Source organism: Peromyscus californicus, unplaced genomic scaffold (genome assembly GCF_007827085.1).
Source record: "Peromyscus californicus insignis strain IS unplaced genomic scaffold, ASM782708v3 Scaffold_8__1_contigs__length_139910024, whole genome shotgun sequence".
NCBI lineage: Eukaryota > Metazoa > Chordata > Mammalia > Rodentia > Cricetidae > Peromyscus > Peromyscus californicus.
In genome coordinates, this window is record NW_026294606.1 from 106,330,746 (window position 1) to 106,435,085 (window position 104,340).

The window sequence follows — 104,340 nt, forward strand, 5'->3', positions numbered from 1 at the left end:
TCTGGCAAATGGATGTCACGCATATTTCAAGTTTTGGAACTTTATCATATGTACATGTGTCTGTGGACACGTATTCTTATTATATAGTAGCCACCCTTCACAAGGGGGAGCGTGCACAAGATGTAATTAAACATCTTTTGGCTGCTTTCTCTTATATGGGAGTTCCACAGTGTATTAAAACAGATAATGGGCCAGCTTATGTCAGCCAAAGTTTTCAGAAATTTTGTTTACAATGGAACATAATTCATAAAACTGGCATTTCCTATAACCCTCAAGGACAAGTGATAATTGAACGAGCACATAAACATTTAAAGACTTATTTGCAAAAAACAAAAGAAGGTGAGATGCACAGGGATGTACAGGGACCACAATTACTCCTTTCCATTACTTTATTTATTTTAAATTTTTTACTTGTGGATGTTCATGGGCGTACTGCTGCTCAACGGCATTTTTCGGGCCCCTCTCCCTCTGAGGTTCTGGTCAGGTGGAAGGATCTTTCCACAGGCACATGGCAGTCCCCGGCACAGCTATTGGCTAGGGTGAGGGGAGCAGTTTGTGTATACCCTCCAGGTGCTGAGAAACCAATCTGGATACCAGAACGGTGTGTTCGGCCTGTGGAACAGACACAGAAATCTCAACATGAAGAACCTCATGATTCCGATGGTACTGATGGTCCTTAGCCCTTGGGTCTACACAGAGCCTTCATGGAGCCTGGTTAAGAATCCTCCAGTTTTGTTGCCAGTAAGTATTGAAAGCTCTGTGTTTCCTGCTGTCTTTGCCTCTAATGGGACTATTGGAACTGCAGCTAGTAATGTTAAACATGATGTGCAAAGCATTAATGTCACCATGAAATTACGTAATTCCCTATGCTTTGCTCGAAACGTTACTGCAGGATTCAATAATACCATTTTTTCTTTATTCTCTGGAATGGCTCGGGTGTGGGAGGGGAGGAGTTAAATTGTTCAGCTTTGAATTGCAGCCTTAGTAATAGCTGGAGTCCTAATGTCATACATGCTGTGGTGGTGAGAATTCCTGCCTTTGTCATGATGTCGCTGGAACAGAATGCAGCAGAATTTCCCTTGCAACTCCATCGCAGCAGATGGGACCTTGGCATAACTGCTGCTGTAATTGCTGCCATTGCAAATTCGGCTGTTGCAGCCACTGCAGCTGGATTGCCTATTTCCCAGGGAGTGCGACAGGCTACTACTATTAATGCCCTGTTGGAAAGAGTGGCTGGAGCTTTGGACATCCAACAGACTTTAAATGGACAATTAGACAACATATGTTATGTGCCTATGGGTTTTCTGAAATATGTGTAACCCCTCATATTGTTGTGAATGCATCTGCTAAGGTTAAAGAATTGAATGATTACTTAAGAGGGCCATGGAATGCAACTTTTGTAAATTTTACTTTGCAATTAGTTCATGCCATTAATGAAACTAGAGTCACTCCTATTGATGAAAATGTTTGGTGGCAAGCTATGTCAAAATTTGCTAGATGGGTTACTAGGTGGTCAGGGTCCATATCCCTACTTATCCTGTGTATATTGGGTCTTGGGCTCGGATTCTTCATGGTGTACCGATGGCGTCTCCAGTTTAGTTGAGGCCAACGGGCAACCAAGCAAGCTTTATTAGCTATGCAACCCCCTGAATCTGCTCAGGTGTGGTTACATATGTTGGAAAGATAGTACCCAAAGACGGGCAAATCCTGTGCCGTGCTGACGACCTAAGACGGGGGATAGAAGGGCCTCCCCCAGGACGGGTAAGTCAGACAGGGTTCTACAGGTGACCTAAGACAGGGGCTATCTGTGTGCTTTAAAAAAGAAAAGGAGAGGACATGTTGGCAACAGATGCTGAACAGGCCTTGTGCATAGCCTGTTTGCTTGCCCTAAGTTGCCCTAAGGTGCCCTTTTGTCCTTCCTCTTTTCCTGTGGTCAGTAAGTCACAGGATGTTTACAATATAGCTATTGCTGGAACATTGTTTCAAGAATCAGCTCTCTGCTTGCAGTCTTCCTGTTTGGCTGAGCTGCTGGGACGTGGATGGGAACCTGAGGACAGTACCCTGACCCCATGGAGAGTAGGAGGTAGCAGGGTATATAAGTCTGATGGATAGTTAATAAAGGGGCTCTCTTTGAATGTCGAACCACGGTGTGTCCTGAGTGCTGCTTAACCTCGATGTCCCTCACCAGTTCTGGGTCCCAGGCCCTTCAGGTCACGGCACTGTATAGCTTAGTACTTAGGGAGGCAGGAATTTCTCTGCCTTTAGGGATGAACTTCAATGAGCTGCTAAATATTCAGAATCGAGATTATCTCCACTTGGGGCCATCATTCAGGAACTCATGGCCCAATGCCACACTTGCTGCAGAATGCCTTTAAGTTTCAGGTTGGTTTTTCCCAGAGTTCTTGGTCACACTACCTGCATAGATGGTTTCAGTGAATGCTGGCCTTGGGAATGAGCATGCATACTTTGAGCAACTCATAGCCACACTTGGCGCACACATAGACACATGGCTTAAAATGATTCTGGAAAACTTTGCCTCTGAAAAAGCTACAGAACGGCAGGGTCATGACTGGACAGGCCTCAATTATTGGTTTGCTGATTTGAGAAATGGTCTCATTATGTTGGACAAACTGTCATAAAATTCACTTCACAACCAGCATGGCCTGAAACATGCCTAGAGGTCTGAGATTAACGGGATGTGGAACTATTTCCTGTCCTTGGAAAACTGGTACCCAGCCCTTCTTTCATCTACAGTTTTAAACCAATAGAACATCTTTATCAAAGTGATGATTCTTGCAGTACCCTCTATGAACACCAGGAGGCAGGAGTACTATGAGAATACTCTTAAATCTGTACTCTACAGCAGGGCAGAGAAAGAGCTCCCCCCCTCCCGGAGACAGAGTTTCTCCATGTAGTTTTGGTACCATCCTGGATCTTGCTCTGTAGACCAGGCTGGCCTCGAACTCACAGAGATCCGCCTGGCTCTGCCTCCCAAGTGCTGGGATTAAAGGTGTGTGCCACCACCACCCAGCAAAGAGCCTCCTTTGAGTACACATGAGCTTTGCCTGATACTTCCACAGGAGCCTGAAGGCATTACTGAGCTTCTGCTGTAAACACACCTCTGCTGATGGACAGGACACTTCACCAAGGGGTTTTTAGATGCTAAATAGCTCTCTTGCTATTGGAAAGTTTTGTCAAATGATTTCTATGCAATCAAATTTACATTTTACCAGCATATCTTGATAAGTTGGCATAAGAATATGAGTTATGCAACAACCCACACTTCAAGTATGTGAATGCTTAATTCACTGGAAAAATTTAGCTAGTGATCCTTTATGTTAATCATTGCCTGGCCTCTGCTCCTTGCAATCCCTTGACTGCTCTGTGATAGAACAGTTTGGAAACTCCATAGAATTTCAAAACATCAGGGCCCAGGCCATCCTATTGTGGAAAAGGAATTGTTTGTGACTGGTGTCGTTACAAGTTATTCAAGCATGTTCTTTCAATTAACAGTGTTATTCCACAAACACACACAACACATTTTACCCACTCTCTGGTTGATGCACATCTGAGTGACCAAATTTTGACTACTTTTAATCAAGCTCTTATGATCTCAAACAGGTTTTTGAGATCAATATTTTCTTTTCATTTGGGCTAAGACATGAGAGCAGAGTTGCTGAATCATATAACACATATGTGTTTAATTTTAAAACAAAGTGCCAAACTGTCTTCTATGACTATCACTTTGCATCTCCTCCTCCCACTTGCACTCATTCTCAGCTTCCTTCCACAGAAATGCACCTGAGCATCATCATTCCACATATCTGCTATGGCCTTGCCAATTGCCAACAGAGAGTCTCTGAATAAAGGTGCAGTGAATAACAAAGCACATAGGTTCCACCCCTCCCCCAGCTGTCATAGTCACAGTTCTGTTGCTCTGAAGAGACACCATGACCAAGACAACTAAATGTTTTCTTTTGAAAACATTTAATTGGGACTTCCTTGAAGTTTGAGAGGATGAGTCCATGACCACCATCTGGGTGGGCAGCACAGCCACAGGCAGGCAGGCACAATGTTGGAGCAGCAGCAGAGAGCTTACACCCTGATCCCACAAGCAGGAGTCAGAGAGATAGACTGGGCCTGGCATGGGCTTTTGAAACCTTAAACCCCACCTCCAGGGACACACCTTCTTCAACAGGATCACACTTCATAATCCATCCTAAACAGTCCACCAACTGGGAACCAAACACTCAAATATATGAGTCTTAGGGGTCATTCGCATTCTAACCAGCACACCAGCTGAGCTGAAAAAAAAAAAGTCTTGTATCAAGAAGAAGCAGCAGAAAGTCCAAGAAACACGGAGAAGCTGATTTCTTGACCCCAAGAAAGGAGGAGCTGAAGACCTCTCAGGCCAGCAACTCATCAGTGCCTTTGGTCAAGGAATTGAGAGTAGGGAGAGCAGCAGCCAGTAGGCGCTGGGACCACAGACTGGACAGGGGTGCATTGGAGCCACTAGAGTGCAACAAGAGAAATCTTTCATCGGGAAAGGCAAGGCTGTGCCACAGTTGGTGTCCACACTTCTGGGGAATTCCCTTTGCCTAGCCACCTGTAGGACCACTGTGCTTTGCACTCCCTGAGGCCCCTGAGTCATGCAATGGTGTGATAGATGAGACCTCCTACCCAGCCATGTAGGTTTTGGGACCCAGAGGACTTCCAGGCCCTGAGGTGAGAATGTACTCTGAGCTCGGGGCCAGAATGAGGTGCTTCCTTCACCCCAACCCCATAGAAGTTCTCTGTCTGTGATGTGTAGTCTGCCATGCATTTTCAGATACATGACTAAGGTTTCTAACAGAACGACATTGCCAGTCTCCTGGGTCAGAGATCACTAACTGTAGGGAGTTTAAAGATCTATCGCTGTGGTGTGTGTCAAGGGTGGGGGAGGCTTGTCTAGCAGAAGGTATCCCTGTCTCTGGTACCCTGACTGATGGCTTCCCCATGTGTTGAGTGTCTTCCTGTTTTCCATAAACCCTCCCGAACCATAGTGTATCTTCTCTATGTTCCATGTGATTAATTTTCATCTTATACCTCTCTTTGTGTGTGTGTACTTAAACTTCTCACATCCACCAATTCAAAGTGTCTTGTATTTCATAATTCACACTGATGACAAATTGTCTTCAATATGCCTTTTGTTTCCCCAAAGCATTTTCTCTTTTATTTAAGAGGGTATATCTTGTGTTGTTTAGACCATGGGACCTGTACAACCCTCTACCTCTGAACAAGTTGGCCTCTTGGTTCACCACTTTTCCTAGAGCAAAGACTCTTTGTGTCATTCACTGCACTGAGTACAATTCCATAAAGCACCATGACCTTTGCATGAAAGTCAAGACTCCTGTATTGTCTGTCCTGGACACCAGGGCACAAATGAGGGGAATGATAAGCACTGGCTCAGTGGCTGAGTTCATGGATACCATCCCCCCGTCTTAGTTAGGGTTTACTATTGTTGTGAAGAGACATCAGACCACAGCAACTCTTATATAGAAAACATTTAATTGGGGATGACTCACAGTTTCAGAGGTTAGGTCCATTATGATCATGAAGGGGAGCATGGAAGTGTGCAGGCAGATGTGGTGCTGGAGCTGAGAATGCTACATCTTACAGGCAACAGGAAGTCAAATGACTGTCACACTGAGAGAAGCTTGAGCAAAAGAGTCCTCAATGCCCAGCCCCACAGTGATATACTTCCTCCAACAAGGCCATACTTCCTAATAGTGCCACTCCCTTTGGGGGCCATTTTCTTTCAAACCACCATACTCCCAATTTCAAAAATTGCTCCATGACCTCATGCACTGCATTCTCTTGCTGTGGTTTCCACCTGCATATGGTTTAGAGACACGGTAGCTCATCCTGTCATGTCCTGTAAGAGAAACTATTGGTGACTAGCTGCCATCCAAAATAATGTCCTTGAGAGTCCATTGCAGAGTCTTAGATTCATTTATGCCCTCACCAGCTGCAGCTTGAGCCACTTTCACGTTAAGATGTTTCTTTGGGGGTTGGGGATTTAGCTCAGTGGTAGAGTGCTTGCCTAGCAAGCACAAGGCCCTGGGTTCGGTCCTCAGCTCTGAAAAAAAAAAGATGCTTCTTTGCTTGGGAGAGGTCATGTTTCTCATGTCACTACGTAGCCTAGTCTGGGATCACACTTGCCATCTTCCTATATAAGCAGAGGGCAGCCTAATTCATGTTCTCTCTCTCTCTCTCTCTCTCTCTCTCTCTCTCTCTCTCTCTCTCTCTCTCATCTCTTTTTCTATCTCTCACGATCTCCCTACTCACTCCCTGCCTCCCTGCACAGAATAGAACCTGAGTGTCTTCATTTCACATTTTTACTGTGGTCATGACCATCATCAACACAGGGCCTCTGAGTGATGGTGCAGTGAGTAGCAGAGCACACAGGGATTTCCCTAGCTGAGCTACAAACATGTCTGGGCTTAAGAAGCACAGGGATGCCCAGGATCCATTGGGAATTTGGTTCTTTCTTTCTGAGATTGGAGGAAACTTGGAACTTCTGAGCCCTCATGGTCCAGCAGTTCCTTTAGTTGGGAACTTGAAGTGGAGAGAATATCTACCAAGAAAGAATAGGACCATAGACAGGAGAAAAGTGCATTGGAGAGGTGACATGGAATTAAAGGAGCCCTTGTTGATCATTGGAGGCAGGAAAAGCTGAGCTGTGCTGTGCCAGGGAAACAGCCAGAGAGACACCAAGGAAGAAGTCCCACAGTGCCATGATGTGAGGCTCTAGACTACTATTTAGATAATAATGAAAATAATTTGGAGCCAAGGTCAGTTCTCAGGTGGCACTAAAGGCTGTCTGACACTGATCCCCACACCACTTAATCTAGGAAGTCAGTCTGGACTGAGTATGGACTCCAGATCCTGTGTTCTTTGATATATGCTGTCAGCATTTTATTGTGGTTCTGAAACTCCTATTTACAGGCTTTTATCTCAGGTTTATCATAGGTTCTGAGACATCAGATTGACACCAGTGTTGGAGCCAGCAAGACCCATTAAGTGCTTGTCATATGGTTACGTGTGCTATTGATCAAGGGGTGGTAAGAGAACTTTCCTCCAATCCTGATGACCTAAGTTCCACTTTGGGTTGCATATGATGGAATTAGAATATGGACTTACTTAAATTGGCCTTTCTCTCCATATGTGAAGCATGGTTCAGAAGTATCCACACACACAAACATATATACATGAGTACAATAAATAAATAAATGCAAACAATTAATAAGTCCAATTTGTGTTGCCTAGTTCTTTTTTATTATTATTCCATTGGTCTGTGTTCATTTAGTATTCTTTTTTCCTGGTGCCATACTGTTTAAATTGCTATGGGTTTGTAATATATTTTAAAATAAAGAAATTTGATGCCTTCAAAAAAAAATATTTGTTAAATGCATAAATGACTATGAAGTTGATCTTGGCAGGAACCGGCCACTAGAGGAGACACATCTTGAGGGTGGAGTGAATAGGGGCTGTCGACTTTAAAAGCACCAGAATTGTAGTGTGTTTTGGTCAAACAACTGTGACCTAACAGGGAGGTGTCCAAATAGACCCTAAGATTATTTAGGGACCAGGGAGTCTGGAAGCAGGCTCAGTAAACTGAGTCGTCAAAGCACAGAGGAGTCTTGAGGATGGTCACACTCAGAGTTCCTGCATTTGCCCTTCTCTCCTGTGACATTGTGAGTAAGTACCTACTCACAGAAGTCCTCTGTCTCTCCTGTGACATTGTATGTACCTACTCACAGAAGCCCTCTGGCTTCTTCTGTTACAGCTTTCTGTCCTGGAGTGAGGACAGGGTTCCTGGTATCCCAGAAGAGATTCAGAATCCGTGCTGTGTCTTTCCAGAAGGACAAAGAAAGAACAGAAATAGCAGAGGTGACTTGCCCTACCTCCTTGCCATTGGCTCCGGTAAATACTGATTAATCAGGTCTCCTACAATGAGGACTTTGCCCCACCACACCAAGTTCCCGCCTACATCCTTTGGATTTAAACTCTTGCCTGGACAAGGCCCACAGATTCTGCTTCCTGTTTGTACGTCCTATGTAGCAGCACACACTCCGGATGAGAGCTGTCATGCCACTGAATCAACTTCATAGCTGGCTGAATGCCGTGGTATTTGGGCTCCTGCTTCTCCTCCTCCATGTGCAGGGTGAGGCTCACTAAGCTGGCAATGGGGAATGACTAGAGTCAGAGTTGCCAAATTCTGCAGAGTCAGAGCCTGAGCTTGTGGAGAGAAAAGGTGGGGGAAGGGTGGGTGATGGAAATGATAGATAAAAGTGTGGGAAGCATGTGCCTCTCAATCCCCTAACCAAAGCCCACAGATTTTGTGGACCCACTAGCACACAGAGGGTCAGAGAGTTGAAGATCACTCCATATGGGTAAGACAGTTAAGCATAAGGAGCTCTGGCGAGCGCTAGACAATTCAAGGAAAAGTGAGATGAAGGAATCTTTTCCTCTGTGTCTGGCTATGACAGCAGCTACTACTGACCTTTGGATAAGAATGACAATAATCACAAATTCATGTGGCCAAATGACTGAGTGTGTGAGCTCTTTGGCCAGAGAAATGCTCTGATACCCTTCAAAGGGGGTAAGAAATAGGAAAGGTTCCTGGCCCTGAGGGATAGGGAAGCTCCAACACTCACACCTACATACACAGTTCACATGCTGTGTGCCCTGATAACAATGGGGAGGTAACTCCCACAATCTGTGGGAGCTGATTGCACAAAACTAACCCTGATGGCATCTTTCCACCCAGGTCAGGACTCATCAGAGGCCAGCCTCATCAGAAACACACACACAGGCCAGGTCCGAGGCAGCCTTATCCAAGTGAAGGACACCAAAGTTGGTGTTCACACCTTCCTGGGAATTCCCTTTGCCAAGCCACCCATAGGACAACTGCGCTTTGCACCTCCTGAAGCCCCTGAACCATGGAGTGGTGTGAGAGATGGAACCTCATATCCAGCCACGTAAGTTCTGGATCCAGAGGATGTCTGGCCCTGGGGTGAACAGTTGCTCTGATCTCTGAGTCTGAGGTCTTTCCTCCATCTCAGCTCTGTATCAGTTTTTTCCCATTGTGGGGTGTCCCCCATGCATGTCCTAGAACAACCTTGCCAGTCTCCTGGGCCAGTGCTGGGCACCTACAGGGAGTTAGATGTAGGAACTATAGAACAGAACAAAGGTAAAATTGTTCATAGATTCAAATTGAACCCAGTGTTCTCTACAACAATGGGAGTGATCTCTAGGCATGAGTTATGTGACATATTAAACAGAGAGAAACCCTGAATTCAGTGGAATACACTTCATATCCTGAGAAGTGCAGCATGATGATTACTTGCTAACCCCATCCTCACAGTCACTGTGACAACCTATAGGGCCAAGTGCCACTGACCAAGGAACAAGGATATGTAACTAATTCCCTCTGGAGACACTGTAGGAAAAAGAAGTTCCCTAAGAGTCTGTACATGGGATGAAGGATTTCTCACCATCTTGTGGGGCTACAATGTCCACCAATTCCTCTATCAACTGTGGATACAACACTCCAATATTGCAATTTTAGTTTGTTTTCTGTTGCTATAATAAAGTACCAACAAAAGCAACTTAGGCTCCAGATTACAATTCATCATGTGGGGGAATTCACAGTGAAGGAAAATTACAGGAGCTGGTCACTCACATCACATCCACAGTTATGAACAAAGAGGAGAAAAAGCTTGCATGCCTGTTAGTGCTTAGGTCATTTTTCTATTCTTATACAGTTCAGTGTACATCACCACATACAGCCTGTCATTCCATAGAGACCCCTGGAAGTTTCCATATCCCAGACTCAGAAAGGATAACATCCAGGCCTTAGGCAACTAGAGGACTCTCTGGAATTCTGGCTCCATTCAACTTTGATGGAGCCTGTGGCCTTTACCTTGGTGGGAAGGGACCTTAGAGAGGGAATATGTATTAACAGGGCATCATGAAGAGCAGCAGCTGAAGGTGATTGAGGAAAGATCCAGACTCACATTTGGTTTTGACCACTACACATCTCTTGGAATATCTGTGTTATTTCCATTAGGTGTCTGCAAAACTTTGATATGATGAATGCAGAGGGCCTGAAGGATAAGAAACTGACTCTCCCTCCCATCTCTATGTCTGAGGACTGCCTGCATCTCAACATCTACACACCAGCTCATGCCCATGAGGGCTCTAACCTGCCTGTGAGTGTCAGGTCATGGTCACCTTGGGGACAGAGTATATTTTTTCAAGATGACTAGAAGGGACAAAAGCAACCTGAGCTCCATTGCAGTGTGAACCCTGTTGAGAAGCTTTACACTATTTGGGTCAAAAAAGCCTTCACAACTACACTATGCAGATGAAACCTAGGTAAGGGACACAAAGCACTGGAGCACTGAGTGATCAAAGGCTCTAGCTGTTGGATAAAACCAGGACTCATTCTCCAAACTGAGCCCTGGAGAACTGCTTAGGTGCTCGAGGCTCAACGTTGAGGTCACCCATTTCTTCTTTTGGATTATCTGTTATACCAATGAGAGTTGATGATCCTTTCCATTTTTAATCTGGAGAGATATCCATGGAGACTCCCATCTAATTTCCACTATGAAGAGCCTGAGTAATGATGAGATTACTGTATACATAGAATCATTAATTCAAACTGAGATACATGGTGGGGATGGGGACTAGATATACACTGATGGGGCTACTAGAGGCCCCTGGCCACGACCAAGGTCCTGAAGTGCTGAGAATCTTTATGTATTTGTGTAGCTGCAAAGAGGCACAGCAGTTGATATTCTAGTAAGCAGTCCTGCAGAGCTTGGGCTGGCTAGGAGCTTTCTGGAATCTCTCTTGATTTCTTCAGGTGATGGTGTGGATCCATGGTGGTGCACTGGTTATAGGCATGGCTTCCATGTATGATGGATCCACTCTGGCAGCCATTGAGGATGTGGTGGTGGTCACTATCCAGTATCGCCTAGGTGTCCTGGGCTTCTTCAGGTGATTCCAGGGCTGGGCTGTGCAATGGCAGCTGAGAAGAACCTAGACATCCCTGTGATCCATGTCCCTTCCTCTTCTCAGCACTGGAGACCAACATGCCAGAGGCAACTGGGGCTACCTGGACCAAGTGGCTGCCCTACGCTGGGTCCAGCAGAATATTGCCCACTTTGGAGGCAACCCTGACCTTGTCACCATCTTTGGCGAGTCAGCAGGTGGCACAAGTGTGTCTTCACATGTTGTGTCCCCCATGTCCAAAGGACTCTTCCATGGAGCCATTATGCAGAGTGGAGTAGCCCTGCTACCTGACCTTATCTCTGACACCCATGAAATGGTCTACACTGTAAGTACCCTCAACCATCAAAACCCTAGTCTGCCATCTCAGCCTTCATGGTCTTGTACTCTGGTCTTCTGTTCAGTGGGGAGAATAAGGACCACGGGAAATAGTTTTCTTTCCAATAATTTCTCAGAATCTCAGGGGTTAGCATCTACTCACATCTACCTCATACTGGGTGAGTATGTTATCTGACCAGCAAACTGCTCCTAGCAGCTTCCATCATTGGCAAAAATATATATGCATGTGCTTGGGAGATGGTTCAGGGATTTTTTTTTAAAAAGGTGCTGTGGTCTTGAAACATCGCTGAGTACATTTTTTCTAAGAGTTATTTATGTATATATTTTATGTATGTGAGTGCTCTGTCTTCATGCACACCAGAAGAAGGAATTTGGTCCCATTACAATTGGTTATGAGCCACCATGTGGTTGCTGGGAATTGAACTCAGAACCTCTGGAAGATCAGGCAAGTGCTCTTAACCACTGAGACATCTCTCCAGCCTGGTTCAGTGGGTTTTTTTTAAGTGCTTAGAGTGCAAGCCTGAGGACCTAAGTTCAAATCCTCATAACTCACAAAAGGCTGGGTATAGTAGCATGTATCTCTATTTACAATGTTCCTGTGGTCAGGTGGGAGGCAGAAACACGGGAATCCCTGGATGTTCACAGAGCAGTTCAGCAGTTCAGGGTGAGCAAAAGAAGAATATACCCTGTCAAATAAAGGGTGTAGGCGTCCTTGAAGAGGGGAAACTTCTTCCCCTGACATTCACATACAAAGGTTGGACCTTATTCTTCTCTCATATATGAAGGCGGGGTGGAGAAAATAAAACTACCCAAACCAAAAATGAACAAGCATGCATGCAGAAAGTTTCCTTTTAATAGCTCTCCACTCTGAGCAGTAGGACAAAGGGAATTATTTCATACTTATTCCAATCGACACAGAACACACAGTAAGTGTGAGAATTAGGTGCAATCGCATCTAGTTGGAAGTAAGAAAACTTTCCCTGCTTGTTTCCTTTACAGACAGTGGCCAACATGTCTGGATGTGAGACCACAGACTCAGAGAACCTGGTGCGCTGTCTGAGAGGCAAGAGTGAAGCAGAGATTCTGGTCATTAATAAGGTTCGTATAATTGTCTGTGTGGAAGAGCCTCATCACTCTTTGTGTTCTTTTAGTTCTGTGTTCAATATGAACACCAAGATAGACTGTTCCAAGTGTAGATTCCCTTCCAGAGTGAGCAGAGCACCCTGAAACTAGTGAGAAATGGGAAAATGGTAGCAGCAACTCAGTGGATATCGGCATTTGTATTTCATTGACCTTCAGCATTGAGTTTTAATGTCTCTCAGGTTTTCAATATCATCCCTGCTGTGGTGGATGGAGTGTTTCTTCCCAGGCATCCCCAAGAGTTGTTGGCTTCTGTGGATTTTCACCCTGTCCCCAGCATCATAGGTGTCAACAATGATGAATATGGTTTGCTTGTCCCCAAGGTGAGTTTCAGTTCCAATCCTCTGGGAGCCTGGAAACTCATATGCTAAGAAGTAGGAACTCAATACATCTTTAATCCATGTCCATCAGATCCCACACTTAACAGTGTCTTCTGCTTCCCAGGTCATGGGTACTACTCAGACAATAAAGGAAATAACGAGAGAGAACCTGCAGGCTGTTCTGAAGAATACAGCAGCACAAATGGTGAGACACCTCTGGTCCTCTCCAAATAGAGAGGTCCCTCATATCTTCTCAAAAAGATTCCTATTAATAAAGGTCAGTATGTGTCTCAGTTAGGGTTTCTATTGCTGTGAAGAGACACCATGACCACAGAAGCTCTTATAAAGGAAAATATTTTATTGGGAGGGCCTATAATTTCTGGGGTCTAGTCCATTATCCTCATGCTGTGACATGGTGCTGTGCAGATAGACATGGTGCTATAGAAGGAGCTGAGATTCCTACATCTTGACTCCCAGGCAACAGGAATCGGTCTGAACCACTGGGTGTGACTGGAACACATATCAGACCTCAAAGCCCAGGTCCACAGTGACGCAGTTCCTCCAGAAGGCCATACCTGCTTCAACAAAGCCGTACTTCCTAACAGTGCCACCACTCTCTTAGGGGGATAATTTCTTTCAAACCACCATAGTATGTATGTGTGATTCTGTGTGGGGTGACCTGAGAGCATAAACCTTTTTACCTATACCCTATCTCATCCCAGGCCCTATTCTCTCCATTCCAAAGGCTGTTACTTACCTAACCAACAACATGCCTAACCTCATTCTTCCTGCTCTCCTTGGTGTAGATGCTGCCTCCTGAGTGCAGTGACCTGCTAATGGAAGAGTACATGGGGGACGTTCAGGACCCCCAGACCCTCCAAGCACAGTTCAGAGAGTTGATGGAGGACTTCATGTTTGTGATCCCTGCACTCCAAGTAGCACATTTTCAGAGTGAGTACATCTGTAACAAGGATTAGGGGAGCAGCTCAGAGATGTGCGCCACAGGTGAGCACTGTGGAGCAGTGTGGTATCCAGGTCTCCTCATGTCTAATTAAAGAGAGTGACATCTAGGTACACAAGAGAAAATGGATCACTAATACTCTATTGACTCTTGAAACAACTCAGCTGGGAAGGCTATGAGCATCCTGTAGCCAAGGGCTTTCTACAGCTAGTGCTCAAGCCTGGAGCTCTTCCCACTTAAGTTTGATAAGTCCAGGTGGCTTAACATCAAGGTATCTTGTTATCAAATCTGTTTCAGAAGAACTTCAGGTGAGGGGCTACTAAATCACCATTTATACCCACCTGCAGGTTCCCATGCCCCTGTCTACTTCTATGAGTTCCAACATCAACCCAACTTCCAAAAGGGTATCAGGCCACCCCACGTGAAGGCTGACCATGGTGATGAGATTCTTTTTGTTTTTGGGCCCTTCTTCTTTGGCATTAAACGTGAGTCTTCTTTATTTTCCTTGAAGTGAGTGAGGTCACAGATGATTCTCTGGGGTCTCCTGAGCTCTCAATCCATTTGAGGAAACCTATGATCTGGGAGAGAATAAAATCAAATGTATACAATATTATAGCCTAAAAAATTAACTAGGATTAGAATCTGCATGTGTCCTAGTCTAGCCTCTGATGGAGATGACAGAACATTTGGGTAGGAATGGAATTAGAGGCATGCATGGATCATAGATACTTTATAGTGAAGACGGGAGGCAATAGAGTTGGAGGTGGACAACAGTTGGGATTGAGTGTGAAGTATAAGGTAACAGTTATGTCAGGTGACAGGGACTTCAACATTTGCCTTCCTCATGACTCCAGCTGACCTCACTGAGGAGGAGGAGCTACTGAACAGGAGGATGATGAAGTACTGGGCCAACTTTGCAAGACATGGGTGAGAACACAACTCTCTCTCAACCCTCCAGGTGTGGGTCCCTATCTAGGACTCTCTTTTATGTGGAGATCTCTTTAGCATGCATGGACTTTCCATCACATGATAGAGTTTTCTCTGCCCCATAGCACCTTTACACAGATAGTTTGTAGCTACGGGATACTGGTTATCTCACAGTGATCTGGCTGGTGGGCCATAGTGATATATTACTGCTCTTTAGATCTTGTTTCTTAGAGAGAGACATAAAATAGCACAGGTTCTCTTCCCTCATATGGAGAAGAAACTAGTGGGTGACACTTCTATACCTTTATCAGAAAACATGCCACAACAGCCCCCTTCACCACTGGCCTAATTGTTCCACTGCTATGACCCAAATCAGAGTTTCAGATTTTGGATGAGAGTGACTTCACCCTTCCCTTTTGGGTGGCATATCCACAGGAATCCCAACAGTGACGGTCTACCATATTGGCCCAAGTTGGACCATGATGAGCAGTACCTGCAGCTGGACATCCAGCCTACTGTGGGCCAAGCCCTGAAGGCCAGAAGGCTGCAGTTCTGGACCAAGACTCTACCCCAGAAGATCCAGGAGATACAGGGGACTCAGAACAATCACATAGAACTTTAGTGCATTTGTGAGGAATGGTTTGTTGGGTTGCCTGCTGATGAGGTCAGCTTGAAGTTCCCAATAATACTGAGTACCCTGGGTTGATTCTAACATTCACATAATCTCTGCACTTATCTGTTCTACATTTATGACAAATCCTTTGCATGTGACTCTTTATCCTGCTGGATCATTTTCAATAAATGCTCCAATAACAGTGTGGATTTGTGAGCCCCAAAGTACCAATCTTCTTTCACATTCCACTGGTATGAGGCCCCTACCATTCTTCCTTAAGCTCTCATCTTTGTTGTCTTCTTCTCTAAGACCAAAACCCTCTTTAAATAAAGCAGAAGCTTTGGAAAATGTTGATGTAGGTTCTTAGAAGAACTAATATCATATTTATGGGTTGTGTCAAAATCACATGCCCTCTCTCAACAGGTTTATACTTTTGGAGACCCTAAGTCCAAAGTTAAGATACCAACAGGATTGCTGTATTGTGATGACTAGCTCTCTGACCCTAAGACGATACCTTGTGTTTTCACTGATAGATGGGATAATTAGTAGTTCTCATGACCCAGGTCTCCAATAGACCTCACTCTTAATAATATCACATTGGAGTTTCAATATAGAAATATGACTCATAGACACTTTCAAAATACAACATATAGAGGTTCTCATGTCAGTCACTGGGTTTGAAAACATCCCAGTGTCTCTACCTGTTGTGTTTGTAGATTATATGTCAACAACAATTTCAGTTAAGATAATCTGTCCATTTGTCAATATGATTTCTTTTTTCCACCCTTTGCACCATTTATGTATTCTGTCCCAAAGTAGTTACTTTTGTGTGAGAATTCACTATGCCCATCTTACTTTTCTGAGGATTTATTTTTATTTTTATTCATGAATATGTATGTCGTCGGTGTAATTATATGACACATGTATTCTGGAGCCCTTGGAGAACAGAAGACAGCATTAGATCCCCTGGAACTAGAATTGCAAGTGGTTATAAGCTGATACAGGTGCTGGGAACAGAACTCAGGTCCTCTAGAAACAGTATGTACTGCAAACTGCTGAAACATCACCCCAGACCCCCATGTCTGTTTGTTTTTGTTTTTTGAATGTGTGGTTATTGATTAAATAAGCTAATTTAGATCTTTACAAATTTTTATTAAAAAGTACTAATCTAGGGCTAGAGATTTGGCTCAAAGGTTAAAAGCACTGACTGCTCTCTTCCAGAGAGCCCAGGGTTGTCTCCCAGCACCCACATGGTGACTTCCAATTGTCTATAACTCCAGTTCCAGGGATCTAGCTCCCTCTGGTAGGTTCTGTGGGCACCAGGCATGCATTTGTGTACATGCATGCATTCATTTTAGTGCATATGTGTGTATGTGGCTTTGTGTGTATACAATTGTGTGAGCATATGTGCATGCATACATTTGTGTGCCCTTATGTGTATATCAGGTTTTGTGCATGCATGCATGCGTGCCTCTCTCTCTCTCTCTCTCTCTCTCTCTCTCTCTCTCTCTCTCTCTCTCTCTCTCTCTGTGCATGAGACACATTTGTGTAAGTGTGTATGTGAGTCATTTGTGTGTGCATGTCTATATATGTGTGTGTCCAGAAGAACCAGGTTAGTTACTTTGTGTCTGCTGAGGTGTGTTCTTACTTCCAAGGGTTCTGTAGACATAGTAACACCCACATTTGCATGATCACAACACATCTGTGAAGATGTTTGAGTATGTGGTGAGCCCTTCATAGCAGGGAGGGGGTTTCAGAAGGTCCGTACATGTACAATAGAGGTTCTATCCCCTGTCTCCCTGAGCACTTGTCCATGTATGGGGGATTTCTCCTTACTGCCACAGTTTCCCTGAAACCTCCTGGCCCCTGTGATAACCCCTTTCTCCTTGATTGTCCATATACATGACTTTCATTCTTACCTCTTTGCTGTTGCTACATATTTTTGACCTTTCTAACCCTCTCTTTTACATTATAACATTATATAAAGGTGCTAAATTGTGCTCAAGCTTCATACATTCTCCCAAAACATTTTCTTTCTGTCATTAAGAGGCCAGATCCTTTGTGCTAGAGACCCTGATATGCCCTAGCCCCTTACCTCTGACCTGCTTTCCCTACAAGTCAGCTTCTCCCAGAATGGCAAGCTCACCCTTTTAAAATCCAGTGCAAGGAAGACCAACCACAGAACAGTCTGACCATTGAGGTCAAGGTTAAGATTATTGATTGTCCATCATGGACACCATGGGCAGAGAAGGATACCCTCCAGATTCTCCCACTGTGGCCTGAGCTCATTATTGGGCTCCTGCTGCCAATGATTGAGACACATCAGGTTGTTCAGGTAACACAAAAATCTAGTTCCATGTCTTTGTTCTTAGAAGAGTTGGGATAGTCCATCTCCAAAAGCCCAGCTGTTCCTTCAGAGGGGAAGTTGAGGGAAGAGAGAACATTTGCCTAGGCCAGGAATAGGAGCACAGATAATTTGAAGGGGAGACACTGAATTGATTGACATCATGCCTTGCTGACTGGGGAAGTCAGGCACAGCCACGGTGGAAACATCCAAAGTATTTCCAACTTCATAGCATCTGGAATCAACTAAGAGACAGACTTTTGGATGGGACATGACGAGCATTTCCAAGAAAGATTAGCTGAGGGGAGAAGAACCTCCTCCACAGTGTGTCCCACACATAAAGAGGTCCATGAAACAGCAATGTTCCTTGCCTTCCTGCCTCTGCCTCTTCCTGGTGAATGCATTTACCTGACTCTGATGCTGATGCTACCATCCGTTGATGACATCAGACTCCAGTTTCTTCAGCCTTCCAATGTATGTTGAAGACTAGAGACTCCGAGAATCTTCTAAGACATCAATGATAGATTGGAACTATGGCACTGAGCTTCATGGATTAAGCAACTACAGGTGTTCTGAGCCTCTCTAGGGTGCAGATGGCTATTATTAGAGAACCCAGCCCTTGTCATGTAAACCAGCAATTCTAGTAAATCCAATCCCACTCCACTCCACCTTTATTTTTTTTTTTTTTGGTTTTCAAGACAGAGTTTCTCTGTGTAACAGCCCAGGCTGTTCTTCAATTTGCTTTGTAGACCATACTGACCCTGAACTCACAAAGATTCACCTGCCTCTGCCTCCCAAGTGCTGGGATTAAAGGTGTGTGCCACCACCTCCTGGCTGTAAATCCTCCTTTATAACATATGCACACTTTATCTCTTCTACTCCCTTAGGAAACTCTGCCTAATACTGCTGCTATAGAAAATCATCTTAGGCTGTGAGCTCAGTGCTGAGGCACATGGTTATGGCCCAGCTACTTGGAAGGCAGAGATTGGAGGATTCATGAGCTCAGGATTCCAAGAATAACCCATATGATACAGGGGCGTTAGGCATTACATATCAATAATTATATACAAACATGCTTGTATGGCTGTGTATATCATAAGTTTGTAGCTTATAAACAATAAAAATTTGTTCATAAGTTTGGAGATACAGAAGTCTAGGTCCACAATGCTAGCAGATTTGCTGTGTGGCAAGGTTAACTATCTAGCCAAAGATTGTAACTCCTGTCCTCACAGGATAGGAGGTATAAACAATGGTGCTCATGACTTCACAACCTTCACAACTGTCCCAGTTCTTAACATCATTACCTTGGAGAATCAGCTTCAACATATGACACAATTAGGTGTCACCTATGGCTGACATGTAAGACAATCCACCCATTCATCTATTTATTTTAGAAGTGGTGAGTGATATATTTTTAAGGAGATCTAGATCTGTCCCTTAGTCACTCTAGCCTAAGTCTCTCTCTCTCTCTCTCTCTCTCTCTCTCTCTCTCTCTCTCTCTCTCTCTCTCTCTCTGTGTGTGTGTGTGTGTGTGTGTGTATACTAGAGTCTGTTGAACTTTCTCCCTACCCTCCAAGACCTGGAGATACTATGAGGTTTATGTTCACATGCTCAGGACATCTGTGAATATGTTTGACTGTGAGGTGTGTCCTGGAGGTGAGATGGGAGCATCAGAAGGTCCAAAAATGTCCAGGAGAAGAGCAACCAATCCCTGTCTTCCTGAGTACCTGTCCATGTAAGGTAGGCTATTTCTAACTTTCACAAATCTCCCTACAACTCTTTGGTTCCTTGTTACACAATCATTCTCTTTCATCTTCCATATTATTAATTTATGTTCTTACTTATTGCTGTCCCTAAACCTTTTCTGGGTGCCCTATTTAAAACTTTTACTTAAACTTTATGCCATCCACAAGTACCACCTGCACCAATTGGAAAAAGAGATGAGTCACTGATCTCCTAGATAAACTGCCCCAATCTCTAGGCCCTAAAACCCAGAGCACATCCCCCTCCCTTCTCAGCCTCAGCAAGGCAGTTGGGCCCTGCCCCCAACTCTGCTGGAATTATACTACACTGATGCAGTTCCCAGCAGCCAGTCAACAGGTAAGGAACCTAAGGGCAGGCCACTCTACCACCCATTGGACTCTGTAGCCTACAAGACCCACTCTGTTGCCCAAACTCACTGACCCCATCATCCTCCCTGGCCAACCATCCCCTGCAACATTAACAGCCTCTCGAGGCACAAGCACCACCTACACCACCGGTTGGGAGAACAGACCCACTCTGCTGCCCAATCCCACCTGCCCCAGCAGCCTCCCCATGAACAGCCCTCTCCAGCAACATCAGCAGATCCTATAGGCACAAGTGCCACCCACACCAGTTGGAAGAACAGGCACAGACAAAACCCACACCAGTCGGAAGAACAGATCCATAGGCACAGATACAACCCACAACAGTTGGAAGAAAGGACCTCATAGGCACAATTAAGTCCACACCAGCCAGAAGAACTGGATGATTTACTAGATATAGGCACCAAAATCCCCACAAATCTCAGCTGAGACAATCCTACATGACCTGACAACCGACCATCTAATCATCTGAACCCTTGGCCATTCAGGCCAAAGACAATAAAGGAAACAGACAATATAGGAACAAAAGACCCATCCAACAAAACATCATAAAAATCAACACCTGTACCTATAACTATCCAAAACCCAGATGGGTAAACCACAGTGTAAGAATACATTTACCAACATAAAGAACAATATGGCACCACCAGAACCTAGAGGTTCTACAACAGCAACACCTGGACATCCCAGTGTGGATGATGCAGAAGAAAACAACCTTAAAAATAGCTTTATGAAGATGACAAAAGCCCTTAAAGAGGAAATGAAAAATTCCCTTAAAGAAATCTAGGACAAGACAAACAAAAAACTGGAAGAAATCAATAAATCGCTTAAAGAAAGCCATGAGAAAAAACAATCAAACAGGTGAAGGAAACAGTTCAAGACTTGAAAATTAAAATAGAGGCAATAAAGAAAACCCAAACTGAGGGAATTCTGGAAATAGAAAATCTGGGTAAATGAACAGAAACTGCAGATGCAAGCATCACCAACAGAATGCAAGGGATAGAAGACAGAATCTCAGACACTGAAGATACCATAGAGGAAAGATTCATCGGTCAAAGAAAATGTTAAATCCAACAAATTCTTAACACAAAACATCCAGGAAATCTGGCACACCATGAAAAGACCAAACCTAAGAATAACAGGGATAGAAGAAGGAGAAGAATTCCAGCTCAAAGGCACAGAAAATACATTCCACAGAATCATAGAAGAAAACTTTCTGAACCTAAAGAAGGACATGCCTATGAATAAGAAGCTTACAGAACACCAAATAGACTGGACCCAAAAAAGTCCCCTTGCCATGTAACAACCAAAACACTAAACATACAGATTAAAGAAAGAATATTAAGAGCTGCAAAGGAAAAAGGCCAAGTAATATATAAAGGTAGACCTATCAGAATTACTCCTGACTTCTCAATGGAGACTCTGAAAGCCAGAAGGTCCTGGACATTTTGCAGACACTAAGAGACTGCAGATGCCAGCCCAGACTGCTATATCCAGCAAAACTCTCAATCACCATAGATGGAGAAAACAAGATATTTTATGACAAAGCCAGATTTAAACAATACCTATCCACAAATCCAGACCTACAGAAAGTACTAGAAGGAAAACTCCAACCCAAGGAAGTTAGCTGCACCCACAAAAACACAGTCTATAGACAATCTCACAACAGCAAATCCCAAAGAAGGGAAGCACACACACACACTACCACCACCACAAGAAAACCAAAAAAATAACAGGGATTAACAATCATTAGTCAATTTATCTCTTTTTTTAAATAATTTAATTTAATTTTACATATCAGCCAGGTATTCCCCTGTCCTCCCCCCTCCCGCCCCCCACCTTCCCCCTAGCCCACCACCCTTTCCCATCTCCTCCAGGGCAAAGACTCCCCTGGGGATTCAGCTCAACTTGGTAGATTCAGTCCAGGCAGGTCCAGTCCCCTCCTCCCAGGCTGAGCAAAGTATCCCTGCATAAGCCCCAGGTTCCAAACAGCCAGCTCATGCACTAGGACAGGTCCTGGTCCCACTGCCTGGGTGCCTCCCAAACAGTTCAAGCTAATCAACTGTCTCACTTATCCAGAGGGCCTGATCCAGTTGGGAGCTCCTCAGCTATTGGCTCATAGTTCATGTGTTTCCATTAGTTTGGCTATTTGTCCCTTGCTTTTTCCAAGCTTGGTCTCAACAATTCTCTCTCACACAATCCATCCTCTTTGTCACCAATTGGACTCCTGGAGCTCCACCTGGGGCCTGGCTGTGGATCTTTGCATCCGCTTCCCTCAGTCATTGGATGAGATTTCTAGCACGACAGTTAGGGTGTTTGGCCATCCTATCACCAGAGTAGGTCAGTTTGGGCTGTCTCTTAACCATTGCCAGTAGTCTATTATGGAGGTATCTTTGTGGATTTCTGGGGGCCTCTCTAGCACTTTGCTTCTTCCTATTCCCATGTGGTCTTCATTTATCATGGTCTCTTACTCCTTGTTCTCCCTCTCTGTTCTTGATCCAGCTGGGATCTCCTGCTCCTCTAAGCTCTCTTTCCCTCGAAACTTGCCCTTCATTACCCCCACTCACGTCCAGGTTGTTCATGTACATCTCATCCATTTCTCTGTCATTGGGCAATCCCTGTGTCTTTCTTAGGATTCTGTTTTCTAGGTAGCCTCCCTGGAATTGTGAGTAGGAGTCTAGTCATCTTTGTTTTACATCTAGTATTCTCCTATGAGTGAGTACATACCATGTTTGTCTTTCTGAGTCTGGGTTACCTCACTCAGGATGATTTTTTCTAGATCCATCCATTTGCCTGCAAACCTCATGATGTCATTGTTTTTCTCTGCTGAGTAGTACTCCATTGTGTATATGTACCACATTTTATTTATCCGTTCTTCAGTTGAAGGGCATCTAGGTTGTTTCCAGGTTCTGGCTATTACAAATGCTGATATGAACATAGCTGAGCAAGTGCCCTTGTGGTATGATTGAGCATTCCTTGGGTATATGCCCAAGAGTGGTATAGCTGGATCTTGGGGGAGAGTGATTCCCAATTTTCTAAGAAAGTGCCATATTGATTTCCAAAGTGGCTGTACAAGCTTGCATTCCCACCAGCAGTGGAGGAGAGTCAATTTATCTCTTAATATCAATGGACTCAATTTGCCTATAGAAAGACACAGGCTAACAGAATGGTTATGAAAACAGGATCCATCCTTTTGCTGCAGATAAGAAACACACCTCAACCTCAAAGACAGACATTACTTCAGAGTAAATAGTTGGGAAAAGATTTTTCCAATCAAATGGACCTAAGAAACAAGCTGGTGTAACTATCCTAATATCTAACAAAATAGACCTCAAACTAAAATTAATCAAAAGAGATGGAGGACAATTCATATTCATCACAGGAAAAATCCATCATGGTGAAGTCTCAATTCTGAACATTAATGCCACCAAAACAAGAACAACCACATTTTTTGTTTTTTGTTTTATTTAAGATTTTTTAAATTCATTTTGCATATCAACCACAGAACCCCTCTTATCCCTCCTCCCACTCTCCCCCACCCTTCCCCCCAACCCACCCCCATACCCTCCTCCAAAAGAGTAAGGCCTCCCATGGGGAGTCAGCAGAGCCTGGTACATTTAGTTGAGGCAGGTCCAAGCCCTTCTCTCTGCATCAAGGCTGAGTAAGGTGTATCACAATAGGGAATGGGTTCTCAAAAGCTCATGCACAGGGATAGATCCTGATCCCACTGCCAGGGCCCCTCAAACAGACCAAGCTACACAACTGTCTCCCATATGCAGAGGGCCTCGTCTGGTCCCATGCAGGCTCCACAGCTGTCAGTCTAAAGTTTGTGAGTTCTCACGAGCTTGGTTCAGTTGTCTCTGTAGATTTCCCCATGATGATCTTGACACCCCCCCTCCCTGCCTTGCTCATATAATCTCTCTTCCCTCTCTTTGACTGGACTCCTGGAGCTAGGCCTGGTGTTTGACTATGGATCTCTGCATCTGCTTCCATCAGTTACTGGATGAAGGCTCTATGATGACAGGGTATTCACCAATCTGATTACTGGGGTAGGCCAGTTCAGGCACCCTCTCCACTATTGCTAGTAGTCTAATCTGGGATCCTCCTTGTGGATTCCTGAGAATCCACGGCACCAGGTTTATCCCTAACCCCATAATGTCTCCCTCTATCAAGGTGTCTCTTTCATTGCTCTCCCACTCCATTTCTCCCCCAGCTTGACCTTCCTGTTTACTCATGTTCTCATCTCCCATCCCTTCCCCTCTATTATTATGTGTGGTATGGTGTGTGTGTGTGTGTGTGTGTGTGTGTGTGTGTGTGTGTGTGTGTGTGTGCATGCATGTATGCATGCAGGTAAGTATAGCTATAGGTGTGGAGGTCAGAGGACAATTTTCTTGAGTTTTGGCTCTGTCCGTTTTGATCTACTGCCCAGTGGGCACTTGTCATCACATGCTTCTGCTGCATGGGTGGAGCTTCTTGCCTTTCATGCCAGAATGGACTGAAAGGCCCAAAGTGTGATAACAATAAATCTTCTTAGTGAAGTAGTTCCCCCCTCCACCCCTGCTTGTCTCTCTCTGTCTCTGTCTCTCTTTCTCACTCTCTCTCCAGAAGAAACACTAAAAATCTAGGGAAGCATCTATAAGCATATCCATCCAATTATTATATTTCAGGCCCATTATTTTAAGTTTTGGCATCTTCACACTCGGTTGGTGTGAGATGATCGTTTTGAAGGTGAGTTAACATTAACTCTTCTTTCCTTATTTGCCTTTTTTATGTGTTTCTGATTCTGGGGATTGGGCCCAAGGTCTTTCACATGCTAGACAAGTGCTCCACCATGAGTTCTAGTTTCAACACCTTTCCCCCCACTTTTTTGGCTTTTTATTTTAGGAAAGGGTTTCACTAAGTTTATCAGATGTCTTTGAGCTTGCTCCGTAGCTCAGGCAGGTCTTAACCTGTGATCTTTTGCCTCAGACCTCTGAGTAGTTGTGATTACAGGACTGTGCCACCTAATCCGGCTTTATTTTCCTTTTTGGTGGTGCTAGGCATTGAATCCAGGGCTTTGTACATAAGCTCTCTACCATTGAGCTGACCTCTAGCCCTACAATTTCTCTAAAGGTTCAACATACTTTCCACGTGATTCAGTGATTCTGTTCTAGGTCTGAATTCTAAAATTTGAAAACATGTGATCATATGAAGTCATGTGTATGAATATCCACAAAGCTTTATTAAAAGAAGCAAAACCTGTTAACGCATGTGCAGGCAAAACATTCATACACATAAAATATATGTCTTAAAAAGTAGCCAGATCTGGGTGGCTAGAGTAAACTCGCTGTACAAGCATGAGTACCTACCTGGGCTCAGACCCTTGCACATATATAAAAGCCAGGCATATGTCAGGCAGGGTAGTGTGCACTTGTAACCTCAATACTAAGAAGTGGAGACAAGCAGATCCTGGATGCTAACTTGATAGCCAGTCTAGGTAAATCTGTGAGACCCAGGTTCAGTCAGAGATCCTGTCTCAAAAAATAAATGGGGAAATAATTGAGAAGACTATCCTAACATTAGTCTTTGGTCTTATGCTTGTAAGAGCTAATACACCTGCTCATGCATACATGGGAGGTTAGTCATACATGGGGAGGATTAGTCATACATGGGAGGATTAGTCAAACAAGAGAGGCATGGGAGGTAGGGGTAATAGAATATTTAGAGAAAACAGTGTGGTGACACAATTACCCACATGGATGCCCTGGCAAGTGGGAGATGGTCAGGTGGTCCTGAGGTTTCAGGGGGACTGTGAAGGGCAGGAAGATACCTCGCTGAATGAACAGGGCCCCATAGAGCTAGAGGGTAGCTACTTCTTGACATGTCTGGATCTCCTGTTTCCCACCACAATCCCATATCCAGGGAGGATCTCATAGATGACTCTTTTAGTAGATATATGCAGTGGTCAAGTAAGTGTGGCCCTCACAGTATCTTCAGACCAAATGGCACTGGAGTAATGGCAGAAGACAGGACACAAGGAACCTGCCTGGGCCCTCTCCACCTACCTGCCAGGTGGTTCAGGGATTAGCATCCTGTGTGCATACCTAGTCCTGCATCTCACAAAAATGAATCCAATCACCACTTTGGACAGAAATAGAAGAGGATATGGTTGCGGATTTAGCTCAGTGGTAGAGCGCTTGCCTAGCAAGTGCAAGGCCCTGGGTTTGATCCTCAGCTCCAAAAAAAAAAGTTTCCTTTATATTTCCCTATTAACTTATTTTATTGGTTTTTTTTGGCTGTAGAGTGCATTTTGCCATTTTGCTTAACTCCTCTTTTTTTTTAATATTTCTTTTTTTTTTTTTGACAGTTGAGTCTTTTAATAGAAAAAAACTACACGTGCAACAGTAGCAACACACATTTCTTCCAATCCGGACAGCTCTGGGTTCAGTTTTTCGCTTTGGGAGGTGGCCTGTACACACCTACAACCACAGCGTGGTCCCGTTCGTAGGGCTCGAGCGTCAGCTGCTCCTGGGGCTTCATGTTCTCTTGTTGCATCTTCTTCACTTCGGATGCAAACACAGCTTCTGCTGAGGCCGTGGAATCGATGCAGTTGGCCTTAATGGAAATCACAAAGTGTCCTCCATTCCGCAGGAAGGTGTGGGCATTCAGGGCCACAATCCGGGTTTGGTCTGGTTGCGCCACATCAGCAAAGATCACATCCACCATTGCGATAAGCATGCGGTATTTGTGTGGATGCCGAGCATCTTCAATCACAGGAATAATGTTGGTCCTCTTCTTGGCCAAGTTGATGAGGTCACGGCCAGAACGGTGGGAGAATTCAACTGCATAGACCAGACCATCCGGGCCAACAATATCAGAGACATGAGAGACGGTGGTGCCTGAGGCTGCCCCAAGGTAGAGCACCTTTGCCCCTGGTTTGATGTGGATCTGGTCTACGCCTCCCAGGATTGCTGCTGCCAGCTTGGAACGGAAGGGGTTCCAGGCTCGGTACTCAATTTTGTCATCTCCCTCTGAAATAGAGACTCTCTTCTCCCCATATACGGATTCTCCAGGGACCAGATTCTTTGTGACAAGGGCATCCTCCTTTCCTCGACAGATAAAGACACCTTCATGCCGATGCGGTTCCACCATGACATTCTTCCCTGACTGGTTGCCTCTTTTGCCTCCCCGGCCACCACCTCGACCCCGGCCGCCCCCAGACTGGAAGCCTCCACCTCGTCCACCTCCTCCTCCTCCACCTCCTCGTCCCCTGAAGCCTCCACCTCCACCTCGACCTCGACCTCCACCTCCACCAAAGCCTCCTCGTCCCCCGCCAAAGCCTCCTCGTCCGCCTCGTCCTCCTCCTCTACCGCCTCTGTCACCAAAGCCTCCTCTGCCACCAAAGCCGCCCCCACGGGGGCTGAAACCTGGCTTCATCACTGCGTTCTGGTCGCGCGGCCCCGGCGATCTGCGGTGTCCCCTGCTCCACGAGTCTCCGTATTTCTTATTTTACATCTCAATCACAGTTTCTCCTGAACCCCACCACAAGGGTAAAATCCATGGGAATGGAATTTTTTTTAACTTTTTAAATTTAACTTCTTTATTGATTTTTTTTTGGAGTTTTACATCATGCACTCCAATTGGGCTCAACTCCCAGTCCCCCCATATCCCCCCTTCACCCCTACAGCACCCCTCCACAAAAGAAAACAAAACCAAGGAAGCAAGCAAGCAAACTAACAAAAACAAAAACAAACCAAACCAAAAAAATCTAAACCCAAACCCCAAAACAACAACAACAAAAACCTCTTCGCAATGAGCACAGGACCCGGTCCCACTGCCTGGATGCCTCCCAAACAGATCAAGCCAATCAACTGTCTCACCCATTCAGAGGGCCTGATCCAGTTGGTGACCCCTCAGCCATTGGTTCATAGTTCATGTGTTTCCTGTTTGAAACCTGGGGCCTATGCAGGATCGCTTGGCTCGGCCTGGGAGGAGGGGACTGGACCTACCTGGACTGAGTCTACCAGGTTGATCTCAGTCCGCGGGGAAGGCTTTGCCCTGGAGGAGGTGGGAATGGGGGTGGGCTGCGGGAAGGTGAGGGGGGCGGGAGGGGGGAGAACAAGAGAATCCGTGGCTGATATGTAGAACTGAATTGTATTGCCAAAAAAAAAAAAAAAAAAAAAAACACAACCAAAAAAAAACCCTCTTCGCTTCTCCTTCTTTCCTGCCTCTCCAACACCTCTTCATTTGTCCTGGTGGCATTGGGAGCTTCTGTATGTCACACAGTGTACCCTTTTGTCCTATCAGCTTTACTAGCAAATGTTCGCTGCAATGAGTCATTGGTCTTGTTCAAGGCCTCTGGTTTCCGGTATACCATCCTCACTGGATCCTCACCAAAATTCCTCTGGGATATCTTGTCACCACCTGGAGTCATGGAGATCCTGCGGGTATTGTTCCACAGGACCAGTCCCTTCATGAGCTCCAGCAGGTCCTAGATGGGGTAGATGTTAGGGTGGGCCAACCCAAGGCTTGGCTATGGGCCTGGGTGGTAGCTGAGCTGGTCAGTCTGGGCCACTGGGGGCACCTGCCTCAAGAGAGGGGGCAGAGCCAGGTTCCCTATGTCTAGCCCTCAGGGTTGGTTCACCCTTGCCTGTGGTGAGGGATGGGGGCTATCTCTCCTGAGTGCAGGGGTCAGCTCTCCTGTGAGGGTCAGGGCCAGCTCACTTGCGGCAGAGTCCAGCAAAAGGCAAGGCCAGCTTTTCCAGGGTCAGTGAAGGGCGGGGCCAGCTCTGCATGGCCCTCTGATTTCATCTCCCATGGTTCCTAAGGTCCCTTGAGGTGACATGGGCCACAGATATCAACACAGACCCCAGCTGTAGCTGGACCATGGACCCAGACATGGCCCTTGGTAGCAGCTTGGGCCCTGACGACATCCTGGCTCTGGGTGGAAGCACTGGCCCCTCAGGTTGGGGTGGTTCTGGCGGCCACATGGCCCCTGGACACCACCAAGGCCTCATGTTGTGGCCCCAACCCTGGGGTTCTATGTGATGTTTAGTGCAATATGGAACTTGGACTTCAGCACAGACTCCAGTCATGGTAGGACCACGAACCAGACATGGTCCTGGGCAGCAGCTGGGTCTAGATGTCACCATTGCCCTAGGTGGTAGTGCAGGCCATTCAGATTGGTACAGGTCTTCAGACACCAACATGCCCCTGATCTTGGGTGTCTGCATGGCCTTCGATGTTAACAGGAGCCCCAGACGTCAGCACAGACCCTGGCTACAGTAGGGCCAATAGACCCAGGCATAGTCCTCAGCTGCAGCTCTGGCCTGGATGTCACCATGGCATTGAGTAGGTGCTCAATGCTGCACAGGGTACTCAGATCTGCATGCATCTTGGTCCTTGGCACCAACTTGGACTCAGGTGGCTGATCAGACCCTGGGCATCCTCAGGGCCCTTGGTGGCAACAGGAGCTACATATGTCAATTTAGACCTCGCCGCTATAGGGCCACGGACCCAGACATGTCCCTCGGCAGCATCCTGGGCCTGGATGACACCATAGTCCTGGGTTGGCAGCACATGTCACTCAGATCTGTATGACTCCTGCTGTGGCATGGCCCCCAGACTCCAACCGGCCTCAGGCTCTGGTCCAGATCCCAGGCCTCTGTGTGGGCCCTAGTGGCAACCTGGGCTATAGACTTCAACACAGACCCCAGCTGCAACTGGGCCACGGACCCAGACATGGTCCCAGGCTGCAGCTCATTCTGGTCGACATCCTAGCTCCAGGTGGTAGCCCTGGACATTCAGATCAGGATGGCTTTGGCAGCAGCATGGCCTCTGGACACCTACAAGGCCACAGACTGTGGCCCAGAACCCAGACTTCCTGTGGCCTTGGGTGGCAACATGAGTCGTGGACATCAACATAGACCTCTTGGCTGCAGTAGGACCATGGACCCAGACATGGTCCTCAGCAGCAGCCTGGGTCTGGTTGTCACCATGGCCTCAGGTGACAGAAAAGGCCACCCAGGCAGCCCTAGCAGCAGCATGGCCCCTGGACCATGGCCCCAGGTGGCAAGCAGACCACCCCCATCAGTCTATTCCTCACTGCCTTGACCATGGCCCCAGGTGGCAAGCAGGCCTCCAACACCAGCTTACTCCTCACCATCTTCATTTCTTCTTTTTTGCCTCTTTCCACAGTGCACGGACTACTCCACTTCACTTTCTCTACCCTTTCTCTACCACATATTTGCTTATCATAATGAGGCCCACAGGTGGGCCCATGGATGTCTTCCTGCCAGGCAGAGCCTGGAGGATGCCAGCTGGCTAGTCCCCGTCTGTTAAATAGCATGGGCAGTCCATGTAGTTGTTACTTACTTGTCCATTTCCCTTTGGGCTCTCTGCTCTCTGGGAGGCAGTCCAGTGTGTTTTCATCAGTGACCCATTAGGTGAAGGTACCCAATCTTAGAGTTTTCTGTGTTAAAACTGAGTTTAAAGAAAGTCTTTTTTTAAAAAGTATTTTATTGTTTAGTTTTTTACATTTATTCGTGTGTGTGTGTGTGTGTGTGTGTGTGTGTGTGTGTGTGTGTGTGTGTGGTGTGCACGCGTGTGTGTAACCATAGAGTCATAGAACATATGTGACAGTCAGAGGACAATGTGAGAAGTCAGTTCTCTCCTTCTACTGTGTGGGTCCTGTGAATCAAATTCATGTTGTCAGGCTTGATGGTATGTGCCCTTAATGGCTGAGTCATCTTGCTAACTCTTTTTGTAAGTTACTGCTTCAGATCTTTGTTATAACAATAGAAGATGGGCTAATATGGGACTTGTTTGAATGGGGCCTGTAGGAACTTTTGTATGAATGGGGCCTGTGGGAACTTGTTTGTATGAATGAGGCCTATGGGAACTTGTTTGCTGGCTTAAGGTGAGAAGGGCAAAGGGCTAACCACAAGTCAGAAAGTAATTCCTTGTTAGATATCAAATTGGGTGCTATCATCACCAGAGCTTTTAGCTTCCAGAACAGACAGCAATGAATTTCTGTTGTGTTGAAGCTACTCCACTGTGATAATTGTGCGATAGCCCCAGAATTAACTCTTGGGGCTTTAGTATTTGCTTTTAAAATTTGTCCCTACTATTAGAGGACAGGATCTTGCTGAGATGTGAAAAAGAAATTCAGTCACCCAGGTTACTGAAATCCTCCCTAAGGTACATCACTAGTAGTGGAAGGCCTGAGGAGTGAGAGGAGAGGAAAGGAGGTGGGTGGAGGTGAAGTAAGGGAGGGAGGGACCCTTGCCTACTGTAGCAAGGAGGAAGGTGTTGTCTATTGGGACTCACCCATCCATAGCCTCCTGTATGTTTGCTGTGTGTAACAGAAGTGATCCGTATCAGGCTTAGCAGGGACCACATACCATGCAGAGGAGACATCCTAATTGTTGGGTATATGAACCTAATGACTATGTAAAAGTGTGAATCCCCTCTATCTCCTCTTCAGGTGTCAGAATAACCCCACCTGCACTCAGGACAAACTGCAACTTGACACAGAATGCTACAGCTCTGCATGCCTGTCCTCAACCTCTTTCAGTTCCTGCATCTTTTGAGGCAGAGTCTTGGTCCAGAACTGCAGCCTTCTGGCCCTCAGTGCTCGGCCCACAGCAGGGTGGATGTCCAGCTGCAGGTACTGCTCATCATGGTCAAACATGGGCCAGTGGGGCAGGCCTTCGCTGTTGGGATTCCTGTAGACACATCCTCCCAGTAGGGAGAGCAAAGATTACTTTAGGTTCTGCTGAACTTGAACCATATCCCTGGATTTGGGTCAGGGCAATGGTCTAAGCAGTTAGGGAATTACGGGAATTTAGAGGCAGGTGTACTGATGTAGGAAAACAAGGAGACCTTACTATTGTCTGTTCTGTGAGGAACAAAGATACCTGGCCTGATTTCCCCCTCCTTTCAGAGGCGTGCTCTAAAGAATAGTACCGCAACACTACTGCTCTACACTATGTCACTGGGTGACGGTCAGAGACCAGTATGTACAATTGTTTAAGTGGATTGTGAGGTGTGGATGAGGCTATCATGTGATGAAAGATCCACAATGGCTATTGAAACCACTAACCACAAGGGCAGTCTTGGAAGTTATTCCACTCCTTAGAGGTTAAGGGAGGGGAGTGTTCTCACCCATGTCGTGCAAAGTTGGCCCAGTACTTCATCATCATCCTGCTCAGAAGCTCCTCCTCCTCAGTGAGGTCAACTGCAGAGAGGAGGAGATTAAGGGTTCAGACTCTGGCTTCTCATGCAGCCATTCACTCAAATTCTGCACTCACCATCCCAGCTGTAACCTACTCCTGGGTCTGGTCCCTTCCCTTCCCTTCCTGCCACCCACAATCCATTTCCTGCACCTGCACACTCTGTCTTACTCATCTCAGCCTCCAATTTCTACTCCCTCAGGCTCATCCTTGCCCCAGAGTATCTCCTTGCTTCTGATGAAAGGAAGTTGGGAATAACCATGCCTTTAGAATACCCTTCTCATGCTGCGAGTTGTAGTGCTTGTCTCTAATGTCAGCACTCAGAAAACTGAGACAGGAGAACTGCCATGAATTATGGGCTACACAGGGAGACCTTGCCTCAAAAAGTCAAAACAAACAAATGAACAAGTAGTATAAAACAACCCATTCTACCACTATGTCTGATTCCATGGCTCATGCAGGTAGGGACAGCTGGAGGAAACACAGGCAGGAGCGGGAAGGGGTTGGCTTTCTAACCTCATGCCAGCCTTTTGAGATACATCATGGTACATAAGCCATGCTGTCTTTACTCTGAACCTCAGTTTCCCCATCTGAATATGCCTGAAGGGCCTGCAGCCTAGGGAATAAAGATGACTCACCTTGAGTGCCTCCCCAAAATGATCGGAAGATAAAAAGAATCTCATCACCATGGTCGGCCTTCACATTGGGTGGCTTGGAGTCCTTGAAGAAGTTGGGTCGATGTTGGAACTCATAGAAGTAGACAGGGGCATGGGAACCTGGAGGCAAGGACAGGCTGAGAAAGTGCACTCTCGCCCAGGATGTCCTTCTTCAATTGTGATGACAAGATAGCTAGCTAGATCTGGGGTCAAAGCTGGATAGAGTTTAAATAGTGAAATGTGGAACCCCATGCTGGAGTAGGGGCTGAGGGAGGGACTTGGTTAAACCATTGTCTTGGAAATCTTTGCTATATAGACTTATGATATTGTTGTCACTTAGTTTCCTCATGAGTAAAATTTGGAAGATTCCTATGTCTTAAACAAGTCCCAAGAATCTACTTAGATGAGGGACATTAAGTACCTGCTAACAGAGGTCCAATATAGACATGGGTGGGGATCTGGACACCCCAGATTTCAACTGGGCACCACAGCTTTGAGCTGCCTCTAGGCATCAGGCCTCAGTTCCAGATGTACTCACGTTGAAAATGTGCCACTTGCAGTGCAGGGATCACAAAGGTGAAGTCTTCCATCATCTCCTTGAACTGCACTTGGAGAAGCTGCGGGTCCTCATTGTCCCCCATGTACTCCTCCATCAGCAGGTCACTAAATTCAGGAGGCCACATCTAGCCAGAGGGACCAGGGAGAGTCAGATTAGATAGACCCTGGGGCAGTGAGGCCACAGCCTCAGGATGAAGAGTAGGGCCCAGCATTGGACAAGTTAAATCACGAAAGGGCCAGGTTCTGGCGGCACTCAACCCACAAGTACTGTCATGGTTCAGCCTTTGTTCCTGCAGTTTGCTGCATGAGCAGGGTATGATGGAGATGCCCTCTCTCCAGTACTACAGAAGCCTCACCATCTGTGCTGCCCTTCTCTGCAGGAGAGCTTGCACGGTCGGTCTGTCCATTTCCTTCTGGGAGTCAGTGGTGCTTATGCTCTAAGTGATAAGAGGAGAGTCTGTGTTGTGGTCAAGGTCACATGGGGCTATAGGACAGGCTTCTTGGAGACCAAGGGCCTTGGACCTGGGCCTTACCGAAGGGATGATCCAGCCATACTCATCATTATTGACACCAATAATGCTGGGGACAGATTGGAAGTCAGTGGAAGCAAGCAGCTCCTTGGGATGCCTGGGCAGGAAGATACCATCTACTGTGCCAGGGATGATCTTGAAGGCCTGAAGGGACATTGGCTGTTAAGGAGGAAGGTCAGGTCCTTGACAATTCTGTATGTCAGGCTATAGTCTCCCACTCCTGTCTGTCTCATCCCAGGATTGTCACACCCAGTCTATGAGAACCTACAGCTGCTTTACCATATCCTGGTGTTGAGATCTCTTCCTGGGTGCTAGGTTATGAAGGATGGAATGAAGTCAGTGTCCAGGGGTTACCTAGGGCAGGCTACCTTATTCCCTGTTGCCCCTCCATCCTACCATTCACTCCAACCTTGTTAATAGCCATAATCTCCTCTTCACTCTTGTCTCGTAGACAGTTCACCAGGGCCTCTGAGTCCACCTGCTCACATCCTGACAGGTTGGCAACCATCTATAAAGGCATCAGGCAGGGGATGGCTCAGCCTTCCAGGCAGGGAAGGTTTTTTTTTTTTTTTACAGGGTCCCACTTGGGTTCAGGTGTTCCTCAAATCTCATAAGGTACATAGGTATGTAGACGACAGCGGCAGGTGTGAAACTGTTTCTGTTTTCCTGATGTTTAGAGGTGACAGCCAGAGGAGCTATCACACCTGATGACACGCTTTGCTTATAACACCACAAATCCCAAGCACAGCTTGATGGGATACAAGCCAGTGTGAGGCAGAGGGGAGTAGATTCTAACCTTTAGCTCTTCAGAGATTCCTGTACAGGAGGCAGCTGCCTGGTACCTCTGTGGTCCTTGTATACATTAGTCAGACAGAGAATCAGAGTTTCTGAGGGTGAAAGCTGAGGCAGGAGCTCAGGGATGGGGTGGTTGGGGGCACTCACTCTATAGACTATTTCAGAGGAGTTTGAGATGAGGCTTGACATCAGGGCTACCCCACTCTGCATGATGGCTCTGTGGAAGAGTCCTTTGGACATGGGGGACACAACATGTGAAGACACACTAGTGCCTCCTGCAGACTCGCCAAAAATAGTGACCCTGTCAGGGTTGCCTCCAAAGTAGGCGATATTCTGCTGGACCCAGCGTAGGGCGGCCACTTGGTCCAGGTAGCCCCAGTTGCCTCTGGCATGCTGATCTCCAGTGCTGTGAAGCGGCAAGGACAGGAATCACAGGGCTGTCCTTATTCTTTTTCAGCCCCATATCCCAGCCCAGCCCCAGACTCACCTGAAGAAGCCCAGGACACCCAGGCGGTACTGGATAGTGACTACCACCACATCCTCCATGGCTGCCAGCATGGATCCATCATACAAGGAAGCCATGCCTATAACCAGTGCGCCACCATGGATCCATACCATCACCTGAAGAAATCAAGATAGGTGCCATGTGTCTCCCATATAGCCCAGCTGGCTTCCCTTCAGAGTTAGTACAACTTCTTCTTTGAGCAGCTGCCCACATAGACAAATGCCCAGTTGGATATACTGGCATTTTTTGGGTGAGGGGTTCAAGCACAGTCATGGACACAGCCTTCCTCTCTGTTTGGAGTTCACCTCAGCATCAAAGTCTGACTGCACTATTCTCAGAAACTTTTGTGGGGGAATAACAGGGATATTTCCTTCATTATGTTCCATGAAAATTAGTCAAAAGTGTTCTTTTATAAAAAAAATTGTTTTTTATGTTTAATTGGTGTTTTGCCTGCATGTATGTCTGTGGGAGAAGCCCTAGAAGTGGAGTTACAGACAGGTGTGAGCTGCTATGTAGGTGCTGGGAATTGAACCTGGGTCATCTGGAAGAGCAGAGTGCTCCTAGCCACTGAGTCATCTCCCCAGCCCCCAAACGTGTTCTCAAGTCTTAGCAATTCAATAAAAATCAGTGGCTAGGTCTTTGGTGACTTCAAAGTGACACTGTTGTGTATTCAATAGATCTAGACACACGTTGGTAGTTGATTAGATTATAGGAAGAGATTTCTCATCAGGGTTCACTGCAGCATGGCCCAGGCTGATCTAATCTTTCTTTAGAAGAAATACCTTCTTACCCCAGAATGAATATGACTTGACACTCACAGGCAAGTTGGAACCCTCATGGGCATGAGCTGGTGTGTAGACGTTAAGGTACAGGCAGTCCTCAGACATGGGGATGGGAGGCAAGGTCAGCTTCAACAGCTTAAGAGTCTGCATACTCATTGCAGTGATGTCCTGCAGACATCTGGTGACCAACCATGGCAGAGAGTCAGCTCAGGGACATAGGGAGCCCAGAAACAGACCCTCTGGGAAATATGCTTCCAAATATCCCTATGCACTTCCTTCCTGATGTCTTTCTTCCACATGATCATTCTCTAAGTTCTTGTCTATCAAGGCCAGACTTTGGGCTTTGGAGAAGCTGAGATAAAGCCCAGACTTCCAGTAAGGTCTCAAGGTTGTTGAGGGGCTTGTATCCTACTTCTCCTGAGGGTGGGAAATCATGACCTTCAGGAATCCATCGGACAACCTTTGATTGAAGGTGTTGACATTCACCATTTCTCCCTCTAGCCAACCAGTTCTTGAACAGGGCAGCTGTGTCACCCTGGAGTTCATGAATGAGTGGAGGCTAGTTTCCCATAAGGTTGAGACCTCCCTCATTTCAAGTCCAGACTCTTGGGATCCTCATCTCTTCTTTAATCTCCACTTAGAAGCATACATCTTGAATATAAACTTAATGAGATTTAGAATTACTATGGAAACAAACCTCTAGGCTTGTTTGTGAGGGAGTTTCTAGATTAGGTTATTTGGGATAGGAAGACATGGCCTAGAAGTGGATAGTACTATTCTGTTGGCTGGTGCCTTGAACTGAATAGAAAAGAGATAGTAAGTTGATCATCAGCACCTCTCTCTCTCTCTCTCTCTCTCTCTCTCTCTCTCTCTCTCTCTCTCTCTCTCCTTCCTCACTATAGGTGTAATGTGACAAGTCACCCTACATTGCTGCTGCCGTGACTTTCCCACCAATTGGGCATTACCCTTAAATTATGTATCAAAATAAACTTCCTTGTTAAGTTGCTTTTGCCATGTATTTTGTCCCAGCAATAAGAAAAGCACCTAACATACATATATACTTATTTCTTGTCTAGTGACATCTATCCCTGTAGGGGCAGTGGGAGTGAAAGGTGGAATCTGCAAGGTCCTCTTCAAGGACCTAGTTTCTGATGTTGTTAGTTGGGGATCTTACAGGTTCTGGGAGTCAACCCCAACCTCTCCCAGAGACCTTTCCTTGGATATTGGAGAACACTAGAAATAGTCTGATCAATGCCATCCAGATGTCAAGCCTGAACTAAGGTTGGCAGAGTCATTTCACTCACTTAATATTAGCAAGTTCTGAAAATACTCTTGGGAATCCCCCTGCATAGTGGAAAAATGCTGTGAGGTTGAGATGAGGAACCACAGCTGTCTGGCCTGGAGTTCACAGTACTCATCGATCCCAGGGCCTCAGGAGAACTTACATGGCTGGATAGGAGGTCCCATTCCTCACACCACTCCACGGTTCAGGCGGCTCAGGGGGTACAAAGCGCAGTGGTCCTGTAGGTGGCTTGGCAAAGGGAATTCCCAGGAAAGTGTGGACACCCACATCAAGGTCCTTCATGTGGATGAGACTGCCTCGTATCTGGCCTGTGTGTGTAGTCCTGATGGGACTGGCTGAGTCCTGGCCTGGGGATGCAGAGGTGACATCAGGGTTGGGCCTACACAATCAGTGGCCACCATAGTAAGTTTTTTTTTCCACCCACTGCCTTGGCACCCTCAGCTCAGCCTTTTCCAAGGACCAAAGACAGCAAACATTATTTTCACACACTTCTTGTTTGTCACAGTGGCCTCATGTTACCACTGTTCATGACTCTGTTGATTTGAATTTGAAACACCGGAGGGGCTCTTGAGTATAGAATGCTAAGATTTGGAGATACACTGGGAGAACTCCAAATAATGAAAAACCACCGAAGTGAACCCTGAAATGGGTAGTTATGATATTTTAACTATATCTCAAAGGTTGTATTACAATGGTGACCTGCTTGCAAGTTACGCTGGTGCAATAGTAGTAGCACAGCAGTTGTGGGAGAAATCAGTCACTATCTTATCTGATTGGATTTAAGGCCCATTTCATGAGATGGAACCCATGCCAGAAACCGCTTGGGTGGCCTAGAACCTGAGATTAGATAGCCTAGGGACCTAGGGGAAAACAAAATTCTGTTCTTCAGGAATGTAGCAATAAAATGATTCCCAATGACATTCTACTGTACTCATAGATCTTGCTCAGTCATCATTAGAGAAGCTTCCTTCTGCTGTATGGGAACAAATAAAAGAGACCCACAGCTGTACAATGTGCAGAAGTGAGAGACCTTGGAGCACTCAGTCCTTAATGGCATGTCTCCATCAAATATGTCCCCTCAGGGCTCAGGAAACTGCAGGAGAGGAAGCAAAAAGATTGTAAGAGCCAGAGGAGATGAAAGACACCAAGGAAACAAGGCCTTTAGATACATAGGACTGACACACACATGAACTCATAGAGACTGTGGTAGCATGCACAGGGCCTTCACAGGTCTAAACCAGATGGGATCCCAGCACTGAGAGGGGAAGTGAACACAGCCCCCATCCCTAACCCAGAAACTATATCCAATTGATAATCACTCACAAAGGAAAAATAGTTTTCTCCAATGGAGTCTCACTGGGCATATAAACCACACTTAAGTTCAGGGCCCGTGCCCAGCAGGAGATGCCCAACACAAAATTAATGCAATGGTATTTTTGTAATAGTTTTTCCTCTTATAATTCTCTCTCTCTCTCTCTCTCTCTCTCTCTCTCTCTCTCTCTCTCTCTCTCTCTCTCTCTTCTCTCTCTCTTTCTCTGTGTGTTTCAACCTTACAATTCTTTTGCTTATGTATTATAGTTTCCAGTTTTGTGTTTTTATGAGATTTCAGTGTTTTTGAATATGTGTCTCTGTGTTGAGTGTTTTCTTTGGCTTTTATTTTTCCTGTTAGTTTGTTTTTTCCTACTCATGTTTGTTTTAATAATAATAATAATAACAATAAAATCATTGTTAGTATTAGATGCCTGTTTGTTTTCTAATGAGAGAAAGAGAAAGAGAGAGAACAAAAGAATGAATTGGGGGGGGGTAGCAAGGAGCTGGGAGGAGCTGGGAGGAGCTGGGGGAGGGGAAACAATCAGAATATATTGCATGAAAAAAATCTATTTTCAATAAAAAATTGAAAAGGGCCAATCAAAATTAAAAACCCCATAAACATACCAACTAATTTATTAAGTCTTGATCTTACTTAAACCTTAATTAAAACACTTTGTATTAATATCATTTGGAATAGATATGCTAACAGTAATTGACCAAGCTGAATATGAAGGCAGAGCCTGTAATCCCAGCAGCTCTCATGGGGCTGCCGGAGGATGATGAGAGTTTGAGGCTACCTGGGCTACATCCTGAGACTCAGCATCAATAATCTTGCCCAACCTTGAAGCCACACAAAGTTCTGGAAGTGTATCTTAGTGTTCTAGTGCTTGCCAGGAATACAAGAGGCCCTGGCTTTTTTTTTTAACCTCTTGGATCATGGAAAGAACAAACAAAATAAAACAAAGAAACCCAAACAGATATGTTTCAGCTGGGCAATATGGCACCTGCTTGTAATTTTATCACTCTGAGGGCTAAACCAGGATGATTCAAAAGTTTGAGGTCATACTTGACTATAGATGAGTTCAAGATTAACAGGGGTTACATAGACAGACTGTGTCTTAAAACATAAAACAAATCAACAACAATAACAAATCTAAAGAAATCACAAGCATATAGACAAGACAAAAAATTTGAAAAGAAAATTGATTATAGTGAGAATTAACTGTTGAAACATCTAACTCTCTCATTTATCTATCATCTATATATGTATGTGTGTATGCATGTGTTGCATGTGGGTGTGTATGTATGTATGTATGTATGTATCTATCTATCTATCTATCTATCTATCTACCTGTCAGTTTTTTCTTCTCCTTCCCTATCTTCACAGAGAATATTACCATATGTGATAACTGGGGTTTGCATCAAATAATGGCAGAAAAAGCAGGATGCAATCCAAATACTACTAGGTTGTGCCAGACCTAAAATTGCTGAAGGTGGATTTTGGGCACTATTGCCTCACTAATTATTTCTCCCAGCCCTAGAGCATCTTATTCCTCCATGCTGTGCAGGCCTCAGGCAACCCTGGCCCACTAGGTGCTTCAGGGAGGAAGGATGTATCCAGTCAGGGCCCCTTCCCTTGCTGTTGCTTTCTCCTAAACCACTCACTTCTCTTGTACCTTCTGTCTAGTTTCCTGTTTCACTTGTATAGGATTGGCTGATCTAAGCCAGGATTACTGGGGAAACAAAGAACACAGGGAGCTATTGCTACATCACTCACTGTAGTTTCACATGGGTCAACCAGTTTCAAGTCACCTGCTCAGGAAAGGCCAGAATTGGCAGTCACTCACAGGTATCAGAGAGGGCAAGTTCATACTATCTCTTCGCTGTGGTTTGGATATGGTTTGTTTGCTAAAATGGCAACACTGAGGTGGTAGGTCTGTAGAGAGGTAGGATAGTGGAGGGTGATTGGATCATGGCTGCCCTTGAAAAGGCTTTGTGCTAGTCTTTTGGAGTTAAATTAATCTCACAGGTGTGGACTACTTTTTTCTGAGATTGGCAGCAGGTTGTAATCACAGTCAGCTAGGCTCCTCTTCTCTCTATTGGTTGATCCTTGTTCATATTGTCCATCCATGGAATGTCATTGCTATGAGTTGTGAAAGAGCTCCAAGACCCTTTCCAGGGAGGGGATCACCAGAGAGCATCATTCATCATGGATTTTCTGCTTTCAATGCTATGAATTAAAGAAGCATTTTTTCTTTATACATTATCCAGTGTTGGTTATTTTGTCATAACAATACAAAACAAATATGAGGTTGCTTCATAATAATACCTGAAGATAAGGAAATGGGATCAGAACACAATAGTGGCCAAATATTGCAAGAGTTTGGAGGGACAATCTATAAGAGTCCTATTTTACAGTAAAGTGAACACCGTAAGTTGTTACGGTGAGGGCTCTGATGACAAAAGACTAGGAAGGAGCTTGCACTTCATAGATGGTTTATGTGATCGTGTCCAGAATGCCAATAGCAACGCTGACAGTAAAGACACACTAAGGAAGTGAGAACCATCCCATTGTAAACTAGAGTGAAGGCCACCTGTGTTACAGTATTACGAAGAAGTTGGCTGTACTGCATCCGTACTCTAATGCTCATAGAAAGCCAACTTTAAGAGTGATACCCAAAAGTGTTTGGAGAAATACATTTCTAAGTAAACCATCGAGGGAACTGTTTGAGTCTTCTGGGCCATATCCAGTGAAATTCACAATAATCCCTGGCGAGGGAGGCAGAGTTTAGAAATCTGAAAATTCACATCATGTCCATGTAAAGAGCAGATAGGTCTTTGGTGAGAATGTGAAGGCACAAAAGAAAATACTATGGGTAGAAGAAGCCAGGCTCAGAGGAATGTCCCAGAACAATGGGAAAGGCACTCTGGAAACAAAATAGAAACTTTCCATTTTGCCAACATCTTCCTCCTCTAACCTCCTATCACAAGCAGAGAGGCTTGGAGGGTTCAGGGAACGGGCGCTCTCCACATGCTCGTTATTCAGGCTAGCTTTAGGATTCTGCTTCTCACATTCTGGTATAACGATGTACATCTGCTCTAGCCATGGTTGAATCAGTCTAGGGATGGCTCTTGACATTGATCCAAAGGGGTCAAGTATCATATCTTGGGGGTATTTATCTGGTACTAATTTGTCGGACACAGAATCCAAGGACTATTAGGTCATAGCAGGTTCCACTGAGATTTCTAAGAAAAAATCTGGGAGGATCCATCCCACCAACACTGCCAAGATTTCTCACTAGAATGCCCTGCGAAAGCTGTAAGAGTGGGAGCATGGATCTTGAGATTCCAGAACTGTAACAATACAGGCAATTGCCGGGCGGTGGTGGCGCACGCCTTTAATCCCAGCACTCGGGAGGCAGAGCCAGGTGGATCTCTGTGAGTTCGAGGCCAGCCTGGGCTACAGAGTGAGTTCCAGGAAAGGCGCAAAGCTACACAGAGAAACCCTGTCTCGAAAAACCAAAAAAAAAAAAAAAAAAAAAAAAAAAAACAATACAGGCAATTGTCAGCAGCAGCCTATGAAAGCCAAGAGGCAACAGTATACACCATGAGAGAGCTATCAGGTAGGCTGCAGCCAAAGTGCTGGTTTGAATGAGAATAGTCTCCATAGGCTCAGATATTTGAATATTTGGTCCCCAGTCGGTGGCTCTGTTTGGATACTTTTGGAAGGTGTGGCCTTGTTGGAGGAAGTCACTGGGGACAGGGCTTTGAGGCTTCAAAAACTATGCATCATTCCCAGTTTCATTCTCTTGCAGTTTGAGATGTGAGCTCTCAACTGTATCTCTCGCCATATCTGATGTTGACTACCATGCTATCCTTGCCATTCTGGACTCATATCCTCCTGGAACCATAAGCCCAAATAAATCCTTTCTTCTATAAGTTGCCTTAGTCAAGGTGTTTCACCACAGAAATAAAAAAGTAACTAATACAGCAAGCAGTATCCCATGACAGAGGTGGGGATACCTGAGTCCCCGGGGTCCACTGCCTGCTCTCATTGGCACAGTATTCTGGGCTTACAGTTTTGAGAAGCTATCTCTCTTGCTTGGTTTTGAATTTGCTTGGGCCCTTTTCTATTTGCCTGTTCATCCGTTTTGCAATGGGAATGTCCTAGTCGGGTTTCTATTGCTGTGAAAACACTATGACTGAAGGGAACTTAGAGGAGGAAAGGGTTTATCTCATCTTACAGACTACAGTCCTGAAGGGAAGGCAAGGCAGGAACTCAAGGCAGAAACTGAAGCAGAGGCTGTGGAAAAATGTCGTTTACTGATTTTGTTCTCCATGGCTTGCTTAGTCTGCTTTCTTTCATATAAAGAAGGACCACCTGCCCAGGAGAGGTGTTACTCACAATGGGCTGGGCCCTCCCACACTAATAATTAATCAAGAAAATGCTCCCACAGACTTGCCTACAGGCCAGTCTCCTGGAATTGATTTCTCAGTTGAGATTCTTTCTTCTCAGATTTGTCTAGGAATGTGTTAGGTTGACAAATATCAACCAGTACAAGGATTACTCTGTGCCTGTTTCAACATTAATTATTAAAATCATCAGACTTGTTTTTTACTTTAAAGGCTCCCAGCTAGAAGGAATTTTCCTTGAATTTCAGATGGGATTTGGGACTTTGGAATCATGCCCAAAGGAGTTAAGTCTTTGGGACTGAAAGCATGACATGATCATACTTTGCACTGTGAGAAGGACATGAACCTTGGGGCTGGGACAGAATGCACTGATTTGTATATTTTTTGTACCCCCAAAGATTTATATACTGGATGCTTACTAGAGGGTGCTGCTGTTGAAATAGTGAGACCTTTAAGAAGTAGGGTGTAGTGGGAGGTGACTGAGTCATGGGAGCCCTCCTACAGGGATTCCTGCTGGATTTTGAAACAGGTTAGGTCTTGCAGTGAGACTGAGCTGTCAGACAAGAGTGACTATGGCCATCCCCAGGGCATATTGCTTCTTCTTTTACCGTGTGAGCTCTCGCCCATGTCTATCTACTGTGAAATGTCATTGGCATGTTGTAACATAGCTAGAAGGCTCTGAACAGAGCCTCGCTAGAGTGAGCAACCTGATGGTTAATTTTCAAATTCTAAATTTTGAGCTGAACAAAACCACTTCCTTTGACCATTATATGGCTTCAGGTATTTTGGCACAACTATCCAATCTACTAAGATGTTCAAGTCAGAAGGCACACTCCCGTTTTCTGTCACATGCTGCTCACGCAGGGTTTCATGTGGAACGAGATCTCTGTCCATGTGATTTCACTTCAGTTACCAGCTACTGAGGCCTCATGTTGTGTTGTTATAGCAATGGACAAGAATATGCTAGAATATCCATGATTTTAGATTCGTTACATTAACTGATTACTTTTGAAGTGAAGCCTTCCATTAGGTGGTATTACGGAGCTCTAACATGTAGTAGTGTGAAGTGATCTCCTTGCTAGGAAGAGTTAAATCGTGGTGCCAGAAATGGAGTGAATTTGTAATTATTTTGGTTGAAATCAAGGGCCAAAGACTTCATCTATTCTAAGACAAACTCCTGAGCCCTGTGTATAAGACCCAGGGACCTTGATGTTTCCTGTAGAAGAACCAGGAGTGGATGAGACAGAAGAGGGTGGGATCTACATTTGTGCTCTCCTATGACTTGTTAATGATGTTTCCTGATATGGGTTAAATAGCCAAGTACTATTAAAAATGGGAGCCATTAAAGAGGGTAGGCAGATCTCTTGCCTGGAAGGTCCTGGTGACTTTTGAGAGCAATTACAAATCAACTGAGGGAGAAAGGCCACTGAGGTAAGGCACGAAGAATAGGTGTGAGGAAATTGGAAAACAGGAAAAGAGTGGTATGAATTAGGGCCTCCAGGAGGGGCCCTTGAGGGGAGAGGATGAAGACTGAGGGACATGTTCAGAAATTCTGCCCATTTGACTCCAAATAAGGTGGAAAATACTTGGCAGGCCCAGAGTGCTATCACCTTTCCCTTGGAAGCCAAGTCTCACTGCTGCCTCAGGCTAGGCCAGACATATGATGTAAAAAGCACCCTGGGTCCTTTCAGAGCCAATTTTAGGTACAGGATTGAGCTCCTGTATCCTCAAGAGTAAGAAGTTTCACTTGAATATCTCTGAGAAAGCCATGCTACCCCTCTGGCCAGGGAAATGATACACCAGAGTCTAATGGCCGTGGAGGGTATCGTCATGTTGTTTAGTATATGTGCATAGCTCGAGCTCCAGTCCCAAACCCAGGAGGCAATGTCATGACTTCCCATCTAGAGGCTGCTTGCTGTCTGGCCCTGTCCATTTGCCATTCCTCAAACCCCCCTCATTCTCAGCTCTTTCCTTGAAGTTGGGCATCCTTAGGCATCCTCTCTGCTCTATGGCCTAGGGGGCCCACTCTGACTCTTGGGGGAGCATCATACAAGTGCAGGGTTCCTGAGCAATGAACTCCACCATTTCAGCCACTCCTTGCCCATTTCCTCCCTTAGTCTCCACTCTGCCTCTGCACAATTTGGCAGCTCTGACATGGTTCCCTGTCACTCCCGTGAGAGCCTCACCCTGAACCTGGAGAAGAAGCAGGAGCCCATAGGCCATGGTGGTCAGCCGATCGGGAATTCGTTCCAGTTCCATGGTTGGTGCACAGGAGTGTGTCTGAATCCTGTAGGGCAGGTCAATCTTTACCAGAAGGCATCTGAGGACCAGAGCTGGAGTTTGGACCCAGCAGAGTGTGGGCAGGGCTCTGGGTGGGGCCTGGGAGGTGGGTGTTTCAGGAGAGCAACACTGAGTAGGCTGGGCTTGTGAAAGCCCTAATCAGCAGACAGGGACTGTGATTCCCTCCACACTTTCTGTGTTTCTTTTGGCCTCCTCTGAAGGTGCTATGTGTATCAGTAGCCCCTTAAACACAGTGACCTGCACCTGAAACCTGCAGTCACTAAGTCTACTGACATGACAGTCACAGGTCCAAACACGACATTGGGGATGAAAGGCCAGAGCTGAAAGTTGTAACTGGAGATGACAGAAGGGCTTCTCTAAAGTGACACACCTTCAGTGACCCACATTAGAGAATGAACACACTTATTATGGGATGAAGGAAACTTGGAGAGCAAATACATGAAGTTACAACATGAATTTCCCTTAATTCTGAAAACTCCTCCTTAGTTTCTGGACTCATGATTTACTTTATTCCCTGCCCAGGTCTCTTAATCCTCATAGTCATGGTCTGAAAATCTATATGGATTCTTCCTTGGTCTCATGGACATTTCTGTATGTGTGTCTACACACACACACACACACACACACACACACACACACACACACACACACAAATATATTATTGAATGAAGAAGAAACTCAAGAGCATTTCTGTGTATATTGGGAGGGTGATGGAAAACTTACAGCCACAGAAACCTGGAGGAATAGAGAGAGAAACAGAAACACACACACACAGAGTCAGAGTATAGAAAGACTGAGATGGAAATGGGAAAGAAGATGGAAGCCGAAGTTCAGAGTCTAAGGAGGGCAGCGGTGGCACACTCCTTTAATTCCATCACTTGGAAGGCAGAGACAGGCAGATCTCTGTGAGTTCCAGGCCAGCCTGTCTACAGAGTGAGTTCCAGGACAGGCTCCAATGAAATCCTGTCTCGGGAAAAAAAAAAGAAAAAAAAGAAAAGAAAAAGAAGAGTCTAAGGAGAGGGCTAGTGAGATGGCTCAGTGGGTGAGGACGCCTGCCACCGAGATTGATGAGCTGAGTTTGATCCCTGGAATACACATGGTCAGAGGGGAGAACTGGCTTTCAAAAGTTTTCTTCTGCCTTCCACCTGTATAACATGGCATGTGTGCACAATGTGCATGTGTGTATGTGCCCCCCCCAGACACACAGGCACACACACACACACACACACACACACACACACACACACACACACACACACACACACACACACACACACACACACACACACACACACACACACACACACACAGAGAGAGAGAGAGAGAGAGAGAGAGAGAGAGAGAGAGAGAGAGAGAGAGAGAATAAAATGAAAAAAAAAAGATGTTTAGAGAGAGCAGGTATGTTGATTAACATAAGTAGTTCCAGAACTTGGGAGGTTGAGGCAGGTGGATCCTGAGTTTGATTACAGCATGGGTTATACAGGAACATTGTGTATCAACCAACAAAATCCAAATGAGCAAATAATAGCAGTAATAATAATAATAATAACAGCAATAATAACACAAATAAAATAAAAGTCCAGGCAAATATCTGCAATACAATATAGGTACACACCTGCCCCTAGTAATTCTTCCAGTTAGGCCCTACCTCCTAAAGGATCCACAGCCTTCAATATAGTGGTTCTCTAGCTATGGGCCAGGCACTCAAAACATGAGTGGGTCACATTTTAATTCAAACCATAGTAACTACTAAAAGTCTAAAAAGTACCCTGAGATTGCTGTTGGTAAAATATCCTGTGTATTCAGAGAAATGAAAGCCACATGGTAGTGGGTTTACAGTAGTGAGACTCAGTCTTCCCTTCACTGCAGCAGTCTCATCAAAACACTTTGAAGGCTTGCTGTTGGGGCAAAGGTGCTGGACAATCACTCCTGACACCAGAGGTCAATGCTGGTTCATGTCTCACAAATGTGACAAAATGAAACCCCACAGACACTGAGTGAGGGTGAAAGTTACAGTTTATCACCAGGGAAAGGAGAGTGCCTGAGAGTGTAAGTGGTGCAAAGGTCCCATGACTGCGGACAAGATCAGCGGTCACCAGGGCTCCCACCCGACAGGAAGGGCCCAAAGATTGGTTTACACTGTCCTGTTTTCGCTTACGGTATAAAAGGACTTTGAAAAGAGGAGGGGGATGCAGGGGAAGCAGCAAGAGCTGCCAGTCAGCACACTGTTGGCTGCCTGCCTCTGATTTTTTTTTCTAGGAACCAGGAAAGTCTTCAGCTGCATTGGGCAAGTGGTTGTCAGCAGACACCAATCTTTCAGCGATGAAAGCCTTCAGGGTTGAAGCCCCAACCTGAGTGCCTGGCGGGTGCAGCCAACTGCTGGTCTCACCAGGGGCTCAACAATGCAGTAAGACCCCAGTGAGAGTATCCTCCTGCTCAGCTTCTAAACTAAGGCTCAACATTAACCTCATCTATTCCCCGGTGTTCTGGGTAGGCAACACAGAAATCTTCATTTTCAACCCAAAGGTCATAGTGCATTAGGATTTATATTCAGTGCAGTGATTGGGAAAGGGGAACTTTGCTCTGAGAAAACTGGCCCAAGTAGAGCAAGATGGTGAGAGGTAGAGGGATGGGGGAGGTCCTGGAGCCTACAGGACACAAGACACCACCCCTTAATGACAGAGAAAGTGCTTTAGAGGAGCAAAAGTACAGACAGAGTAGAATTTGGCACCTTTGTTAATGGCAAAGTGCAAGAGACTTTGTACTGCTGGAGTTGAAACATTTAAGGAAATCAATCATGTGGATTATCAAGAATATTATGGGATGACCAAGGAGTCAAGAGGCTTCAGGGAGGATTCATGAAGGGCAGGAAGATACTTCCATAAAAGGAGAAGCTTGCTCAGGGTGCCAGGGACAGGAATCTCTTCTGACATCATCCCATTTCCAGAACACACCCCCTAGACAAACATTTTCACAGAGGCGGTAGACTCAAGCAAGCATGGGCTGCATACTGTCTGTAGAACTCCTGATCTGAAGAGTAAACTTCAGAAAATGGGGCACTGAGAAACCCACGTAGTTCTGGCCAACTCCCTAACTCCTGACCCAGATTGAAAGTCTCATAAACATGCCTAGTTCTGCTTCTGCAGGTATTTGTAAAATTTCATATACAGGGACAATATGTAGGGATTTTGTTCATCACTTGGCATCCTTTGTGGCTGATGTCAGACACCTCTATGAGCTGCGGTCTGAAAGCCATGGGATCAAATTTATTTGCTGGAATCTAATATCTAATCCAATGCTATTAAGAGTTGTGACTCTGGGAAGATCCAAGAGTGTCAATGTTCGCTCATTCTATTCAGTGAGGGTGCAATGTGAAATCTTTTGAGCCAGAGACATAACTCTCACCACACGGCAAATCTGATGGCATTTGACCTTGGATTTCTTGCTTTATAAACATGTATACAAACTTTTGCTATTTGTATGTTATCCAGATCATAATTTGTTTAGAGATGTTGGTCTTACTGTGTTGCTGAGGACTTGAAACTGCTGGAATCATGTAACCTTTCTGTCTAGGTCTCTGAATAGCAGGGGCCACAGATACCTACTACAGAGCTCAGCTTGCAATCTGTGAACTTTTGGAACCACAGCCTGACTGAACACATGAAAACAATAGGACTTCCAGTTATTAGGTTTCTTTATTAGCTACTTACAAATAAGAAAGCCATGAGACTTGCTGAGAGAAGGTAGGATTTTGACATAGCCCACTTCCATAGAGTCACTATTTCCAAAGCATCTGTTCCATTTGAAGAAAGTCTGGGGCTTGGAGAAGAGGAGAGCGTGAGAGCAGATGAAGAAAGGAAGGAAGGAGCCTGGTCCCAGTAGACTGTGAAAGAAGATTGGGACACTTAGGGGATCACACATCTACATAGTCATGGGAGCATTTACTGAGTGGGTCTCATAAAAGGTGTCCCAGCATGTTGAGTAGTAAGTGGTACACTAAGGGTTTGTCATACATGTTGGCCAAATGGATGACTGTAGAGATAAGGGATGGTTACAAGACTGTTAGATTCTAACCAGGATTTCTAAGAATTCTAACATTTCTAAGAATGTTAGGCTGACTCCATGTATACTCAACCCTCTACACCATTTCTCTCACAGGGTACTACAACTCTTTGTGATTCTCCTGAGACCTCTTTAGCTCCTGGATCTTCTTGGGCAGAGTCTTGGTCCAGAACTGTAGCCTTCTGGCCTTCAGGGCTTGTCCCACAGTAGGCTGAATGTCCAGCTGCAGGTACTGCTCATCATGGTCAAACACAGGCCAGTAGGGTAGATCCTTGCTGTTGGGGTTCCTGTAAATATATCACCCAGCAGGTAAGGGTGTAGGTTACTCTCATCATACCCAAATTTGTGTCAGGGCAGTGGACCAATTGGGCCAATGGTTGAGGAAGCTGATGGGGCACATGTTCTGGTATAGGGATACAAGTGTCACCTACTAGTGTCTGCTTCATGTGGGGCAAGATTATATGGCCAATTTCATGTCTCCCTCTCAGAGACAAAATCTAAAGAACAATACCATAGCACCTGCCAGGTCACTGCAGTATGACCAGTAACCAGTATGTACAATGTATCTAAGTGTGCCCTGGGGTGAGGAGAACTCTATTATGTGATTGTTATCCATGCATACTAATGAAGTCATCAACCACAATTTGGAGTCCTAGATAGGGACCCACCACTGAGGAGGTTGAGGGAGGGGCGTAGATAGGGACCCACCACTGAGGAGTTTGAGGGAGGGGCATACTCTCACCCATGTCGTGCAAAGTTGGCCCAGTACTTCATCATCCTCCTGCTCAGCAGCTCCTCCTTCTCAGTAAGGTCAACTGTAGCCATGAGGAAGACAGAGGTCCAGGTCCCAATCACCTGATGCAACTGCCTACTTATGCTCTACAATCACCATCCTTCCTGCAGCCTGACCTTGAACTCTAGGTCTCTTTCCCTTCCCCCTTCACCACCCAGGATCCAAGAGCCACCCACACCTCTAATTGCATGCCTCCAGGGTCAGTTCTGCTCCAGTGTGTCCTCATTCCATCTAGCATAGTGTGGTGGCTCAAATGATATGACTCCTATAGACTTCTATATTTGAATGCCTGGTCCCCAGTTAGTGGAACTGTTTGGGAGGAATTAGGAGATATGGCCTTGTTGGAGGAGGTGTATCACTAGAAGTTGGCTTTGAGGTTTAAAAGCTCTGTCTATTCCAGTTAGCTCTCTCTCTGCCTTGTGCTTGTAGATTAGGATGTAGGTTTTTATTTAGCTACTGTTCCAGTGTCATGTCTGCCTGCATGCTGCTATTCTCCTATCCATGATGGTCATGGACTCTAACTCTTTGAAACTGTAAGTCCCAATAAATTCTTTCTTCTATAAACTGTCTTGGTCGTTGTCTCATCACAGCAATGGAAAAGTAACTAAGACAATAGATTATACTTGAAGGGTTCAGATTCTAATCTGGGTGTAGCTTTTTGATCATATCCTTTGATCATATCCTCTCCCAGACCCTTGATTTTCTCAACTGGACTGGGAGCTCAGTTGCCCATCAGGTACCAACCTGGGGCCCCATCCAGCTCATGGAAAACAAGAAAAACTCACGTTTCACACCCCAGTAGAAGGACCCAAAGACAAAGGGAACCTCATCACCATGGTCAGCTTTCACGTGGGGTGGCCTGACATCTTTGAAGAAGTTGACCTCATGACAGAACTCATAAAAGTAGACAGGGGTGTGGGAACCTAAAAGTGAGGACTGTAGCTGGAGTTTTCCTGCCTGGCCCACAGTCAGGACAAATCTCTCTCACCCGCCAGTCCCAAGCCGCTCAAACCCGATCAAGTAAACACAGACACTTATATTGGTTTCAAACTGTATGGCCGTGGCAGGCTTCTTGCTAACTGTTCTTACAGCTTAAATTAATCCATTTCTATTAATCTATACCTTGCCACGTGGCTTGTGGCTTACCGGTACTTTACATCTTCCTTGTCCTGATGGCGGCTGGCAGTGTCTCTTCACTCAGCCTTCCACTTCCCAGCTCTTTCTCCTCCTTGTCCCGCCTATACTTCCTGCCTGGCCACTGACCAATCAGTGATTTATTCATTGACCAATCAGCAACACATTTGACATACAGACCATCCCACAGCAGAGGACACATGGTGACATAGTATTCTCTCACTTGGAACTTTCCTGCCTAACCCTTGGTGATAAGATATGTTGGTATAAAGTTATCTGGTGGTATAATTGTCAAGTGAGTGGCTCCAGGCTGGAGCACTAGTTATGAGAAAGTGAACAGTGACTTTGGCTGAAGAGTGACCATGGCCTTCCCAGCTGAGTAGTTTTGGCAAATCAATAGAGTATTAGCAACCTGTTTCCTTATCTATATCTGGATAAGATGTCACTCCACTCTCTTACACTAGAATGAAGAAATACTGATGTAACGGTCCTCAAGTGTTTGATACCAGAGACATGACCCAGACATGGGAGGGGACTAGACACTATAAAACTCATCTGGGACCCATGACTCTGAGCTTCCCCAAATTTGGCCTCATTACAGATGTACTCACGCTGAAAATTTGCTACTTGGAGTGCAGGGATAATGAACAAGAAGTCCCCCATCATTTCTTTGAACTGTATTTGGAGGGTCTGGGCGTCTTCAGTGTCCCCCATGTATTCCTCCATTAGCAGGTCACTACATTCGGGAGGCAGCATCTACACCAGGGGGTCAGCAAGAGTGAGGTTAGACAGGCTCTTGTTTTGACAGGAAGCAGCCTCAGTGTGAAGAATGTGGCCAGGGATAAGATAGGGTATAGAGAGAAAGGTATAAGTCCTGGGGTGAGCTCACCCCAAGCCACACATACACAAACCTTTATTTCTAGGCATGCTGTCTGAGAAGGATATATAGGGGTCCTTTCTATTGGAGTCAGTACTCAAGGGGTCTCACCATCTGTGTTGCTGTGCTCTTCAGAACAGCCTGCAGGGTCTCTCTGGTTATATCCTTTATTGTTTGATCAGAGCCTAGGATCTGGGAGACAGAGGAAGTTTTAAGTGTAAGGTACGATGGATATGGATCAAGTTTCCACTACTCACCTTATGAGTTTCCAGACTTTCAGAGAATTGGAACTGTGCCTCACCATGGGGAGAAGCCAACCATATTCATCGTTGTTGACACCTATGATGCTGGGAACAGGGTGAAAATCCACAGAAGCCAGCAACTCTTGGGGATGTCTGGGTAGGAACTCCCCATCTACCACAGCAGGGATCATCTTGAAGACCTGAGGGACATCCAAGGTCAGTGGTGAAGGTCAATTCCATATATATTCTGATGTCCACTGAGAAACCCCAATCATTACCCCCCCCATTTTATTGTCTCAGTTTGCTTCTCCACCCACGACAGAAATTCTTCATATATTAGGATTTCTTGGATTTCATTTTACACACATGATTAAAAGTATACCAAACCATGGAGCAGAAGTAATTTGTTTAGAATAGTAAGGACTGACTCTCCCATATCCCTTTGACCAAGTCCTTCAAGCCACACAATCCTCCCAACCTTGTTAATAGCCAGAATCTCCTCTTCACTCTTGTTTCTCAGACAGTGCACCAGGGTCTCTGAGTCCACAGCCTCACAGCCAGATGAGTTGGCCACCATCTGTAAAGGGACCAGGAAGGACTTGATTCATCCTTTCAGGCAAGCAGAAGAGTTTTCCCAATTCCAGTTGAAAGGCATCATGCCCAAATATCACATCACACTTGGTGCTGGCAGATTACAATAAGTATGAAATTACCATTTTCTTGTTGCTCACATGTGACAGTCAGAGGGGGCATTTTACCTAAACATTTTAAAAAATAAGCTATGTGTGTATGTCTATGAGTGCATGTGACTTCAGGAGTGCCTGTACCAGGGTTTGTGTGCAAAGATTAGAGGACAACATCTGGTTGCTAGTCCTTACTTTCCATCTTGTTTGAGAAATGATCTTTTATTATCTCTTCTTGCCTACAAGAGTCTATCTTATTTGTGACTTTCAGAGATTCTCTGGTCTCTGCCTCCTCTCTCACCACTGGAATATTAGGATTACAAACTTGTTGTCATATGCAGCTTTTTGTGGTTTCTGGGGAATTTGAACTCAGGTCCTTACGCTTTTACTTATTGAGCCATATCTTCATTCCACACGTTTGTTTCTGAAAATGATGGATGCTACAAGGTACTTATGCGTGCTTATTACATCCGGTGCTTATTACACCCAGTTTGCATAAAGTAGAGAGAAGTGGATTTTAACCCTTGAATCTTTCAGAAAGTACTGAAAGAAGCTATTTCCCACACTCCTTGTTTTCCCAACTGAGAAAACTCCCAGAATATCAGAGGGTGGGGGCTGAGGTCGCAGGATCATTAATAGGATAGCTGAAGTGACTCACTGTGTAGACTGCCTCCGAGGTGTTGGAGATAAGGTCAGGCATCAGGGCCACCCCACTCTCCATGATGGCTCTGTGGAAAAGTCCTTCGGACATGGGGGAAACAACATGTGAAGACACACTTGTGCCTCCTGCAGACTCTCCAAAAATAGTGACCCGGTCAGGATTGCCTCCAAAGTGGGCAATGTTCTTCTGGACCCAGCGCAGGGCAGCCACTTGGTCCAGGTAGCCCCAGTTGCCTCTGGCATGCTCATCTCCAGTGCTGAGAAGTGGCAGAGAAGGAATCACAGGGCTGTCTTATTTCTGTTCATACCCTACTGCACAGCACAGGCTAGTCCCAGACTCACCTGAAGAAGCCCAGGATACCCAGGCGGTACTGGACAGTGACCACTACCACATCCTCAATGGCCGCCAGCATGGATCCATCATGAATGGAAGCCATGCCCATAACCAATGCACCGCCATGGATCCATACCATCACCTGTGGAAATCAAGTCAGATGCTAGGAGGTTCCCACCCAGCTCTAGCTCCACCTAGGGTGTCTTCTATTTTACTGAATGCTTTGCCTCAGCGTACTTAGACACACAGATAAAGCTCCTCAGGACATCCTCACCTGGACCATGACAGGGCCCTAGTACCATCATTACACTTGCTAGTCTCTCTCCAACAGAGACCAGCTATCTTACCACAGCAGGCTCTGAATATTCCAACATAGCTGAAAAAAGACCTTAAAACTAACTATATGAAGATGATAGAGGTCCTTAAAGAGGAAATGAATAAATCACTTCAAGAAATCCAGGAAAATGCAAAGTCAAATTTAAATTTAAACAATATCTATGTATGAGTCAGCCCCACAGAAGGTGCTAGAAGGAAAAATCCAAACCGAGGAGGTTAACTATACACTTGAAAACACAGGAAATAAATAATCTCACACCAACAAAACCAAAATAAGGGAAGCTCACACACCACCACCACCACCACCAACAACAACAAAATTACAGGAATTAACAGTCATTGTTCATTGGTATCTCTCAATATCAATGGACGCAATTCTCCAATAAAAAGATACAGAATAACAGAATGGATGCAAAAACAGGATCCATCCTTCCACTGCATACAAGAAACATCCCTCAACATCAGGGGTCAATGTTACCTCAGGGTAAAAGGTTAGGAAAAGATATTCCAAGGAAATAGACCTAAGAAGCAATGTGGTGTAGGCATTTTAATATCTAACAAATTAATCAAAAGAGGTGGGAAGGATACTACATATTCATCGAAAGAAAAAAATCCACCAAGATGACATTTCAATTCTTAATATCTATGCCCCAAACACAAGGGTACCCACTTTAGTAAAAGAAGCACTATTATACCTTAAACCACCTTGACACTCACACACCGATAGTGGGAGACTTCAATACCCCACTCTCATCAATGGACAGGTTATCCAAACAAAAACTAAACAGAGAAATACTGGCACTAACTGACTTGATAAACCAAATGAACCTAATAGGTATTCTCAGCACTTCACAGAACTTTCTCCAAAATTGACCACATACTTGGTCATAAAGCAAGTCTCAATTGATATAAGAAAACTGAAACAATTCCCTGCATCCTATTAGACAATCATGAATGGAAGCAGGATATCAATAAGAACAGAAACAACAGAAAGCTTACAAACTTATGGAAACTGAACAACTGTCTACTGAATGAAAAGTGGGTGAAGATAGTTATAAAGAAAGAAATAAGAAACATTTGAAATTCAATGAAAATGAATACATAGCATACCCAAACTTATGAGACATGATCAAAGTGGTGCTAAGAGGAAAGTTCACAGCAATAAGTGCCTACATAAGAAAATCGGAGAGATCTCCATGATGGGGAAATGTACAGAGACAACCAAATGAAACTAGTGAGAACTCATGAACTGTGGACCAATAGCTGTGGAGCATGGGACTGGACTAGGCCCTCTGCATAGGCAAGATAGTTCGGTAGTTTGATCTGCTTAAGGGGCCCCCTGACAGTGGGATCATGCATCCCTAGTGCATGAGTGGGCTTTTTGGAGCCCACTGCCTATCCTGGGACACCTTACACAGCCTTGGTCCAGGGGGAGGGACTTGGACCTGCCTCAGTTGAGTGTATCAGGCTCTGCTGACTCCCCATGGGAGGCCTTGCCTTGGAGGAGGTGGGAGTGGGGGGTTTGGTTGTGGGGGGAAGACTGGGGGGTAGGAGGAGGAAGGGAAGGGGGATCTGTGTTGGTATGAAAAAATGAATAGAAAATTTCCTAATAATAATAAAAAAATTGCAGAGATCTCATACTAGCAACTTAACAGCACACCTGAGAGCTCTAGAACAAAAAGAAGCAAGCACACCCAAGAGTGGTAGATGAGGAAACTATCAAACTGCTGAAATTAACAAAATAGAAACAAAGAGAACAATACAAAGAATCAAAGAGCTGTTCTTTGAGAAAATCAACAAGATAGACAAACCCTTATCCAAACTAGCTAAAAGAAGGAGAGAGAATATCCAAATTAATAAAATCAGAAGCAAAAGGGGGACATAACAACAGACTCCAAGGAAATCTAGAGAATTATAAGGACATACTTTAAAAACCTGTACTCCACTAAATTGTAAAATCTGAAAGAAATGGATAATTTTTTCAATAGGTATCACTTACTAAAGTTAAATCAAGATCAGAAAAAACAATTTAAATGGACCTATAACACCTAGTGAAATAGAACAGTCATTAAAAGTTTCTCAACTAAAAAAAGCCCAGGGCCAGATAGTTTTTCTTTTTTTTTTTTTTTTGGTTTTTCGAGACAGGGTTTCTCTGTGTAGCTTTGCGCCTTTCCTGGAACTCACTTGGTAGCCCAGGCTGGCCTCGAACTCACAGCGATCCGCCTGGCTCTGCCTCCCGAGTGCTGGGATTAAAGGCGTGCGCCACCACCGCCCGGCAGTTTTTTTTTTTTTTTTTTTTTAATCACAGAATTATACCAGACTTTCCAAGAGTTAATGTATGAGAGAGGATCTATTTTCAATAAAAAAATTAGCAGACCTCTGGAGGCAGAGGTCAAAGATCTCTGTGAGTTTGAAGCCAGCCTTGTCTACATAGTGAGTTCCATCCAGGCCAGCCAGGGCTATATAGAAAGACCCTCAAAACAAGAAAAAAAATCATTGGCATAATGGATAGTCCATGGCAATAAATTTGCATGACCTCAATGTTTAGCTCTCAGGCCTCCAGTAGGTAGTGTGAAACCTGAGTTGATCAAGGAGCCCCAACCACTGGCTTCTCAGAGTCTCTAGGTCTCTGTGTCCCATACCCAGGGTTTAATTGTGTATTATGGCAGAGAAGGCCTTCCTGGACACCCGGTACGGAGGGCTTCTCATCAGGGTCTACTCTGATGGGGCTCATATTGATTTTGCCCCTTCTAATCATCCTGAAGAAATGCCCACCCCCAGAGCTGAGCATGGCCTGCCACTCACAGGTAGGTTAGAGCCCTCATGGGCATGAGCTGGTGCGTAGATGTTGAGATACAGGCAGTCCTCAGATGTAGAGATGGGAGGCATACTCTGTTTCATCATCTCCTGACTCTCTACATTCACTGTTTCAGAATTTTGTAGACACCTGGGGACAATGGCAGTTATTTTAAGAGATGTGCAGTAGTTAAAAACAGACCATTAGTATCTATTTGCTCTCAGTCCCCCAAACCTCACTCTCTGACCCCATGATGTCCTGACAACATGAGATCCTATTCCAAAATTTCATCCAATTAAGGTAAAGATCACAGGCTTTGGGACAACTGGTATTGAGCTCAAACTTCCACTGAGGCTGCCAGATGGGTGGGATCCTTGGATCCCACTCTTCCTGATGATGGGATGTTGATATTTCCATTAGTTTCTGTGAAAACTATTGGTGTGTGTAATGACACCAATTCCCTTTGTACTCTCTGAGGACTGAGTATTAGGGTGCTGTACCCATGTAGGTGCTGTATTAATAAACAAGGTGGTGGAACATCCTTTGTCTCATATCCAGACTCTGAAGGAACTGTCTTCCCTTACCGAATCTCCAGTTGGAAGACATATACTTGTTTCTTGGCCAATGGTACCTGGCCACTTATAGGTTGGCATAGTGATTGTGGAGTGTGATTTTGCTAAGAAACGGTCATCACTTTGGCCTTTCTCTGGCATCTGCAGCATTTCCCCATCACAGAGAGAATGCAGCTGAAGGGTTGAGGTGGAGAAAGCACTGCAGCCTGCCTCAAAGCTCTGAGCCCCTGCCTGCTCCAGGGCCCGAAGTTTCCTGGGTCTCAGGAGAACTTACCTGGCTGGGTAGGTGGTTCCATCCCTCACACCACTCCATGGTTCAGGAGACTCAGGGGGTGAAAATCTCAGCTTTCCTAGAGGTGGCTTTGCAAAGGGGATTCCCAGGAAGGTGTAGACATCCTCTGTGGTGTCATTCAAGTGGACAAGACTGCCTTGCACCTGTCCTGTGTGGGTAGTCCTGATGGGGATGGCTGAGTTTTCACCTGTAAGTGACACATGATATCAAGGTTGGGTTTGGCCAATACCATGGATGTTGCTACTTTCTTGTTATCCTCAACTCAGACTCTTCCAAGTACCCACCACCCTGGCAACTTGTCTCCACAGCATCATGTTCCAATTGTAGCAGAATTTGGCAGACCTGCCCTGTTTCCATAAAAAAGTGAGAATCTCCCACACCTGATAAACATGGATTGCATGTTTGTGCTCCTTGTGTGGTACCAAGTAGCCAAGGCAGCAGTCACTTTCAGGGACCAGAGGGCAATTTGCCAACATCTTTCCAGTGTCAAAGGCTCACCCTTATTGCTGGCAACATGTTGTCTACAGGATACCATGCCACATGACATATCTGCCCATATAGCTCACTGAGTACATGGACCACTAATACCTGCCACTGATACAGAAACAGACAAAACTTATTGAAATGGGTTTGATAAGAGTGAGGCTACATCCAGGATGCTCCACCCACCAAGAGAAGCTCTCCACACAATCCCATGTGTTGGAGTGAAGTGTACTTTCAATCATCAAGCAAAAGACACAGCCCAGAAAGGGGCAGTTTGTGACCAATATTTAAAAAAAAAATAACAAAAATCTATGCATATATTTTCCTTTTTTATTTTTAAATGAAACAATTGGAGTTTATTAAGCAGAGATTCTGATTTTGAATGGCATGTGGGGAAGTGATAACACATCTCTAATTACATGTGTAGCCTTTTTAGGAATCACTGTGTCTTTATAACAGCCACAGGTGCAAAAAGGGGGCTCATGAAAAGTAAAAAAAAGTTAGTAGAAAATTACCTTGTAATTAAACCTCAGCAAATGTCATCTATACTTATTTAAAACCCAAAAGTCACCATTGATTGGATGACCATCTGACCATTTATATGATATTTTAAATTTCCGATTTTGCTATGGTAGGAATTGCTGTCCAAATTTATTTCCAGATATACTCCCTCCCCTGATTATTAATGATGCTGAAATTGTGGTATTCTGTTTTTAACACAATTCTACATTTAACACCCTTCCCCAGACAGGTTCTTACTATGTAGCCCAGGCTGGCTTGCAGCTGAAAAGCATTCTCTGCCTTGTCTAGAATGCCATTTACAGGTGTGTGCCTTTATACCAGCTCACGCCTATCTTATCTTGATGTCCCCATGAATGAGCCTGGCCTGGATGGGACACAACTCTGTGCTCTCTTATAGTTATCAGTGATTCTCTTCCCAGGATCCAAACAAGAATGTTCAAATAAGCCAAGAGTGAGTTGGGCAGATCGTCCTGTCTAGAACTCCTTGGTGACATCTCAGAACCTGGACAACAGCAGGCAAGAGTCACAGTGTGAAGTCAACATGGCCTCCTTAGGGTTGATTGAGGAGGCTTGGCAGGAAGTCAGCATGGCTCAGGCTTGAATACCTTTGGATAACAGGCCTCAGGGCTGCAAACAGACCCTGGGCACAGTACCCTATTGGCTCACCTTTTTTATAAGCCGGGAGACTTTCTGGCAGGCCCAGAGTACATGCCCTTTGCCCTGGAAGCCAAGTTGTGCCTTTTCCAAAAGTGATAAAATGGGGAAGGGAAACCAGGACTCTCAGTTGGGCAACTGTTGTAGGGTAGGAGCACTGTATGACTGAGGACCAGGAAACTTCCCCAGGATCATTTTGGAGTATACCAGGATGCTTTTCTGCTCAAGCGAGTGACACATTTGGAACTCAATGACAGCAGGAAGGTATAATTAGTTTAATTATTATCCATGGGTCAGTAGCAGCTACAGTCACAGGCACAGCCACACACGGAAGGGGGACATGCCCCATCTGCCCCTTTGTCCCCAACCCTCTGTACTGACTTTCAGGCTCAGTGCTCATCAGAGCCCCTCTCCTTACTATTGAGTGTTCTCAGGCATCACTGACTCCCAGTGCTACAGGGGTCCCTTTCCCACTCCGTCATCTCTACCTGCTCCTCCCTCCTTGCTGCCTTCCCTGCCACAGTCTCAGCCTCTGACTCTGACAAAATTGGCAACTCTGGTCCCCACCACCCATGTAGGGAGTCTCACCATGCACTTGGAGAAGAAACAGAAGCCCACAGGCCACAGCATTTAGCCAACCAGGAAGTGTGTCCAACGGCATGACCAGCTCTCAGGCCTGAGTCTGTGCTACTGTGGGATGCACTGTGTGTCACAGCAGAAAGCAGAACATGTGGGCCTCGCCCAGACAGATATTTGGACCCAAAGAGGGATAGGCGGGAACTTGGTGGGCAGGTCAAAGTTGCAGGAGAGCTGTGATGATGAGGCAGAATTGATAGGAGCCAGCGCTCAGCAGGTGGAGCAAAGGTTCTTCTGCTGCGTGCATTCCTTTTTTGGCCTCATTGCAAGGCACAGCATGGCTTCAGAAGCTGTTTCCTCTGGATACCAGTAACCCTCAACTCAAACTTGTTGGAGTCACAGGCCCAGTGTGGGCGTTGGGCAGAGAGCAAGGAACAGAAAGCTATGGAAGTCGTGGTTACTTTCCTAAGGTGTGTGCTGTGAGCTTCCCACAGATGAGTGGAATGAATACAGAGAATTGTCCTCTTGCTAAAGGAAGAGCATGAGCAAGCACAGGGTGGGCTCAGCACACCCTTTTCTCCAAAGCTTCTTGCTTTCTGGAGTCTGCATTCACTTCCCTCCTCCTTACAGTGGGGATCTGAAGTCCACACATACCCCTCCCTGTGAAGCCATGCTGTGCAACTGTGGCCATGTATTGTGTTTTTATTACACAATAATGTTTTATTATGACACTTTATATATTTATGTGATGCTTTTAATCACACTCTCCCCCAGATATCCTCTCCTGTCTTCTTCCAACTCGCATCAATGATCCCCTTCCCTCCCAATATTCTACTTCCCATTTTTAAATGTCTTCATTTTAATTTTTAAATTTTATTTGTAAGGTTTTACCAACATGTATGCACATGCACTTTTTTTGTTCCTGGTGCTCAAAAAGTGTTGGATCCCCCGGAGCTAGAGTTATGGTTATGAGCTGCCATGTAGTTGAATGGGACTCAGGTCCTCTGCAAGAGCAGCAAGTGCTGTTAATTACTGAGCCATCTCTCCAACCCCAATTTTATTTTCACACTCTCTCTCTCTTTCACTTCTTCCCTTCCTACCACCTCCCCCCAATCATTTTTTTTAAGCAGATGTGACCTACTTTATTCATCAGGACATGGTCCACCAGGCAGATGCTGGCACACATGGGACTCAAGAAGTAGACATACAGGTTTACAGACAGACAACACATACAGATAGACTGCTGACGTCATACAGGTTTACAGATAGACAACACATACAGATAGGCTGGTGACGTCATACAGGTTTACAGACAGACAACACATACAGATAGGCTGGTGACGTCATACAGGTCTACAGACAGACAACACATACAGATAGGCTGGTGAAGACATACAGGTTTACAGATAGACAACACATACAGATAGGCTGGTGACGTCATACAGGTTTACAGACAGACAACACATACAGATAGGCTGGTGAAGACATAGGCACCCAGATTTGGCTTCAGTTAGTCAGCAAATCAGCCCCTTTACATATTCATGGAAAAGCCTTTACCCATTTCAACAATGTCTCTACCATAACCAGTAAATATTTAGTCTTTTTTATGGGTGGCTTGTGGGTAAAATAGAGCCTCCCCCCGAGTCCGGGTCAGACTTACCTCTGGCTCAATGGGTTGAGAAAGGCAATGCCCTGATGTCCTTGGGGCATGTGAGGCAGGACTGGGTAACCTCATGGAGATTTCTGATAAGGGACAAATCTTCAATTAATTGTGAGAGGAAATTAGGGGCAGTATCCCATATGGAATTGATTATGGAGGGTTAAAATGGTAAGTTTTTTTCAGATAAAATTATTTTTCCACCCTTAATAAACCTTGATATGAGGTTGCTCCCTCTTTGGATAATTTTTCTTTTTCCTCAGATGAGAGAGGAGGAGGGTAAGTGGTTAAAGCAAGAAGGATCAAAGAGCGGCTTAGGGCTGGGAATTTAGTCTCCCTGCCAACCTTAGGATTTTCCAGGCTAATAATGACAAAATAAAATTCTTGGTGCCCTTGGCAATGGAGGACATCTGCCCACTGGGGAAAAAAGGTGCCTGCAACAATTTAAAAAGCCGGGTGGTGGTGGCACACACCTTTAATCCCAGTACTTGGGAGGCAGATGTAGACAGCTTTTTGTGAATTTGAGGCCAGCCTAATCTACAGAGCAAGTTCCAGGACAACCAGGGATACACAATGGAACCTGTCTCAAAAAAAAAAAAATCAAGGTGCTACTAATTCTAAATTAGTCCTTGGTAGTTAGGACTCCTCTCCTTCCATGTGGGGTGCATGATATGGAAGATGTGTTTGTCATTTGTATAGATATTTACTAATAGATCCTTAGTCAAGGTTAATGCTCTAGTTAATACAGTAAGTCCAGCTTGTTATGACATGATCTCTGGTAGGAGGGGCTCTACCCAGGAGCTCAGTCAGAGGTGGCTATTGTCCTGCTTGGGTGGCTTCCTGAGTTTAAGCTGAGCTCCTGTCTATAAATCACATAAAGATTTGAAGGGACAAGGGAGAATGAGAGCTGGCAAGGAAGGACTAAGAGAGTGATTTACTTTTCAGAACAGTTGTGAGAGGAGGATTTTCTGAATTTGACGGAGCAAGGAGAGAGAGGAATGCAGCCTAACTGCTATAAAGCCATGCCAGGGGTTTGAAGTAGAGTGGCATGTAGAGCTTGGAGATGGGTGGGAAAATTACTTCAAAGCAACTGTCTTAGAGTTTCTATTGCTGTGGAGAGATACCATGGCCATGGCAACTCTTATAAAGGAAAACATTTAATTGGGGCTGGGATACAGTTTCAGAGGTCCATTATTGTCACAATGGGAAGCATAGTGGCAACCATGACAGTGTGCAGGCAGACATGGTGCTGGAGAATGAGCTGAGAGCTCTACATCTGGATCTGCAGGCAGCAGGAAGAGACCCAGACACACTGGCCAGGCTTGAGCATCTGAGACCTCAAAGTCCACCTCCAGTGACACACTTCTCTCAACAAAGTCACACCCGTTCCAACAAGGCCACACTTGCTAATAGTGGCACTCCCTATGGGCTTATGGGGGCCATTTTTATTCAAACCACCACATCTTGTATTTATACTTATCTTCTACCACATTTTGTATCCCCTCTACTTTCAGCAAGTCCCTGACCAGGTCTTCATACTTTGCCTGGAGGGCAACTCATACCTTCATTCATGAAGTATCTGAACCATTTATAACCCTGCCTGGATTGGGCTGTTGTAGTTTCCCATTGACCTTAATAACAGGGCATGGTATCACCAAGGAATGCCTTAGAGAGTGTCTCTCAAACTCCAGTCGTGTTTTTCTTACCTCTGTTATGGAGAAGCAGGCTAATTTCCCTTTGACAGTGTGGCCAGTCATCCCCACCAACACTGTGTTCATAGCCTGTTGACTGAAAGACATCAGGAACTCAAATAGACCAAGGAAAAGTCGTAGTATCCAGTCTAGTGGAATGTTTGTTTTGTCTCATGGAAGAAACATGCTCAACTCTGGAACTAAAACTTCTAGGTCATGGAAACAGGCAGTAAAATCTTTGCTAGTGGGTCATTTACAGGTGCCTGTGAATGGTACCATTGCCTTCTCCCTCCTTGACTCCTAGACCTGTGAACCCTAGATATGGGAGAAAATGTACCAGATATTGGATGCAGATTCAAAGCATATACAGCTTTCTAGAAAACTCTGCCCCAACCCTCTAAGCTAGTGGTTCTCAATCCTCCTAATGCTGTGACCCTTTAATACAGTTCCTCATGTTGTGGTAATCCCCAACTGTAAAATTATTTTCAGTGCTATTTCATAAGTGTAATTTTGCTACTGTTATGAATAGTAATGTTGCAACAGGGCCCCAGATCTTAGTAGGCCCTGAGACCTTAGAATAACTGACTCCATGGTGAAAGTACTATTGAGGATGTGAAACTCAGCACATAGATAGCACCACCTGCCAAAACCAAAAGGTCTAATTCATCAAAGTCCATAGTTATGAGAAAGTCTCTAAATGTACTAACCTTGTTTTTTAGCTTCTGTAGTTCTGCTTCTGATTGCTTTTGTGACATGGAGTATGTCAACCCAGGACATGGTTTTTGTGCTGACAAGCTCACCCTGAGAAAGGCTCGGGGCTACAATGGGTTCCAAATACCCAGTGTAGTTGCCAGATGGCTAATAAAGACTTTCTATTGGCTTAAACCCATGTCCAAGCAGTCTTCTCTGGTGAATATCCCACAGCAGTGTAAATATTTATATGTAGAATATCTGATATGTGACCTCCATGTAAGAGTCATTGGACCCCCAAAGGGGTCACTACACACAGGTTGAGAAACTCTACTCTAAGCTCTTGCTCCCTACCACTGAACATCCCCTGCCCTACAATGTCTTTAAAGGTTAAACAAATTTGACTCAGTGACTCAGTGATGCAGTTCTAGGTCTGAACTCCAAAAATCAAATGTGATCATATGAAGTCAAATACAGGTAAACCTGGATGGCGAGGGTACAATGCACATGAACACCCGAATTTGACTCCCTCCATCCATAGAAAGGCTGGACATTGTGGCCTGCATCTCTAACCCCAGTGGCAAGGAGTATGCACAGGTGGACCAGGGGCTCTAGTTGATCCTAAAGGCAAAATGGCAAGATCCAGATTCAGTCAGAAACCTCATATAAAAAATAAGGTGGAAGGTGGAGAAGTGATTAGAAATTACATCCTGACATCAATCTTTTGTCTTTACATGCATCTATAAATAAAGATTAGGATACATAAATAGCACACACACACACACACACACACACACACTGAGAGAGAGAGAGACAGAAAGACAGACAGACAGAGAGGAGAGAGAGAAAGAGAGAGAGAGAGAGAGAGAGAGAGAGAGAGAGAAACAGAGAACAGAGAAACAGAGAACCACCACACTTGAACTTGAAGCCCCTGCCTATAAAACCGGCACTCAGGAGACCAAGACAAGGTTATTATGAATTCAGAACCAACCTGGCCTACAAAGAGATCCTTAATATGTATGTATATAGGCATATGCACAAATAAACCAGTAAATAAACATCAAACAGAAACAAGTCAAATAAAAACAAAGCACTTAGTCATGCATCAACCAAATAAGTGTATAAAATGTTAGCTGTGCATACATGGAATGACATGCTTTGATAAAAGAAAGCAAAGGGGTGAGCGAGATGACTCAGCAGGTAAAGGCACTTGCCACCCAGACTATCAACCCGAGTCTGGTACCTAAAACTCACATGGCAGAAGGAGAGCCAGCTCCTCTAAGTTGTCCTACACACACACACACACACACACACACACACCCGTATAAATACATGAGTTTGAGTTTCTTGAGGAAACAAAAACATTATGTGAAATGACAAAGCCAGTAATAAAACATTCCATTTATATTGGATTCAAGACAAGGTCTGATATGGTAGCGAAAGCAATTGCATGGTTGCTGTGGTGGTTTAAATAAAAGTGGTCCCCATAGGCCCATAGGTAGTGACACTATTAGGAAGTGTGGCCTTGTTGGAGAAAGTGTGTAGTGGGAGCATGGGTTTTGAGGTTTCAGAAGCTCAAGTCAGGCCTAGTGGCTTACTTGCTGTCTGTGGATGCAAATGTAGAACTCTCAGCTACCTCCCCAGCACCATGTCTACCTGCATGCCACCAAGCTTCCCACCAGAAACTAAACCTCTGAACTGTAAACCAGCTCCAATCAAATGTTTCCCTTCATAAGAGTTACTGTGGTCACGGTGTCTCTTTACAGCAAAAGAAACCTTAACTAAGACAGGTGCTTTGAAGCAGGGTTCCAGGCAATGAAAGACTGCAAGAGGCACCCAGAAAGCATTGGGAGTGAAGGAAACATTTTAAACTTGCATATCCTAAGTTACCCCAGACTAGTAAGTGGTCCACCTGAAAGAAACTTTGTTTGTTTTTGTTTTTGAGACAGGGTTTCTTGGAGTCTGAAATGTCCCTTACAGTTGCATGCATGAGCACTTGATGGTGCTGTGTTGAGAAGCTGGGGTCTTTGCTAAAAGAAAGACTGTGTCTTGACTGCTTCTGTGATCTACACAGGTGCCTCATGCTCTCATCACCTCGGACGGGAGCTGGTGCTGCTGCCCTCTTCCCATGCCACGATGGACTATATCCCTGAACCAGGAGCCTAAACATGCTCTTCCTTCCTTTCTCTTTTCTTTCTGTCTGGTGTTCTGTCTCAGTGATAAGAAAATTAACTAACAGTCTCTCTGGAGCTGAGGTTGACCTTGAACTTGTTTTGTAGCTCAGACTGTCCTTGAATGTATCATCCTATCTTGCCCCCACTAGTACTAGAATTATAGGTGTGTCCCACTGCACCTAACTAAGAGATTAATTTAATTGCATGTAGATTATTGCATATCTGAGGAGCATTGGGGCTCAGTGGTAGAGCCTGATTGTTCAAGGTTTTTTTTTTTTTGTTAAGAAAGTATGCTTTATTAGGCAGTAATTAGATGTTGGGGCACTGCTCTTGGCAGGGAAAAACACAGTTCTTATGGTCCTCAGGGGTGTGGATTGTAATAAACAGGTCCACTTCAAGTGTTTGCCTCTTCAACACTTGGCGATTTCTCTTCCTGCTTTCCCATCATGCTGTGAGGCAGCCCAGTGCACCCTTACAGGCTGCCCAGTAAATGGCAGGACTCACCTTGGAATTTGGTCTCCCAAATTGTGAGCTAAAAGAAACTCTTTAAAAGTTGCAGCTTCATAATTTTTATAGCAACAGAAGATGAGCTAACAGTATTAAAAAATATTCATTTTCAATTGTATATGTGTATATCTCTTTGTATGTGTGAGTGCCCAATATGTGAGTGCCCATGGGGATAGAATCAAGCACTGGATCTCCTGGAGCTAGAGTTGCAGGCAGTTGTGTAAGCCCACTAATTAGGATGCTCAGAATGGAACTTGGGCCTTCTAGAGGAACACAAGTCCTTTTAACTTCCTGCTGAGCCATCTCTCCAGTCCTTAATGATTAGGCCTACGGGATCTTGTTTCCTCATTATGTGAGGACACATCCAGGAGGTGACACCTGAGAACCAGAGACCACGTCCTCACTGAAAATGAGGCTTGTGGTACCATGACCAGGGCTCCTAGCATCTAGATCAGGTAGTAATAAACTCTGTGTAAGTCAGATGGTAAATGATTCCCATGTGACAGCAGCTTGAATGAGCTAGGACACTGGACTTCTAGTGTCTGGGTTTGCTATTGGATGCCTAGAAGATGAAAAAGCTTGGATGACTAAGTGAGAGATGGGCAAGGGGTCCAGTCATTCTGAAGTGGGGAATGCTCTCAAAAAGACAACCCTAGGAACAGAGGGCCTAGAAAGCCAGAGAAAGGAGTGAGCAAGTAGGAAAAAGAGAGGTGAGGAAGGGACCTGGACTAGGGAGAGTGTGGAGGAAGGCAAGCACCCTTTGGGGCATATATGTTCACAGCTTCCTGGGGAACTTACTATGTGTACAGGTTCCTGGAAGGTTTGGTAGTGAATACCATGCAGAGTGTCCTTTGTGAGTGTTGGCTAAAAGGAGAAATGAAGAGAGGGATGAAAGACTATGTAAGCGACCAAGCTATCTTAGCCGTAGGTGGGCATGTGGACACCTCAGGCGTACCCCAGCTGCACTCAAGTCCACATCTCTGACAGAGGACACTAACGTTCTATGCACTTCCTGATTAAAGAAAATCATGTCTGAAAAACGTTCATAACAGTTTTGTTAAAGGCAACAAAAAAACCTAGGCTTGGTGTTGCTTTTCTCTAATTCCAGCAGTTGGGAGGTAGAGGCACAGGGTGGTGTTTAAGGTCAGCTTGGACTACATAGTGAAATCCATCTTGGAAAATACAAGCTGAGAAATGGAAGCTGCTCAGATGTGCAAGGCTGCTGAGTGAATAAAGTGCAGTGTGAGCACACATGTGAAAGGAAACAGCTGCTACCTAACCTCCAAATCTTTGTGCGAAGTGGCAGAGGAGAAGGCAGTCAGAGCCCAATGTCGCTATGAAGGCATTATTAGTTTCATTGTTATCCGAGGGCCAGTAGCAGCGACAGTCATACATACAGGTGTAATTAAACACAGAGGAGGGCAGTGTCACATATGTTCTTCTGTTTCCAACTTTCTGCCTTTAACTTGCAGGTGCAGCTCCTGAAAGCCCCTCTACTGGGCAGGTTCCTTAGTGTTGAGTGTCCTCACTCATCACTGACCCTTAGTGTGCCACAAAGATCACCCCATGGGTTTTGGTGTGGGCACTGGGTAGGGCACTGTGGTAGTTTGAATGTAATCAGCCCCCATAATCTCATAGAGAGTAGCATTATCAGGAGGTGTGGCACTGTTGGAGTGGGTATGGACTTGTTGGGGGAAGTGTGTCACTGTGGGGGCAGACTTTGAGGTTTCCCCTGCTCAGGATACCACCCAGTGTGTCAGTTCACTTCCTGTTGCCTGCATGCCGCCATGCTCCCTGTCATGATGATAATGGACAGAACCTCTGAAACCGTAAGTGAGCCACCCCAAATAAATGTTTTCTTTGTGAGAGTTGCTGGGGTGTCTCTTCACAGCAAGGAAAACCCTAACTAAGACAGGCACTTTCCCTCACTGCCATCTGCTGTCTCTACTAATTTACTCCTCCCTTGTTCCTTGCCACCAACCTTCTCAGTCTCTCTCCGACCCCAGTTCGCATCTCCTCCTTATGGTCTGAGTCTGTGTTGCAATGGATGCACCATTCTTCCAACAGGAAGATATTTCAGGCCTTGGCCATGCAAGAATTTGTACTCACAGAGGTGTAGGCAAGCAGCTTGTTGGGGGAAGGGCAAAGTGGTAGCTGCAGGAGGGCTTCACTGAGTAGACAGAGGAGAGCCAGTGTTGGAGAGCCAGTAATTAGCAGGTGGTGGAACCATATCTGCCGGATTTTCTCACTCTTTGGTTTCCTGGGAAGGCACAGCATGGCCTCTGGAGCCATTCTAGATACCAGCAACCATTACCCCCAACCTAGAGTCACCGTGTTTATGATCCTGAGATTCACAGGTCAAATGTTGCCTTTGTAGTGGAGAGCAGGGTGCAGAAAGCTATAAAAGGAGGTGTGTGTTGAGGATCCCTCAGATGGAGAAGGGGCAGACATTTGAGTATTTAATGTAGTCATTAAGGCTTGGGACAGCCTTGAGTGTGTCCTCGAGGGTTTGACATTGTCTTTTCTTTTTCATTTGATTCTACAAATTTTCAAATTTTCTTCTTGATTTCACTCAATGATGTGATCATTATTCAGTAGCATGTTGTGTATCCCACAAGACTGCATGTGTTCTATAGTTTCTTTTACTGTGGATTGAGTTTTATTCTATTGTAATAAAATAGATGTAATTATTCCAATTTTCCTGTACTTTTTAAAACTTCTTTTGTGTCCTAATACACAAGTTATTTTGTAGAGAATTCTCATGGATTTCCAAGAAGAATGTGTATTTTGTAGTGTTTAATGGAGTGTTTTGTGGGTGCCTATGAACTTCGCTAGATCTATGATATCTTTAATTTAGATGTTACTCTGTTTTTGTGTGGCATTTTAAGTGCCTTTCCCCTATTCATTTCTTCTTTATATTGTGGCTAGTGTGATGGCAATTCCTACTGAGAACAAGTTTAGAGTCATTTATCCACCTGACAAACATTTTTAGGCCCTGTTGGTTCCAACACTGGGACTCTCTGGCTTCTCAGAGCCTATGATAAAACTGGGATATTAGGCCATGAATAGAAGTTTTAGAATCCCAGAGAACCCTGTCAGGATTCACCAATGAATACAGGATCAGAAGTACAGGATCTGGCTAAGGCAGACTTCATGGAGGAAACTGTATGGGTGTCTACTTCAGACAACCATCAATGCCACTTGAGAATCTGGTTCCATATCTCCAGACTTCAAAAATCTAGAGTACTCAAAGCCTGGCACAGAAGGTCTTTCTCCTCAGTGCTTTTCTGAATGTTTCCACTGGCATGGTACAACCATGACTGTGCCCATCTTCCCCAGTCAGCAAGGCATGATGTCAATTCAGTGTCTCCCTTCAGATCATCTGTGCTCCCAGTCCTGGCCTAGGCAGATGTTCTCTCTTCCCTCGACTTCCCCTCTGAAGGATCAGCTGGGCTTTTGGAGATGGACTGTCTCAGATCTTCTAAGAACAAAGACATACACTAGATTTTTGTGTTACCTGAACAGCCTGATGTGTCTTAATCATCATCAGCAGGAGCCCAATAATGAGCTCAGGCCGCAGTGGGAGAATCTGGCAGCAGCCCTCCTGGAGGATATCCTTCTCTGCCCATGGTGTCCAGGATAGACAATCAATAATATTCACTTTGACCCCAAAGGTCATGCTGTCCTGGGGTTGGTATTCCTTGCACTGAATTTTAAAAGGGGGGTGTTTGCCAACCTCGGACAACTTGACTTGTAGGGCAGGCTGATCAGAGATAAGGGGATATGATATGTCAGTGTCTCCAGCATGAAGGATCCAGGCTTTTTTTCCCCCCCAAGACAGGGTTTCTCTGTGTAGCTTTGGTGCCTGTCCTGGATCTCGCTCTATAGACCAGGCTGGCCTTGAACTCACAGAGATCCGCCTGCCTCTGCCCACCCCCACCCAGTGCTGGGATTAAAGGCATGCGCCACCACCGCCCGGCCCCAGATCCAGGTTCTTAATGACAGAGAGAAAATGTTTTTGGAGAATTCAGGTAGCTTGAGCAGAATTTGGCAGCTTTGTATAATGACATAAAGTAAAAGAGAAGTTATTTATTAGAAAGGCCAAAATGTTTAGCAACAGCAAAGAGGTAAGAATGAAAGCCATGCATATGGACAATCAAGGGGAAGAGAGTTGTCACGCAGGCCAGGAGGTTGCAGGGGAACCGGAAGTCAGGATGACACCCCCATACACGGACAAGTGCTCAGGGAGACAGGGGACAGAACCTCTATTGTACATGTATAGACCCTCTGGCACCCCCCGACACTGCTACTAGGATTGACCCCATAGTCATACATCTTCACAGATGTGCTGTGATCATCCAAATGTGGGCATTGCCATGTCTACAGGACCCTTGGAAATCAAGACGAACCTCAGCAGACACACTGTATGTAGCCAACCTAGTTCTTCTGGACACACACACACACACACACACACACACACACACACACACACACTGACCCAGACTTGAGATAATAGATACTGAAACCTATGTCTCATATAAAATTGTGCCACTAGCTACTTTGGGATGGAAATAGATGAATGGGGTTGAATGATGGGAAGGGGAAGAAAAGAGACATCAATACCGATAAATGGACATATCATCTTAAAATAATTTGTAGGTGACATTTTATCTACAAACACAATAGATAGAGATACTTTCAGATGTTTTCAAATCCAGAGACTGACTTGGGAACCTTTATGTGCTGTGTTTTGAAAATATCTATGAATCAGATTTCTATATTGAAACTTAGACTCCAATATGATGATAAGAGTTAGGCCTATTTGAGGCTTGGGTCATGAGAACTATTAATTATCCCATCACATATAAGGTATCATCTTTGGATCAGAGAGCTAGCCATCAAAATACAGCACACCTGTTGGTATCTTAACCTTTGACTTCAAGGTCTCCAAAAGTATGGATTTGATGAGAGAGGTCATGTGATTTTTATATAGCCCACCATTCTCTCCAAAGAACCCACATCAACCTTCTCCAAAGCTTCTGCTTCACTTATAGGGGTTTTTGGTCTTAGAGGACAGTGAGGACGAGAGATGAGACAAGGAAAGAAAGAAGGGACCTAGTCCCAGTGGAGTGTGAAAAGAAACGGGTACTTCGGGGTTCACAAATCCACACTGTTATTGGAGCATTTATTGAGTGGGTCTATCAAAAGATGACCCAGCAGGATAAAGAGTCACATGCAGAGGATTTGTGATAAATGTAGAGGAACAGACAAGTACAGAGGTTATGTGAATGTTAGAATCAACTCAGTTTCCTCAATATGTTTTTGGAACTTCAAGCTAACCACAACAGCAGCCAATGCTACACACCATTCTTCACACAGGGCACTAGAGCTCTTTGTGCATATTCTGAGATCTCTTTAGCTCCTGAATCTTCTGGGGCAGAGTCTTGGACCAGAACTGCAGCCTTCTGGCCTTCAGGGCCTGGCCCACAGCAGGCTTGATGTCCAGCTGCAGGTACTGCTCATCATGGTCCAACATGGGCCAGTAGGGTAGACCCTCGCTGTTGGGGTTCCTGTGGATATGCCAGTCAATGGGAAAGGGTGAGGTCACTCTGATCCAAAGTCTGACCCCCTGATTTGGGTCAGGGAAGTGGAAAGATTAGGACAGTGGTTAAGGGGACTGATGGTTCAGGTGTCTTGATATAGGGATACAAGTTTCACCAACTAGTTTCTACTCCATGTGGGGGAAAGACTACCTCACTTGTTTTATGATTCCCTCTGAGAGGCAAGATCTAAAGAACAGTACCATAGCACTTATGAGTCAGGTCACTGTGAGGTGACCAGTAACCGATAACTACAAAGTATCTGTATAAATGTGCTATGGGGTAGAGAAGACTTTATCATGTGATGAAATGTCCATGCATGATAAGAAGGCCACCATCCAAAAGGGAGTCCTAGATAGGGACCCAAACCTGGAAGGTTGAAAGAGAGGTGTGTTCTCACCCATGTCTTGCAAAGTTGGCCCAGTACTTCATCATCCTCCTGTTCAGTAGCTCTTCCTCCTCAGTGAGGTCAACTGGAGTCAGTAGGAAAACAAAGGTCCAAGTATATGACACATCATGCAACTGCCAACTCATGCTTCAGACTCACAGCTGTTGTCTGACCCCAAACTATGGGCTTTGCTACCTCCCTTCTTCACTAAATACAGTATCCAAGATCCATGCAAGCCTCTAAATGAATTCTTGACCCAATGTGCTGTCATTTCCCACATTACAGGCTAGATTGGGAAAGGCCCAAATTCTAACCCTAAACTCTATCTATCTATCTATCTATCTATCTATCTATCTATCTATCTATCTATCTATCTACAGGTTTCCTCAAATGGACTGAGAGCTCAAGAGTTCCTCAGGGAGCCATCTGAGACCTCATTTAGCTCAAGGAAAATAAGGAAGACTCACGTTTTGCACTCCAGAAGAAGGATCCAAAGACAAAAGGAACCTCATCACCATGGTCAGCCTTCACGTGGGGTGGCTTGATATCCTTGAAGAAGCTGGACCGATGTTGGAATTCATAGAAGTAGACAGGAGCATGGGAACCTGGAGGTAAGGACAGACTGTGAATTAGTGATTCCATATCTGGAGCTTTTCTGATACATGTTTGGTGGCAAGAAACCTTGATGAAATGTTACTTGGAATCATAAAAGTTAAGTGGCGGAGGGATCTTCAGGCTGGAGCTCTAGCTGTGGAAAAGCCCGTAGTTAAACAGTGTCTATGGCCTTCCTAGATGAGTGGTTTTGTCAAGTCAATAGAGTTACTAGCAACTCATTTTCCCTCTCTACTTAGATATTACTCTATTAAACTAGACATGAGGAGACCTGGATACCACATTGTTCCACAGTGCTCACCTGTGACCCACTTCTCTGAGATGTTCCCCTAAGCCTTGTTACAGAGGTACTTACGCTGAAAATGTGCTACTTGGAGTGCAGGGATCACAAACATGTAGTCTCCCATCATCTCTGTGAACTGTATTTGGAGGGCTTGGGGATCCTCAGTGTCCCCCATGTACTCTTCCATGAGCAGGTCACTACACTCAGGAGGCAGCATCTACACCAAGGAGAGCAGGAAGAATGAGGTTAGGCATGTTCTCGGTTCAAAAAGGTTCAACTTCCAATCTTGTAGAATATTACTTTAATTGGGAAAAGATGTGTTACATTTGTTTATGCTGTGGAATATTACTTTAACTGTGTAAAGATGTGTTACATTTGTTTCTGCTGCCCTTGTTAAGGATGTCAAGATGTGTTACATTTGTTTATGCCTCATTTGTTTGTTTGTATAAAGATGTGTTGCTGTTTCACCTTGACTGCCTAAGGCTTCTGATTGGTCTAATAAAAAGCTGAGTGGACAATAGCTAGGCAGGAGAGGGATAGGCAGGGCTGGTGGGCAGAGGAATAAGTAGGAGGAGAAATTAGGCTCAGGAAGAAGAAGAGAAGAAGGAGAAGAGAGTGAGGAGAAAGAGAGGGACACGCCAGGGGCCAGAAGCCAGCCAGACACCAGACAGACATGAGGAGCAGTGAAAGACATACAGAAGGAAAGAAAGGTCAAAAGCCCTGAGGCAAAGCAGAGATGAACAGAAACAGATTAAGTTATAAGAAACAGGTTAAGTTATACTATAAGAGCTAGTGAGACAAGCATAAGATAAACCCTAGCATTCATAACTAATAAGAAGTCTCCATGTCATGATTTGGGAGCTGGTCGGTGTCTCCGAAAAAGAAAAAGCCTGCGACACTCCAAGGTGACACTACACAGAATCACACATATATGTGGTCCTTTATTAACAGGGCTGTTGTCTGAGGAGGAAATATGAGGGAACTCTCTATATGGACAAGACCAGAGGTATCTCACCATTTGTGCTGCTGTATTCTTCAGAACATCCTGCAGGTTCTCTCTCGTTATTTCCTTTATTGTCTGAGCAGAGCCTATGACCTGGGAGGCAGAAGTGTGGGATCTGATGGACTTGGATTAAAGATGTATTGAGTTCCCATGCTTAACATATGAGTCTCCAGGCTCCCAGAATATTGGAAGTGAGCCTCACCATAGGTATGATCCAACCATACTCATCATTGTTGACACCTATGATGCTGGGGACAGGGTGAAAATCCACAGAAGCCAACAACTCTTGGGGATGCCTGGGTAGGAACTCCCCATCCACCACAGCAGGGATGACCTGGAAGACCTGAGGGGCATTAAAAGTCAGGTGAGTGGGAGATCCCAGCTGGATCAACAACAGAGAGGGAGAACAAGGAATAGGAGACCATGGTAAATGAAGACCACATGAGAATAGGAAGAAGCAAAGTGCTAGAGAGGCCCACAGAAATCCACAAAGAAACCCCCACAACAGACTGCTGGCAATGGTCGAGAGACAGCCCGAACTGACCTACTCTGGTGATAGGATGGCCAAACACCCTAATTGTCGTGCTAGAAATACCATCCAACTACTGAGGGATCTGGATGCAGAGATCCAATGCTAGGCCCCGGATGGATCTCTGGGAGTCCAATTAGCGAGAAAGAGGAGGGTTTATATGAGTGAGAATTGTTGAGACCAAGGTTGGATAAAGCACAGGGACAAATAGTCAAACGAATGGAAACACATGAACTATGAACCAATGGCTGAGGGGTCCCAACTGGATCAGGCCCTCTGAATGGGTGAGACAGTTGATTGGCTTGATCTGTTTGGGAGGCATCCAGGCAGTGGGACCGGGTCCTGTGCTCATTGCATGAGTTGGCTGTTTGAAACCTGGGGCCTATGCAGGATTGCTTGGCTCGGCCTGGGAGGAGGGGACTGGGCCTACCTGGACTGAGCCTACCAGGTTGATCTCAGTCCTCGGGGGAGGCTTTGCCCTGGGAGGTGGGAATAGGGGGTGGACTGAGGGGAAAGTGAGGGGGGTGGGAGGGGGGAGAACTAGGGAATCCGTGGCTGATATGTAGAACTGAATTATATTGCAAAATAAAAATAAAAAAATTAAAAAAAAATGCTGAAGGTCATTGAAATACACATGCTGATCCACTGTGTTACTTTCACCATTTTCTCATTTCTTACTAGCCTCATGGTGCTCTGCTCATTCTGGAAGAGAACCTACACTTAGGTTAGGCTATCTTGGTGTTCATACTGCACACAGAACTAAAAGAGCACAAAGTCATAGAGATGAGGTATTTGGTTCAGAGTCCCACATCCTGTTGACCAGGTCCTTCCAGACACACAACTCTCCCAACCTTGTTAATGACCAGAATCTCTGCTTCACTTTTGCCTCTCAGACAGTGTACCAGGGACTCTGAGTTCATGGCTTCACATCCAGATAGGTTGGCAACCGTCTATGAAGGGAAAAAGCAGGAGGAAGAGTTTTCTCAATTCCAACTCCATGCCATCGCCCCCAAATACCACACTATAGTGTGTGTTGTGTGTGGATTGGAATAAATCTGAAAAATTTCCCAAGTCCTATTCCTCATAGGTGACAGATAGCAAGCACTATCCTTTATAGCTGCATACTTGCTCTTTTTCTTTAGGGTAATTTTTTTTCCTCCACTCATCTTTCTGTGCTTCATGTATGAGAGAAGGAGCAAGTTTACCAAAGTTCGAATGTGAAGGTTCGAGGACAAAGTCTCAGACTTCACCATTCCCTGTATTTGGGACAGGATGTCTTCTTGTTTTGCTGCTGCCTGCACTGGCTGAGCTGCTCTGTGGACATCCAGGGATTCTCTGGTCTTTGCCTTCTACCTGACCACAGGAACATTGGAATTACAGATACATGTTACTATCTCCAGCCTTTTGTAGGTTCTGGGGATTTGAACTTAGGCCCTCAGCTTGTACTCTGAGCACTTTAAGAGAACCCACTGAATCATCTCCCTAGCCCTTGTATACTCAATTTTCTCAGTGATTGAAGCTTCTAGGGGAAGCTTTGCTGTCCACATAACATACTCAGCCTGTAGAAAGCAGAGGTGTGGATTCTAACCCTTGAGTCTTTCAGAAAAAAATGAAGATAGATCCTTTCCCTAGATCCTTGTTTACCCCATAGTGCCAGAGGATAGTGCTGTGACAGTAGACACAGGGCTGAAGTAGTTGGGGGCACTCACTTGATAAACCACCTCAGAGGAGCTGGAGATGAGACCAGGCAACACGGCTACTCCACTCTGCATAATGGCTCCATGGAAGAGTCCTTTGGACATGGGGGACACAACAAGTGAAGACACACTTGTGCCACCTGCTGACTCACCAAAAATGGTGACAATGTCAGGGTTTCCTCCAAAGTGGGCGATATTCTGCTGGACCCAGCGTAGGGCGGCCACTTGGTCCAGGTAGCCCCAGTTGCCTCTGGCATGCTGGTCTCCAGTGCTGTGAAGTGGAAGGAACATGGATCACAGGGCTGTCTAGGTTCTTCTCAGCTGCCATTGCACTGCCCAGCCCTAGGCTCACCTGAAGAAGCCCAGGACACCCAGGCGGTACTGGATAGTGACCACCACCACATCCTCGGTGGCTGTCAGCATGGATCCATCATACATGGAAGCCATTCCTACAACTAGTGCACCACCATGGATCCACACCATCACCTGGAGAAGTCAAGAGAGATGCCAGGAAGCTGCTAGCCAGCCCAAGCTCTGCAGGACTGCTTACTAGAGTATCAACTTCTGTGCCTCTGTGCAGCTACACAAATACATACAAATCCTCAGCACTCCAGGGTCTTGGTCATGGCCAGGGTCTTCCAGTAGCCCCATCAGGTTGTTTGTAGCCCCCATCCCCACCATGTATCTCAGTTTAAATGAATACTCTATGTATAGAGTAATGTCATCATTACTCAGGCTCTTCATAGTGGAAGAAAGAGGAGTGTCTCCATGGATATTTCTTCAGATTGAAAAAGAAAAGGGTCATCAACTCTCATTGGCACAACAGATAATCTAAAAGCGTAAATGGGTGACCTCAACATTTTGGTCTTGAGCAGCCAAGTGGTTCTGCAGGGCTCAGTTTGGAGAATGAGTCTTGGTTTTATCAAAGAGCCAGAGCCTTTGATCACTCAGTGCTCCAGTGCTTTGTGTCTCTTACCCAGGTTTCAGCTGCATAGTGTGGCTGTGAAGGCCTCTTTTGACCCAAATAGGGTAAGGCTTTTCAACAGAGTCCACAGTGCAATGGAACTCAGGTTGCTTTTGCCCCTTCTAATCATCTATAAAAACATGCCCTGTCCCCAAGCTGACCATGGCCTGACACTCACAGGCAGGTTAGAGCCCTCATGGGCATGAGCTGGAGTGTAGATGTTGAGATGCAGGCAGTCCTCAGACATAGAGACGGGAGGCAGGGTCATTTTGAGCTTCTTCAGGCCCTCTGAATTCATCATACCGACATTTTGCAGACAACTGGTGAAAAGGGAGACAGTTATTCCAAGAGATGTATGGTGGTCAGAACCAAATGTGAGTCTGGACCGTTTCTCAGCCACCTTCAGCTCCTGCTCCTCATGATGCCCTGTTAAAACATATTCCCCCTTTAAAGTCCCTCCCCACCATGTAATGGCCACAGACTCCTTGAAAGCTGGGATGGAGCCCAGTTTGGAGGATTGTAGTAAGAAGGAAAGGATATGGTAAGGAGGCACTGAGACAGGATCTCAGTCCTTTTGGTCAGAGGAACGGAAGAGACAGGAAGTCACTGGTGGCTGCTCCCCCGATTCTCTGATCTTTCAGGTTTTTACCCCAATATCTGGCTCCTGGTTTTTATTGATAAGATTAATTAGATTTATACATCAGTGCTCCACTTGAGTAGGTCCTGGATGTTATTCTTTCTGAGTCTGAGATATAGAGACTTTCAGGTATCTCTATGGAATGACTGGCTGTATGTGGTCACATTCACTGAATTGTATAAGAATAAAAAAGTGAACTATGCATTAGCTAGCTGCATGCAAGCTTTTTTTACTCTCTGTTCCTGGCTGTGGATGTGATGTGACCAGCTCTTGTAATTCTCTTTCACTGTGAATTCCCCCACATGATGAACTGTAATCTGCAGCCTAAAATAGTAGCTTTCTCCCCTAAGTTGCTTTTGTTGGTATTTTATTACAGCAACAGAAAACAAACTAAGATTGCAATATTGGAGTGTTGTATCCACAGGTACTAGAGGAATCAGTGGCTAATACTGCCCCAAAGGATGGTGAGAAATTCTTTATCCCATGTACAGACTCTCAGGGAACTTCTTTTTCCTACAGTGTCTCCAGAAGGAATTAGTTACATATCCATGTTCCTTGATCAATGGTGCCTGGCCCTATAGGTTGTCACAGTGACTGTAAGGGTGGGGTTAGCAAGCATCCATCATAGGACTTTAAGTGTGTGCTATTGGATTCAGGGGCGTTCTCTATTTAATATGTCACATAACTCATGCCTAGAGATCCCTCCCATCTTGGCAGAGAACACTGGACTCAATTTGAATCTGTGAACAATTTTATCTTTGTTCCTTTCTATAGTACCTGCATCTAACTCCCTGTGGGTGCCAAAATCTGACCCAGGAGACTGGCAAGGTCGTTCTACTCAACCTTAGCACATGCCTCAGAAAAATGCATGGCAGGCTTCTCCACAATGAGAGAAAACTGCTATGGAGGTGAGATGGAGGAAAGACTTCAGCATGGCTCATAGCTCAGAACAACTGCTCACCCCAGGGCCAGACATCCTCTGCATCCAGAACTTACATGGCTGGATATGAGGTCCCATCTCTCACACCACTCCATGGTTCAGGGGCTTCAGGGGGTGCAAAGCGCAGTAGTCCTGTAGGTGGCTTGGCAAAGGGAATTCCCAGGAATCTGTGGACACCAACTTTGGTGTCATTCACTTGGATGAGGCTGCCACGGACCTGGCCTGTGTGCGTGTTTCTGATGGGGCTGGCCTCTGATGAGTCCTGACCTGGGTGGAGAGATGCCATCAAGGTTAGCTTTGTGCAATCAGCTCCCACAGATTTTGGGAGTTCACACCTCATTGTTACCAGGGCACACAGGCAGGGAACCCAGGACCTCCTAGTTCAGCTGTGGGGTGTGAGTGTGGGAGCTTCCCTATCTCTTGGGGCCAGGAACCTTTCCTATTGCCCCTTTGAATGGTGTCAGAGTTTTTCTCTGGCCAAAGATGTCACACACTCATAGCCACTTGGCCACATGAATTTATGATTATTGTCTTTCTTTGGGGGGGGGATAAGGTTTCTTTGTGTAGATCCAGCTGTCCTGGAACTTACTCTGAAGACTAGGTTGGCCTCGAACTCACAGAGATGATTATTGTCATTCTCATCCAAAGGTCAATAGTAGCTACAGTCATAGCCATACACTGAGGAGGGAAAAATACCTTCAGCCCACTTTTCCTTGAATTGTCTGGCACTCTCCAGAGCTCCTTATGCTGAACTGTCTTCTCACTATGATACGATCTTAGACATCTCTGACCATCTGTGAGGGTACACAAAATCTGTGGCCAGGGGATTGGGAAGCACACGTTTCCCACACTTTTATCTATCTGCCAGATTCTATCATTTCCATCAGCCCCCATCCCTGGGCCATCCCTCCCACAAGCTCAGCCTCTGACTTTGCAGAACTTGGCAGCTCTGACTCTAGTCATTCCCCATTGCCAGTTTAGTGAGCCTCACCATGCACATGGAGGAGGAGAAGCAGGAGTCCAAAGACCACAGCATTCATCCAGCTATGAAGTTGATTCAGTGGCATGATAGCTCTCATCCCGAGTCTGTGCTGCTACATAGGACGCCCACGTTTCACAAACAGGAAGCAGAAACTGTGCAGCGTGCCCAGGCAGGAATTTAAATCAAAAGGATGTAGGCAGGAACTTGGTGTGGTGGGGTAAAGTTCTCATTGTAGGAGAACTGATTAGTCAGAAGTGACAGGAGCCAATAGCCTGAAGGCAGGGCAAAATCACTGTATTATTCTGGGTTCTCTGGAGTAGCAGGATTTATAGAATAAATCTCTGTATATAAATATAGAGAAATGGGATTTATTAGAATAATTTACAGGTTATGGTTCTACTAATTGAACAGTGGCTGGCCATGAATACAAAGTCCAAGAAGCCAGAAGCTGCTCAGTCCTTGAGGTTGGATGTCTCATCTGTACATGCTGGAATCCCAAAGAAGTAGGTTCTAATGCCAGTGAAGGAATGGACTTGCTATCAAGGTAAGAACCAGCAGGCAAAGAGCCAAATCTTCTGTCTCCCATGACCTTATATATATAGGCTTCTAGCAGTTTGGCCCATATTAAAGGTATATCTTCCTACCTCAAGATCTGGATAAAAGGCATGTTATTTCCTGCCTTAAATTTCTGGAGAAGAAGTAAATTCACCTACTTCAAACCAAGCATAAAACCCCTCATAGATGTGCCCTCCATTTCTGGATTTCAGGTAATTCCAGATGTAGTAAAGTTGACAGCCAAGACTAGCCATCACTGATACTTCTGCTGTTTCTGTTCCCTCTTTGGCCTTCTGGAAAGACACAGCATGGGTTCTAAAGCTCTTCTGAGATACCAGGAACCCTGTCCTCACTCCTGGACAGAAAGCTGTAACAGGAAAAGCCACAGGGGCTTCTGTGAGTAGGTACTTACTCAAGATGTCACAGGAGAGACAGAGGACTTCTGTGAGTAGGTACACACTCACAATGTCACAGGAGAGACAGGCAAATTCAGGTGCTCTGAGTGTGACCTTCATCCTCAAGACTCCTCTGTGCTTTGAAGACTCAATTTACTGAGCCTGCTTCCAGGGTCCCTAGTCCCTGCAATAATCTTAGGATCTACATGGACATTCCCTGTTAAGTCACAGTTGTTTCATCAAAACAGAGTGCAATTCTGTTGCTTTTAATATCCACAGTCCCTATTCACTGCATGCTTGTGATGTGTCTCTTCTAGTGGCCAGCTCCTACTAAGACCAACTTCACAATCATTTAGCCATTTAACAAATATTTTTAATTGTTTGTATGTATTTATTTACTGTGCTCATATATGTGTGTGTGTGCGTGCGTGAGTGCGCGCGCTTCCAGGTCATGGCTCACATACGGAGGTGAAAGGACAACTTGTTTAAGTCCATATTCTCCTTCCATTGTGTGGATCCCAAAGAGGAATTCAGGTCATCAGGATCAGAGGAAAGTTCTCTTACCACCTTCTCATCAATATCATATGTAGCTATATGACAAGCATTTAATGGGGTCTTGCTGGCTCCAACACCAGGGTCAATCTGGGCTCTCAGAACTTATGATAAAGCAGAGATACAAAGCGATAAGTAAGAGTCTCAGAATCACAAAGAGCCCTCACAGGATAAAGAATGCAGGATCAGGAGCCCTTACTGACTGACTTCCTAGAGGAAGTGGTGTGGGGATCAGTGTCAGACAGCCTTTAGTGCCACCTGAGAATTGACCTTGGCTCCAAATTATCATCTTTATTATCTAAATAATAGTCTAGATCCCCACAGCATGGCACTGTGGGGCTTCTTCCTTAGTGTCTCTCTGGCTGTTTCCCTGGCAGAGCACAGCTCGGCTTTTCCTGCCTCCTCTGATCAACGAGGGCTCCTTTAATTCAGTGTCACCTCTCCAATGCACTTTTCTCCTGTCTGTGGTCCTAGCCTTTCTTGACAGATGTTCTCTCCACTTCAAGTTCCCAACCAAAGGAACTGCTGGACCATGAGGGCTGAGAAGTTCCAAGTTCCTCCAATCTTGGAAAGGAAGAACCAAAGGGGCATCCCTGTGCTTCTTAAGCCCACACATGTTTGTAGCTCAGCTAGGGAAATCCCTGTGTGCTCTGCTACTCACTGCACCATCACTCAGAGGCCCCGTGTTGATGATGGTCATGGCTACAGTAAAAATGTGAAATGAAGAAGACACTCAGGTTCTGTTCTGTGGAGGGAGGCAGGGAGTGAGTAGGGAGATTGTGAGAGTTAAAGACAGAGAGACAGACACAAAGAGAGAGAGAGAGAGAGAGAGAGAGAGAGAGAGAGAGAGAGAGAGAGAGAGAGAATGTGTGTAATAGATATATATGTAGATGGATAGATAGATAGATAGATAGATAGATAGATAGATAGATAGATGATAGGAAATTAGAGGCTCAACTCCATGAAAATACTTGCAGTGAGATACCACTATACACTTATTCAATATAACCAGGTTTAAGACCCATAAAGTCAAATGTTGGCAAAGACATTGAGCCACTGGCACTCTCATACATGGCTGGAGGAGATACAAAATGATACAGTTATTATAGACGTCAGTTAGACAGTTTCTTTAAAGTTAGACATATTTGTCCTGAGATTGAGTAATTCTACTCCCAGGTCTTTAGTTCAAGGAATTGAAAACACCAATTACAAAAACTCATACTTCAAAAAGTTTATGAGTTTAATTAAAAGTAGTCAATGTAGATGTGCATTAACCAGGGATGGGGTAACATGTGTTGTATGCATATATAGAATGACACTGTTAAACAAATGACAGCACACTTGACTCTCAAAGGTGTCATATTTAGTAACAGGATCAGTCACAAACAATTCCTTTTCTGAGACAGGATAACCAGGGCTCTGATGTTTCTAAGTTATATACAGTTTCTAAACTGTAGCATCATAAATTGGTTGCCCTGGAACAGAGACAGGCAATGATTGACCTAAAGGATATCAAGGGAACTTTTTTTTTTTTTTTTTTTTTTTTTGGTTTTTCGAGACAGGGTTTCTCCGTGTAGCTTTGTGCCTTTCCTGGAACTCACTTGGTAGTCCAGGCTGGCCTCGAACTCACAGAGATCCGCCTGGCTCTGCCTCCCGAGTGCTGGGATTAAAGGCGTGCGCCACCACCGCCCGGCCTCAAGGGAACTTTTTCCAGGGAAAGAAGTAGCTTCATACTTAAGTGCATGTGGTTACATAGCTCATATTTTACATAAAATTTACCCATCTATGTTGGGAAGTGGGCAAATTCAGTTCCAAAGGAATCATTTGACATCAAAGCTTTTAAGAAATAATACAGACACTGACTTTTTCTTAAAGGTTGTTTGGTGAAGTGTCCTGTGTCTCAGCATAAACAGGGACCTTACAGATACATGTATGCAACAGGAGATCAACAATGCCTTGAGGCCCCAGTACAAGTATCAGACTGTCCTCCTGCACTCAAGGGAAGCATTCTTCTTGGCCCAGCTACAGAGTCAAGGCTCTTCTCTTCTGCCCTCTGGTGTTTGGGGTGGGCAATGTAAGAGACCTCACTGATGGTAAAGTTTCTGTGGTTGGTCTTCAACAAAATGAATGGAAGAAGAAGGAATTTGATGACCTAGGATTGAATACTTGTACCCTAGAGGGGCAAGTTGGTCATAGGTAGGCATCTATGGGAATATTAGGGTCTAGTGAACGAAGGAACCAACCTCTTAATGACAGAGGGAAAATATGGCATAAAATATAAATGAGGGTTTAGAGACAGCAATAAGGTAAGAATGAAAATGAAACCACAGGAGATGGAATAATAGTAGTTCCATGAGGATCTATGAGGTCTCAGGGGGCAGATGTGTCCCTTTACCCGTGGGTAGATTTGCTCAGGGACATGGAACAGGCATCTCTTCTGCTGGACCTTTCTGGACCTTCTGACACTACTTACACCTCCAATATTTATATTCTTATATTATTATAATCACATTTAAAGATTAAGAGGTATGGCCCACAAACAAGGAGGCACATTGTGTTTTTGGGTCTGGGTTACTTCACTCAGTATATTTTCTTGTGTCATCAATTTGTCTGCACATGATCTGATTCATATTGCACACATTATAGTAATAATATTCAATAAATCCATGCCTCAGCCTCTGTAGTGCTGGGGTTTACAGGAGTGTGCCACACCATAACTGAAGGAAAAATTGAATTACATATGTAGGAGAGAAGGTGGGAGCAGACAGAGTCAGAGAAAGAAACGGAAGCAGAGTCAGAGTGGAGAAAGACGGAGATAGAAACAAAGAGGAAGATGGAGGCAGAGGCTAAAAGACTCAGGAAAGTGGGAATGTTGGCAAATTCAAGTACTAGCAATTGAGAAGCAGAGGCTGATAGATCTTGAGTTTAGTGACAGCCTGGAATGCACAGCAAGGCCTCATGTCCCACCAAAGAAAGAACAGCAAAATGATGGCAATGGTAATAAAAGTAAAGACAAAGGCCAGAAAAATATCTACAATGAGGCATAAGTACACAGCCATCCAATGCAACTATATTGATGATTCCCATGTCCCAGTGTAGGTCAAGATATGCAGCAATTGGCACCTCACACATTTCTAAAGGGGTTGAAATATGATACAGTCATTTTGGAAGACAGTTTGGCACAATCTTTCTGGGAATCAGTTCTATTCTTCTATCATGTGGGTCCCGGGAATCGAACTCAGGTCATCATGTTTGATAGCAAGGGCCTTTACTGCCACTGAGTGATCCAATTACCTTGCATCTTTCAAAGTTAAACCTACACACGGTCATATCTATGTTTCCACCAAAAGAATTGAAAATCTGTGGTCACACAAAGTTATGTTTGGAATTGTCCATAATGGATTGCTTAGAAATCCATTATGTGACGCTTGCCTGCAATCCCACACTGAAGAGGTCGAGATAAGAGAATGGTGAATGTGATCCCAGCCTGGGCTACATAATGAGAGCCTTGTCTCAAAAAACATGATCTCTCCCAACCAAAGAAGAGTCTTAACATGGAAGTGACTCAGATGTGCAACTGCTGGGAGGATAAAAGGAACTGAGGATTTTATACACGGATTAGAACTCTTTCATGACGGATGGAAGCATTTATCTCATCTCAAGGACATTATGCTGGATGGCAGCTAATCACAGTGATTCTTCTTACAGGACATGACAGGAAGAGCTACAGTGTTCCCAAGCCACATCCAGGTGCAAACTACAGCAACAGAAAGCAGAGCATGATGGTATGCGGGGAGGGCTTCTTGGGATGAACAAAAAGTATCTATGGGCTCAGTCACTGTGCCAGGGCTTAGTACTCCCTTCATCTGTGCCTTGGTGTCCAGGACAGACAACATAGGAATCTTTATTTTCATCCAAAGGTGCTGTGAATGAAAAGGAACTTTGTCCTGGGAAAACTGGTACCCAAGGAAGGTTAATTGGCCAGAGGTAGAGGGATGAGAAGTTCAAAACTCAATAGGACAACAGGATACACCCTCTCAATGACAGAGATGATTTCGGGGAAAGAAAGGGCACAGTTTGGCACCATTGTAAATGGTATAATATACAAGAGACCTTGAGTTGCTGGGGTTGAAAATTTTAAGGACAACAATAACATAAGAATGAAAATTAATCACATGGACTATTGAGAAGAGTTCGGATGCTGCAGGAGAAGTTCTTTAAAACAGGAAGACACTCCCATACATGTCAAAACTGCCAGTCAGGGTGCCAGGGTCAGGAATCTCTTCTGTTAGACATGTGAGCACATTCCTACCTCTCCCATCTCCCTTCTCCCATCCATGCCACACAGTACAGCAGACAATCTTCACATATGTCACATGCTCATATAAGTGTGGGCTTCAGAGTGCCTGCAAATATACATTGGGAATAAGAGCAAATTTATTATTAGAGGAAGCCCAACTGGACCTGCTGGCCAAGCCCCACTCCTGGCCCAGCTTGAGGTATTTATGAACATGTCAAATCAGGTTCTCATAAAAATGGACCATTTGCAAATTGAGAAGGAAATAGACGAAATTTTCTCTATAGAGACAATCTGCACAGAGCTTTTCAGAGGCTGGCATGCTCAGTGGCTGACGTCAGAGAGGTCCAGGAGCTGAGCTCTGAAAGCCTGTGTGGCTCAAATTCATTTGCAGAAATCTAATTGCTAATGTGTTGATATTAAGAGTTAGGATCTATAGAAGGCCCAGAGGGCCATAGTTTGCAAGGTCTACAAGGGGAGTACACAGGGTGTAATCTTTGTGCCAAACAACTAGTCCTCGCCTCACAGTAGATGTGCTGGCAACCTGACCCTATATTTCTTGGTCCATAGAATTCCACATACATTTCTGCTGTTTATAAATTACATAGCTTATGACTGTTTTTGTTTATGAGATGTAGGTCTTTCTCTGTTGCCCAAGCTGGTCTAGAACTCCTGGGCTCATGCAATATTCCTGTCTCAGGTTCTGAGTAGCTGGGCCCATAGATACCAATCACAGTATCTGGGTCAGTTTGTGATCTGACTGGAACAGTAGCTTGGACTTATGAAGACAATAGGACCTAGGGTAATCAGATTTTCTACTCGCCACTTATAAATATGTGGAAACATGGGACTTACTAAGAGAAGGGTGGGGTTTTGATAAAGTCCATCCTGTGTAGTGAACCTTGCCCAAACTTTCCGGGTTTTGTTCTTGGGGAAGAGAAGAGGATGGAGCGAAGATAAGGGGAGGAGAGGAGAAAGGAGCCTACCAGAGGAGTGTGAAAGAAGATGGATGCACTTTGGGACTTACACACCCACATTTTTATGAGAGCCTTTATGGATTATGTCTAGTAAAAATTTGTCTAGCATTTTGAGTAAGGAATGATAAGTAGAGTGTTTGTCATACATGTTGGCAAAATGGAAAACTATAAAGATCAGTTATGGTTATATGAATGTTGGAATCAATGTAGGCTTCTAAATGGGCTGTGAGAACCTCAGGCTAACCTCAACTTTACTGGTTCACATACCTTTCCTTACATTGGGGATTACATATTCTTGTTTTTGCCATGAGCCCCTTTTAGCTCCTGAATCTTCTGGGGCAGAGTCTTGGTCCAGAACTGTTGTCTTCTGGCCTTCAGGGCTTGGCCCACAGCAGGCTGGATGTCCAACTGCAGGTACTGTTCATTTTGGTCTGACACAGGCCAGTAGGGTAGACCCTCACTGTTGGGGTTCCTGTGGATATGCCAACCAGCAAGGAAGTATGAGGTCACTTCATTATAAGGCCCGATCTTCCAATTGACTCAGGGCAGTGGACTAAGCAGACCAGTGGACTGATGAGGCAGATGTCTTAATTTAGGGATACAAGTGTGACCCTCTAGTTTATACTCCATGTGGGGGAAGGCTACTTGGCCTGTTTTGTGCCTTCTTCTCAGAGGCAAGATCTAAAGAACAGTACTATAGTACTGTGACCCACCCACAGCTCACTGTGAGATGACCAGTAGCCAGCACCTACAAAGTGTCTATCTCAGTGTGCCTTGGGTATGAGGACTCTATCATATGTAGGATCTATGCATGCTAATGAGATCACCAATCACAAATGGATCCCTAGATGGAGACTCAACTCTTGGAGGCTGAGAGAAGAGCATCTTCTTACCCATATCGTGCAAAGTTGGCCCAGTACTTCATCATTCTCCTGCTCAGCAGCTTCTCCTTTCCAGTGAGGTCAACTGCAGATGAGAGGGCAAGGGTCCAGATCCCAGTCATTTAGTGTAGCTGCTGAACGCATGCTTCATACTCACCATGCCAGCTGCAGCCTAAAACTCAATTCCAGGCTTCATTCCCTCCCTCCCTTACAACTCAGCATTCAAGATCAATTTAGTTCTCTAAGTAAATGCCCCAAGACTTAGTCCTGAGCTAGTGAATCCTCATTTCCTCTAGCACAAGCAAAACTAAGAAAGATCCAGACCCACAGGAGGTTTTAGAGCTGTGAGATGGTAGACACTTGATCCTGTTTTTCCCAGAGTCTTGAATTCCTAAACTGGACTTGAAACTCAGACATCCTTCAGGTACAAACTTGATTCTCCATTCTGTTCATGGAAAAAAAGGGAGACTCACATTTGATACCCCAGAAGAAGGATCCAAAGATAAGGAAAACCTCATCACCATGGTCAGCCTTTACATGTCGAGGCTTGAAATCCTTGAGAAAGTTGGGGCGATGCTGAAACTCATAGAAGTAGACAGGGGCATGGAAACCTGAGGACAAGAACACATTGTGACGTAAGCACAGCTTGCTTCATACAGTGCTGATCCACATTTGGTGACAAGATAACTTGGTCTCACGTTATCTGGAATCATAACAGTTGAGTGTGGAGTCCCAGCCTGGGACTTTCCCACTGGCTGTGAGAAAGCCTGATGTTAAATAATGACTCTGCCCTCCTCAGGGAAATAGGGTATCATTCAGCTGTTTCCTCAGCTATACCCAGATAAGTTGTCATTCTCTTACACTCAATATAAATATTTACTAGATAAAGGCTCTCAGTTGTTTGAAACCAGAGATCTGATTCAGATCCAGGTCAAGCCTGGACACTACAGTGCTCACCTGGGACCTACAGTTCTGAGCTTCCTCCCTCAACCTTGTTATAGATGTACTCACGCTGAAAATGTGCTACTTGGAGTGCAGGGATCACAAACATGAAGTCTCCCATCATCTCTGTGAACTGTATTTGGAGGGTTTGTGGGTCCTCAGTGTCCCCCATGTACTCCTCCATTATCAGGTCACTACACTCAGGAGGTAGCATCTATACCAAGCAGATTGGAAGAATGAGGTTGGATAGGCAATAGGATAGTTAGGCAACATCCTTAGGGTGGGGGAAATGCAGATGAGGTCTGGTATAGGGGGAAAGCTCTGAGTGACCCCAACCAGCCAAACACACACACACACACACACACACACACACACACACACACACACACACACACTTCTAGGGATGCTTTCTGAGCAGGATATTGAGAGGTCTTCTTATTGGGGGCAGGTCTCAGATTCTCACCAACTGTTCTGCTGTTGTGCTCTTTAGAATATCCTGCACTGTCTTTCTGGTTATTTCCTTTAATGTTTGAGAAGAGTTGAAGATCTGGAATGTGGAGAATGTTTTGAGTTTGGAGTGGGCTGGATATAGATCAATGAATCTCTGAGCTCCCACTGCCCACCATATAAGACCCCAGGCACATGGGAGATTAGAACTGGGCCTTACCAGTGGGAGAATCCAGCCATACTCATCATTGTTGACACCAATGATGCTGGGGACAGGATGAAAATCAGCAGAGGCCAACAACTCCTGAGGATGCCTGGGTAGGAACATCCCATCCACCACACCAGGGATGATCCTGAAGGCCTGAGTGACATGCAAGGTCAGTATTGAAGATTTATCATATTATACACACACACACACACACACACACACACACACACACACACACACACACACACACATATTATATATATATAAAATATGTGTATATATATGATGGCCATTGAATGTTCTCCATCATTTCCCTATTTCCTAATTTGTCTCAAGATGGTCATCCCCACCACACCTCTCCCATATCACCCTTGAAGAGACCCTACACTTAAATTAGCTTATGTAGGTGTTCATTTTGTACCCAAGACTAAACGGATACCAAGCCATGCAGAAAGGGTAATTTGTCCAGAGTAGTAAGGACTTGTCACACACCCTATTGTCTCTTATCTTGCTAGCCACACAATTCTACCAACCTTGTTAATTGCCAGAATTTCTGCTTCACTCTTGCCTCGAAGGCAGTGTACCAGGGCCTCTGAGTTCAAAGTTGCACAGCCAGATAGATTTTCCACCGTCTGTAATGGGAGCAGGTGTGAGTTGACTTATCCTCCCCAGCAGGGAGCAGTATTTTAGCAGTCCCAAGTGGATACCACTGTCCTTAAATATAACACCATATTGTGTGTTTTGCACAGGTTACAGTACAATGTGAAATTGTTCCCATTTTCCTGTTGCTCAGAGTTGACATTTGAGAAAGGGAGCATTCTATCTGCATGTTTTTATGGCTGTTTTTTTGTGTGTACGTGTTCCTGGGTGACAGTGTGTATTGTGTGGCACATTTTGCCTATGAAAGTCAGAGGATGACCTTGGATATCATTTGTCATCTTCCTCCTTGTGAGACAGGGTCTCTTGTTTGCTGCTGCCTACACCAATGGAGCTGACCTTTAGAGCACTCCTGTCTCTGCCACTCACCTCACCATAGGAACACTGGGATTGCAAATAAGTACTACCACATCTAGTATTATGTGGTTTTTGGGGATTTGAATTCAAGTCCTTACCCTGGCACTGGAGGCCCTCTTACCCACCAAGTCATCTCCCAAAACCATGCATATTTTTTTTTTTTTTGCCAAAGAGAGAAGCTGCTGGGAGCAGCTTTGCTAGCCATATAATATATTCAGCATGCATAAAGTAGAGGGAAGTCGATTCTAATCTTTGAACTTCTTAGAAATTATTGGAAAGAAGCTATTTCCCATGGTCATTGTTTACCACTGAACAGAGTATCAGAGTATCAGAGGCTCAGGGCTAAGGCAGGAAGCCAGGACTGGGGTGATGGAGGACACTCACCATGAAGACCATCTCAGAGGTGTTAGAGATAAGGCGAGGCAGCAGGGCCACCCCACTCTGCATGATGGCTCTGTGGAAGAGTCCTTGGGACATGGGGGACACAACATGGAAAGACACACTTGTGCCACCTGCAGACTCGCCAAAAATGGTGACCTGGTCAGGGTTGCCTCCAAAGTGGGCGATGTTCTGCTGGACCCAGCGTAGGGCGGCCACTTGGTCTAAGAAGCCCCAGTTGCCTCTGGCATGCTGATCTCCGGTGCTGAGAAGTGGAAGGCAAATGGATCAAAGGGCTGTTTAGGTTCTTCTCAGCTGCCATTGCCCAGTCCAGTCCTAGTCTCACCTGAAGAAGCCCAGTACACCCAGGCGGTACTGGATATTGACTACCACCACATTCTCAATGGCTGACAGCATGGATCCATCATACCAGGAAGCCATGCCTATAACCAGAGCACCACCATGGATCCACACCATCACCTGGAGAAGTCAAGAGAGATGCCAGGAGGCTTCTATTGGGCACAACCTCAGGTGGGACTGCCTCCCAGATTATGGACTGCTTCCTATCTGTGTAACTAAACACACAAGGACTCCTCAGCATCTTAGACCTGGGCCACTAGTGAGGAACACAGTCTCATCAGCATATTTCCAAGTCTCACTGTTGCACCAGGAACCTTAGTTTGGATTAATGAATTCAAGTCCAGAGTAATGTCACTCTCACTACCAGACTCTTCAAAAGTGGAAAAGGTGTCTCCATAAGAGTTTTTTCTGATCCCAAGCTGGAAATTTGGCTTATGTCAATATTCATCCCTTGGACAACTGCCTGGGTGTCTGGGGATCAAGTTTGTAGAGTAAGTCATTCCTTAGTACATGAACCACAGCCCCCTGACCTCTCAAAGCTCCAGTACTCCGTGTTCTGTACCCATAGCTTAGGTTGTTCACCATGGCTGAAAAGAAACCTTCTTGGACCCACTAGGGAAAGTTGTCTCATCAGGGTCTACAGTGCAATAGAACTCAGGTTGACTTTGTTCTTTCTAATTTTCCTGGGAAAGAAATCTCCACCCCCACCCAGTTGACTATGGCCCAACTCTCACAGGTAGGTTAGAGCCCTCATGGGCATGAGCTGGTGTGTAGATGTTGAGATACAGGCAGTCCTCAGACACAGAGATGGGAGGCATGATCAGCTTTATCCTCTTCAGGCCATCTAAATTCATTATATCATCATTTTGTAGACACCTGGAGACAATGATAGATGCTGATCCCAAGAAATGTTCAGAGATCAAGACCTATATCTCTTAGTAATATCAGAAAACACACCCATAAAGTCTCACCAACACTGAAGCCTAAACATGAGCTGAATAAGGATGGCATCAATAGACATACTGAAGTGGATAGGTAAAGACCATGAGACATCAACACTACAGAAAGAGATACAGGCAACTAAGGAATGCTCAGAGTGGGAGAAAAAGTCTTCCCTAGGGAACAGCACACTGTAGAAGCACATGTATTATTGTTCCCAGGTACTTTGATATTTGGGTGCTGTGTCTACAATGGGACTGAGGGAATGAATGGACAGTGTTGTCCCATAGGGAGTAAGAACTCCTTCATCCCATGTCCAGACTCTCAGGGAACCTCTTTCTTCTACATATTCTCCAGTGTAAGCTTGTATACTTGTTCCTTGGACAACGGCTCTTAACCTTATGGGTTACCACACTGACTCTGCAGGGTAGGGCTGCCAAGTACTGCTGCCCTCCAGAGGGACTTGTAGTGCATGATACCAGACTCAGGGCTCTTGTTGCTTAGTATAAACACACTGAACTTTGTCTGCAGACCTCTCCACTCCAAGAGTTCACTTGGCATAATCTGACTCTGGGACCAGTTTGGATCTTTCTCACTGTAGTACCTAGAGCTAACTCCCTGCAGGTGCTAAGCTCTGACCCAGGAGCCTGGCACAGTTGTTCAATTCTAATCCTTAATGTATGCATCAGAAAAATGCATGGGAGATGCCCCTCAGCACAGGCAGAACTGCTGTGTAGCTGAGATGCAGGAAATACTTCAGCATGGCTCAGAGCTCAGAGCAACTAACTGTTCACCCCAGGGCCAGACATCCTCTGGGTTTAGAACTTACATGGCTGGTTGCAAGGTTCCATCTCTCACACCATTCCACGGATCAGGGGCTTCAGGGGGAGCAAAGCGCAGTTGTCCTACAGGTGGCTTGGCAAAGGGAATTCCCAGGAATCTGTGGACACTAACTTTGGTGTCTTTCACATGGACAAGGCTGCCACGGACCTGGCCTGTGTGTGTGTTTCTGATGGGGCTGGCCTCTGATGAGTCTTGACCTGGGTGGAGAGATGCCATCAAGGTTAGTTTTGTGTAATCAGCTCCTACAGATTTTGGGATTTCCCACCTCATTGTTACCAGGGCACACAGGAAGGGAACCCAGGGCCTCCTAGTTCAGCTGTGGGGTGTGAGCGCAGGAGCTTCCCTATCCCTCAGGGCCAGAAACCTTTCCCACTTCCTCTTTTAAGGGTGCCAAAGCATTTCTATGTTCAAAGAGGTCACACACTCAGAGTCATTTGGTAGCATGAAGGTATTATCATTATTATTATCCAAAGCAAGGCATAGCCACACATGGAGGTGGGAAATGCCTCTTCTGCTCTTCTCCTGACCTCAGCTCCTCAGAGCCCTTCACACTGGCCTGACTCCTCAGTGTGCAGTAACCTTAGACATCTCTGACCCTCTGTGTACTAAGTGCCTACTCTGTGGGTTTTGGTGGAGGCACTGAGTGGCACACATTCCCATACTTTGATCTGTCATCTCTTTGAGCTCCTCCCTCCCTGGTGCCTTTCTCCTGAAAACTTAGCCTCTAACTAAACTGGGCAGCTCTGATCCACGTCCCCATTGTCACTTAGGGAGTCTCACCCTGCGCATGGAGGAGGATAATCAGGAGTCCACAGGCCACAGCATTCAGCCAGCCAGGAAGTCTGCCCAGTGGCATGATGGACTTGCAGGCCTGAGACTGTTCTGTCTCAGACTGACAGTGTTCCAACAACTAAAAGCAGATTATATATGCTGCCCAGACAGGACCAAAAGGAATGCAGGTGGAAGAACATGTGGGGCGGGGCAAAGTTTTACTTCCTGAGAATTAAGGAGGAAGTGACAGGAGCCAATTACCAACAGTCAGGACAAATACACTTCTGCAGTCCTGCTCTTTTGTCCTTCGGGAAAGATATAGTATGGCTTCTGCAGTTCTTCTGGGATACCAGGAGCCCTGTTCTCAAACCTAGATTCTCAAATCATGACCATTGTCCTTTTGCTTACTGGCCAGATGTCAGTGCTGTTGTGGAGGTCAGGGGACAGAACGCTGTAACAGGAGAAGCCAGGAGGGCTTCTTCAAGTAGCTAAATACTGAAGATGCCACAAATGGAGAGAAGCACACTGGCAGAAGCTCAGAATGTGACCATTACAGTGATCATCGGCCCTACATGGATCCCTCCCCATAGATTATGGCTGTTTCATACTGTGTCTCCTCTAGTGGCCAGCTCCTTCGCAGATCAACTTCATAGTCCTTTATGCACTTGGAAAACTCTTTTTAACATCATTCTTATTTATTTGTTTGTTTATTCATTTAATAATAATTTATTGTGTGTGTATGTAGGTGTGTGGGTACTCACATGCTATGACATGTGTGTGAGGATCATGAGGCAACTTCTGGGAGTCAGTTCTTTCCTCCCACCATGTAGAATACTACTGGGGATCCAACTCAGGTTTTCAGGGTTTGTTGGAAGTCTCTTTACTCACTTAGGCATCTTACCACTCTTTACCCTGACTTGATAACATTTCATGAAGCACTGATGTCTCCAACACTGAGGACAATATGGGCTCTCAGAGCCTGTGGAAAAGCTAGAGATATGGGTCTATAAATGGGAGTTTCAGAATTATAGATGCATGAATGAGTTCATGAATGAGTTCAGAATCAGGAATTCACACCTTGGCTCAGTTTGAATTCTTGGAGGAAGTGGTGTGATGATCCACATCAGACAGCCTTTAGTACCCTCTGAGAACTTGACTCTAACTTCCAGCCCCCAACAGGGGGATTCACAGCCTGGCACAGCAGGACTTCCTCCTTGGTTCTTTTCTGTCTCCTCTGACAAAACAGTCATGGCTTTTCCTGCCTCCTCCAATTGGCAAGGGCTACAATGCACTCTTGTGCAATCTGTGGTCCCAGCCCTTCCTGCCAGGTGCTTCCCCTACTTTAGTTCCACAACCAAATGAACGGGAGAACCCAGGGGCAAATTGAATACAATTTGTCAGCTTTGCAAAACAGCATAAAGTGACACTAATGGTATTAGTGACAACGATAAGGTAAGAATGAAAATGAAACCACAGGAGATGAAACAGTAGTGTCACAAGGATCCAGGGGGGAGATGTGCTCAGGACAGGGAACAGGAATCTCTTCTGCTGGACATTTCTGGACCTTCTGATACCACACTCCACTTCTAGGACACACTCACAGACACATATTCACAGATGTCCTAAGCATGCAAATATGTATTACATAGCATTTCCTGTCCCTGGTAATAAGAACAAACCTTAGGAGACAGGAACACAAACACACAGATGCCCCCCCCCCCCACCCCAAGACCCCCATAGACCCCTCCACAGACACACACACACACACACACACACACACTAACACACTTATACACTTTTTCAGTCTTGAAGGACTAATGAATATGTCCAGACCCACTTCTCATTAAAAAAAAAATTGTACCACTCACCACTTGGGAAAGACACAGATGAATGAATTGATTGACTTGAATGCCAATTATCTAAGTTGCCTCATATATTGAAATCCAATGTGAAATTTACATTGGGGCTGTTAGGAGGTTGAGGTATCATGAGCACCATTGTTTATCTTGATAACAGAAGGTAAAATCTTTAGTCTAGAGAGCTAGGCTTTGTTATCCAGTAAATCTACTGGCATCTTGACTCTGGACTTCTTTGGCTCCAAAACTGAACACATTTCATTTGTTTATAAGCTACATAGTTTAACACACACACACACACACACACACACACACACACACACACACACATTTATATATGTAATATCTATTATTGAGATGCAGTGCCCCTGTTACCAAATGGGCTATTTTTTTAATTAATTTTTTTTTCATTTTACATACTATCTCCAGTTCCCTCTCCCTCCCCTTCTCCTACCTTCCCACCTCCTCCACATCCTACCCCCATCTACTCCTCAGAGTGGATAAGGCCTCCTTTGGGTAGTCAACAAAGTCTGGCATACCAAGTTGAGGCAGGGCCTAGCCCCTCTCCTCTGCATCAAGGCTGAGCAAGGTATCCCACTATAGGGAATGGGCTCCAAAAAGCTAGTTCATGCACCAGAGATAATTCCTGATTCCACTGCCAGGAGCCCCACAAACAGATCAAGCCTCACAAGTGTCACCCACATTCAGAGGGCATAGTTCGGTCCCATACAGATTTTGTAGGTGTCAGTCCAAAGTCTGTGAGTTCCCACTAGCTTGGGTCAGCTGTCTCTGTGGTTTTCCCCATCATGCTCTTGACTCCCCTTGCTCATATAATCCCTCCTCTATCTCTTCAACTGCTCTCCAGGAGCTCAGCCCAGCCCTTGGCTGTGGATCACTGCATCTGCTTCCATCAGTTACTGGATGAAGGTTCTATAATGACAATTAGGGTAGTCACTAATCTGATTACAGCGAAAGGCCAGTTCAGGCACCCTCTCTATTGTTGCTAGGAGTCTTAGCTGGGGCCATCCTTGTGGAATCCTGGGAATTTCCCTAGCATCAGGTTTCTCCCTTGCCTATAATGGTTCCCTCTATCAAGATATCTCTTTCATTGCTCTCCCTCTCTGTCCCTCCCCCAACTCGGCCATCTCTATCCCTCATATTCCTAGCCACCATCCCGTCCCTTTTACCTCCCCTCCCAGTTTACCCTGGAGATATTAACTATTTTCCTTTCTGGGGCCCTCCACGCATGTCTGTTAGGGTCTTCTTTTTTTTACCTAGCTTCTCTGGGGTTGTAGATTGTATCCTGGTTACCTAGCTCCTCTGGAGCTATGGATTGTAGTTTGGTTATCCTTTGCTCCATATCTAGTATCCACATATGAGTGAGTACATACCATGTTTGTCTTTCTGGGTCTGGGTTACCTCACTCAGGATGATTTTTTTTCTAGTTCCATCCATTTGCCTACAAATTTCATGATGTCATTGTTTTTTTACCTTTGAGTAATACTCCATTGTGTAAATGTACCACATTTTCTTTATCTGTTCTTTGGTTGAGGGGCATTAGGTTGCTTTCAGGTTCTGGCTGTTATGAATAATGCTACTACGAACATAGTTGAGCAAGTGTCCTTGTGGTATGATTGAGCATCTTTTGGGTATATTCCCAAAAGTGATATTGCTGGGTCTTGAGATAGGTTGATTCCCATTTTTCTGATAAACTGCCGTACTGATTTCTAGAGTGACTGTACAAGTTTGCATACCCACCAGCAGTGGAGGAGTGTTCCCCTTGCTCCACATCCTCTCCAACATAAACTGTCATCAGTGTTTTTGATCTTAGCCATTCTGACAGGTGTAAGATGGTATTTCAGTGTTGTTTTGATTTGCATTTCCCTGATGGCTAAGGATGTTGAGCAATTCCTTAAATGTCTTTTGGCTATTTGAGATTCTTCTGTTGAGAATTCTCTGTTTAGTTCTGTAATCCATTTTTTTAAACTGGATTATTTTGTATTTTGATGTCTAGTTTCTTGAGTTCTTTATATATTTTGGAGATCAGCCTTCTGTCAGATGTGGGGTTGGTGAAGATCTTTTCCCATTCTGTAGGCTGCCATTTTGTCTTATTGACTGTGTCCTTTGCTTTACAGAAGCTTCTCAGTTTCAGGAGATCCCATTTATTAATTGTTACTCTCAGTGTCTGTGCTACTGGTGTTATATTTAGGAAGTGGTCTCCTGTGTCAATGCGTTCAAGGCTACTTCCCATTTTCTTTTCTATCAGGTTTAGTGTAACTGGATTTATGTTGAGGTCTTTGATCCATTTGGACTTGATTTTTGTACATGGTGATAAGATATGGATCTATTTGCATTCTTCTAACATCCAGTTAACATCCAGTTATGCCAGCACCATTTATTGAAGATGCTTTCTTTTTTTACAATGTAAAATTTTGGCTTCTTTGTCAAAAATCAGGTGTTCGTAGGTGTGTGGGTTAATGTCAGGGTCTTCAGTTTGATTCCACTGATCCACGTGTCAGTTTTTATGACAGTACCAAGCTGTTTTTTATTACAATAGCTCTATAGTAGAGCTTGAAGTCAGGGGTGGTGATGCCTCCGAAATTTCCTTTATTTACAGGATTGTTTTAGCTATCTTGGTTTCTTTGTTTTTCCATATGATGTTGAGTATTGTTCTTTTGAGGTCTGTGAAGAATTGTGTTGTGATTTTGATGGGGATTTCATAGAATCTGTAGATTGCTTTTGGTAAGATTGCCATTTTTACTATGTTTATCCTATCTATCCAAGAGCATAGGAGATCTTTCCATTCTGATATCTTCTTCAATTTCTTTTTTCAAAGACTTAAAGTTCTTGTCATATAGGTCTTTCACTTGTTTGGTTAGAGTTATCCCAAGATATTTTATGTTATTTGTGACTATTGTAAGTGGGTGATGTTTCTCTGATTTCTTTCTCAACCCATTTATCGTTTGTATATAGGATGGCTACTGATTTTTTTGAGTTAATCTTGTATCCTGCCACATTACTGAAGGTGTTTATCAGCTGTAGGAATTCCCTGGTAGAATTTTTGGGGTCACTTATGTGCACCGATAGAATACAAGAGATGGAAGAGATAATCTCATGTGTTGAAGATACAATAAAAAAATAGACTCATCGGTCAAAGAAAATGTTAAATACAACAAATTCTTAACAGAAAACATCTAGAAAATCTGGGACACCATGAAAAAACCAAACCTACAAATAATAGGGAGAGAAGAAGGAGAAGAATTCCAGCTCAAAGGCACAGAAAGTATATTCAACAAAATCATAGAAGAAAACTTTCCCAACCTAAAGAAGGACACGCCTATGAAGGTAAGAAGCTTACAGAACACCAAGTAGACTGGACTCCCTCCCCCCAAAAAAGTCCCCTCGCCTCATATTAATCAAAACAGTAAACATACAGAATAAAGACAGAATATTAAGAGCTTCAAAGGAAAAAGGCCAAGTAACATATAAAGGCAGACCTATCAGAATTACACCTGACTTCTCAATGGAAACTCTGAAAGCCAGATGTTCTGCAGACACTAAGAGACCACAAATGCTAGCCTAGACTTACTATACCCAGCAAAACTTTCAGTCACCATAGTCAGAAAAAACAAGATATTTCATGACAAAACCATATTTAAACAACGCCTATCCAAAAATCCAGCCCTACAGAAAATTCTAGAAGGGCTATTCTTTTATTTTTTGCACTTTTTTATTAACTAATTTTTTCATTTATTTTACGTCATGACCACAGTTTCTCCTCCCCTCCTCTCCAAATGGGCTATTCTTGAAATATTGAGTTATGCAATCCTCCTGTTTCTGCCTTCCATGTAGCTGGGCCATAGCTCTCTGCCATAGAACCTAGCTTGGAGCTTATGATGATTTTTCTCGTAAGTGCTGTATTAGGCAAGGATCTCTAGATTAACAGAATTTAAAGAGTGTGCATATGTTATAAAAGGGAATTTACTAGAATGGCCTTATATTATTAGGGGCTGGACACTCATTAACAATGACTACATGTGATCTGGAGACCCCAAGAACCCCAGCTTCTGCTCAGTTCATGAATCTCAATGCCTCAGCAGTTCTAGTCTGGTTCTGAAGACCTTGAAGATTCCTAGAGAGTTGCTGGTCTTTGTCCCACATGGACGGCTGAGGGCAGAAACAGCAACAAAGAAGGACACTCTGAAAAATGTAGGTAGACTTGAAACATTGCTTTTTCCTTATACCTCCTTATGTCTAGGACCCAGTCAAAAGGTGCCATGTACTATGGAGGAAGTTCTCCTCCCCTCACGTCATACTTCCCGGAAATGTCCACCGAGACCCACTCAGAGGTGTGTCTCTTAGTTGATGTCAGATATTATCAAGTTGACAACCAAGATTAAACATCACAGAAGCTCACAGTTACTAAGAGCTGAGAGCAATACAATCTTATTGGTCAGTGTAAATGTCAGAAAACATGGTAGACATGGAAATTTGACACCCCCCTGCAGTGTGATCACCAGTCCCCAAAACAGCTGCTTTGAGAAGGTCTGGGCCTTGGAGAAGAGGAGAAAAGGACAGGAAGAAGATGAGGTAACAGAGGGAGGAAGGGGCACAGGTCCAGTAGGGTGGAGAGAAAAGTTGGCATCCATTGGGTCTCACACATACACATTGTCATGGATGCGTTGAGGTGTGAAACAAGTCAGGGTCCAGGCAGGGTGGGAACAAGAGCCAAACAGGGGTTCTCAGAAGTGTTGGGTGAATAGACTGATGAAGAATGAATGCCTGGATGCTTGAAAAATATAGCTAGTCTTGTCTCTTGAGAGCGTGTTTGGGCACTGAAGGCTGACCCCCTTTGGCCTCAGTACACCCCCAAAACAGACATAGCATGCTATAGCTCCATGTGGTTGTCCTCAGCCATCTTTTGCTCCAGGATGTTCTAGCTCAGGGTCTGAGTCCAGAACTCCATCCAGCAGGCTTTCAGAGCATGACCCACAGCTGGTTGGATGTCCAACTGCAGGCACTGTGCATCTTGGACAAACAAGGACCATTGAGGCAGCCTTTACTTTGGGGATTCCTGTAGATATAGACTCCCAGCAGAGTGAGGCATTGGTCATTTTGAGTCCTACTGAGCCCAAGCCTCATTTCCTGATTTGGGTCAGGATAGTGTGTAGCTAGAGTTTTCCTGCCTGGCCCACAGTCAGAACAAATCTCTCTCACCTGCCAGTCCCACAGCCACTCAGACCCGACCAAGTAAACACAGAGACTTATATTGGTTACAAACTGTATGGCCGTGGCAGGCTTCTTGCTAACTTTTCTTACAGCTTAAATTAATCCATTTTCATTAATCTATACCTTGCCACATGGCTCGTGGCTTACCGGCATCTTCACATGCTCTTTGTCATTGTGGCGGCTGGCAGTGTCTCTCTGACTCAGCCTTCCACTTCCCAGCTTTATTCTCCTCCTTGTCCCGCCTACATTTCCTGCCTAGCCAATGGCCAATCAGCGTTTTATTTATTGACTAATTAGCAACACATTTGCCATACAGAACATCCCACAGCAATAGTGAGTAGAGCATTATAGCGGGGTAGAGGCTTGGAGGTGGAAGTGTCCTGATGTAAGGAGTTCCCACCAGTGTCTGCTCTGTGTGTGGCAGAGTCATCTGGACTGTTTGTCCCTTCTTTTAAAGGTAGGCTTATATAGACAAAATGACAAAATGTTACCCACCTGCCAGAAAATGGGGAGATGATCAGTGACCAGCACCTATAAGAGACTCCTGTCTGAATGAGCTCTGGCATTGTGGAGAAGGTTTCCATGTGATGAAGAACCAACCCATGCATGTTGATGAGATCACTACAGATAAGGGGAGACCTGGATGGGAATCCCTTGACCAGGGAGGTTGAGTAGAACTCAAGAAATCTCACTGTCATTGCTGCTGGGCACTTCAGAGCAGCCTGTGGGTTCCCTCCAGTTCTTTCCTTTATGGTGTGAACAAAGTCTGTGATCTGGGAGGCCAGGGAAAGCCTTGCATGTGTGGTGGATTGAACCTGGACCAATGAATCTCTGAGTTCCTGCCACCCACTGGATGAGTTCTCAGGCTTAAAGAAGCACATCTTATCATGTGATGAGGGGATGGCGAAGCCTTACTCACTAACATTGACACCAATGATGCTCGGGAGGGGGTGAAAATCAGCAAAGACCAGCAGCTCCTGGGGTTCATGGGTAGGAAATCCTCACCCACCACACCAGGGGGGATATGGAAATGTGAAAGGCATTCAAGATCAGTGTGCGAAGGTCAAACAGGAACATATTTCCATGCACTCAGGTTCCTCAACTCTTGCTAATTCATTCCAGTACTAATTAAGTTAATTAAAACACAGTTACACGTTTCCTCTCTGTTTCCTCTCTCCTAAGCCTCTCATGTAACATTGCCCAAATTCATGACCTCCTCTTCTTTAACTATTATTGTTAAGTATACATATAAATGAATAAAGATATAAATCCAACCTGCCGAGTCTGTTCACTGTGGCCTGCTGTGTTCCCCAGAAAAGCCAGCAACTGAAGAGCCTTCTACCTCCTCTACCTTACCCACAGTGCTATGTTTACAAGTTTGTGACACCACCCCCAGATTAAACCTCTCTTTTTTGATATTTATTTATTTTTAACTTTTATTATTCATTGTGAATTTCACATCATGTACTTGGATCCCACTTATCTCCCCATTCCCTTCCATCCCCTTGCAACCTCCTCCCCTCAAACAAAACCAAATTTAAAAGAAAACCCCAAAACCAAACCAAACCAAACAAAACAAAACAAAATGGAAACAAAACCAAAATAGAATAAAATAAAAACAACCCCCCAAAACAAAAAACAACAAAAAGCAAAACAAAACAAACAAACAAAAACAAAACAAAAAAAGAGAGAAGAATCTCGTCATAGAAACTATAGTGTGGCCTGTTGAGTCACACAGGTTTTTTTTTTTTGGTTTTTCGAGACAGGGTTTCTCTGTGTAGCTTTGCGCCTTTCCTAGGACTCACTTGGTAGCCCAGGCTGGCCTCGAACTCACAGAGATCCGCCTGGCTCTGCCTCCCGAGTGCTGGGATTAAAGGCGTGCGCCACCACCGCCCGGCTGAGTCACACAGTTTTTACCCTTTAGTCCATTCATCTTTGCTTGCAAGTGTTCATTGACAAGTCAGTCTACAGGTAGCTAAGGGCTAAGGGGGAAGGGTATCTTTTCCTCACTCAGGCCACTGCAAGGCAGACAAGAGGGGGCGGGGTCAGCTCTGTTGCTCTCAAGCCCTCAGGGCTGGCTGGCTTGCATCCCAGACACCCACCGGGGTCAACTCTAGTGTGCTGTGCAGATGGGGTGCAGAGCCTGCTCTTTCCTATGCTGCAGCCAGTGAAGGTCAGGGCTAGCTCTCCCACTCTTATGATCCCGGGGCCAGCTCTCTCACCTGCCCCGGGTGGTAATGGGTGAGGAGGGTAGGGCATCTTTCACTCTGCCACCACATGGCAGACAAGTGAGGGGGCAGGGTCAACTCTCCTGCTCTCAGGGTTGGCTTACCTGTCTCCCTGACCACAGGCTCAGCTCTAGTGTGCTGCCCAGGTGAGATGCATGCCTGTGGTGAGGGGTGGGGCTTTCCTGAGTCCGGGGGTGGGTTGGGGTGGGGTGGGGTGGGAGGTAGGGGGTTGGAGTGGGAGTGGGGAGACAGCGCTCCCCTGAGGGGAGGGGCTAGCGGTTCTGTTGCAGTATCTAGCAAGGGGCATGGCCAGCTATCCCAGGGCCAGTGAAGAGCAGGGCTGGCTCAGCACAGCATTAAATCTTTCTTTTTAAATAATCCTGGGCATTGTGTGTAATACCCCGCCACTCTGACATCCTTGTGGATGAGCTGGGTCTAAATGGATTCAAGTGTTTGGGACACAATTCTGTCTTCTTTCAGTTGTGGTGATTCTGAACCCAGAAATCTGAGCAAAGAGTGTTCACAACAGCTGCCATGAGTAGCTGGGTAGATTCTCCTGCCTAGAAGTCCCTAGTGACCTTTCAGAACCATGACGAAAGCAGGCAAGAGACAAAGTAAGTGTGGCCTCCTTAGACAAGATCGGATCAGGAAGGTTCAACAAGAAGCCATCAGAGTTCACACTTCAGTGACTTGAAATGAGAGCCATCGAGGCTGCACACACACTCTGGGCACAGTACTGTCCTGGGACACCTTCTGATAAGGACCTGCAGATTCTATGGCAAGCCCAGAGTACATGACCTGTTCTGAGGAAGCCAGAGTGTGTCTTTGCTCAAGGTCAGGTACATGGGTAAAGGAAGCGGTAACCTCTCAGATCTGCAGTGTGTTGTGAGACTGGGGGGCTTC

General features: G+C 45.1%; 6 protein-coding genes and 1 pseudogene across 16 annotated transcripts; 1 reads left to right on the top strand and 6 right to left on the bottom strand.

Annotated features, from left to right (window-relative positions):
- Positions 1 to 2,206: 2,206 nt before the first annotated feature.
- Positions 2,207 to 2,567, bottom strand: LOC128104564 (methionine-R-sulfoxide reductase B1-like; annotated as a pseudogene).
- A 5,563-nt stretch (positions 2,568 to 8,130) lies between these two features.
- Positions 8,131 to 15,367, top strand: LOC128104147 (acylcarnitine hydrolase-like). Of its 4 annotated transcripts, none has more exons than XM_052728921.1 (12): positions 8,131 to 8,206; positions 8,813 to 9,023; positions 10,115 to 10,256; positions 10,913 to 11,046; positions 11,128 to 11,390; positions 12,401 to 12,495; positions 12,720 to 12,860; positions 12,982 to 13,062; positions 13,664 to 13,808; positions 14,166 to 14,303; positions 14,673 to 14,745; positions 15,181 to 15,367. In XM_052728921.1, exons 1-12 carry the CDS (start codon positions 8,131 to 8,133, stop codon positions 15,365 to 15,367), a joined length of 1,686 nt encoding a protein of 561 aa, XP_052584881.1. The 4 variants fall into 4 exon arrangements, with proteins under 4 accessions (XP_052584881.1, XP_052584880.1, XP_052584882.1 ...); XM_052728920.1 differs by having other exon boundaries at positions 11,128 to 11,386; positions 12,397 to 12,495; XM_052728922.1 differs by lacking the exon at positions 12,401 to 12,495 and having other exon boundaries at positions 11,128 to 11,386.
- Positions 15,368 to 26,226: 10,859 nt separating this feature from the next.
- LOC128104151 (rRNA 2'-O-methyltransferase fibrillarin) lies at positions 26,227 to 27,255 on the bottom strand. The gene has a single exon (XM_052728932.1). The coding sequence runs from the start codon at positions 27,242 to 27,244 to the stop codon at positions 26,252 to 26,254; it is 993 nt and encodes a 330-aa protein (XP_052584892.1). The 5' UTR covers positions 27,245 to 27,255; the 3' UTR covers positions 26,227 to 26,251.
- Positions 27,256 to 31,346: 4,091 nt separating this feature from the next.
- LOC128104565 (pyrethroid hydrolase Ces2e-like) lies at positions 31,347 to 45,152 on the bottom strand. Its single transcript, XM_052729508.1, has 12 exons — positions 45,080 to 45,152; positions 37,312 to 37,516; positions 35,903 to 36,044; positions 35,067 to 35,200; positions 34,727 to 34,985; positions 34,194 to 34,292; positions 33,788 to 33,928; positions 33,611 to 33,691; positions 33,235 to 33,379; positions 32,679 to 32,816; positions 31,973 to 32,045; positions 31,347 to 31,533 (listed from the first exon to the last, which is right to left on the bottom strand). Exons 1-12 carry the CDS (start codon positions 45,150 to 45,152, stop codon positions 31,347 to 31,349), a joined length of 1,677 nt encoding a protein of 558 aa, XP_052585468.1.
- Positions 45,153 to 49,356: 4,204 nt separating this feature from the next.
- LOC128104149 (acylcarnitine hydrolase-like) lies at positions 49,357 to 60,296 on the bottom strand. 5 transcript variants are annotated; one of them, XM_052728929.1, is made up of 13 exons: positions 60,224 to 60,296; positions 58,559 to 58,570; positions 57,959 to 58,163; positions 57,121 to 57,262; positions 53,988 to 54,121; positions 53,644 to 53,902; positions 52,781 to 52,879; positions 52,362 to 52,502; positions 52,172 to 52,252; positions 51,795 to 51,939; positions 50,835 to 50,972; positions 49,999 to 50,071; positions 49,357 to 49,543 (listed from the first exon to the last, which is right to left on the bottom strand). In XM_052728929.1, the coding sequence occupies exons 1-13, from the start codon at positions 60,294 to 60,296 to the stop codon at positions 49,357 to 49,359; spliced, it is 1,689 nt and encodes a 562-aa protein (XP_052584889.1). The 5 variants fall into 5 exon arrangements, with proteins under 5 accessions (XP_052584889.1, XP_052584887.1, XP_052584888.1 ...); XM_052728927.1 differs by lacking the exon at positions 58,559 to 58,570; XM_052728928.1 differs by lacking the exon at positions 58,559 to 58,570 and having other exon boundaries at positions 52,172 to 52,225; positions 52,335 to 52,502.
- Positions 60,297 to 72,096: 11,800 nt separating this feature from the next.
- Positions 72,097 to 80,686, bottom strand: LOC128104257 (acylcarnitine hydrolase-like). Its single transcript, XM_052729106.1, has 12 exons — positions 80,575 to 80,686; positions 79,640 to 79,850; positions 78,185 to 78,326; positions 77,395 to 77,528; positions 77,055 to 77,313; positions 76,197 to 76,295; positions 75,019 to 75,159; positions 74,829 to 74,909; positions 73,886 to 74,030; positions 73,386 to 73,523; positions 72,931 to 73,003; positions 72,097 to 72,500 (listed from the first exon to the last, which is right to left on the bottom strand). The coding sequence occupies exons 1-12, from the start codon at positions 80,660 to 80,662 to the stop codon at positions 72,314 to 72,316; spliced, it is 1,698 nt and encodes a 565-aa protein (XP_052585066.1). The 5' UTR covers positions 80,663 to 80,686; the 3' UTR covers positions 72,097 to 72,313.
- A 6,940-nt stretch (positions 80,687 to 87,626) lies between these two features.
- LOC128104256 (pyrethroid hydrolase Ces2e-like) lies at positions 87,627 to 94,209 on the bottom strand. 4 transcript variants are annotated; one of them, XM_052729102.1, is made up of 12 exons: positions 94,134 to 94,209; positions 93,340 to 93,550; positions 92,306 to 92,447; positions 91,558 to 91,691; positions 91,218 to 91,476; positions 90,353 to 90,451; positions 89,832 to 89,972; positions 89,628 to 89,711; positions 89,234 to 89,378; positions 88,696 to 88,833; positions 88,235 to 88,307; positions 87,627 to 87,813 (listed from the first exon to the last, which is right to left on the bottom strand). In XM_052729102.1, exons 1-12 carry the CDS (start codon positions 94,207 to 94,209, stop codon positions 87,627 to 87,629), a joined length of 1,689 nt encoding a protein of 562 aa, XP_052585062.1. The 4 variants fall into 4 exon arrangements, with proteins under 4 accessions (XP_052585062.1, XP_052585063.1, XP_052585064.1 ...); XM_052729103.1 differs by having other exon boundaries at positions 89,628 to 89,694; positions 89,818 to 89,972; XM_052729104.1 differs by lacking the exon at positions 90,353 to 90,451.
- Between the last annotated feature and the right edge of the window lie 10,131 nt (positions 94,210 to 104,340).

Excerpts from the sequence above, each read along its gene's own strand:
- LOC128104256 (XM_052729102.1), bottom strand. The coding sequence starts at position 94,209 with ATGCCACTGGGCAGACTTCCTGGCTGGCTGAATGCTGTGGCCTGTGGA. Across the intron at positions 93,551-94,133 it reads TATCCTCCTCCATGCGCAGG|GTCAAGACTCATCAGAGGCC; the intron begins GTGAGACTCCCT and ends CTCTCCACCCAG. Across the intron at positions 89,973-90,352 it reads AAATTCTGGCAATTAACAAG|GCCTTCAGGATCATCCCTGG; the intron begins GTTGGTAGAATT and ends CATGTCACTCAG.
- LOC128104147 (XM_052728921.1), top strand. The coding sequence starts at position 8,131 with ATGCCACTGAATCAACTTCATAGCTGGCTGAATGCCGTGGTATTTGGG. Across the intron at positions 10,257-10,912 it reads ATGAGGGCTCTAACCTGCCT|GTGATGGTGTGGATCCATGG; the intron begins GTGAGTGTCAGG and ends TGATTTCTTCAG. Across the intron at positions 13,809-14,165 it reads CCAAGTAGCACATTTTCAGA|GTTCCCATGCCCCTGTCTAC; the intron begins GTGAGTACATCT and ends ACCCACCTGCAG.
- LOC128104149 (XM_052728929.1), bottom strand. The coding sequence starts at position 60,296 with ATGCCGTTGGACACACTTCCTGGTTGGCTAAATGCTGTGGCCTGTGGG. Across the intron at positions 57,263-57,958 it reads GGAACCACCTACCCAGCCAG|GTGTCTACAAAATTCTGAAA; the intron begins GTAAGTTCTCCT and ends CATTGTCCCCAG. Across the intron at positions 49,544-49,998 it reads GCCAACTTTGCACGACATGG|GAACCCCAACAGCAAGGATC; the intron begins GTGAGAGTATGC and ends ATATATTTACAG.
- LOC128104257 (XM_052729106.1), bottom strand. The coding sequence starts at position 80,662 with ATGAGAGCTATCATGCCACTGAATCAACTTCATAGCTGGATGAATGCT. Across the intron at positions 76,296-77,054 it reads CCTCTGAGGTGGTTTATCAA|ACGGTTGCCAACCTATCTGG; the intron begins GTGAGTGCCCCC and ends TTCCCTTCATAG. Across the intron at positions 73,524-73,885 it reads CCAAGTAGCACATTTTCAGC|GTTCCCATGCTCCTGTCTAC; the intron begins GTAAGTACCTCT and ends CCTTACCTCCAG.
- LOC128104151 (XM_052728932.1), bottom strand. The coding sequence starts at position 27,244 with ATGAAGCCAGGTTTCAGCCCCCGTGGGGGCGGCTTTGGTGGCAGAGGA.
- LOC128104565 (XM_052729508.1), bottom strand. The coding sequence starts at position 45,152 with ATGGAACTGGAACGAATTCCCGATCGGCTGACCACCATGGCCTATGGG. Across the intron at positions 35,201-35,902 it reads ATGAGGGTTCCAACTTGCCT|GTGATGGTATGGATCCATGG; the intron begins GTGAGTGTCAAG and ends TGATTTCTTCAG. Across the intron at positions 32,046-32,678 it reads ATTTTGGGGAGGCACTCAAG|TTGACCTCACTGAGGAGGAG; the intron begins GTGAGTCATCTT and ends TCCTCTCTGCAG.